This window comes from Chanodichthys erythropterus, chromosome 14, assembly GCF_024489055.1.
Source record: "Chanodichthys erythropterus isolate Z2021 chromosome 14, ASM2448905v1, whole genome shotgun sequence".
In the NCBI taxonomy this organism is placed as follows: domain Eukaryota; kingdom Metazoa; phylum Chordata; class Actinopteri; order Cypriniformes; family Xenocyprididae; genus Chanodichthys; species Chanodichthys erythropterus.
Window position 1 is genome coordinate 16,392,071 of NC_090234.1, and position 126,627 is coordinate 16,518,697.

General features: G+C 37.9%; 1 protein-coding gene and 1 long non-coding RNA gene across 2 annotated transcripts; both read left to right on the plus strand.

Moving 5' to 3' along the window:
- The first annotated feature begins 66,669 nt into the window (after nt 1-66,669).
- On the plus strand, nt 66,670-118,674 carry xirp2b (xin actin binding repeat containing 2b). Its single transcript, XM_067409362.1, has 9 exons — nt 66,670-66,799; nt 76,867-76,997; nt 85,635-85,763; nt 96,854-96,940; nt 104,073-104,142; nt 104,271-104,365; nt 106,319-115,514; nt 116,972-117,102; nt 118,540-118,674. Exons 2-8 carry the CDS (start codon nt 76,941-76,943, stop codon nt 117,061-117,063), a joined length of 9,726 nt encoding a protein of 3,241 aa, XP_067265463.1. The 5' UTR covers nt 66,670-66,799; nt 76,867-76,940; the 3' UTR covers nt 117,064-117,102; nt 118,540-118,674.
- On the plus strand, nt 77,928-80,663 carry LOC137036417 (uncharacterized). The gene is made up of 4 exons (XR_010897186.1): nt 77,928-78,051; nt 78,990-79,142; nt 79,273-79,365; nt 79,980-80,663. It is a non-coding gene; the product is annotated as an uncharacterized lncRNA (long non-coding RNA).
- Nucleotides 118,675-126,627: the final 7,953 nt, after the last annotated feature.

Sequence of the window (126,627 nt, forward strand, 5' to 3'; positions counted from 1 at the left end):
TTGTTAAATTACATGTTATATTTTGTTTAGTTTTATATTCAGAATCATGGAAGAATCATGATCTCTATTTGAAACCAAAAAAATCGTGATTCTCGTTTTATCCAGAATTGTGCAGCTCTAAAATTTGAATATAGGCTACTTATATGTCCAACTTTATATATAGAGCAGAATATACAGTGGCATAAAAAAGTATGTGAACCCCTTTTCAAGCATTTTTGCATATTTGAACCCTTTCCAGCAGTGACTGTAGGATTTTGAGATTCATCTTTTCACACTGAGGACAATTGAGGGACTCAAACACAACTATTAAAAAAGGTTCAAACATTCACTGATGCTCCAGAAGGAAACATGATGCATTAAGAGCCGAGGGGTGAAAACTTTTGAACAGGATGATAGATGTTACGATTTTTCTCATTTTGTTTAAATATCATTGTTTTTCATTTAGTACTGCCCTTCGGAAGCAACAGAAGAGACTTGCATGTTTCCCGGAAGAAAAAATAAGTACAATTTACCTTGATATTTGAATTCAAAAGTTTTCACCCCCCGACTCTTAATGCACCGTGTTTCCTTCTGGAGCATCAGTGAATGTTTGAACCTTTTTTAATAGTTGAGTTTGAGTCCCTCAGTTGTCCTCAGTGTGAAAACACAGATCTTAAAATCACACAGTCACTGCTGGAAAGGGTTCAAATATGCAAAAATGCTTGAAAACTGATGAATCTGCAGGAGCTGGAGGATTTTTCTGAAGAACAGAGCTCAGTTTAACTGCTCAGGACAAACAAGAGACTCATGAACAACCATCACAAAACACAAAAACAGTCGTGGATCATCAGGTAACACAGTATTGAGAATCAATGGTTCACATACTTATGAATGAGGTTATTTTAATAAACTCAGCTATTGTTTTGTCTTGTGAACTAAATGCAAACATATTTTATGTAAAATATCTTACTCAGGACAGTACTAAACAAAAAATAACATGCATTTTTTATTATCCCTCTTATTTTATTAAAATAATTCTCATTTTCACAGATTCTGCAAGGGGTTCACATACTTTTCATGCTATTGTTGATTATAAATATTTATTTGTAATAGCCTATTAAGCTCCAGAAACTACCAAAACCCATAAAAGTCATCCATATGATGGGTGCATAAATAATGACAATTTAATTTTTGGCTGAAATGCCCCTTTAATTTGCAAGTTAATTTTAAACGTTAAAGATTTTCTTCTTATAAGCGAATTAGTGTTTTTATTGGGTGTCAGAGGAAGTCACTGGCTCTCTTATGAAGTGTACATTCATTTATTTCAATAAGAACATGAGTGCGGTCTTATTCGCTTCAATTATACAGCTCTATGACCCAAAACCTGCTCAGTTGGTTCATTCATAAATCTTAATGAGCAGCAATCTGTTTTGTCTTTTTGCTTCTTTTTCCCATGCGTCTAGCTTTATCTTCCTCCGTCTGATCCTGACGGTTGATTACCATGATTTGTTCTGCATCAAGGTCATCGCAGGAGAATGAAAATCTAGACACAACCTGATGGTAATTGCAACATGGCAACAAGTAAACATATGCCGTTACATTAGCCATGAATTCTCTGTCGATGCGAAATGGAGCTTGATGATAACTGTAATTTCTCCTGCTGTGCATTGATTGCGTGCCAACATGACTTTTCAACTGCGGTAATTCCAGCACAATGTGTTACAAAGAAAATGAATCCGTCTTTCTTGTCCACATTCTTGTCTGGCTGGCGCATTATACGGGACTAATTCTAATTTGTGAGACATGGCAGAGAGACTGAGCGTGACTCAGATTGACAGGTTCAGAGGGAAATAGATCTTTAAGCATGTTCTAATGAAGACAAATTACCAGTTCGGGTTGATGGGGGTCGGTGAAGGATCATGGCGCGTTAGGAAGTAAATGATGGCCTGGCAATCTCTAATACCGACACCATTTTCATCAGAGGTTCACCTCGAGCGCAAGACCTTAACTCATTTCTGATTAGAAAGTAATGCCACAGTCATGTGAAGGTTAATCAGTCGCAGCAGAGGATGGATGAGCTGTTTTATAGTCCCGAAGTTTCTTTGATTCAAAGAGTGAAAGCTTTTCACGAATATAGGCATACAAACCCTTTATGTCCACATGTTGGAGACTTCATTTAAAGCTTTAGTGTGCCATTTCTGTCTCTAGTGTTGCCAATAAGGACCATTTTCAAACAGGTTTCATGAACACTCTACCATCTGTCTGGCTGCCATTGGTTGGTTGAGTCAAATGTAGCTTTGTAGCTGGTCAGTGAGCAATATTTGATAAGTAATAAATGTTTACACTTCTTGGGGGAATTTCTTATTTATAGTTGTCTCTGCATCAGTGTTATTTTATCCTAAAAAAAAATGCTGGGTTAAAAACAACCCAAGTTGGATTGAAAATGGATAAACTCATCGATTGGGTTAAATGTTTGCCAAGTGTAATATTTAACCCAGTATTTTTTAAAATTACTATATGGCTGGCTAAAAATGAACCCAAAATAGGTTGTGAATTAAAAATTAGGCACGTAATTACTAGAGGCAACAATAATAATCAAAAGGTGAACATTTATTAATAAGAAATTTAATAAATGTTCATTGTTTATTATTCATTAAACTTATAAATGTTAATTTATTAAATATATTAATAAATGTTAATTTCCAACATACTCTGGGTACATTTTAAGCAAGCAATACAGTAATTTTTAAACAATAGTTGAGTTAAATAAAACTACCCAGCAGGTTGGGCAAACATTTAACCCATTTTCAACCCAACTTGGGTTGTTTTTAACCCAGCATTTTTTAAGAGCATATACAGTTATATTATTTCAAACCAGCTTTTATGTTCATATTTTTCAGCTGCTTTTTTTGTAATTTTGCTATATTCTTTTATCATTTTTATTTTATATATATATATATATATATATATATATAATATACATTTTAAGTATTTTAGTTTCAGTTAACAGTAATACCACTGCTCTGCATGTTTTTTCTGCAATAATTCTAGGTCTTACTAATCAAATGTAATTAAATGAGTATAACTGATCATGTGACTCTTTAAAACGTGCTGAAGAAAACGTCAGCTCCAGTACTGTATAATTATTTTAAAATGTTTAATTTTTTCAACTCAGTTTTCACTCTAATAGTTTTTATGGTAATATAGTCTTAATTAAAAATTGATTTAATTGAAAAATTAAAAATTTGACCACTTTATATTAGAGTATGGCTGGGAGTTGAAAATGCAGAAATAATTGCATGCATATCCAGCTCCAACCACATGGGGTCAGTCTGATGTTTGTGAGTGTCGTTGTCACACAGTTCCTTTATTTTGACTTATTTTTGGGTTTCAAGAACATCCCCTGGTGGGAAATGCGTCCATTAGGGAGAACCATGTGTCAGAATCCTGTACTGAGTGATTTTAAATGTATGATCTAGTTAAAGTTTGTTGTGACTTTGCCTTCAGGCTCTTCATACAGCCTCTTGATATCTTTAAGTCAACATTAAATCAAAACTGATCCTATTTACTTTGTCAGTAAATGCTTGTGGTCTTATGGTGCACGATTCATGTTATTGCAAAGATTTATATTTGTAATCTTTAATCAAAATGTAATAACTTGCTGTGCCTCTGAAACAACTGACAAACTCAACTCCTTTTCTTCAACAATGCAATCAGTCCACAATAGATAAAGGTCCTGCCATACATTTCTTCCCCCTCTGAATAACCTGTTTCACTTGGAAAACCATTAGATTATGGAAGAAAAATGGGTAGTGACTTTCACTTTTTGACTTCATGAATCACATCATAACAGATCTTGGTGTATTAGAAGAATCCTCAATGCATTTTCAGACATCCAACAGTGTTGCAAGGAAGTAGCTTTATGCATATTTTTTTTTTGTAAATGATCAAATCAGACTGATTAGCCTCTAAATACTGCCTTTAAGTGATTTGGTGTTGATTGAAGTGAACGAAGCAAATGATCAAGCGATGTAAACAAATGACTTTTTGCAAGAGCCGCTTATTACGTTCAAGCCCACATTCCCTGACGTCAGAAAACGATATTTCATGTCTTGTTTCTGTCCGTGTCTGTCATCTCAAAGCTTTGATAAGAACCCTCTCATGCTCTCTGTCAGAATATCTCTCGGATCTGTGTTGTCGGCTTCTTTTAGACTTTCCGATGCAGTGCAAAATATTCTCTGTCATTTCAATAATCAGAAAAGAAAAGAAGGTGAGGGTCTGTCCCACATTGTGTCGGTTGTGGCCTCATGTGAAGAACGTATGTAGGTCATGTCTTGGTCCTTGTCGTGACTCTTTCATCACTTGACTGTTATATTTAGCTTCTCTTTTGAAGATTTTTAGGGCTGAGATTGGGTGTCAGGATTGATGGTCGGATATGACCCACCGAGGCTAAATATACATTCTGTTTCCATGAATGTTGGTTTATTTTTTCGCATCAGACATTCTGGGATCTCTGAGCAGTAATCGACACTTGTGATGTACAGAATTGGCAAAGATTTGAGGTGGGCGATAAATGCAAAATTTATCAGGATGTTCTCTTAAAAAATTGGTCAGTATGGATATTCACAACCTTTCAAAAGTTTGGGGTCAGTAAGAAATTATTAATTTTTTATTCAGCAAAGATAACTGTATTGTCGAAAGTGACAGTAAAGACATTAACGATGTTTCAAAAAAATTATATTTCAAATACATGCTATTCTTTGTACTTTCTATTTAAAAAAAAAAAAAAAAATGATTCCACAAAAATGTTAAGCAGCGCAACTGTTTTCAACATTAATAATAATAAGAAATGTTTGTTGAGCAGCAGATCAGCATATTAGAATGATTTCTGAAGGATCATGTGACACTTAAGTTTGGAGTAATGATGCTGAAAATTCAGCTTTGCATAATCAGGAATAAATTACATTTTAAAATATATTCAAATAGAAAACAGTTATATTAAATTGTAATAATATTTAAAGAAAAAAATGCTGTATGTATAGCTGATAAATGCAGTCTTGGTGAGAATAAGAGACTTTTTTTTCAAAAACATAAAAGCATACAGGGTAAATTCGGGTTGATTGGGACACTTTGTGCCATTGGGATGACTGGGAAAAAGTGTCCCAATCAACCTGAATTCAACTCCTGACCCCAAACTTCTGAAAGGTAGTGTGTATATGTATATTTATGCTGTATTTCAATGAAAAAGTGATCTAAAACTATGAATGGGCCTTTAAATTTGTAATGTTTGGCATCAGTATATACACCAATCAGGCATAAAATTATAACTACCTTCCTAATATTGTGTTGGTCCCCCTTTTGCTGCCAAAACAGCCCTGACCCGTCGAGGCATGGACTCCTCTAGACCCCTGAAGGTGTGCTGTGGTATCTGACACCAAGAAGTTAGCAGCAGATCCTTTAAGTTCTGTAAGATGCAAGGTGGAGTCTCCATGGATCGGACTTGTTCTAGTTCAACATGCACATGCTTAGTAGTATGCGTACTTGTATACATATGTAGATAGAAGCACTTTGAATGTATTTAAACTTTTTTTTTTAAATTTCATTCTGAATCTTATATGATTAGATTATATGATTAAAAAAAAAAAAAAACATTTTTAAAATAAATGTAACAATTTTTGCCATTTTTATGTTTCAGCTCAGTATCGCTCACTCTGCCACAGACTGATCTGTTTAAAGCTGCTATATTCCATTTGTTTCTTCCATAGTTTTGTGACACAAAGATCTTGTTTTCTCGTAATTCACTGGTTTCAAATCGATGTCTCTTGCCATTATGTGTGACGGCCTCCAAAACAGCAGGGTTTTCCAGAGAATGTTTCAGAAGATGGCAGATTGTTATCTTATTTGAGCTGTGAGTGCATGAGACACCTGTGTGTGTGTGTTTGTGTGTATGTGGGCAGCCAAACTCATGACATCCAGCCGTCAGGATAATCCAGCTGTAATGAAGCACCTGACGCAAGTCCTCCAAACATGGAGGTGTGTGAAGGTAATTTGTCCAGCACTCTATTGGGCCTCCTGTCCTGTGGAATTAGTGTATTTCAAATCAGTATCATTTGTGTTTACAGCACAGAACTCAGTGGAGTCTGTTATTTTATACAGTCTGTGTCTGTTTCACACTATAAGCGTAAGCAGCGCGACATAACTGTGACAGCATGTGTGCAGTGAGCTTGACGGCTTCTGCTGCGTAACACAACTGCACCTCTGTTTTGGAAATAGTGATTTCTGGGTTATGAAGCAGATTCACTTAAACTGACTTACTTTTGGATCTAAACCACCTTATGTTTGTATAAGAAATGTGAGTCATTTGTGATACAATTATACTGCAATTTAGATCCAAAAATCCCCGACCATGAGTATAAGCGGCAGCTGGTTACTGCTATAACTAAACAACTTGAGAAGAGAGACTAATTTTACTGTTATTTGTTTGGTAAACATAATGATAAACATCATACAGTGACAATAATTAACTATATTAGTTTGTAGAAGAATGTATTAATACATTAATTAATATTAAAAAGTTAACTATTAACTTATATAACTATTTTGTAACTATTTTCTCTTGTTTTCTAGTAAAATATCTACAATCTATGGAGGCCCACACATGACATGCAGGAACAAAATAGTAAATTGAGGGAGTGAAAAAGTAAATCGAAGGAACTAAATGGTAAATTGAGGGAGTGAAAAAGTAAATTGAGGGGGCGAAATGGTAAATCCAGGGAACGAAATAGCAAATCGAGGGAATGAAATAGTAAATTGAGGGAACAAAATAGCAAATCGAGGGATCGGAATAGCAAATCGAGGGAATGAAATAGCAAATCGAGGGAATGAAATAGCAAATTGAGGGAATGAAATAGTAAATCGAGGGAACGAAATAGCAAATCGGGGGAACTAAATAGTAAATCAAGGAAACGGAATAGCAAATCGAGGGAATGAAATAGCAAATCGAGGGAATGAAATAGCAAATCGAGGGAATGAAATAGTAAATCGAGGGAACGAAATAGCAAATCGGGGGAACTAAATAGTAAATCAAGGAAATGGAATAGCAAATCGAGGGAATGATTTAGCAAATTGAGGGAACGAAATAGCAAATTGAGGGAACAGAATACCAAATCGAGGGAATGAAATAGTAAATCGAGGGAACGAAAAAGTAAATGTGCGTGATTTAGCAAATCGAGGGAACTAAATATAAAATGAGAGAACGAAAGTAAATCAAGGGAACAAAATAGTAAACCGTACGCACGATTTAGCAAATCAAGGGAGCGAAATAGTAAATTGAGGGAGCGAAATAGTAAATTGAGGGAGCGAAATAGTAAATTGAGGGAACGAAATAGTAAATCAAGAGAACGGAATAGTAAATCATACGCACGATTTAGCAAATCAAAGGAGCGAAATAGTAAATCGAGAGAACGAAATAGTAAATCATACGCACGATTTAGCAAATCAAGGGAGCGAAATAGTAAATTGAGGGAACGAAAGAGTAAATCGAGAGAACGAAATAGTAAATTGAAGGAACGAAATAGTAAATTGAGGGAACGAAATAGTAAATCATATGCACAATTTAGCAAATCAAGGGAGCGAAATAGTAAATTGAGGGAATGAAATAGTAAATCATATGCACAATTTAGCAAATCAAGGGAGCGAAATAGTAAATTGAGGGAATGAAATAGTAAATCGAGAGAACTGAATAGTAAATCATACGCACGATTTAGCAAATCAAGGGAGCGAAATAGTAAATTGAGGGAATGAAATTGTAAATCGAGAGAACTGAATAGTAAATCATACGCACGATTTAGCAAATCAAGGGAGCGAAATAGTAAATTGAGGGAATGAAATAGTAAATCGAGAGATCTGGGCTGCGTTTCCCAAAAGCATTGTAAGCCTAAGTTGATCGTAAAAACGATCGTACGAGTGATCTTAATATTAAGGTCTGTTTCCCAAAAGCATCGTAACTTAAGTTGCACTTGAAAATGATCGTAGATCTACGAGTGCTCAGGAGTAATCGTTAAGCCCTAAGTGCATCGTAAGAAGACAAAGTTATGAGGTCACCTACAGGACAACCGGCAGAATACACCTTTATTCAAGTGCAATGTGTATAACATAGCTAAGGTTTTGACTGTATTCCTCTTAAATCCTCTTTGTTGTTTAATATGAAAAGAAAACGGAAGAAAATAAAAAAATAAAAATACACATGATGTCATAAATAGTGCTGATAAAACATGTCTGCAATAAAAAAATTGTCTGTACACCTGTAGAAATTGGCTAGATGAAGTACATAATTTGTACTACTGTCACCCTATATACCCTTTATATAGGCTTTATATAGGCCTACCACCCATGGCCTAAAGCTCTATGAAATACTATAGGAGTTCTTCCAAATGTTTCTGAAGTGACTGACTTTTTTCAACTATAAACTAAATTTTAAAACATAAACAAGTTTAGATATTAACTTCAAAAACACTGAATCACAGTTTGATTGATTTCACACACACACACACACACACACACACACACACACACACACACACACATACACATATATATATATAAATATATATATATATATATATATATATATATATATATATATATATATATATAAACTATAATTAATTTAAGTTAAATATAGACACTATAGTTAATTTATGTAAGTGAGAATGACAAAATAAAGTAAACTGTGACATATTATGCCCAAAAATTCTTCATACAGTGGACTACCAGTAAAATTGATACAAATTTGGAACCAAAAATTATTCAGACACTTTGACCTGACCATGTTTTGCTAAAGTGTTATTTGAGATCTTGTCATATTTTACTACCATTAAAAAAAAAAAAAAAAAAAAAAAAAAAACTATTGTGAATAATCTGTAATAATGAATGAAATGTTCAAGGTGTCTGAATAAATTGTGGTTTGACTGTGTGTGTATATATATGAAGACTTCAGATGCAAAAGCCTCTAAGTGCCATCTGAAATTTTCTTATAAAATGAACAGTTTTATCAAGCTTGTAGGCCTATGTTTATGTTCAGTTATTTCACATTAATGGAAAAGAAAATGACCTATTAATTGCCATTAAAGTGAAATTACTGAACCTAAACATACAAGCTTGATAAAAATGATAATTTTAGAAGAACATTTCAGACGGCACTTATAGGCTTTTGCATCTGAAGTCTTCACATATATATATATATATATATATATATATATATATATATATATATATATATATATATATATATAGCTTAAAGAAATCGTCTGAAAATTACATCTTTGTTTAGCTCTACCTCCTCCAGAAGAACATTAATTTAATCTTTTTGAAAGGTATCTTTATTTATTTATTTATTTTAAACCACATCAGGTGACGATTATTATTAGGTTAAACGTTAAAGGATACGATTTTATAAGGTAATATTCAGCACTTGAGAAACGGACAGCGACTCTTAAGTAGCACGTAGAGCGCGTTCTCGCGCGTTCATGTTAAGGGCATTTTTGGGAAACGCACGTGGAATTGCAGCGAGCGTTCGTAACCTCGCACTTAGAAAGCGCTCTTAAGAGCTAAGATACATCGTTATTGGGAAACCCAGCCCTGAATAGTAAATCATACGCACGATTTAGCAAATCAAGGGAGCGAAATAGTAAATTAAGGGAACGAAAGAGTAAATCATATGCACAATTTAGCAAATCAAGGGAGCGAAATAGTAAATTGAGGGAACGAAATAGTAAATCATACGCACGATTTAGCAAATCAAGGGAGCGAAATAGTAAATTGAGGGAACGAAATAGTAAATCATATGCACAATTTAGCAAATCAAGGGAGCGAAATAGTAAATTGAGGGAACGAAATAGTAAATCGAGAGAACGAAATAGTAAATTGAGGGAACAAAATAGTAAATCATATGCACAATTTAGCAAATCAAAGGAGCGAAATAGTAAATTGAGGGAATGAAATAGTAAATCAAGAGAACGGAATAGTAAATCATACGCACGATTTAGCAAATCAAGGGAGCGAAATAGTAAACTGAGGGAACGAAATAGTAAATTGAGGGAACAAAATAGTAAATCATACGCACGATTTAGCAAATCAAGGGAGCGAAATAGTAAACTGAGGGAACGAAATAGTAAATCATACGCACGATTTAGCAAATCAAGGGAGCGAAATAGTAAATTGAGGGAACGAAATAGTAAATCATACGCACGATTTAGCAAATCAAGGGAGCGAAATGGTAAACTCAGGGAACGAAATAGTATATCATACGCACGATTTAGCAAATCAAGGAAGCGAAATAGTAAATTGAGGGAATAAAATAATAAATCAAGAGAACGAAATAGTAAATCAAGAGAACGAAATAGTAAATTGAGGGAACAAAATAGTAAATCATATGCACAATTTAGCAAATCAAGGGAGCGAAATAGTAAATTGAGGGAATGAAATAGTAAATCGAGAGAACGGAATAGTAAATCATACGCACGATTTAGCAAATCAAGGGAGCGAAATAGTAAACTCAGGGAACGAAATAGTATATCATACGCATGATTTAGCAAATCAAGGGAGCGAAATAGTAAATTGAGGGAACGAAATAGTAAATCGAGAGAACAGAATAGTAAATCATACGCACGATTTAGCAAATCAAGGGAGCGAAATAGTAAATTGAGGGAACGAAATAGTAAATCATACGCACGATTTAGCAAATCAAGGGAGCGAAATAGTAAACTGAGGGAATGAAATAGTAAATCATACGCACGATTTAGCAAATCAAGGGAGCGAAATAGTAAATTGAGGGAACGAAATAGTAAATCATACGCACGATTTAGCAAATCAAGGGAGCGAAATAGTAAATTGAGGGAATGAAATAGTAAATCGAGAGAACGGAATAGTAAATCATACGCACAATTTAGCAAATCAAGGGAGCGAAATAGTAAATTGAGGGAACGAAATAGTAAATCATACGCACGATTTAGCAAATCAAGGGAGCGAAATAGTAAATTGAGGGAACGAAATAGTAAATCATACGCACGATTTAGCAAATCAAGGGAGCGAAATAGTAAATTGAGGGAACGAAATAGTAAATCATATGCACGATTTAGCAAATCAAGGAAGCGAAATAGTAAATTGAGGGAACGAAATAGTAAATCGAGAGAACGAAATAGTAAATTGAGGGAACAAAATAGTAAATCATATGCACAATTTAGCAAATCAAGGGAGCGAAATAGTAAATTGAGGGAATGAAATAGTAAATCGAGAGAACGGAATAGTAAATCATACGCACGATTTAGCAAATCAAGGGAGCGAAATAGTAAACTGAGGGAACGAAATAGTATATCATACGCATGATTTAGCAAATCAAGGGAGCGAAATAGTAAACTGAGGGAACGAAATAGTATATCATACGCATGATTTAGCAAATCAAGGGAGCGAAATAGTAAATTGAGGGAACGAAATTGTAAATCATACGCACGATTTAGCAAATCAAGGGAGCGAAATAGTAAATTGAGGGAACGAAATAGTAAATCATATGCACGATTTAGCAAATCAAGGAAGCGAAATAGTAAATTGAGGGAACGAAATAGTAAATCATATGCACGATTTAGCAAATCAAGGAAGCGAAATAGTAAATCGAGAGAACGAAATAGTAAATCGAGAGAACGAAATAGTAAATTGAGGGAACAAAATAGTAAATCATATGCACAATTTAGCAAATCAAGGGAGCGAAATAGTAAATTGAGGGAATGAAATAGTAAATCGAGAGAACGGAATAGTAAATCATACGCACGATTTAGCAAATCAAGGGAGCGAAATAGTAAATTGAGGGAACGAAATAGTAAATCATACGCACGATTTAGCAAATCAAGGGAGCGAAATAGTAAATTGAGGGAACGAAATAGTAAATCATATGCACGATTTAGCAAATCAAGGAAGCGAAATAGTAAATTGAGGGAACGAAATAGTAAATCATATGCACGATTTAGCAAATCAAGGAAGCGAAATAGTAAATCGAGAGAACGAAATAGTAAATCGAGAGAACGAAATAGTAAATTGAGGGAACAAAATAGTAAATCATATGCACAATTTAGCAAATCAAGGGAGCGAAATAGTAAATTGAGGGAATGAAATAGTAAATCTAGAGAACTAAATATTAAATCATACGCACGATTTAGCAATTCAATTCGAAATAGTAAATTGAAACGAAATAGTAAATCATACGCACGATACATATCAAATCAAGGCAGCAAAATAGAAAATTGAGGGAATGAACATAGTACAATCGAGAGAACGGAATTAGTAAATAATACGCACAATTTAGCAAATTACAATGCACTGTTAGCGAGTTTAACTGAAGGTAGAAATAGTAAACTGAGGGAACGAAACAGTAAATCATACGCACAATAAATTAGCAAATCAAGAGATTGTGAAATGTAAATGTTGAACGAAATAGTAAATCATTTGCACGATTTAGCAAATCAAGGGAGCGAAATAGTAAACTGAGGGAACGAAATAGTAAATCATACGCACGATTTAGCAAATCAAGGGAGCGAAATAGTAAACTGAGGGAACGAAATAGTAAATCATACGCACGATTTAGCAAATCAAGGGGAGCGAAATAGTAAATTGAGGGAACGAAATAGTAAATCATACGCACGATTTAGCAAATCAAGGGAGCGAAATAGTAAATTGAGGGAACGAAATAGTAAATCATATGCACGATTTAGCAAATCAAGGGAGCGAAATAGTAAATCGAGAGAACGAAATAGTAAATCATACGCACGATTTAGCAAATCAAGGGAGCGAAATAGTAAATCGAGAGAGCGAAATAGTAAATCTTGCACACAATTTAGCAAATCAAGGGAGCGAAATAGTAAATTGGGAGAGCGAAATAGTAAATCGAAAGAACGAAATAGTAAATTGTGTGCACATTTTAGCAAATCGAGAGAACAAAATAGTAAATCGAGGGAACGAAATAGTAAATCTTGCACACAATTTAGCAAATCAAGGGAGCGAAATAGTAAATTGTGTGCACATTTTAGCAAATTGAGGGAATGAAATGGCAAACCGAGGGAGCAAAATAGTAAATCGAGGGAACGAAATAGTAAATCGTGTGCACATTTTAGCAAATCGAGGGAACGAAATGGCAAATCGAGGGAGCAAAATAGTAAATCGAGGGAACGAAATAGTAAATCATGTGCACATTTTAGTAAATCGAGGGAACGAAATAGTAAATCAAGGGAACAAAATAGTAAATCGAGGGAACGAAATAGTAAATCTTGGGCACAATTTAGAAAATCAAGGGAATGAAATGGCAAATCGTGCATACAATTTAGCAAATCAAGAGAGTGAATTAGTAAATTGAGTGAACGAAATAGTAAATTGAGGAAACAAAATAGTAAATTAAGGGAATGAAATAGTAAATCAAGGTATTTTTTTTTGCATGTCATGTATGGGGCTTTGTAAGAATCTTTAAAAACAAAAGCAAAATTGGCCATTGGTACATAGTGTTTTTCTTGTTGTATGCATAAATCTGAGGTTTATTCTTTTTATTTAAGAAAACAGCAAAACAATTTGCTCAATGGGGAAAGAAAAATAAACAGATAACAGTCTTAATATCTAACATAGTTTTCTATCTCAAGTACATTTTCTTGTTTTAAGGACCACGAGACAAAAAAAGCTTATTTAGAAAATGATTGTTTTGCAGTGTAAGCAACTAATAGATGTCTGTTACTGTGATTTTACCACATTTAGGGAGGATTGCACACTTTATTTCATGTTGTGCCTTTTACCCCCTTACGCATGGTAAAATAAGGGGGATGTACGGTCTCTTGTAGCTTGCTTTATTATACATGATTGATAACAGTCAGTTTCATATCGATTGCGAACTGTATCAAAGTTCACATGAAGCACAACCAAGTTTGGAAAACCACTTTCACACAATCAAACTCAAAGTCCTCGCCAGAAAGCTCTAGTGTGAAAGCAGCCTTACAGACTACAGATGGTCTCTGAGTCCTATTGAATGTGTCATTTTAATCGCTCTGAGTGGGTGTGGCGAACAGCTTCCCCTTTATTTTAAATTTTAATGTTGTAAAATCCATTTCTGAATTGGCAAAAGATGTAATTAAGGAGCATCTGTGCTATAGGATCCTCTCTGAAAAGGGCTAGAAATGAGAAGTAAGAGAAAGCAGGATAGCTCGCCTGTCACCTTCAGCATGTTCTGTCCTCTTTTGCCTTCATCTCAAAATCTGTGTGTGTGTATTGGAGGAGGAGAGAGAGAGCTTATGTATGATTCCCACTTCTACCAATCAGAATGTCTCTTGCAGTCATCACTGGTCATTCATCAACCTGACATGACCTCATCTGCTTCTCTCCAGTCTGAGACAAATGTTCACAGCCGACACAAAGCCTTCTGCAAATTAAAATTTTTAATCTGACTCTTCAGTGGGAAGCCAAGTGTGTGTGTGTGTTTTGAAACTGCAGCCAAGCTACAAGATGCTCTTCATTTTAAGTAGTTAATCTACATTCAAGCTAGTGTTTCACCAAAAAGTGGCAAACTACACTGAAGCTATTATTTCTTCTGAATATATAACTAACTATCAGATATTATTTAAAGGTGCCCTAGAACTTTTTTTAAAAAGATGTAATATCAGTCTAAGAATGTGTCTGCGAAGTTTCAGCTCAAAATACCCAATAGATTTTTTAAAATAAAGTTTTTAAACGCCTATTTTGGGGCATGAATAGAAATGAGCCGATTCAGGGTGTGTGGCCCTTTAAATCTCGTGCTCCACGCCCCAAGAGCTCGTGCTTGCCTTAAACAACATAAAAAAACTTCAAACAGCTAATATAACCCTCAAAATGGATCTTTACAAAGTGTTCGTCATGCAGCATGTCTAATCGCGTAAGAACAGTGTTTATTTTGATGTTTACATTGATTCTGAATGAATTTGAGGCTGTGCTCCCTGGCTAACGGCTAATGCTACACTGTTGGAGAGATTTATAAAGAATGAAGCTGTGTTTATGAATTATACAGACTGCAAGTGTTTAAAAAATGAAAATAACGACAGTCTTGTCTCCGTGAATACAGTAAGAAACAACTTTAACCACATTTAACAGTACATTAGCAACATGCTAACAAAACATTTAGAAAGACAAGTCACAAATATCACTAAAAATATCATGATATCATGGATCATGTCAGTTATTATCGCTCCATCTGCCATTTTTCGCTGTTGTTCTTGCTTGCTTACCTAGTCTGATGATTCAGCTGTGCACAGATCCAGACGTTAATACTGGCTGCCCTTGTGTAATGCCTTGAACATGGGCTGGCATATGCAAATATTGGGGGCGTACATATTAATGATCCCGACTGTTACGTAACAGAAGGTGTTATGTTGAGATTCACCTGTTCTTCTGAGGTCTTTTAAACAAATGAGATTTACACAAGAAGGAGGAAACAATGGAGTTTGAGACTCACTTTATGTCATTTACATGTACTGAACTCTTGTTATTCAACTATGCCAATATAAATTCAATTTTTGAATCTAGGGCACCTTTAATTTTGTAATCAAGAGCCTGAAACTAGCATAAATTATCTTTTTCTACAGCTAGCTTTGTCTTTCATATCAACTACTGTTTTGGCAAAGTGCAATGCAATACAATAGAACTAAATCAACATATTTGGGTCATTGACAAGTACGGTTTTTAAAAGTGTAAAAAAACAAACAAAAAAAATAACATAATGGAGATATAATTAATTTCGAAGTGTTAATTTTATAATCAGTTAACATCTTTTTTTACAAGATGTACAAAATTTGTCCCCAAAAAGTCATTTGGTTTAACCAAAATTTGAACGACACTTTCGGTTATACCAAATGACAATATATTCAAGCAATGCTAACAGGCTGATGATGTCACATCCTGTCACATGATATTGACTGCATGACTTGATCCAAAATGGTCCCTTTATAATGGATATGACATCATTTTTCAGTGACATCATTTTTCCAGACATTCTTTCTCAAAAAAAAAAATCAACGACTTCTACACATAATTTTAGTACTGTTTTGCACTATGTTGATATATGATGTTATGAAATCATGCCAGAATAAAAAAAAAAAAAAAAAAAAAAAATATATATATATATATATATATATTTTAAGATATTAAAATTAACTGGCTGTAGTGACCTTTGGATGGTTGACCAAAGGATCTCTTGACACTTCAAAATCTTTAAAATACCTTTATATGTAGCAAAATATAATTAAAACCTTTTGGAATCAATAGAAACATACTTTGGATGTCATATCTTTGGTTTTTTTTTATTATTATTAAGGTCTTTGAACAACAATAACAAAAAAAAAAAAAAAAAAAAACCTGTCACGTCATTGACACATTTATAGCTAGTTACCTGAATAATGGGACAGAAGATTTATGGTATCTCCATCACCCCCTTCAGGTTTGTTACTGCCAGAGCAATGCAAAATGCATGTTAGCATGTCGGCCAAGCGTTTGCATTATGTTTGTTTATGGCCTCTGAAAGTCACTATGTTCTGGCACAGTATTATTATCGTTCCTCATCTTTGCATCTAATTACAGCTTCAACCAAAGCAGCATAGCACATCGTTCAAGGTTTTGGCCGCAGAATGAACTCGGATCAATCAGAAAACACGTCACAAGGTGAATTATGAATTCAAATGAGTTATTTAGAGTCAAGGGTGTTCAGTCATACTCCCCAAAAATTCAGTCACAACATGATTCAGCCTTGTTTACGAGCTTTTTAGTTGGATCAATCTTTGTCATAATATGAAGCTTCTGTTTTGAATCCTTGTGTAAAGGTGTGAAAAGCAACCATACTGAACAAAGCAGGGTGAAAGCAAGGACTTTTCATAAATTGAGCCCAGTTGCCATGGCAAACTGGATTTAGAGGCAAAAAAGCCGTGAAGGAGAGATTGAGACAAGCAGAGAGAAAGAAAGCATAAATGCTTCAATGTAAAATGAATTGTGAAGGTCATATCATCTTTGTGCCTTAGTAAAATATTAACAGTGTAACAAGAGAGCAGCATAATTAGACTTCAATTCTGTCTCTCTCTGAATACCTGCACGGGAAATGGCATTGCCCCTGTGAACCCGCTTTGCCACTTAGCACCTCTTCACCAGTGGAAGAACTGAGTCATTTTTGACCCTTGTACTGAACCGGTGGGTGTTTGAAATAATGCTTATGTCCTCACTGGAGTAAAGAATACACACACACACACACACACACACACACACACACACACACACACACACACACACACACACACACACACACACACACACACACACACACACACACACACACACACACACACACTCAGAGGCTCTCATTCACAGCTAGTGAGCTGCCTACATAGGCAGCATTTTAAGAAGTCATGGGCAGATGTTCCAAAATCTACGCCGTATGAACATGCTGTCTTGTAAGACAGTGGTTGTTAACCCAGGTGTTAGATTAGAACCCGAGTGCTGACCCAACAAGACACACAAATCATCTATTGTAGAAAAGTTAATAAAAATGTAAAGTTATTCAAATTACCATGAAATGTATTCATATTTAGACTACCAGTCAAAAAGTTTGGAATAAGGATTTTCTAATATTTCACCAAGGCTGCAGTTTTTGATCAAAACATACAGTAAAAACAGTAAAAATTCAAAAGAACTGTTTTCTAGTATATGCATTTTTTGTAAAAAAAAAAAAAAAAATGGTAAAAACTGTATATTTTAAAAGAACTGTTTTCTATTTGAATATATTTAAAAATGTAATTTATTCCTGTAATGAAAAGCTGAATTTTCAGCATCATTACTCCAGTCTTCAGTGTCACATGATTCTTTAGAAATCATTCAAGTATCATGCTTTATATAAAAATTCACATATTAATAATAAAATATTAATTATATTAAAATATTAAACAGTAAAAAACATTTTCCCAATAATAATTTATAATAACTGTGTAGCAGCAAATCAGCATATTAGAATGATTCCTGAAGAATCATGAATTCAGCTTTACATCATAGGAATAAATTATAAAATATATTCAAATAGAAAAGTTATTTTTAATTGTAATATTATTTCGCAATATTACTGTTTTTTTTCTGTATTTTTGATCAAATAAATGCAGCTTTGGTGAGCATAAGAGACTTCTTTCAAAAACATTAATAATTATCTGAACTGTGTATAGTAGTCAGTCTTGTAATTTCATTTAAATTAGGTAACTTTTTTCATGGTTTGTTCAAAGCGAAACCAAATTTTGTTGAAATCGATTGTGACTCAAGTATGTATATGATGTACAGAGCTATTGGCTATGTTGAGCATAAAAAATGAGACTCTTATGAGGTTTTATGTCTGTTAAGGCCAAAGTATATTTCGGTTTTTACGTGTACATAAGGGTCCGCGTATAGTGCGTGTGATGCAGATATTTTGTCACTTGCTCTCTTATTTTTGTCATTAACTTTTGTCATGAAAATAGTGTTTTGATCATGTTTTAAATCAGCAAAGTTCAAAAAACATGCATTAAGTTCATGCTGCATCATCAAATAATTTCTAATGTACATGGATTGGATCTATTTAACATTCAGCAGGCCAACATAAATACATAAATACAACAGAGCAAAGATATATATGAAATAAACAGTGCTTTTAGGTAGGTTTAACAGTTTTCAGGTACAGAAATAAAGTAAATAACTGTAAAATAACACTGCATAGTTTTCACTGTATAAATTAAATCCATATATTATTATTACATTGAGACATAGTTAAATTCTACTGTACTTCTGTCACAATCACTTCAAGTTAAACTGAACTTTTATTTTGATGGGTTGCCGTGAAGACCTTTGAGTTTCTGTGTGTTTATGATTTGACGATAGATTTTCACAAATGAAATGGTAAAATGCTCATGCAGTGACTCTGGAGATGAAGTTCATGCATTCATGTCCTCATATAGTGAGGTGTGTGTGTGTGTGTGTGTGTGTGTGTGTGTGAGTGTGTATGTGTGAGAGGTAAATGAAACCGCATATCTGCACCATTCATTCACAGAGATACGCAGAACATGCAGGATTCATCTTTAGATAGTCTTTTTGTGGCTTATGCACAGACACGTCTATATCGCGATTTGATTTAAGTGTACTGACCTACTTTTTATTCATTAAAATTTTGACAAATTCCGTGACATTTCACGTTATACAATAAATTACATTTTTATGACTAGATTCCATCTGCATTTTCCACATTGTGGAAATCATAGGGCCGTATACATATTAATCCTTATCAAAGTTACAAAAGTTATTTAATCAAGAGTCGAGAGCAATTTTTTCTTTCTTTTGTTGTTTGATTAACATTAAAACTCAGACAGCAGCACAGCAGGAATATTAGATTATGGATTAATCTTGGATTATGCAACAGACATTATACATCTCAGTGCCTTCAGTTAAAGAATTAGTTCACTTTCAATTTAAAATTTCCTGATAATTTACTCACCCCCATGTCATCCAAGATGTCTTTCTTTCTTTAGTCGAAAAGAAATTAAGGGTTTTGAGGAAAACATTCCAGGATTTTTCTCCTTATAGTGGACTTCAATGGCCTCCAAACGGTTGAAGGTCAAAATTACAGTTTCAGTGCAGCTTCAAAGGGCTTTAAACGATACCAGACGAGGAATAAGGGTCTTATCTAGAGAAACCATCGCTCATTTTCTAAAAAAAAATAAATTTATTTTTATACGTTTTAACCATAAATGCTCATCTTGAACTAGCTCTCTTCTTCTTCTCTATTAGAATTCCAGCAGTGTAGACACTGCTAAGTGTATTACTGCCCTCCAAAGGTCAAAGTTTGAACTAAATTGTCATATACAATATGCTAGTGCAAGCATATAACAATTAGTTCAAACTTTGACCTGTGGAGGGCAGTAATACACTTAGCAGTGTCTAGACTGCTGTAATTCTAATAGAGAAGAAGAAGAGAGCTAGTTCAAGATGAGCATTTATGGTTAAAACGTATATAATTTTAATATTTTGTTTTAGAAAATGAGCGATGGTTTCTCTAGATAAGACCCTTATTCCTCGTCTGGGATCATGTAGAATGCAATGAAACTGTAAATTTGACCTTCAACTGTTAAAATGTTTAGAATGTTAGAATGTTTTCCTCAAAAATCTTAATTTCTTTTTGACTGAAGAGAGAAGGACATGGACATCTTGGATGACATGGGGGTGAGTAAATTATCAGGAAATTTTAATTTGAAAGTGAACTAATCCTTTAATTAATAAACCGTATGTTTGTTATATCAGCTTTTTTCATGCTATAGCTGAGATGCTGATAGTTGTTAATTGATCAAAAATTGGCCGATACATTGGTGCATCTCTAGTACTACAGTGAAAACACCCGGGCCGTTGTTTCACAGAAACTAAAGAGACTGAAAAACAACAACAAACACATGCATTGACAAGCGCTTGTGTGAGGGGGTTATGAGATAGTACAAAGACATTTTTATCAGTCATAACTTCTGGATAAAAATAGACACTGGGCAAAGATGAAACTTTCTAGAGCGCATGTGTCGACTGCCTGTGTTCACACACGCTATCAAATGGAGTATACTTTGAAAGGCTACACGTTCGACTGTATGCATACACTAGCATATGCATAAAAAAACAAAAACAAAAAAACAAAACAAACTGCATACTCTTGGCTCTAGGATGCTTCTAAAGTAGGCAGCATACACTGAGGCAGCTCACTAAGTTTTGGAACAGAGCCATACTCTGCATATGGGGAGGGAGGAGGAGAGGGAAAAGTGTTGGCTTTTTCAGGAGGTATAAGCTGTGTCTGGCATCTGATGAAGGTAGTGGAGGGAATATTTGCATTCATTAGGCTTGAGCCAATATGAAGGTGAGGAACAAATGAGGGCGAGAATTTAGAGGCTTCTTATGTGGATACTGGCCTTGATGAATCTTCAACAGTGGCTAAACTAATGTGTGTGTGTCACTTATAATTATACTCATAATTAATTTTCCTTGTTCATTACTGTGATTTGTATGTTCCTCTTTTGTAAAGTATGTGGCTGTTTTGCCATGACTTCCTACCATGTACGAAACAGCATTTTAGTGTGAAGGAGCATTTCGTTGACAGGCTTACACTGAACAAATATCAATGAATCTGAACGACTCCTTTGATTCCATTCACCAGTCCCTGGCATGAAACAAAACACAGAACACATTTAATCTCACATCAAGCACCACTTTGAGCCGGACCTGTGTATCCAGCTAATTACCATACCAAAAGTGGCCTCGGGCAGAAAGGAGAAGGAGAAAGTGCCAGAAACTCTTGCCTGTGGCCCACTGCCTCTTCTCCTGCAGATCAGAGTCAGAATCGTTCCAGAGATCAGGGAGCTGCGCACAACCTGTGTTCAATAGACCGCTAACAGCAATGAAGCATCCGCGTGGGCCGCACTCGATTGGCTCCGGAGAGTTCTGACCTGTGTGCATCAAAGGTTCCTGTGGAAGGTTGTCTGTGTGGGCCTGACACACATTATGGCTTCTTGTAATGAAGAAAGATTGTGTCAGACGAACACACTACTCTCATCTCATGACAAATAAGAGAGCTACAGGATGAGTGTAGACAACACTGCAGAGGTGCGAGCGAGAGGAGGTGAAATCGATGGGGTGGATGACACAGGTGAAGGAGAATATCGATTTTGTGAAGATTTCAGAGATTCGCTGGTTTTTGGAAGACGTTTTTTTGGGTCTAGCAAACAACTTTTTAATGCCAAGGAAAACTTCTTAAAAGATCCTTCTAAAATATAAAGACTGCTTTATATTTTCTTGTATAAAAACAATCTATACTGCGTGAGGAAAATAGTAAGTGTTAAAAGGATTAGTTCTCTTTAAAATGAAAATGACCAAGTGATTTACTCACCCTCAAGCCATCCTATAGGTGTATATGACTTTCTTCTTTCAGACGAACACAATCAGTTATATAATCACCCTGATGCTCCAAAGCTATAATGGCAGTGCACAGAAACCACCTGTTTGAAGCTCAAAAAAAATTATAAAACTACTCCACATGGCTCCGGTGGGTCAATAAAGACCTTCTGAAGTGAAGCGATGCGTTTGTGTAAGAAAAATATCCATATTTAACACAATATAAAGTAAAATAACTAGCTTCCGCCAGGCCGCCATCCATATTTTTAACTTACAAAAAAAGCTTTATGCCGGAAAAATTCAACGCGCTTATGTTACGTCCTACGCCTTCCGTATTCAACTATTCGACTTTTCATAGGTTGAACATAGAAGGTGGTCTGGTGGAAGCTGTGTGGAGTATGTTTATGATGGATGGATGCCTTTTTCGAGCTTCAAACAGGTGGTTTCAGTGCACTGCCATTATAATGCTTTGGAGCATCAGGGTGATTATTAATATAACTCAGACTGTGTTCATCAGAAAGAAGAGTCAATTTGGAGTAAAAATAATGCCGCATATATACACAAAAAAATAAAGTTTTGCATACGAAAATTAAAGTATTGAGGAAAATAAATGTGCTTTTTGCATGCAAAAATAAAGAATTGCAAAAGAACATAAAGTATTGGGAGAAAAAAATGAAGTTTTGCAAACAAAAATAAAGAATTTAAAATCTCTTAACCTGTGGGAGGATGCCAGCGCAGGGAAGCGTTCTTTGTTTACTTTAGTTCAGAGTTTAGTTCTTTTGCAATTCTTTATTTTTGTTTGCAAAAAGCACATTTATTTTCCTCAATACTTTAATTTTTGTTTGCAAAACTTTATTTTCTTTTGCAAAACTTAATTTTTTTTTGAGTATATATGCTGCATTATTTTGACTCCATAAAAGTTACATACTCCTAGGATGGCTTGAGGGTGATGCCATAAATCATGGTGTAATTTTCATTTTACTAATCCTTTAAATTATTAAGACAACATGTTGTTTCCAGAAGTAAATAATCTTTTATATTGTCTTTGTACCAAAGCCTCAACATATTGTTAAAGTATTATAAGGAAAACATACTTTTTATTTTCATAGGTTTAAAGGGCACCTATTATGCAAAATCCACTTTGACATGGTGTTTGGATATAAATGTGTGCTGGCAGTATACAGCTACCCTACAATGATAAAAATCCACCCACTCTTTCTAATCCTCAATTAAACCAAAGCAGTCTCATTAGACATGCTGTTTGGATTCTCTGAGCGGTGTGATGTCACACTGCTAAGGCCCCGCCAAAGTCCCTTTAAGACAAATAATTTCACTCGGCGGCCATCTTTGAAACGCCTCTCGGGTATCCAAGAGCAGCTCCTATCTCTTTGAATGGGGAACATCAAATTCTATAAAGCTGTTTGCCAAACTTTCGATTAAATTTCATATTTGAAATCACCAATGAAATCTGACAACAACATGTCTCATAAATTTTGTTTCTAAACTCTCGAATCATGACAAAAAACTGTATTTTTCAGGCTGGATCAAGCATACGCAGTCTAAATGCGCGTCTCTTGTGCCTCGTTTCTGAGGCGTGAGTCTGACTGTTTCTATAGAAACCGGAGCTTCTAACGGTCGCTGCAGCGACGCGATGACTTTACCAATCGGCGATTGGCTCTTATTTAGAAGGCGGGACTTATTCCGCCATATTGCATGTTTCACTTTCTCCCATTCAAAACAATACGAGCGAGACGTCTTGTGTTAGTCTATAGTCTTTGGCCCCGTCCATGGCCGCTGACTGACAGTCCTGCATTACCATAGTTTTCGCCCTTGGCGAGTTGTACACTTTCCACCATTTTCTCCTCGCTAGAGAAGCTGTAGTGACAACAATGTCTCGTAAGCAATCTCTGTGTTCTGTTTTGGATGTAAGTGTGAACATTAGAGTCTTCATTTTCTTCCAACATCTGAGCCACTGAGGACGCAGTTTATTAGTTTTATTTTTGAAGGTAATGGGCCCCAAAATATACCTAAATTCATTTATGTCTGCGCGAATCATTTCACTCCAGACTGCTTTGTGAACGAGCGGCAATACAAGGCAGGCATTGCTAAAAAGTTGTTACTCAAGGATGGATCTGTACCAACTGTTTGAGATCCAGCTTCACCTCCAGAAGAAGGTTGATGTGCTGTGCTGTGTCAGTTCCACAACCAATGCAATGCGGCTAAAGCTGTTGTTATCTTAGAGACCAAATGTCTGTTTTAAACCTTGTTTATATATTGTATAGCCACATATTTGTAAAGAACAGTGTAAAAGGGGATTGTCTTGAAAAACTGTGTATGTTTTCTGTAAAGACAAGACATTAAAAATGTTATGTTTATTTGCAAAGGCAAGCACATTTATCCTCTAACCATTCAGAAACGTCCAGTTTCATTCTAAAAGTTGTAACTTCTTCCTGAGTCTCTCCATCAGTGTCGACTCCGGTTTGAACAATGTAAGGCTGAACACCATTACTGACAATCCTCATTTTGTCTGCGTGAGATTCTCCAGCTTTGTTGTTGTTGAGCTGTTAAAGCTCCGCCCTCTTCTGGAAAGGGGCCGGGAGCAGCAGCTCATTTGCATTTAAAGGGACACACACAAAAACGGCGTGTTTTTGCTCACATCCAAATAGGGGCAAATTTGACAAGCTATAATAAATGATCTGTGGGGGATTTTGAGCTGAAACTTCACAGACACATTCTGGGGACACCAGAGACTTAGATCACATCTTGTGAAAAGCGGCATTATTGGTGCCCTTTAAAATGTCATTTATTTCTGTCATGTGAAGCTGAGTTTTCAGCATCATTATCTTCAGTGTCACATGATCCTTCAGAAATCATTCTAATATGCTGATTTGGTGCTCAAGAAACTCTTATTATTATCAATATTGAAAACTGTTGTGCTGCTTTAGGCTATATTTTTGTGGAAACCATAATACATTTTTGATAAATGGAAACAAAATAATATTTTATTGTGTTAGAAAGTTATGTTATTCAATGTTAACTTGATGATATAATACTTTTTGTCTCTTAAATTTACTTAATATTTTAATAGATTCATATTTAGCGGTTAAATATGAAATTAGCTGTTGAAAAAGAATCTGTTGTCCGTCCATTCATATCTGATACATCAATTCATATGTCCATCTGTCCATCCAGTCATCAGATGTGTTTTACTCTGAAACTGTTGTCTCCTGAGTGCCCATCCAGAAGCTCTGGGCAGTTCATTGAAAGCCAGTCTTACGTTTTCTATAAGTAAGAGTGACAAGACTAAAGCTGAATCCCACCGTCCGTCCCTGTGGGACTGTGATATGTTAAATGATGAGCCTCAGGACAAAAACGCCTGCCATTTAAATCCAACACTTCCTCCAAATGAAGATTTACACACAGGCGACTCTTCCCCGTCAGCTCTCGGCATCTCTCTCTCTCTCTCTTTCTCCACCCACAGGCCACCCTGGAAAAGCTGTGAGCGAGAGATAGAGCTTCTTGCCTAAATCCCCTTGATTTTTTCACCCCCCTTAATGCGCTCGCTGGTCGCCTCCATCTCCATCTCACATCTGCTTTATCTGAGCCATCAAATCTGTGGCTACAACATAATCACCAGCGCACAGCGGTCTGACCGCTGCCCACGGCCAAATCAGCCACCCCGCCTGTCACTCTTAAGACTGCCATGCGGCTGTTCTTCACACCGACCTTTGTGTAAGAGGACTTTTTGTGTCATTGTACTTGGATTTCACAGCTCTCCACACAGTTTTCATGTGCATGTATGTTTTTGGATTGTGTATATATGTGTATTAAAGCAATAATCCCCAAGAAGCAGTGGTTTACAGTGAATCTAGAACAGCTAAGGATTTTTTTTAGTCCCCCTTAAATTCACAGAAAAGCAAATGGTAAATAATTAGTGTAGCTGCTGTTCATAACATTTCAAGCATTATATAGTCATGCTTTTGATGTGATATAACTGTCAAAAGTTATTTGAAAAATAAATGGACTGTTTTAATGTGACAGAATAAGTTGAAATCTGTTAGTTACAATAAATCTCTGGGACATTAATTAAAATATGGAGTTTGAGCTTGAATCATGAGTATATATGGAATCTGTAGTGTCAGTTTGTATGAGTATATACTACCGTAGGTGTGTTGCGATAAAGAAAGAGGTCTTGTGGGTTTGTTGGAGGTTTATGTTGCTTAACGGCAGCCTGATCCTTTTTACAGCTGATGGAAAGCCCCTTTCTGTAGGAGCCGGTGACCAACCACTAAATTTATCCTGCTCACATACAGAGATTGAATCCAAAACCCAGCCGGATAACCCGGTGGATCAGCCCGTGCCTGAAATATGGTACACAAACTGAGAGTGAAAGAGAGTGAGGGAATTTATAGTGTGTCTCCTAATAGCAGCCGCTGTGCAGCTGTAAGTCAAGCGTTTCAGATGCTTGCAGGACAGAACTAGAAGAGCTTGACAAAATTTTATCTGAATTCTGAAGGTTGTTTAGGGCTTATGTAGTTTAGAAAGTTTCAGGTTGCTAGAGCGTTCTGAGCTGTTGCCATAATGTTCTAAAGTCATTCTGATTTGTTGCTAGTAGAGCTGCATGATTAATCGTAAAAAGGATTGCTTGATTCTTAATTCAAACACTCAATGACAATGGCACCTATGTCCATTAAAATCTAACAGCAGCTGCAGTGACACAATTACATTATCAATCAGCGTTTGGCTCTTTTACTTAGAAGGAGGGACGTATTCTGCTATATTGCGCGTTGCAGTTTCTCCCATTCATAACTAATAGGAGTGAACTTTCTTTCTATATCTATAGTCTTTGGTGTACCACATAAGTCCTGAAAAGTAAAGCCAAAGCATCTCAATCGCCTCCAAGTGGCTGAATGCAGTATAAGTCATAAACCCCGCCAAACTAAACAGTCAAATTATACTTAAAGGTGCCCTAGAATCAAAAATTGAATTTACCTCGGCATAGTTGAATAACAAATGTTCAGTACATGGAAATGACATACAGTGAGTCTCAAACTCCATTTTTTCCTCCTTCTTGTGTAGATCTCATTTGTTTAAAAACCTCAGAAGAACAGGCGAATCTCAACATAACACCGACTGTTACGTAACAGTCGGGATCATTAATATGTACGGCCCCAATATTTGCATATGCCAGCTCATGTTCAAGGCATTACACAAGGGCAGCCAGTATTAACGTCTGGATCTGTGCACAGCTGAATCATCAGACTAGGTAAGCAAGCAAAGACAATAGCGAAAAATGGCAGATGGAGCAATAATAACTGACATGATCCATGATAACATGATATTTTTAGTGATATTTGTAAATTGTCTTTCTAAATGTTTGGTTAGCATGTTGCTAATGTACTGTTAAATATGGTTAAAGTTACCATTGTTTCTTACTGTATTCACGGAGACAAGACTGTCGTTATTTTCATTTTTAAACACTTGCAGTCTGTATAATGCATAAACACAACTTCATTCTGTATAAATCTCTCCAGTAATGTGTAATGTTAGTTTTAGCCACGGAGCACCATCAAACTCATTCAGAATCAAATGTAAACATCCAAATAAATACTGTACTCACTCATGATCCGACGCATGCATGCAGTATGCATGATGAACATCTTGTAAAGATCCATTTGAGGGTTATATTAGCTGTGTGAACTTTGTAAATGCACTGTATTATGGTCGAGAGCTCGGGGGACAGGGAGCGCATGATTTAAAGGGGCCGCAGCCTGAATCGGTGCATAGTTAATGACGCCCCAAAATAGGCAGTTAAAAAAAATGTATTAAAAAAAAAAATCTATGGGGTATTTTGAGCTGAAACTTCACAGACACATTCAGGGGACACCTTAGACTTATATTACATCTTGTAAAAACTGGTTCTAGGGCACCTTTAAAATATATTTTTTCCCCAAAGATGGTTTTTGTCTTTTAGGCAGTTTTTATCACACTGATGTAAGTTCAAGTGTTCGTTTTTTTTAAATAAGTTTGGTTTTAGTTAGTTATTTGATGCTATAAAACACGTGTGTAATGTCATGATTGACAGCTGTAATTGACAGCTTTTGGGAGATAAGTCATCATGAAGGCACCGACGGGCCTTTCTCGGGATATGACTATGTGGTTAGTAGTTTAACAAGCCTTCAGTTGTACTACAATCAGCAGACATCAAAATTGGAGCAGTCAGGGTGCAAGTCATTAGTGCAAGATGACAGCGCCAAGATGACAGCGCCATCGCGGAATCAGGCAATTTTAACCCCAATAATGTGATATTTAGCCCTTGGAATGCGAATTTTACCAGGGGAACCCCACCAAATAACGCATATTTTACCCCCTGGAACTCGATTTTTACCGGGGACTCCCTGAAACATGATTGGGCTAGTTTTGAGTAACAATTGGGCTGGTTTTGTTATGAAAACTTGGCAACCCTGAATGGAAGAGAGTGAATGTCCGTCGTCCCATCTTTTTTACAGTCTATGAATGAAAACACATCTCAGTATGATTGTTTCTGTTACAAGTATTAAAATTATCACAGAAGAACTAGGATAAAAGTTTATAGTTCCGATATAAACACTGATGTCTACAGTAGCGATCAAAATAGAGCAGATCCCCTTCAAGTAACCATTGTATCTATTACATCGTTACACCACTAGGTGGTGACAAGTAACTAAAAAATTTATTTGTCATTGAATCATTCATTCAAGAGATTTGTTCAAAAATGCTGATGATTTATTCAGAAATGAAACAAGTGAAGTATTTGAGTCATTGAATCATTCATTACAAACTGATTTTTTTAATGAATCCAGATTAATTAAACATTTTAAATAGACTGCAGCAATTAACATTTTGTCAGAAGCTCTAGTAAATTACATGTTATTTAGTTTGTCTGTTCAGAATCATGTTGAATCATGTTCAGAATCAGTTGTCTGTTCAGAATCATGGGAGAATCGTGATCTCTATTTAGACAAAAAAATCGTGATTGTCATCCAGAATCGTGCAGCTCTACAGTCTATTAGCTTTGGACGTAATAGAGACCAATCTGTGAAAGTCTGTTTGGCAGAGAATGATCTGTGAGCAGAGTACATGTGCATGCATTAAAAAGCACATGCATTATACTGTACACACACACACAGGAAAAGAGACATACAAAGTCTGGAAAAGATGATAATTTGATCCGGGGAGAGATTATTACTGAAAAGAGCTGATTTGAATTTTGCTGTGTTCCTCCTTTACGTCAAAGCAGGGCTTCTTATGCGCGATAATTCGGCAAACAAAGCTCAGCAGAGTGAGAGTGTTACTGTGAGTTCACTGTACTGGTGATTAGAAGAGCTTCAATTCCTCTGAGGATCTTGTGGAGAGGCATCAACAGGATCACATTTGATTTGCAAATAGTTTTGATAAGACAAAAGTGTGATGTTTTGTCTTGTTTTTTTTTAAGAAGGCCCTGAAAAGCAGCAGCGGCTCAGTGAAATGGCTCCTCGGCTTTTTAGCTTTTTCCCAAAGATGAAAAGCAAAGGCAGACAATTTCCATTAGCGATGTGGCTTCCTGTGGTTGCCACAGCAACATTGCAGCATCCGTTGTGATGTTTCCAGATACAACTCTCAAAATTTAGTGCTATTATTGTGCATTAAAGCTGGTGCTATTACGGTGATTCACACAAGCCCATTTTGTCCTGATAACCTCTCATTGCTGTCTTATATACGGTATTTTCCATCACAGAATCCATGTATGAAACATCATAGACGAGAAGAAGCCGTGGTTTATTCTTTTGTGCAATAGGAGGTGAGAGGAGGTGATTAAATGATCTATTGTGCCATGAAATGAAGTTCTGAAGTACTTTAACTGATTGCTGAACATGAGTCAGGCCTTTCTTACACAAGCTCGCTTTTTTCTCCCAGGACTCCCAGGAAGTGAGACGTTCCTCTGTGTGTGTGGATCTGCTGCTGTAGACATTCTCCTTGATCAGACAAGAAAACCAGCACCTGTGAGAAGAAAAAACTCAGTATGGAGGGTGAGAAACATTCATGTGCAACATTGACTGTCTTATTATGATATGCATCTTTGCATATTTCGATTACGTCATTGGTACGCAGTGTAATTTATTTTTTTTATAATATTAATATTTACACAACTTCACAAATGGTTGGAAGCACAATATGATTTAATCATGTGAAGTACAAACATATTACATAACATATAGGCTAGTATTAAAGGCAAAATATGTTCATTTTCACCACTAGAGGTCGCTTATTCAAAACAAAGCCGTAGCTTGATGATGCCTTGATTTCGCGGAATCATGGGAGGTGTTGTCTTCACATCTACAGCCGGTGGAAAAGAATCCGATGGGACTCAGGCAGAAATCATGTTCATGAATGACATTACTGTAGTGTGAAGCAGAGCAGAGCCGAGAGCTGTGCGAGCAGAAATGAGGCCGCTGGAGTGAATGCTAATGAGAGACGAGCGCGGCACATGCCTCGAGAGCAGCAGAACTTATTATGCCGCAGTAACCGCTTCCACTTCTTCCGGTCAAGCGTATGTGCAATGCTGTTTATCATATTAGATATTTGTGTGTTGAAAGTTGTAAAAGTGCTACTCTGCGTTCGCTCGGCGGCTGCTATGAGACACTTGTTGCACACTGCATAATCTAGATTGATATTAGTCATGGTAAAACATGGTACTCGCGGTAAATCAAGAAAACGAGATTTAAACAATAAGACTAACTGCATGTGTTGAGCGATATAACATGGTTAGATTTCTGTCAATTAATGTATTTATCCAAATGTAAGTACATTTATAATAATAGTACATATTAATAGTTATAATAAGTACACAAATGTACAACAAAATATATAACTTTGTTCTAGTGGTTTTTAGATATTTTAATCCAAAAATCTTAAATATTGTTCCTTTAATATGCATACACTAGCATTCAAAAGGTTGGGTGTCTGTTTTTTATGTTGCTTTTGAAAGAAGTCTTGTATGTTCACAAAAGTTGCATTTATTTGATGAAAAAAAAAAAAAAAACAGTAAAATTATGAAATAGTATCACAATTTAACTGTTTAAATGTTTTCTGTTTGAATATATTTTAATATGTAATTTATTCCTGTGATCAAAGCTGAATTAGCATCATTACTTTACACAGTCTTCAGTGTCACATGATCATTCAGAAATCTTTCTTTAATGAAAAGAAAGTTGAAAATAACAGCATTTATTTGCAATAGAATTTTTTGTAGCAATGCAAAAGTCTTTGTCACTTTTTATAAATTGAATGCATCTTTGCTGAATAAATAATTTTTCAAATAATTACTATGTAGTGACTACAATTACAATATAATTGCTGTGCTCGTATCGGTTCTTCATTAGTCGGCTTTCGTAAAGAGCAGTCACACTTTAGAATGCCAAAAATCAGTTGCTCAGATTGATTGCAAAGGCAAACAATCTCCCATCCCTGAACTTGCTCTCCAATGATAAAATTGAAGCAAAAAAAAAAAAAAAAAAAAATCATAGTAATATTTCACACAAAAGTGAGTCGTATTTTACTCAACCTAATTTTGTTCTCCCCTGTGTAATTCACTGATTATATCTCCCTCAGTTTTTTTTTATCTATCATTTTTTTTATGTAACTCATAAATGAGATTTCAGAGCAGAAGTGGAGAATAGTGAAAAACGGCTTAAATGTTTGGTTCTCACAAAAGCCGTTATGTGACTTAAGACTCTAGTTCTCGAGTTATATTGATTATATTGAGGGTACTTTTTATGGCTTATATCACCATCAACTCTCATTGTATGGAAAATAAATAATTTTTAGTGAATTATTCCCTAAAGGTAGAATAAGAGCACAAAACTGCAGCAGTGCATTACTAAATGACTAAAACACCATTTGCTTCATTCAGCAAATCATCATTCTTTCATTAGATGCAGATTTATATAGTGATCTGTAAGGAAATGTGTTATAAAATGCAATGAAAGAAAAGCCAATATGTTTTTGCTTTTCTGCTCGTGACATTGGATGTGAATTTTTGTTTGTTCTTTTGTTGTGCTTGTTTACACTCGTTTTATAGCTAATCAGGGGAAATCAGCGTCTGCCTCTCAGACTTTGACTTCCACAGAAATGTGTCAGGAAAGCTCAAAGTAATTCTTGCCACGAAAGTCTTTGATGAAATATGAATGGCAACAGATTCTTGAATTGATGTTTCCTAGTGAATATGCATGAGTGCATACTCCCATTGTACAGATGTAAGTATAAGCTTTTTATTTTTGTCAGAAACGGGACTGAAAATTTCATTCAGAAGAGGTTTATAATCAAATCCTTTCCTTTTCCTTTCAGCTTTTTTGTTTGTTTTATTGGAATAGCAAGAATGTCTGCATTGACATAAATGTTTAAATATGCCACACCGTACATGCACAAGCACATTTAATCACTCAAACACACCACACACACACACACACACACACACACACACACTAATATACTGTATGTATCTACACTCCGATGCAAACAGTGATGCAACTCTCTCATGGGCGAGAGATGAACTAAAAACAAACAGCTCTTTCTCACTCATCTCTCAAGTGTCTCTTTCACATGATCCCTCTGTGTTTTTGTTTTAAATACATAAAGATTATAAGAAAATTAAGTGTTTCACCATTTCTATAAAATTATAGTTATGAAAATTATTGAAAATAATTTCTGTACTGCTTTATTTCTATACTATACTATAAAAATGCTTGACCAAAATAAATCTTGAAAGGCTCTGAGACTTTTACATGAAGTGCAAATACAAGACGCCGCCTATATGTACTGTAAGATATTTAGATAGCACATTTTTTTAAACAAGGTTTACAAAGGTTTACATAAATGACACAGAATAATATAATCAGCTAAAAATAAAAAGAAGAAAATTAAAAACATGTCACATAAATTAACCTGAATTTGGAGTTAATGGCGAAGTATCATCATGTATTGTTAGTTTGTCATAGGGCTGACAGATGAAGGAGTATTACTCTGCGTCTCAGACAGAAACAGCATTATGATGGAGATTTTATGAGGAACAAGATGGAGGGGTTTGGCTCAACGCCTAGATGGAAAGCACAAGACCTGACTGAGACGTCTCTTAGAAAGCCTTCACTGTCATCTAACCAAATGTGGGTTAAGTCATCAAGGGTTTCCCTGCCACTCATCTGCTGTTTAGCATACAAGATGCTTTTTTATTTAGTAAATACTGTGGCAGCCATGTTCATTCCTGCTGAAGCTTTTTGCTTACTCACTCATGACTGATAAAAAATCTATTTGGTCGTAGTCCTCATCACCCTGTCTCCGGTTTATGCTGCAATAATGACTGCTATGCGGGCTCTTACCAAATTAAAAAAAAAACATGAACTATTAATTTCTGTTTAAATTAATTCACTGTGACAAGAAAAAGATTTTCTATTCATTCTGAGTTATGTTTTGCATTCAACTCTCGGAGTGTTTGGTACGGTAATGGATATGACAATGTTAATGGGTCGTTGACGAATACGTTTTTTTAAAAGTGTAAAGAAACATAATGGAGATATAATTCATTTTGAAGATTTATTCCGTGTTAAGAAAGAGATTATGTAGTTTTTATAACCAATTAATACTGCTTTTGTCATTTCTTACAAAACTTGTCACCAAAAAAGTCATTAGGTTTAACCAAAATTTTGGTTTTTACTGAATAACACTTTCGGTTATACAGAATGACAATATTTTCAAACAATGCTAACAGGCTGATATCTAGCAAAAGGACAATCAAACATTTTATATTTAGCACAGTAAAGTTTAGTAAAGTTTTTAAAATATTACAACATTTTCCATGTTTTATAGCAGTTGTACTGAATGACAAATGTGAATTTTTCAAATAGTTAAGAGAGATGCTGCGTTCCAATTCGCCTACTTATACTACGCCCTAAAAGTATGTACTCTTTCTGTGAACAAAAAGTACTTACTTTTGAGTGTGTAGCAAAAGAGTAGACAAGCTTTGGGACATACTAACACGTCATACAATCGCGTCAATTCTCTCTGTCGCATCCAGTCACCGTAAATTGCCCTGTCAATCATCTTACATCCTCCACATTTCATTTAGTTAATTTCCTACCGTATCGTAGAGAAATACAGCACGTTGATCTGCAGTCGCGGGTCTTTCATGAGGAGAACTCTCCTCATATTAATGCATAATGATGCATTTAAAAGTTAATGGCCATTCGGATCTTTATAAAAGTCCACATTGGTATTTGCAGATGAAAAATAACACGGGTAACATTAAATATATATTTTCTATCAGGTTAAACTGATTATTAGTCACTCAAATCTCTCAGCGTCGATCGCGCGTATCCGCCATGTTTTGTAGTTTTTTAACACTTTTTACTCGTGTTTGTAGTTCTGAACTGAATCCTCGTCCAATGCGCAATGGGTTGTGGGCAATATTAGCCTTTATAGTGTGCACGGATCCACACTTCAAAAATCTACCGGAAATAGTAGACCATCCGGGGACTTTTGGCATACTCTTTTCAACATACTATGCTTTGGGACACACTTATTTTAATCTCACATACTATTTAGGATGGATAGTATGGACATTGGAACGCAGGGAGAGTTAGTTATTTTGCTTCATCACCATGTGGTCCTTTGCAGGTGTCTGAATGATGTCACATCCTGTCACGTGATACTGACAGCATGACTTGGTCCCTTTATATTGGTTACTCCGAATGACGTCAATGAAATTAATTTTTCCAGACATTCTTTCTTATAACAAAGCAACGAATTCTACACATAATTTTAATATCATTTTGCACTATGTTGATATATGATGTTATAAAATCATGCCAGAATAAAATATATATACATTTATTACATTTTAAGATATTTTAATCACAAATTAAATTTCTGTATTGGCCTTTGGACGGTTAAACCATATGACTTTTTGACACTTCAAAATCTTTAAAATACCTTTATATGTAGCAAATATAATTAAAACCTTTTGGATTCAATAAAAGAGATAGTTGTACTACCTTACATTGAACATTTTATTTAACTTGCAACTTTGGCATTCAGTAGTGTACCATAAAGTATACATTTGATAATCATATTCAGGTAAGAGCTGCAGCCAGTTGTAGTGAGCAGTCCTTCTTTTGCAGGAATTCAGTCACACAACTTGGCAAACTTTTTTCATATTGTATGAATAGTATTTATTACTGTAACAGACACGTCAGGTTCCACCTCACTTCCATACCCACGTACCCAATCACCGGAGTACTAATCACCGCCACCTGCCACTCATCAGCACTGCAATCAACACCACTACAAAGACTCTTCACACACACACACTCACTGTCTGGTCTCGTTTGCACTACTACACATGTGTGCTAACCTTAAGGACTCCAAATGCCATACTTACCTGCTCCAGTCGTCTCCTCCATCTCCTTCGTCTCCCGTTCTCCTTGTGTGCTTACCTGCCTGTGTGTGTGAGTGTCTCCGCCAGCTTCAACCATCCCATCTCTTCATCTGCATCTGCAAGACAATATCAGGACAGTATTATATTCCTTTCATCTCTCCAGAACTCTTGATCTGCTTACCATAACCCAGTGCTCTGCTTAATTGCTAATAAACTCACCTGGATTGTTTATACCTCTGCCTCCGTGTCTCTGTTGTAACAGAAGACCGGACCATAACAACTTCACAGCATGAGCACCAACGACCCGTTTCAAGAGCTCGTGGACGCACTGCGCCGAGCACTCACACCACAGCCATCCTCACCATCACCATCCACCGCTACAGCTTCCGCACCTTCTGTCACCGCTCCTTCTCCAGCATTCACCGCCAGTCCCATGGCCAAACCGGCGCCCTACTCAGGATCGGCGGAGGAATGCAGCGGATTCCTTCTTCAATGTGAACTGGTCCTGGAGATGCAGCCGCACCTCTACACTTCCGACACGGCAAAAATAGCGTTCATCATTTCGCAAGTGCAAGGTAAGGCCCTGCAATGGGCAGATTCCCTGTGGACTCAGAAAGGCCCTGTTGTCCAATCATATTCGGCGTTCGTCTCTCACTTCCGTGAGGTCTTCGGGAAACCTCTGAAGGATTCTTCCACTGGTGAGAAACCCTACAATCTAAAGCAAAGAAATCTCTCTGTGAATGATTATGCCTTGCAGTTCCGAATGCTAGCCGCCACCAGCGGATGGAATGAACAAGCCCTCATCACCTCTTTCCGTCAAGGATTGGAACCCAACGTGCGGCTGCATCTCGCTGCATACGAGGACTCAATGGGACTTGAACGCTTCATCCAACTCGCCATCCATGTCTCCTCGAGCACCAGGGCCAGTCACCTGCCACCAACGTCCTCCGCCGGTCTGAACCTGTCAGCCCCCCAGAACCAGCCACCGAACCAATGCAAATCGACCATTCACGTCTAACTTCCAATGAAAGACAAAGAAGGCTGACCCTGAACTTATGCTTATATTGTGGATCTCCGGGGCATGTTCTCTCCACATGCCCAACCCGTCCTCCTCGGCCAGTGGTGAGTGCTATTTTCCCCTCCATTCAAAAAATGAAACCACTCACGACTATTGTAATCCTTACTGCTGCAAATACCTCTGTTCCAGTGGTGGCGCTCCTCGACTCAGGGTCAGCAGGAAATTTCATCTCAGGCGCCCTCTGTCGACAACTCAAGCTCAAGATCTCCCCGTCTCCGGTTAACTATCAAATCCACTCCATCACGGGCAAACCCCTGAGCCGTAAGAACATCCGTCATTGTGTGGGACCACTTCAACTCTGCGTGGGAGTTCTGCATTCAGAAAAAATACATCTGCTGGTTCTGGAGGAATCCACCGCTGACGTGGTTCTAGGGCGTCCGTGGCTAGAACAACACAATCCCACCATCTCTTGGCGCACGGGTGAAGTCGTGAAGTGGGGCGACCACTGCTTTCCTGATTGCTTCCCAGCGCTTCCTGTTCCAAAGTCTCCACTCTCCAAGTCTCTCTCCATGAACGCAACCTCTATCGAAAGCCCTGTCGAGAAACGCTCCGTGGATGTTCCCCCGGACTACGCCCCCTTCAGTGACGTTTTCTGCCCGCAACGCGCCTCCAAGCTTCCTCCACACCGGCCATGGGACTGTGCCATCGATCTGCTACCGGGTGAACCAGTGCCCAGGGGACGCATTTACCCCCTGTCAATACCGGAGGAGAAGGCCATGGAGGAATACATCAAAGAGGCCCTCAACCAAGGTTACATCCGCCCGTCTACTTCCCCTGCTGCTTCAAGCTTCTTTTTTGTGGCGAAGAAGGACGGAGGCTTGAGGCCCTGCATTGATTACCATGCCCTCAACAAGATCACAGTTAAATTCCGCTACCCGCTTCCCCTCGTCCCAGCGGCCCTGGAACATCTCCGTGGTGCCACTGTGTTCACTAAGCTGGACCTCCGCAGCGCGTACAACCTCATCCGGATACGCGAGGGGGACGAGTGGAAGACCGCCTTTGTCACGCCCACCGGACACTACGAATATCTCGTCATGCCGTATGGCCTGGTCAACCGTATTCCAGGATTTCATACACGAGGTGCTCCGGGAGTTTCTCCACAAGTTCGTTCTGGTGTATATTGACGACATCCTCATCTACTCCCGGAGCTTGGCCGAACATCGCCACCACGTTGCGGAGGTCCTCCAACGCTTACGGCAATTCCACCTCTTCCTCAAAGCTGAAAAGTGCTCCTTTCACCAGCCCTCTGTCCAATTCCTGGGGTACGTAATAGATCACAGTGGCATCCGGATGGACAAGGGGAAGGTCTCCGCCATTCAGTCCTGGCCCACTCCATCTTCAATCAAAGAACTCCAACGCTTCCTAGGTTTCTCCAACTTCTACCGCCGGTTTATCAAGAACTACAGCACCATCGTCAGTCCATTAACCAACCTACTCCGTAACCAGCCCAAGTCTCTGTCCTGGTCCCAACAAGCCACCAACGCCTTCGAGACCCTTAAAAGAGCCTTCACCACCGCTCCCCTCCTCGTCCACCCTAATCCAGAGCTCCCATTCGTCGTGGAAGTGGACGCCTCCACCACCGGAGTGGGAGCGGTACTATCACAGCAGCAGGGGACACCAAGTAGACTCCATCCATGCGCCTTCTCCCGCAAGCTCAACCCGGCGGAGGTCAATTACGACATCGGTGACCGCGAACTCCTGGCCGTCAAGCTTGCCCTCTAGGAGTGGAGGCATTGGTTGGAGGGGGCTACTCATCCATTCCAAGTTCTCACTGATCATAAAAACCTTGAATATCTGAAGGCTGCCATAAGACTCAACCCTCGCCAAGCTCGCTGGGCCATGTTTTTCTCAAGGTTCAATTTCTCTATCTCCTACCGCCCTGGTTCAAAAAATACCAAAGCTGACGCTCTGTCTCGCCTCCATTCCCCTGAGGAAAAGCCTGAAGATCCTGAAACAATCCTGCCGGAGTCCATCTTCGTGAATCCCATCCAGTGGTCCGAAGAAACCATACCCTCCTCCAATGCCTCCACACGCACTCCGCCGGGTTGCCCCCAAGGCTTGCAATACGTCACACGGGCACGTCGCACTCCACTTCTGCACAATACCCACTCTTCACTTGGCACTGGTCACCCTGGGGTCAATGAGACCCTCTCGTTGCTCAAACAACGCTTCTGGTGGCCCAACATGGCCAACGATGTCAGAAGGTACGTGCAGGGCTGCAGGGAGTGCGCCATCTCGAAGAGCCCACGCCATCTTCCCACCGGCAAGCTCCTACCTCTGCCCGTTCCTGAGAGACCCTGGTCACACCTGGGAGTGGACTTCGTCACAGATCTCCCTGAGTCTGACGGTAACACCTGCATCCTGGTAGTGGTAGACCGCTTCTCAAAGTCCTGCCGCCTGATACCCCTGGAGGGTCTACCTACCGCCATGGCGACTGCTGAGTTGATGTTTAATCATGTTTTTCGTCATTATGGAATACCTGAAGATATAGTCTCCGACAGAGGACCCCAGTTCGTCTCCCACGTCTGGAAAGCCGCCTTCTCCCTCCTGGGTGTGACCGTCAGCCTGTCATCTGGATACCATCCTCAGTCGAACGGGCAGACGGAACGCAAGATCCAGGAGATGGGCCGCTTCCTGCGTACCTTCTGTCACGGCCACCAGAACTCCTGGAACCAGTACCTGGGTTGGGCCGAGTACGCACAGAACTCCCTCCGCCAAGCCACAACTGGACTGACACCCTTCCAGTGCGTACTCGGCTACCAACCCCCACTGTTCCCCTGGGATGGGGAACCTTCCAACGTCCCCGCAGTCGACTACTGGTTCCGGGAGAGCGAGAGGGTTTGGGACTCAGCTCATCACCAACTGCAGAGAGCCCTGTGCAGACGCAAGACGACAACCGACCTTCGGCGCTCCGAAGCTCCTGTCTACCAACCGGGGCAGAAGGTCTGGCTGTCCACCAGGGACATCAGGATGCGTCTGCCCTGCAAGAAGCTGAGTCCCCGCTTCATTGGCCCATTCACCATCATCCGGCAGATCAACCTCGTCACCTACCGTCTTCAACTCCCAGCACAGTACAGTAGAATCCATCCCACATTCCACGTATCACTGCTTAAGCCTCACCACCCTTCTGTTGTTCCCTCCACAGAACCTGACGTGGCAGCCGCCGAGCCCCCCCTTCCACTCATCCTGGAGGACGGCACAGCTTACGTGGTTCACAAAATCCTGGATTCCCGGCGCCGTGGTGGTCAGCTGGAATACCTCGTCGACTGGGAAGGCTATGGTCCCGAGGAACGCTCATGGGTCCCCAAGAATGATATCCTTGATCCTATCCTATTACAGAACTTCCATGCCAATCACCCTGACAGACCTGCCCCACGCCCGAGAGGAAGACCACCACGACGTCGGGGTCCGCGGCCCTCAGGAGCGGGCCGTGGGAGGGGGGGTACTGTAACAGACACGTCAGGTTCCACCTCACTTCCATACCCACGTACCCAATCACCGGAGTACTAATCACCGCCACCTGCCACTCATCAGCACTGCAATCAACACCACTACAAAGACTCTTCACACACACACACTCACTGTCCGGTCTCGTTTGCACTACTACACATGTATGCTAACCTTAAGGACTCCAAACGCCATACTTACCTGCTCCAGTCGTCTCCTCCATCTCCTTCGTCTCCCGTTCTCCTTGTGTGCTTACCTGCCTGTGTGTGTGAGTGTCTCCGCCAGCTTCAACCATCCCATCTCTTCATCTGCATCTGCAAGACAATATCAGGACAGTATTATATTCCTTTCATCTCTCCAGAACTCTTGATCTGCTTACCATAACCCAGTGCTCTGCTTAATTGCTAATAAACTCACCTGGATTGTTTATACCTCTGCCTCCGTGTCTCTGTTGTAACAATTACCTGTGTACATATTATATATACATTTGTATTTTTAAATGTCATTCATTATGTCAATTATGCCGTTATTTTATTATACCGCCACGCAATGAAATGTCCTTAAAATGGGCAGAAGTAATTAATTAATTACATCAAGCCTGCACATTAACAAACGCAGGCACAGATCAATCTAACCGTTACAGTGGTTCTCAATTCCAGTCCCAATTTCTCTTACTTCAAATAGTATTGGAGCCGTTTACATGTTGCGTCTAAAAACGAGTGGAAAGGGTGGCCGCGCCGCTTTTTCCTTTCCAAAGTGCTTGAGCTCCCATGGCACCATCTTTGCTACACTCAAAAAAAAAATATATATTTTTTGATGCTATTCAGTTTATTTAAACAATTTATTTTGATTCAACACCATTGTATCAGGTTTCTGGTTTAAATGTGATTGATTCTTGTTAAACTGACTTGAAACGATTACTCTTTGACTTAACTTGATGTTTTTATATTGGAATAACATGTTTCAATCAAGCAAACCCAACCAGGACTCAATTAAACAGGATTTTCACTTCTCATCATGCTTTGCAAAGGGGCTGAACTAGGAGTGTAAATGTTGAAATAAAGTGTTATTTTAAGCAGTTTTTAGGAAGATGAGAAAATAGAAAGACTTTTTAATGTTTACTGTTCTATTATGTTGGTATTTAAAAGTTTCTGTTAATTGATAGTTTTAGGGATACCATTGTGGTGAATTGTTGCTGCTTGGGTTGAGGACCTGCAAACAAACTTTCAAATTACTTTAAAGGTGCCCAAGAACGTTCTTTCACAAGATGTAATATAAGTCTAAGGTGTCCCCTGAATGTGTCTGTTAGTGATGGGATTTATGGCTCTTTGAGGGGATCCGGATCGCCGTGATACGTTCCTTTCAAAGAGCCGTTCAAAAGAACGGCTCTTTTGGCTCTTTTTAAATATTTAGTCAGTTTTAAGAAGCCAGCTTGGGGGCATCTCAGTTTATCCTGGAAATAATCACTGGGAGGAATGATGAGGTGAGATTTGTAGTCAAATAATTAAAACTCGGATATCACACACCAATATCTGAGTTTGACATTCTGAAATATTGATTATTACCTCATTTGTCATGTGTGGACTATATTCCATAGGGTTGCACAAATCCCTCTGCTTAGACAGTGACATCACTATTTTGGATTTACCTTTAGTACAAAGTGTGTGTGTGTGTGTGTGTGTGTGTAAAGCTATGTTGACTTATGTTATTCATACAATACCTACTCACAAATAAACATCAAAAACAAAGCCGGCTGCAATGAATTTCTGTGCAAAACAGCTTTTACTACAAACACTTCCACACAAGAACATTGTTATCAAACAAGAACATTTTGATAAAAAACAAAAAATATTTAAAGTAGATAAAATTTGAATAAATAAAATGGAAATGTCTACATACTACATACTGTAAACTTTGCAAATAGGACATCAGCCCCTTCAAGTCAATGAACAATAACAAAGTGGGCTGCAATGAATGTCTGTGCAAAACAGCTTTTAGTGAAAAATTTCAATACAAGAACAGTATCACAAAAGAACATTTTTAATGTTTTTAAAAGAACAAGTTTTAAGTGAACACAAAATGCAATGTAAATAAATACAAAGCAGTTCCTTACTTTATGGCTTTTTCTGCCTCTCTTTTTTGTCCTTGGGCAAATTTGCATTAAGGAAGGGTTTTTTTTCCACTGGAGTACTCACGTGAAGGATGCGTGCACAACTAACTAATATCATCACGCTATAAAGGGTTGGCCTGCGCTGGGTGCGCCCCTCCCCCTATAACTGTTCTGTCTCGCGGAGGAGCTCATTTGTGTGCATCTGTGTGAAACACGCATAGGAAAAAAGAACGACAGAAAGAACGGCTCCCCTCCAGCCGCGACTCGGCTCCCATCGTTCATGTTTATGAGCCGTTCAAAAGAACCGGTTCGTTCGCGAACGTCACAACTCTAGTGTCTGTGAAGTTTCAGCTCCAAATACCCCATAGATTTTTTTAAATACATTTTTTTAACTACCTATTTTGGGGCACCATTAACAATGCACTGATTTACACTCGGCGCCGCCCCTTTAATTCGCTTGCTCCCTGCCACACGAGCTGTCGACTATATTACAGCGCATTTACAAAGTTCACACAGCTAATATAACCCTCAAATGGATCTTTACAAGATGTTTGTCATGCATACTGCATGCATGCTTCGAATTATGTGAGTAAAGTATTTATTTGGATGTTAAAAGTTTTATTGAGGCTGTGCTCTGTGGCTAACAGCTAATGCTACACTGTTGGAGAGATTTACAAAGAATGAAGTTGTGTTTATGAATTATACAGACTGCAAGTGTTTAAAAATGAAAATAGCGACGGCTCTTGTCTCCGTGAATACAGTAAGAAACGATGTAACAGTACATTAGCAACATGCTAACGAAACTTTTAGAAAGACAATTTACAAATATCAGTAAACATATCATGCTATCATGGATTATGTCAGTTATTATTGCTCCATCTGCCATTTTTCGCTGTTGTTCTTGCTTACCTAGTCTGATAATTCGGCTGTGTGCAGCTCCAGACATTAACTGGCTGCCCTTGTCTAATGCCTTTTATAATGTTGGGAACATCATGGGTTGGCATTATGCAAATATTGGGGCGTACATCCCGACATACGTAACAGTCGGTGTTATGTTGAGATTCTCCTGTTCTTCGGAGGTCGTTTAAACAAATGAGATTTATATAAGATGGAGGAAACAATGGAGTTTGAGACTCACTGTATGTCATTTCCATGTACTGAACTCTTGTTATTCAACTATGCCGAGGTAAATTCAATTTTTAATTCTAGGGCACCTTTAATAAGAAAGTAATCACTGTGGTAGTGCTCTGGGTTGCATTTCCCAAAAGCATTGTAAGCCTATGTTGATTGTAAAACCATTGCCACCAGTGGACTTAGGATCAATTTAGGCAATTTAGGATGAATCCAGTATCACATCTAGATTTCTAACACAGAACATCACAAAAGTTATATAAATCACAAAATTAAACAAGAAGAATTAATTGTAAAAATCAATGTATAAGAAAACGTCTTGGGTTACGAGTGTAACCCTTGTTCCCTGAGTAAGGGAACGAGACGCTACGTCAGTGACGTGATGGGAATCCTCTGCATTTTTGTGTTCGTGAAGCACTATTGTATCTAACCAATGAGAGAACGCGACGTCAGAGGCGGGTGACGTCACGAACCGGAACCTATAAAGCATGCCCGGAAACAAAGAACGCTAGCTTCTGTGACATGTCTGAAGTAAGCGCTCCAGGCATGCTGGAGGTACGTCAACGTGACGTAGCGTCTCGTTCCCTTACTCAGGGAACAAGGGTTACACTCGTAACCCAAGACGTTCCCTTTCGTGGGAACTATCGACGCTACGTCAGTGACGTGATGGGAACGCTGTCCCAACTACGCCGTGCCTCTGAGTGCCTGGCTACTATCTTGTAAAACCAAAGCACCCGGAGTTCTACTCACATTCGAAGTTGTAAATGGAGGAAGATGGAAGGCCTAAAGTACGATGGAACCTGGGACTTTGGTGGGGACCTTAGACATATAGCCTGGTCTAGTGTGCAGGAACGCTTTGACCATTCCAGTTGCAAATTCCAAACACAAAGAAGCAGCTGAAAGTGCTTGAAGATCTCCTATTCTTTTAAGAGATGAAATAGCCAGTAGAAATATGGTCTTTAAATGTGAGGAATTTCTCTGAAACTTCCTCTAGTGGTTCGAAGGGAGCCTCGGCTAACCCTTCTAATACCACGGCAGAGTCCCAGGCCAACGTCCTTGTAGGTACTGAAGGCCCCAGCCTCAGAGTACCACGGAGGAAGCGTATAAAAAAGGGGGTCTCGACCTACCGAGGAATCCCCCAGAGGACTATGGCCAAAAATGGCCGCATACACTTCCTCGTGGAGGGAGCTCTGGAGTGGAGTATGGTCTCCACAACCTCAGTTGGGAGAGCAGCATGTATGAGCCTGGCCCCCTCAGAGGCCAGGCCCACAGTCTCCATAGCTCTGGGCATGGATGAATTATCATGCTGCCCGCTTGAGACAGGAGGTCCTGCCTGAGAGGAAGCTCCATCAGGGAGCCATCTAGAAGTGGCACTAGGTCTGAGAACCATATTTTGGTTGGCCAGTACAGGGCTATCAATATTAGACTGACCCCTTCCTGGCGTATTTACTCCAGAACTCCCGGGAGCAGAGCGAACGGGGAAATACATACAGACGCAGCCTCGGCCACGTCTGTACCATGGCATCCAGACCCAGTGGTGCTGAATGAGATAGGGAGAACCACAGTGGACACTGGGTCGATTCCCCTGAAGCAAATAGGTCGATTTCAGCTCGACCAAAGTTTTCCAAAGTGAGCTCCACACCTCAGTATGGAGACTCCATTCCCCGGGCCTCGGCCCCTGCCTCGACAGGGCGTCTGCTCCCACATTTTAATGCCCTCAGGTCTGGGAAGAAGTATTTTACTGCAAGAAATACCGCCATCATTTCCAGCCGATTTAAGTGCCAGGAACTGATGGTCCTCCCAGAGACCCTGAGCTGAGCGACCACTCATGATCGCCCCCCAGCCCATGAGAGAAACATCCGTCGTAAGCATTACGCGACGACGAGAAGTCCCACACATGGGTTCTGGGACAGGAACCAAGGCTTTTTCCACATGACCAGAGCACGAAGGCATCGCCGCGTGACTTTTGATCTTGCGAAAAAGGATTTCCCCTCGGAGAAAACTCCTTGGTCCTGAGCCACCACTGTAAGAGTCTCATGTGCAGAAGGCCAAAAGTTATCACGTTGGACGCAGCCGCCATAAGACCCAACAGTCTCTGAAACTTTTACAGTGAATGACTGGTCAAGAGAGACCACCGTCGTGTTGTCCGTACGGACCAACACGTGGTAGCCCCTCAGGTCTGGGAGGAAGTGTTTCAGTTCTAGAGACACCGCCATCATCTCCAGCCGATTTATGTGCCAGGAGAGCTGATGGTCCTCCCTTAGACCCTGAGCCGAGCGACCACTCATGATCGCCCCCCCAGACCGTGAGGGAAGCATCTGTCGTAAGCATTACGCGACGACGAGGAGTTCCCAGCATGGGTCCCTGGGACAGGAACCAAGGCTTTTTCCACATGACCAGAGCACGAAGGCATCGCCGCGTGACTTTGATCATGTGAAAAGGATCTCCCCTCAGGGAAAAACCCCTTGGTCCTGAGCCACCACTGTAAGGGTATCATGTGCAGAAGGCCAATAGTAATAACGTTGGACGCAGCTGCCATCAGACCCAACAGTCTCTGAAACTGTTTTACAGTGAGTGACTGGCCTAACTTCACCCCATTCACGGCTCCGAGAATGGAATTCACACGAGCAGGAGACAGCTGCGCCTGCATCGTGGTAGAATCCCAGATTACTCCTAGATAGTTTGCAATCTGACTCGGAACCAGCACACTCTTTTTGGCATTGAGCCTCAGCCCAAGCTTTTTCATGTGCGACAGAACAACATCTCGATGTTGAACTGCCAACTGTTCTGTTTGAGCTAATATCAACCAATCGTCGATATAGTTCAGCACGCAGATGCCCTGGAGTCTCAATGGAGCCAGCGCTGCATCCACGCACTTCATGAACGTGCGGGGTGATAATGATAGGCTGAAAGGAAGAACCCTGTATTGGTAAGCTTTGTCCCCGAAAGCAAACCTGAGGAACTTCCTATGAGAAGGATGGATGGATACATGAAAGTTAGCATCTTTCAGGTCTATCACAACAAACCAGCTCCTCGGACCTGATCTGTCCCTTCTTTGGAACAATGAAGTATAGGTTGTGAAACCCTGACAGCTTGCTGGGAGGAGAACCCCTTCTATAGCTCCTTTTTGCAAGAGCGTCATAACCTCCTGTTCCATTACCAGAGACTGCTCGGGGCCACCACTGTGGGAAGGACCCCATTAAACTGGGGCGGGCGAGACCCGAATTTGTAACCCTTTTCTATTGTGAGCAGCACCCATTTTGAAATATTTGGGAGAAGTTTTCATTCTGCCTTATTTACAAAGGGAACCAGTCTCTCGAGACTGGCCTCTGGTGTTTTTTTTTTTTTTTTTTAACACTTGACTCGGCACCCTGAAGCGGCGAACCGGCAAGGAACAGCCGAATCAAATGATGACCGGCCCTCCTAGGAGGATCGGTGGAGACCGCTGCGCCCTGAAACACACTGGGTGGCAGGGTTAGCAGAACGGCCCCCTGAGGGCGCCAAAGAGGGATGAGTACCAAGTATTTTAATACCCAACCCTCTCTGGAGGGGACTGCCCTCCAATGTCCCGCGCCACTGGCATCAGGACTTCTTCGAAGCCTTCTTGGAAGTAATTACAGTCCGCAGATCTGTGTTACCCCACAAAGACTTCGGCTGTGTCGCCTGTCCCTGTCCCCAAGCTTTCTGCGGGGGACCAAGGGTGGCGACGCTTTCTTTTAAATTCCTCAGAATTTAATGTATTCAATATTTCATTTAATCCTCAAATTAAATGCAGCCAGTTCTTATATAAATATATATATTTTTGAACAGACTGAATATATTTAGAATACAAAAAAGAATTATAGCTCGTAATAATTCGCAAGGCATTTAGGGAAAGAGAGAAAGGGAAACTCCCGTCTGCTCAGATCCCTTAATATATAAATATATATACACATATACATACACACACATGCATAATTACGGACACGTGATACATGCGCAGCCTCGGCAAACGCAAGACCCGAGCCGTATATTCATTCTTGCAGACTTAATCTACGCGCTGCCTCGGCAACGCGAGATCCGAGCTTAGACTTTTATTCCCTCGAGAATAAAGCCCTTCATGGGCTGGAGATGAGGATGACGGTCCCTCATCACCACCCTCGACACCTTCAACATCAACCTCCTCGGAGGAAGATATATTCAGTGTCGGTGCCTCCCTTTGCGGGGAAGAAACCGCAGCGCGTGCTTCCACCACCAAAGGAGAGACACTAGATCTAGCAGGTAAGGGAAGCGATAAGGCAGAGCCCGTCTCTCCCCCCTCTGCTAGATCCATTTGTGAACCCCACGAGTGCAGTCTTCGCTGTGCCTCGGCAGCAGCGGGACCAGACCCGCGGGGAACACTCGCCGCGGCGCCCTCCTCAAAGAGCGCCCGGCGTGAGCGCAGCGCCCTGAGAGTGAGCCGCTCACAGTGCACACAGACAGCCCCCTCAAGAGCTGCCTGTGCGTGCTCAACTCCCAGGCATTTCACACACATCTCGTGTGTATCTCCCTCCACGATGAATCGCGGACAAGGAGGTGCACACTTAGTGAAACGCTGGCTTTTCTCCGTCATTTTATATATATATATATATATATATATATGTCTATTATGTGTCTTATTTCACTTGTTTAGAAACTCTTGTCCTCAGACAAAGAGATCACTTTCTGGCGAGATGGTAGACAGACAACAGTAAATAAGACAGACAAGATACAAATAGCGCTTACTGAAGACAACAGAAGCTAGCGTTCTTTGTTTCCGGGCATGCTTTATAGGTTCCGGTTCGTGACGTCACCCGCCTCTGACGTCGCGTTCTCTCATTGGTTAGATACAATAGTGCTTCACGAACACAAAAATGCAGAGGATTCCCATCACGTCACTGACGTAGCGTCGATAGTTCCTACGAAAGGGAACAATTTATTATTTATTTATTTATTTATTGCTTTTTAGTTTAGTTAGTTGGGCTGACACTATTAAATTAAGCTGTGCCCAACCATAGTAAATAAGCTGAATCAACCTTAATAAATTAAGTTGACCCAACGTAAGTATATTAAATTGGAATAACAGAATTGCATAATGCTGAAATAAAGCAACTTAATCATGTGGAAATCCTTTCCATGATTTTTTTTATGTTCGTTCAAATAGTTATTTTTTTGAGTGTATGCAACCATGATCTGCTCTCTCTTTGATAAAGTATCAGCAAAGGATTAATTGATTTCTAGCCCTTGCATTAGCTTTACTACTAGATATATTTATGGAGATGAGAAATAAAAACCAGCCCTGTACAGCTATGATCAGCTGTTTGACTGAGCTTTCGATGTTGTTCTGCCTACAAAGGCTGAGTTAATTTAATGGACAAAAACACTTACGGTGGCTGTGGCTTTGCCTTTACCAGCGGCCCATCATCTAGAATAGCCCCTATATGTTTCCCTTTCAGATGTTCATGCATTGAGCTTGTGCTGCTGTGGCATGTCAAGGAAACCAGAGTGTATAAACCACCTTTTTATTATTAGCTAATCTGAAGTACTTCAGACCCCTCGGTCTGCTAACAAACTCGTTTGAAATCACACTCGACTCCGCTTCACCCGCCATCCTTGGAAACTTTAACGTGATGCGTGTAATGTTGGCTCACACTAGTGGTGTGGATGAAATGGTTGTTATTTTAGTCAAAGCTTGAAAATTAAATTTAAAAGGTAAAATAATATAAAATGATCAGTCGATTAAATATATTGAAGTCGACTAATTATCAGTGTCGACACAGTCGATTATACCGACCAATCGCGGCAGGCCTACATAAATTACATGTAGCAAATCTATAAAGGTAGCCTGGGTGCCAGCCCGAACCCCGCCCACAACATTTTTTGGACGGGAAGTTCGGTCTGGACTCGATCCATTGTGGAGTAATTATGCTCGGCTCCCAGAAGGCCGAGCCAATCAAATTGCCAGGGCGGGCTTTAATCGATGATGGACAGGCTATCTGCGGTTACGTAACCACCCACGTCATCAAAGAGCGCTTGGGGGGTTTGATTGACAAGCGATCTAACCAATCAGAACGCTGCATCCGCCATTTTGTCCAACAAAGCAGTCAGGAGTTAGAAGATTAACATCGGTGGAGTTAAACTTGAAAAATTGTGCATATTGACGTCTTTCCGCGTTTGAAACAACATTCATTCTCATGTTCATTCATGTTTATTTGATGCTATAAATGGACTCGTAGGAAGAGATGATCGGTTCACGAGCCTCTTGAGCTGAGGCATTACAGCAATCTGTCACGACCATGGTCACGACACATTAAAGAGCCACAAAACGGTTTTTATTATTTGAATTTTTTTAATAACTACACAGTTTGAAAGCTGGGACTTTGTTTAATATCATTAGTAACCTGCTCTGTCTTGTCTGTCAATGTGTTGTCAGTTTCTTCTTTGCTCCGCGATGTATTTTCCACTCTGTGTGGCGTGACAGCGCCACGGCTTGTCGGACAAAGCAACAGTAACTAAGGGGGACGAGTCTTTGCGAAAGGTCAATTCGTTTACAACAATGATGGCTGTTGAAGAACTGAGATGTGTAGATTCCGCCATCGCGTCCGTTATAGAAGATATCGACAGCGCATTAATTTTAAAAGAGGAACAGAGGACCGCGATCAAGGCATTTTTCGATGGGAAAGATGTCTTTGCGGTCCTTCCTACAGGATTCGGCAAAAGTTTGATTAATCAGCTGGCCCCGATGGTCGCTAAGAAGAGTTCTGTTGACAACTATGCGTCGCTCAACATAAGTCACTTACTCTGTAGCTCTGATTGGTTGTAGGTCTATCCAATTGAGGTCTTTCCTGGATCGGTTGAAATGCGCCCCCATAATCAAAGCCCAATGGAGCAGTATCAGACTCATATTCTGACTAGAATTGAGTATGACCACGTCAGGCTACTATACAGGTGGTGCTGGGGAAGTGGAAGTGTTCACTGATTCAGTGAGTGAGTGAATCATTAGACCAGCAACCTTTGAGTTCAGGAATGATTCATTAAAAATAACCAGTCACTAGTTGTGAATCAAAGATGTATGCAACCAGACAGGACAGCAAAAGTAGAAAGATGCTTTTCTATTTATTGTCTTTTGTATTATTTTTTAGCACCCAATCGTTCTCTATCATCACTTTCCATTCACACTGCAAACTCAACACTCAGCTAAAACATTTCTTTATCCCGTCGCTTTGTAGATTTAGAGGCGGCTCGGATCGGCTCTGCTGCTGTGGTTTCTGCTGGTAAATAAAACAAGTTTTTTAGGGGCAAATCTAAAACGCTTAGTGTGAAAAACACTTCAAGGAAACCAGATTTCTTACTTGCAATACACATTATATATTACCAAAAAAAAAAAAAAAAAAAATCATCCAAGGACAAAGACAATGTTTTTTAAGTTTTCTACCCCTAAAAAGCCCATTATGAGGAAATAGCCTAACATTGCTTAATGTACCGAAGCAACAACCCAGAAACACAAAATCTTTTAAAACTTACAGGCTGTAAAAACTGTCTACAGGCGATAGGATAAAGGCATATTTAAATAGACTTTTCTTTATACCCTATTGGGTTTCTGTGGGAAACAAGTTTGATGTAAAACCTTGAACTTTACGTTCAGATTATATGTTGGTTTGTTCATCCGTTTGACTTTAGACAATGTTTATGATTAAAAAAAATGGCCTTGCATGCCAAAATATTTGTAAATGTTAAGCTGTGTCTATATAATGGATTTGAATGGGTAAGAGGCATAAAGTAAATCTTCGTGTTTTGATTATGGCATCGTTCTTGCATGGAGATGGTGTTTATGTTCATTAAGGTTTGAGAGAAATTCTGCGGTCATTGCTTTGGTACATAAATCAAAATTAGTTTGTTTTATAATGCACTATTCAGAGGAAGAGAACACTCTGCAACATTGTTGTCTTGTTTGTTGGAGTGTGGTGTGGTTGATTTGGCAGTAGATGGTGTTTATGACCAGAAGTGTGAGAAATTTGGATGTTTTTGTACTACATTAATAGTGCAGTGTTCAACTGTGGAAAATTGCAGATTTTTAAGAGAACCCATTAACAAAATGAAATCTTATGAAAATCATTTGGTTCTAGTGTTTCTTATAAAATAGAACCGGTTCTGACTGAGAATCAGTTCTCAATTCCCACAGTCCCTGTGGTGATAAAGTACGATCTCTTAATAGCCAATTGCATCTGGGAGAATGGCCAAGCCTGGACACTGAAGTGCTGTAAAGAGTGATGTGAAAGGCCTAGCTGGAGGCATCAGAGGAATTAAAGCATATGCTCAAAGCACCTCGTTTGTTAAGTGTCACGTATATAGCAATCTTTAAGCTTGTGGAAAGGTTGACTGATTTCGAGGTCAGGTTAAGATCTGAACTCTCATCTCATTCCTGACCTTTACCCTCCAAAATGACAAAGGATTATTTCATGCTCTTTAAAATTGTTTTCTGATGTCATATTCCTGAAGGCAGCAGCTAAAGGATTAAAATGACTCAAATGGTCTTTTATGCTTTTAGTAACAAAAAAGGATTCAAAGGAGCAGACGTTGCTTTTCCTTTCTTGAGGCTTTTGTGATATGATGCAAAAGAAGATTAAAAGGTGAGGAAAATCTTATTGCTCAAGAGATGTAATAACTTATGTAACGATAAGGTTATTAAGTGGTTGATATGGTGTTGGAAATGGTTGCTAGAATGTTGCTGTTACTTGTTAATATTGAGAATAATCGCTGACTTTTTTAATTTGGCAGATCTGAGCACAGTTTGAGTCACTGTCGAGATCTTTTCTGAAACTCTACAGACGACACATGTGAGACTGCTCAACAAGAAGCACGATCTCACTTGATATGACCACTGCTGTTTAGGAGCAACAGTTGAGAGAGGATGGAAAACTAGACTTTAAAAAAATGCTGGGTTAAAAACAACCCAAGTTGGGTTGAAAATGGACAAACCCAGCGGTTGGGTTAAATGTTTGCCCAACCTGCTGGGCAGTTTTATTTGCGAGGACTTCAGAAGACACAATCATCTTGAATCAACATGCACATTCCCAAATTTCTATATATCCTAATTATTGTTAATATGTAATTCATTTTTCCAGGAGCTCATTGCTTCTACCTTCAGTTAATCTGCTAACAGTGATTGTAAATTAATTGCCTAAATTATTACATTATTTGCTAACTGCATTCTTTAAATTGTAATGTTGACATGCATTCTCTGTAAAGCTGCTTTGAAATGATATATATCGTGAAAAGCGCTATACAAATAAATGTGAATTGAATTGAATTATTTAACTCCGCTATTGTTTAAAAATTACTATATGGCTGGCTTAAAATGAACCCCAAATAATAAGTTGGAAATGAAAAATCAGAATTACCAGAGGCAACAATAATAATCAAGGTTGGGCAATTAAAACAACCAACTGCTGTGTTTGTCCGTTTTCAACCCAAATTTTTAGAGTGTAGTAAAATATTAGCTAAGGATTTGGTACATAAATGATCAAATTTCAATTTCACTCAAAATGTATTTGTTCAGATCAATTGAAAAAGGCCTTGGCTTGTTATCTAACTGCAGAGGAACCATGACACAACGTCATTAGCGGTGAAATATGTGCTTGCAGTGTCTCTCAGTTTCAAGTTATGAATTAACAATAGATGCAACCTGTTTGATTGTACAATGATAAACAACAGTACAATCATTACCATAATATTGAGGAAAAAACATTTAGGGTAATTTGGATTGCAGAAGAACATTAACTTTGAATACAAAGCAGCAAACATTTATTCATGTATATTAAACAGACAAATGCGATTTTATTAGCTCAGATCCAATTATGAAGCGAGCAGTCATTAAAGCCGTTACAAACACAGAGAAATGCTGCCACATGCACTTTCCCTGGGAAAAGGCTTCTTGTCTTCTATTTGTTCTCTTAACGCACATTTTGAAATGTTTGTGTGGATTTTAAATGGCTTTTGTGGCATGGGTTATAGACACATTCAGAAAAAGACATGGATTTTATGACACACCATTGAGAGCCGCCGCCCGCTGTGAATTTGACATCCGTTGTGAATTGTGTTTGATATTGCAGAGACAGTTTGTTGGTATGAACACCTGGTAATGATGTTTCGCCATGTGTGCAAATGGCTGTATATCTCTTCTCGACAGCGACACTATACCTCATTACAGGTGCTATATCGTGACACTGGTATTGTCATTGCGACCATCGCAATGCCTAGAACCGAAATATTATGGACTCTTGTGAAGATGTTTTCAATTCATTTTCACAAAAGTGTCATGACTATTCAAATAGATTTTGAATGAAAAAAAATTGTGATGCTCGGTATGTGGTGTATAAAATAAGTACTTCACATGGAACTAATTCAGCATGTGTGTGTATATATATATATATATATATATATATATATATATATATATATATATATATATATATATATATATATATATATATATATATATATAGTGCTGTCAATCGATTAAAAAAATAATCACACACATTTAATCTCCTAATTAATGTAGGAAAAACAAAGAGAGTATATTTTAAATATTTCAAAAAAGTTATCAAACACTTCACAGTCTTCACTGCATAAATTATAAATTAAATAAAGATTAATCTTCAGTCAAGAACAGTGAGTGATTTTCTCTTTGTATTTGGTTCTTTGATTATCATTAATAACTCTTTACGTCATTTAAGACTTTAAGACTGCTTATGAGGATACTTGACAAAGCAGGCGTTTTTGTATACTTTTGTGTGTTTTTGTCAGTTTAAAGGGTTAATTCACCCAAAAATGAAATTTCTGTCATTAATTACTCAATGTTCGTAAAACTTCGTCTTCAGATCACAAATTAAGATATTTTTGATGAAATCAGAGAGGTTTCTGATCCCCAAGAGAAAGCAATGTAATTACCACATTCAAAGCCTAGAAAGGTATTAAAGACATCGTTGAAATAGTCCATGTGACTACAGTGGTTCAAACTTAAAGGTGCTAAAGAGGATCTTTTCGTCGATTGAGAAACCAAAGACTGTTAGTGAGTTTTTGAAATGAACGCATGCGTAAGAACAGCCCCCCTCCTTCACATGATGTTTTATAAACGTAGTTCAGGAGGAACAAGTCAAATAAGATACCCAATCATTACATCATCTTAATCATTACGTCATCTCAACCAGCTGTCAAAAATCTGTAATCAACGTATCTACCCAATTGGCATGAGTTCAGGCCTGTATATAATCACAGTCAAACTCACCCAAGGATCCTCGACAGTTTCCAGAATCCCTCCACCACCCCGTCTCCTCACACTCTCTGGATTACTTCATATAATCTAAAAGGAGGGGGGGGGGGGTACTCTGTGTTCGGGCCAATTACCGAGCTCGGAGCCCTCTCCCCGGACAGCACGCCAAATACGTTTGCCAATTAATTTACCTGACTTATTTGTAAGTGTGAACTCGTGAAAGCTCATTTTGAGGGAACGCCTCCCAAAACTCATGCACGAGTATTGGAACACGAGTGTTTACCACCGGCATTCACTTTGTCGTGTTAGTGGATTCATTATGTCGGACTCACCGCAGGTAACTCTTAGGGCGCTATTTTAATGATCTAAACGCAAAGTGTAAAGCGCACGGCACAGGTGCACTTTTGCTATTTTAACGATGGAAAAACGGTCCGTGCGCCGGGGCACATTTTTGAAATGAGTTGTCCCTATTCTCTTAATGAGTAATGGGCATAACGTTCAATAAACCAATCAGAGTGTCATCTCTCATTCCCTGTAAGAGCGAGATGCAGTCGCGCCATGGCGGATTGCTATTTACATGGCGGAATTTGTTGGCGGAAAAAGCTGAACGCTTTTCAAGCGAAGAAACCGATCTGCTCGTGCGCGAAGTTAAAGCAGACTTGCAAATGCAGGCTTTCAAAATAGCTCCGCGCGATGAGTCAGTTAATATATATATGTGTGTATTGGCACGATTGTTCAATTAATTAGCCGTTTCGTTCATCATTATAAGTAGTAATAGGCTGAATTGAAAATAGGTATCCTAATTCTAATACACACAATGACTATTCATCATTACATTTTTATATTTATGTAGCCTACACAATAATATTCTTTTACACTGTAATCCTTTTGTTTTTAATATTTGGCATGTTTGTGTGATGCGTATCCCTGTGTGTAATAAGCAAAGTCAACGCGCACTGTGGACGCGCCCAGAGGCGCAGTTTCTACCAACGCGCTCTAACAAAAAAAATTGATTTTAGACTTTAGACCAGGTTTGAGTTGGTTTATGGCGCAGTCTATTTTCAGCTCCTTAAAATAGCAATGCACCTGAACACACCTCTTTTTTAGACCAGCACGCCCATGGGCGCACTAACTGGCGCAAATGCATTTACTAATTTAAGGACGTGGCGCTGAACGGGAAAACGCGAACGGCATAGTAAACACACTTGCGCTGCGCCTTGCATCGCATTGCGCCAGGTGTATTATAGGGCCCATAATCTGCAGTTGTTACTCCTGTCTCCTGACAAAAACATTACATGCGGTGCCTGTGGAGTGTGGAAAGTTACTGGAGCACACAGCCGCGCAAGTCTCGCACAAGGAACGTCACGGCAGTGATTGACAAGCCAGAGGGCCAATCGTTTATGCGATGATCACGCAAACGATTGGCTGATGTTTTTAAGGCCCTACCTCGTGCACAGATGATGTATATTAATAATATTCCTTTCAATGCACCTAATAAATAGTATTTTATCAGTTAGTAAAAACAGTTTCAAGTAATATTGCAAAAATGTATAAAACAAAACATCCTCTTTAGCACCTTTAATGTTATGAAGTTACGAGAATACATTCATTGCTTCCAGGTTCTACGTCAGAATGCTGACTCATTATTGATGTATATAAAATTATAAGAAATATTATTTTATTTCTTATTTAGTTATGTCTGGTTACCATTTGGAAAGCAGACTTAAGACTAGAACCTAGAGCATAAAAATGTTTTAAAATAGCTTTAAAATAACACAAAACCCTTTTTTTAAATAATGCCTCAAATAAGATACAGTACATCTAAATTTTCTGTGTCCCCATGGTTAGAAACCACTGACTATCACATATACACAGTGAACTACCATGTAATTTTTTGTTTTGTTTTTGTTGTTGGGTTTTTTATGTCTTATCTCACCTAGGGCACAAAGTTGGCCATGACTGCGACTAGTATCTCCTCAAAAAATAGATGCATGATGCCCCTGCAGACTCGTGCTTGTCATGTCCTTCTTCTTGGTCCGAGGTGCCACTTCATTCTTTCAGCAAGTATTTAGAATGACAGTTACAGATCACACGGTGCTAAAAATAAGACAAGATATTATGTTGGTGACACCTTGCCGGGTCCATCAATCACTCTGCCTCGCACCCAGTACGTTTGCATATCTGTATCAAAATGCTGTGAGGGTGAATTACGTGCTAGACACAACAGAAGTGATTGCTAAGGTTCAGCCCTCACTGTCCCGAGTTCATTCGCTGCGATGGCTTCAACTACAGCACTTTGACTCCTTGTAGAGGACACACTCAGAATGTAGTGCACGTGTATACCGTTATCTTTTTTGTGTCATTTTAAAGAACAGTAAAAGTATTATGTGCTTTTTGCTTGCACATCTCTCTTTCTGTCATTTTATTTATTTTAACAGCATGATGTTCAGCATTTTTAGATTTTCAGTACGCTTATAAAGAGGTTAAATCGATTTCATATTATTTTAATGTTGGCTACAGTGATTTGTGATATTGCAAAGCATCTCTATCCATCATTTTTCTTTGAAGAAATAGTTAAATTGCACAGTAACGAAACTGTAAATCAGAATCAAATTAAGTGCTTCTGTCGCAGAAAAGAGACACCTCATTTGAAAGCAATTACAGTGACTCACATTAATGTAAGTGAACAGAATTGATCCTAACGTTTCTACAACACATCAGCTATAATACTGTGAACACGCTTCCACTATGAGCTCAAACAATACAAGTAAATTCAGCCTTTTTACAGACTATTAACTGTACATCTAGCAAAGTTTTTTTAATATTTTCATTAAAAAAAAAAAACATTATGTATATTTATAACATTGTACTTTGTGTTACTATGTATTACCCTAGTATTATTTTACAAAAAAACTAGTTAATGCTACTGTGTGAGTGTTTCTAATACAGCAGCTGAGGAGTGATGGCAAATTTGATATCTTTCTCTCCTGACCAACATATGTATTGGCCGATAAAAGCTATTATTATCAGTCATTTTTATCTTTGGCCGATGACCGATAGTTCAAAAACAGCTGATAATCAGGGCCGATTATATACTGTCAGTCAAAAGGGTGTGGAAAAACGTGTTCAGACTGCAACTCCTACTGTGTGTGAAGAAAATCTTTCTTGTGTTGAATTTAGTTAACGCGACAATAATGCATTATTAGTTATTAATAGTTTAAAAAACATGATGTTAAAGCAGGCTCTTTTTGACCCTATTTAAAGTCTGGGTTGCCAGGTCTGCATTTTTTTGGTTTTATGCTACATCAATCATTATTTGTAGCTCGCATCCCATCCAATAATCGCAAAAAGCTTTGTTGCTTACGATAAGGAACAAAATCTCATGTTTCAAATTCTGTACATTTTGTCATGAAATTCAAACAAAAAATGGAGTTTTGATGCTCTTAAATGTGACGTGACAACGCTGTAGTGGCAATTCAAGAGGCAGTGCGGAGCGCGAGTCTTTTCTTCCACGTTAATACAAGTTATCTCTCAAAAAACATGGATGAACATCAAAAGGTATGTTGAAAGATACAGTACAACTTACTGGAATGTCTCATGTACGTAATCACTTTATTTGTGTTTCAACAACAGAAAGACGTCAAAACAGTTTGTGAACAATGTCACATGACGTTACATTTACCTCAGGAAAGAAACACTATGAGCTTATTTACTTTTAATTATATGTTTGTGTATATTTGCCATGAAGACAAGTGCTTATGAAAAGTAGGCCTACCTAATGTGCACGAGTTGCATACAAACAGTTTTTATTTGAGTGTAATTATAATTATATTATATCTGAAAATAAATAGCAGCTGAAAATAATACCTCTGTTGGTAATTGTAACCTCTGATATTATAGTGTACCAAATGTTTGCAGCATTATTTGGGAGAGATTTATTTTCCTTAAGAAAAATCAAACTATCGGCATCGGCCGATGTCATTCTGTATGAAATTTAGTATCGGTGCATCTCCACTCTTGATATTTTTTTTTATCTTGTAAAGTCATAGGAAGACTATCATGGATTTTTTTCTTTTGCTGTTAGAGCTAATGGGAATGCCAAAATGATATTTGTTTTAGTTTCTGTTCACCACTATAAAAGTTTACCCAACTTCGACTTGAAGTTACTTGTGCTAAGTTTCCGGCAATTCCAGTTTAGTCATCAGAGGATTAGTAAATATTTTTTTTTTTTTTTTTACATTTTCTATGTCATTACATTAATACAGATGTCAATACGTTGATGTTCACTTTTCCATAGCTGTAATTACTGAGCCTCTTTCTCACCATTTCAACTTTTTGTTTCTCTTCTGTTTTGTCATGTGTGCAGTGAGATGTATCAGATTGAAAAGACTGTTTCGAAAGTCACTGCTTATCAGCTGTCAGTGTAGATGGAAACTGAGAAGGAAAGAGTGAGTGAGGGAGAGCAGTGTTGCATTGCAGAGGAATGGAGAATGGGAAAGGAAATGTTTAACCAATTAAAATAATTGAAAAGACAGTAAAATATTCTCCTGGAGGGGTAGATATGATTACTGATCAGTCTGCCTTGACCACAGCAGATTTCAGAAGACTTAAAACTGATATAACATGCTATGTGTCAACAGAGCCAATGACGCTTGACCAATCACATTCGCAGATGGATTATTAGAGGGATGTATGGATTGATGGATATACTCTACTGTTCAAAAGTTTGGGGTCAGTAAGATTTTTAATTAAAAAAAAGATTAACATTAAGTGGACCAAATGTGACAGTAAAGACATTTATATCAGTTTCCACAGAAAAAAATCAGTATTTTTACTGATTTTATCAGTAACTGATATAAATCAGACATTTATATCAGTTTTCAATAAATAATGATTAATGTTTCTTAAGCAGCAAATCAGCATATTAGAATGATTTCTGAAGGATCACGTCACACTGAAGACTGGAGTAATGATGCTAAAAATTCAGCTTTGATCACAGGAATAAATTACATTTTATAATATATTCAAATAGAAAATTGTTATTTTAAATTGCAATAATATTTCAAAACATTACTGTTTTTACTGTACTATTTGATAGAATAAATACTGCCTTTGTGAGCATAAAAGATCATAAAAATAATTTTAAAAAAATCGTACTGACCCCAATCTTTTGAACGGTAGTGTATAGATAGATAGATAGATAGATAGATAGATAGCACAATAACTGAACTTGTTTACATGAATATGTTTAGTGTTCACAACCAGCCAAGTTGGCAATTCATTATCACCCAGAAATAGCATTTGTTTCCATATGGTCAAGCCTATATATACCCGCCATGTTTGACATGGTTGAATCTTCCTGACAATCTCCCTGAATGACGTTATTGTTGTTGTGACACTCGATCGTTGGCGTTCCGTTGGGACCTTATTTAAAGCTATTGAGTTCTGCACTGCTGTAACTAGTGTGCTGTGTTGTGGTTTTCCACTGTCTCTCGTGGTCTGTCTGCTGTCAACCTTCATGCCTCTCCATCCTGCTGTGACTGCGCGGGGCATGACGGAGTAGCGTATGCTGGTATTCTGAGGCTCTGGGATCGTCTTTCTCTGTGAAGCTCCTGGTATGGCTGTAGATGTGGAGAGGGGATATCGCAGACACATTCCCGCAGACAGGTGACAGGAGTCTGAGATGTCATTTCACCTGATGTTGTACCGGACAACCCAATGACACTGCTGACAGATTTGTGTAGATTTATGAGCACTTCAGTGTTGGGGAAGAAACTGTAGTTGCCCAAATTACAAGCTAATGATAATTTAAATGTATCAAGGAATAAAAAAATCAAAATAATATATATATATATATAGTCAGTTCTAAAATTGCTACAGTATATAAAAAATAAATGTCTAAAGTGAAAAATGAAAATTATCCTATTATTTATCCTATTTATATAAATATATCTACTTTCAGACAAACACAATCAGAGTTATATTTAAAAATAATATCCTGGCTCTTTCAAGCTTTATAAAGGTAGTGAATGGGGGCGTGAATTTGATGCCCAAAAAAGTGCATCCATCCATCATAAAAGTAATCTATACGACTCCAGGGGGTTAATAAAGACCTTCTGAAGTGAAACAATGGGTTTTTGTTGGAAAAATATCCAGATTATAAAACTTTGAAAACTATAATAACTAGCTTCGGGCAAACATCTGTATGCAAGTTGACTTACGGCGGAAGCGTAACCTCTGATGCAATGATGTAGGATGTAGGAGTATCGTAAGCTTAGAGACCTCTCGTGGTTCAAACAAATAGGGCTTGGCAACAAACTCTAGCTCCTCTTCTCTTATCTAAATCCTCCAACATATCTACATTTCTCGTTTTAGATGTCTAATTTGTGACCGGTGTTTTGTTTAGCTCTATCCTCTGCGCTTCTGCTTTCATCAATACGTCATGCATTGTCGCGTCAGAGGTTACGCTTCTGCTGTAAGTCGACTTGCGTATGGATGTTTGCCGGAAGCTGGTTATTATAGTTTATAAAGTTGTAAATATGGATATTTTTCTTACAAAAACCCCCTGGAGCCATGTGGATTACTTTTATGATGAATGGATGCACTTTTTTGGGCTTCAAAATTGTAAGCGCTATTCGCTACCATTATAAATCTTGGAAGAGCCAGTTTTTTTTTTTTTTTATATAACTGCGATCATGTTAATCTGAGAGAAGATACCTAAGATGGCTTGAGGGTGAGTAAATCATGGGATAATTTAAATTTTTGGATGAACTATCCCTTTAAGGGGGCAATATATATTTAAATATATTCATCAGATTCTCTGGAACACTTGATTCTGAGTGATTGGAAGTGGCTATAGGAACATGCCGATGCTACTTTCATGTCTCTCATATCACTTTGAATGTTCTATATTTTTATACCAAGACGAATTAGAATTGCTATAGAGGTGCCATCTTGCAACTTAAAGCTATTACATGTACCTGTAGTAAAATGGCCTTGGAGGACTTCAGTATTTATTTTATATTGAACATAAACCTTTTGCTCACAGAAGAACAGAAGCTCAGGAGTATGGAGGATTATGAATGCCTCCCACAAAAAAAAAAGAAAAAAAAAAATCAATTATCAATGATTTAGTTAAAAAAGAAAGGAAAAAAAAAGAAAAATTTGCACATTCCATGTCAGAAAAAACAATGTTTCAAAGGTTTTTGACCAAAATGTTTTAGCTATTGACCTCTGGTTGAGATGACACCGAATGACCCAAATGCGGTCTTTATCTTTTTGCCAAATGCCTTTCTTTATATATTTGCCAGTCGAGCTGAAAAAAAGAGAGACATTTGACAGTGCTTTTTTATAGTTAAATTTAACAAATTTTAATGTAACTTGTGAGGAACAAGTAGCTTGTTACTGGAAAAGTTGTACTGTCACACTTCTGAAAATTGTACTGAAGTTAGTTGCATCGCTGATTTTAATTGGTTGCTCCTCAGTGCTGGATCACTCTCGTTTCTTCTGGCTAAGGAGGGTGGTTCAGGTGACCTGGCGCCCTGCTGGGAGTGGAGAGACAGGGTCTCTCATATATCTGCCCCCCACATCTGTCCCTCCACGTCTCTGTGTGTCTCCAGTGTCTGCTGTGCCGTTTGAGTTCTTGGCGCCTCACTATTACATCACTGACCTGGTTTGCAGAACTTTCACTCCTCATCTTCAGCCCCTTCAGAACTCTGACCAGCAGAGCCCCGTTTCATGCTGGACACTTCAGTGTGTGCATGCTTTTTTGGGCTGCATTTAGCAGGTCTGTGTTTGATGTTATTGACTTGTAGGAGAGCATCTCAACCTTTTTTTAGCCAGGTTTTAGTGCATCTCTCAGCTCAGTCGGTAGAGCATCATTTAATCTGAGGGTTCAGATGAAGGCCTGACAGTTCATTGAGTTTCTGTAGCTCAGATGGTAGAGCGCGGTACTAGCAATGCCAAGGTCATGGGTTTGATTTCCAGTCTCTCCAGGATAAAATTGTCTGCCAAATGCAAAAAGTTTGGCTCTACCAAATCTCAACAACATCAAGCATGTCTGATTCAGTCATTCCATGTCAAACCAACCAAAGTTTCAGTGGTTTTTTTACCACTGAAAATTTGCACATGGAAATGAATTAGGGCTTTTCACACTTGAAATGGTTAACCCCGGGACATACTAAACAGTGGGTAAATGGAATCCTGGGTTATCTTGCTTCACGTTTCAAACAGCTCATAATTTCCGTGGGGTTAACAATTACTCCTGGGTATTCATAAGCTGATGTTTCACATCGTACATTCCTAAACCTTGGGTTAACTTTATTTGCATATTTGCGGTGTCAGTGTCATTGACTGGATAAACGCAGCACGTGACCTGTTTATATAGCTCTAGCATTGCACATTCTGTATTGCCGACTATCAAGTTTATACTCAATAGACATTTCAGACTATAAAGGTAAGAATGAAATGGTCTCGTTTGATGCTTTTCCTCTCAAACTCTGAATTTACTGTTTATATACAATGCACAGTGTTTCAGTGACTGTCTAAAGCATGTTAATATGAGGCACGATATTGGTTATCCATTGCTAAGCATAGTCGTAACATTCTAAAGGTGATGATACACGTGGCAACTTTTTGAGCAATGTTGCTGGGCAATGTTGCCATCAACGGGCAACCTGATGAGACACGGGGCAACTAATTAGGGCAATGGACAGTTGGCAGCAACTAATGAGAGAGGAGCAAATCTATTGCCAACCCAATGAATACTTTCTTATAAACACTTGTTAGGCACTTTATTTCAACTTTTCAAATATTTTCCTAATTTTTATTAAAAATAAATGCCTTTCCGATCTGATTTGTGATAGGAAAAGGGAGAAGAGCGAGTTCAGCAAAAGCGAACCTGCGTCGATCGCGTCATAAGCCCTACAGCCTACGTTACTACAGACGTTAAACAGACGCCATCTTTTTAGTATTGAAAACTGAAAACATTCAATGGCTTAATTACAGCTTACACACATTGCATTAGACAGTTGTTGGTATTTTAAGCATTATATGAGGTAAAAAAGTTTTGGGTTGACGCATGACAACTTACTAGCGTAAAAAGATATAAGTTTACGCTCTTTTTCTCCGCTCCACTGCCGCTGAGAGCCCGCCATCTTGTTTGAATTTTTTCTGAAATCTCCGAATCGGTCACGTGATAGGCTGCTAACATTCTGATTGGAGGATCTCAAAAAATGGCCCACGACCGATCTAACATATATAGATATAAATGTGTTGCTCATTCTCAGTGGGAGAGTGCCCAAGCAACATTGCTCAAAAAGTTGCCCTGTGTATCATCACCTTGACACCGCATCATTTCACACTACACGTTTGGCACGGGTGTGTCTCATACGCCCTGAAAAGTGAAGCCGCGGGCTCTTTGATCGCCCCCTGGTGGCTGGTTGCAGTACAAGTCATAAACCCGCCCTCTCAATGCAAACTAAAGGCACTTGTCAAAATAACAAAAAATTAATTACACATACAATAAAAATGTCCGAAAGATGGTTTTGGTCATTTAAGGTAGTTGTTATCATGCTGATATATATTCAATAGTTCATTTTTGTGATCAGTTTGATTTTTGCAAGCAATTTGGTGCTATAGAAACGGGGCGTGTCGTCACGATTTACAGTTGATTGACAGCTTCTCTGAGGACTGTCGGAGCTTTGAGGGGAGATTGAAGATGAATAAATAACTATTATTTTTTGATTTCTGTCTTATTTCTCACTGACAAAAGTTGTTGTTCAGCAGTAAACTGTCCTAACCGACCTACAGATTTGACGGATCACTGAGTTTTTTTCAGCCACGTTAAATGTGGGCTTTATAAGCTAAATGTTATTAGCCAAGATAACACGGCTAATGTTAGCCATGACAGAAAAAGCAGGTGATCATAATCTGGCAGATACTAATTATCTTTATGGGTATAAAATAATAATTATCAGGACAAAACTAATCCTACTCTGGTTAATTAAAGAGCACTGTCTAACGTTACAGCAATCGATCTGCTGTAGAGTTAGTTCAACTTTACCGAGGTTTCAAAAATATTATTACTCTAGAAACAGAATATTTTTTTACAAGTATAATTTTAATTTTTGTATAATTTATTTTTTTAAAATACATCAATTACGATATGTTGTTTTGACCTAGTTATGAGTAATTTAGTTTAAAACTGAACAATGTGCATTAATAAACATTCAAATAAATGTAAATTCCTTATTGCCGGATGTAATTAGCATCGTTTAAGCCAAATGAAAAAGGGAGGAGGAAAAGAAAAATATAATAAACAATAGATAATAAAACAAATAGGTGATCTGATCTTGGTGACGCAGACGTCTGGGCGGAAGTTTGATACCGCGACTCCGCCTCCGCCTCCTGGTTTCACTGACGAGTCTTTCTGCGCATGCCCAGGTTCCAACATGTCAACGCCCATCATCGTCCGTTTTACCTTCAGTTCATTACAATGGAAGGAAGCGGCGTTGCGTCGTCCATCTTTTTTTACAGTCTATGGTTTGGCACCGCAATGCGGGGTTAACAGTGCAAAAGTGGTGTTAACCCTACTCCAGAGCAGGGTTTAATTAGCCCGGTGCTAACCCCACTTCTAAAAGTGTGAAAAGTTCCTTTATCCAGGGTTAAAAGCAGTGTTTAGAACAACGATAACCCTGGGTTAAGCGTATTGTGAAAAGCCCTATTGAGATCCCCATTTCTCTGGGATTAAACCATTAGATTAGGGCCTTAGAAATGAAGATACCAAAAGAACCAGAATAAGGATATTAACAGAATATTAAGATATCTTTAATACTTGAGTTACAAGCATGGCAACTTTGGAAAAAGTGATTTTTCCCATTTTTGAAACAGAGCATCAGACTTTTAATCTGAGGGTTCAGATGAAGGCGTGGCAGTTCATTGAGTTCCTGTAGCTCAGATGGTAGAGTATGACGCTAGCAACGCCAATGTCATGGGTTTGATTTCCAGTTGCTTAGGATAAAATTGTCTTGTCATATGTGAAATGTTTGGCCTTACCAAATCTCAACAACGTCAAGCATGTCTGACTGGGTCATTCCATGACAAAATCAACCAAAGTTTCTGTGGTTTTTGACCACTGAAAATTTGCACATGGAACTACATTGAGATCCCCATTTCTTTGGGATTAAGCATAGGACCTTAGAAATGGAGATACCAAAAGAACCAGAATTTAAAAGGATATTAAGATATCTTTAATTCTTAAGTCGCAGGCTTTTTGATTTCCAGTCGCTTAGGATAAAATTGTCTACTTCTCCTACCAAATCTAGACACCATCAAGCACATTCAGTGTTATTGGTGCGGTAGACTCTCCTTGCTTTGGCAGTGACAATTGAGATTATTCTCTGAAGAACTGGCAAGCTGCTGTCCTGCTCGATCCAAACCAATTTTCCTCAGCGAGCACAAAGCAACGTATCACAGACACTAATTATTATGCATAAGCATTTTTCCTCCTGCACTTAAGTGACTAATGAAACAAGAAAGTGGAGGCAGAACTGTTTGCAATTATTGAATGTATTATTGAAGTGAATCCATTATAATACAATTGTTCACCCACCAGCACTCCTGAGATTTCAATGAACTTCCCATTGATTTCCTGCCAAAATGGATTCCATGATCCTGTAAATATCAGGGATTTCAAAATTCGAGCCTGGAAAAGTCATGGGAATTTTTAAAAACCTTATGAATTCTTCGAACATCTTGGTCTTGGAAATTTGCTCAGTTCTGAACTATGTTTTACTCTTTGTGAGTGTCAGCGGCAGTTGTTTAGTCTGTCACCTCTGTTCCATATTTAATCGGTGAGTGTGACAGACAGAAAAGGGTGAGATTTCATAGAAATTGTTTTGTTTGAGTCACACCAGCTTTAGATGAGCCAATAAATCCAATGGATAAAGCAGCATTAGATCACATGCAGATGTAATAATCCCATAATGCAGCGTGTTGATTGTAATGACAGAACACAAAACGATTATTTAACCTATAGGTCGAACAAGAAACACTGACTGTTGCTTCCCAGCATGACACGAAAGGCATGAAGGCCTCCAAAAAAAGCCCTGCTGGCAGTGCGCGGGGTTGAACCGAGGGGAGGGGAGAGAAGAAGGTGGTCTGAAATAAAAGCAGCTGTTCCCGAAGACTCGCTGGATACGCGTTACATTTATGGGTGCCGCTGGAGCTGGTCTCCACCAGCCTCAGGAGAACTAAACAAGCCAGACTGCTGGCGAGTCTGACGACCTGCAGGACAGGCAGGAAGCTACAGGCACAATCTGTGGATCTCTAACCCTCCTCTTCCTCCAGACTGACACACAGTTGGTGAGTGTGACGCTGCTTGGATGGATTGATGTGCTTGGTTTGTGTGAATTGGATAATAAGGGAATGTTCAGCTTGTTAGAGCTGCAGTACAGCCGAAATGAACTCTGCGTCATTGAATGATTTACCTTTTATCGCTGTAAAGCTGCTTTGAAACAATCTGTATTGTATAAAGTGCTATATAACGGTGACTTGACTTAACCTCTAATCCTTTTTAAAAGGAAATGTGGTGGAAAAGATGTAGTCATTGTTAGTGATTGGAAGAGACACATTACTCTGGTAAATGGTGCTTGCCTTGTGATTAGAAGAAGACGATTTGCAGGTGTTTTCTGTACAGATAAGAGTAGAGTGATTCTGAAGAAGAGTCTCCTCAGAATAATTGGTCCTTATTATATACTTTTTGGTAGTGTGTTTTTTTTTTTTTTTTAATGTATGTATTATTATCAATTTATACTGTATGTAATTTAATAATAATAATTATTATTTTTATCATTATTGCTATTATTGTTATTATTACTATTATTTATTTATTATTTATTTGATTTATTTTTTTAAAATGTATTTATTTAATATAAATTATATTATTACTTATTTTTGTATATTATTCATTATCATCATCTTTATTATTTCTGCTATTGTCATTTATGTATTTAATATTTTAATATTATTTTTATTATGTACTTTTATATATTAAATGTTATATATTATTATTATTATTATTATTATTATTATTATTAAATAGTATATGTTAAATATATTTATATATTTTTTATGTTTCTATTATTATTATTATTATTATTATTATTATTATTATTATACCAGTTTTCAGACATTCAAGAACTATTCAAATAAATTCTTGGTTGATAAAGTGAGCTTTCGAAGTGGGAAAACTTATTTTCTGCTTTTGTTATAATGTAAAAACAGTTTTTTTTTTTTTTTTTGTGCTTTTTTGTGCCATAACTACAGACCATAAACTGCTATAGTCTTACAAGTTAGTCATCAGATATGTTCATAACATTAAGCCAGTTACATATATAAAACATAGATTGGTCTAATTTGATACTGAAAAGTAATAATGATTGCCCCTTGACTAACTGCTACTTGATCATATAGTTCTTAAAGGACACAGTCTTAACACAATTGCTATGTTTATGACACTGACCTCAGAATATAAGAGAGTCTTGAGAGTAAACATCACTTAGCAACACCCTGGCAACCACTCAGTACAATCTAGCATTGTGGCAGTGAGTTTTGCTAGGGCAGATCTAGTTTCTACATTGTTTGGTAATAAAAGCTTTTTCATTTTGCTGTGAAATCCCATATTGAGCTGTTTATTGAATCAGTCATAAACCTGCTTTGCTTGAACCACCAGCAATCTTCCTCCAGACTGATGTCAGACTCTAGGCTCCATCTAGATGACGGAAAACACAAGGATCTCATTAAGACATTGTTTGTTTCTTTTTCACCTGATCAATCCTGTCACTGTCCTGAAATTGCCTGTAAATTAGTTTTTTTCTCTCTTTTAACTTCACTCTTTCTGCAACAAATAACAAAATTGACTTATTGCTAATTTAATTTCACTCGCTCTCAAAAAGTTTTGTGTTCACTGAGGTGTCACGAGCTCTTTCTTTATACTTCATAACATTTATGTTACTGTACACATATAGCATTTTAATTTAATTGCTAAACTGCTAAAGCGAAACAATGACAATATATAATAATTACACCTTGCGGAAATATTAGTATGACTAGCTAATTAAGAAGTCAAATGCTGTTCATTATCCATTTTACTTTTATAATGTGATGTGTTTTTATATTCAACAACAACTTGATTTTATGTGTCAGGAATCGACTGAATGATAAAGAAAAATAGCGTTATTATAGTATAGTGTTTTATTTAAATTTACAATAAATATAAATTTAAAAGTGCTATAATTAATCAATAAGACCAGGAATATGTGGTTTATTTGGTTAATTCTTATTTAATTATTTAAATTCTGACTTTTGTAGTAACAGGCTACTTTTTTTTTGTAAAAGTGCAGCATTAAACTGAATAGCTGTTATTTGTCACGATGTGTTGCATGTGCAGTTTTATAACCGAGCACGCTGAGATAATAATAAAATGTGCTCTCTTAAAATGTCCCTCTCTCTCATAAGACGCTTTGAGATGTATGATTTATTTTTGTGAATTGGTTTATTTAGAGAGCTCATCTACTGTATATGAAACATTTAAGAAAGCAACAATAGAAGAACAACAGAAGATTCACTCATTTATTTGTTGAAACAGAATATTAGAGCTTTTTTGTAGCTTTAGTAGTTAAATACTGCTTCTTATCAGTGTTTTTTTATTCAGTTACAATGTTTTTTGAATTTATTAGTTGCATTTAGTCTAAGGGTCATTTACACGACACAGTTTTCAACTAAGAACAGAACATTTCTCATGCATTTTGCCTGTTTGTTTACATGGCAATGGCATTTTGGGGGCCTGAAAATGCAAACTTTTGAAAATGGGTGTCAAAGTGCAAGTTTTTGAAAACAGTACTGTTATTGTCTCTGTGTAAACTACGAAACATGAATTAGTGAAAGCGCTTTTTTTAGTTTTTTTTTTTTTTTTTTACAAAGTGACATCGCCAACTACTGGCCTGGCATGAATAATACAGCATTTTTAGTAATTTTTGCAGTTGTCGTATAAACGTGCCCCAAACCTATATTTAAATACTATTTAATGTTGTCACCCTAACTGAGATCCATGTTGGTTTTGTGCCAGATAAATGCTCTGATTGCTTGTACACTTATTGTGTAGTGAACTATGTTTTCCAAATGAATAGCTTAATTGCAGTTTAACTACTTAAAAGTATAAGCAAGTAAGGTAGAATCGCCAGCTCTAAAATATTTAGTTCATTTAGTTCATTAGTATGTAAACACTTAATTGTTGTATTTTCTCCATCTTTCATAAAACCTTCCATTTGAGTTTAATCAGACGTTCAGCACATCACGCTGTGGATCTTCTAACACTCTTCAGCTCTCCCTCAGAAACCTGACCCCACCAGCCACCCTGGTTTAAAATAAGTTAGATTTATTTTTGCGGCTACTTGGCGCCTAGATTACTTCACTTTCCTGTCATGTGAGCTCTGGACTTTACATAACTCATTACAAGATAGCCCTGGATTGTAGACACGTTTAAAGCGTAAGGATTCGTACGATCTCAGGGTGAAAGCTTTCAACCGGCACAAGCTCGGTAGTAAGCTAAGCCTGCCATATAGAGCACTGTCTTAAATATGAAGAACAAGGATGTTCCATCATCTTCTCTAACACAGAGCCGCATTTTAAATGCTTCGGAAGCACAAGAGTAGCTGTTACCAGGCTTATTTTGGGTGGTGGATGTCTGTGGTTGCTCATCCTTCTTGACAGGTTGATGGGTTTACACCAACGTACCCCCTACGCCAGCACGGCTAAAATAGAGTACTCTTTACCCGGTGATGTTATGTTTCACCTCCCATGATCATGCATCATATGACTGCTGTGCATTTGAGAAATGTCTTCTGGCTTCAGGACTGGATGATTACAGCTATTTTCATACTTTAGTACTTTTGACCATTTTGGGGCTAATTTATATATAGGACTGGATGATATAGCTAAAAAAATCTTATATATATATCCCCCAAGATACTGAATGAAGTACTGAAAATATGAATAAATAAAACAACATTTATGTATTCATATTTTCAGTACTTGAATTAGTATCTTGAAAAAAAAAAAAAAAAATTATACATATATATATATATATATATATATATATATATATATATATATATATATATATATATATATATATATATATATATATATATATATTCATATTTTCAGTACTTGAATTAGTATCTTGGGGGGAAAATATATATTAAAAATGTAATTATAAATTAAATAAAATTGTTATATATATTGTGTAGTGTCTGCAAAAATCTACAATTTTTTTCCCACTAAATCAGTTCAAGTAACATTTAGTAACATCAATATTTACATATATTTTAATAAACATATAATTACATATTTACAGTCAAACCAAAAGTTATTCAGACATTTTTGATATATTTTTACTAGTGTGTGCAGGACACTATAGTTCATTTATGTAAGTGAGGATAGCAAAATAAAGTAAACTGTGACATATTATACCCAAAAATTCTTCATACAGTGGACTTCCTGTAAAATTGATAAAAAAAAAAAAAAAATTGAACCCAAAATTATTCAGACACTTTTACCATGTTTTGCTTAAGTGTTATCTGACATAATTATTATTATTATTATTATTATTTTTTTTTTTAACAGTTTAACTCTGAGATCTTGTCATATTTTATTACCAGTTTTTTAAACTATAGTGAATGAACTGTAATAATGAATGAAATGTTCAAGGTGTCTGAATAAATTTTGGTTTGACTGTACATTTGGATATATAGTAATAATAAATAATAATTATTATAGTTTTTTCAAAATGTTGGTTAGTTGTTTTATCAGCAGCCTTACCTATCATTTGAAGATACGAAGAGTCTTATTTTTATTTGATTGGTTTTATGCTTTGTGAAGTAAACATTAAATTATAATTGACTATTTTAATGCATGTGTCTGATCTTTGTTGTCCCATAAAACATGATTGTCTTCGTAATAATCAAATGAGCAGTAACGGGATGTTGTGAGTGTTGCGGGAGTGCAGATATTGGAGATCTCTGGTGATTAAATCATTGTCAGTGTGAACGCAGCTTCTCCTCTGACCACGTGACTCCATTCTGCTCTGCAATGCCCACTTTTCATTATACCATAAATTCCTGAAAGATAAGATCAAGTACTACCTTCCATTTTGACTTGTTGAAAATCCTGTTTCACAGAAATATGCCACAATACTGAAGTAAAAAGAGATGGTGTAGCATAATACTAAAGGATCAGGCTGGAAACTGCTAGATTGTAGACTCAAAACCCACAAGAGATGATGCATGAAACTCCATAGTGCCCTTGAGCAAAGCTCTTAACCCCAGGTTGCTCTTGGGGGATAATAAGTGTGCTTTAAGCTTTAGATAAAAGCTTCTGCTGCATGACAAATAATTAAGTAAGTAAATGAAATTACTAAATGTGACACTGGAATAATTTATAGGAACACATAGTAATGCCTGACCAAACAGCACAGCCATTAAAGCGTATATTTCATTTACAGACCCTTTAAAACTCTGGGCTCCAGCACATTTATACAGAAGTGAACCCAAAACACGCCACCTGACACAAGCGTTTTATTCATCTTTATGTACCTATTTAATAAATGCTTCAGTGCCATAAATAAGTCTTTAAATGGAACGAAATCATTAAAAGTTAATGAAGAGTCCGTTTTGCTGATTGTGCTGCAATACAGCATTTTATGTAATGACAGGCCCCGCTGCTTTTACTGCAAACGCAGACATCGCCAGCCATTAGTGCACTCTATAATGGATGTTGTGAGATTATAACTGGGTGAATCTCACAAAATCTGTCAAGAAAATGGCTTGTTTTTTCTTCAGTCCAAAATTAAAAGAAATAAAAAACTTATACTTTGCATAAAGAAATTGAAGCCTATTTTTAAATAGAAGATATTAAGATCTGCTGTGAGCATGTAAGACATACTGCTTCAGCACAAATAGTGCTATATATAAATTTACCTGTATAGCAGATCTATACAGATAGAGCTGTCGAATCTGTGGAAGAGAGAGAGAGAGAGAGAGATCACCTGAGCGAGCATTACCTGTGTCTGATATAACATTCATGGTTACACTTTATTTTACAGTGCTGTGGTTACTGTACTGAGTACGTAAGTACTGAATACTATTAATTAGTTACATCTACTTACTATAGAGTTACAGTTAGAGTTAGGGTTAGTTACTTGTAATTATGCATAATATACAGTTATTACTATAGTAATTACATGTAGTAATGTGTAACTACAGCCCTAAAATAAAGTGTTACCACATTCATTCTTCAGGTCATTGTCCATAATATTATATCCATTATAAAAATCTGTTTGAATGGCCGCCGAGGAAAGTGATCTTTGTATTTGTCCTTTTTTACAGTTTAGGGAATTTTCCATAACATACAGCGCTAAAACAACGTTCTTTGTTTACAAAAGTCCCTTTCAATTTAAAAGTCTTTTGCGACTGAATCATTCACTCGTAAAGTTTTGCCCCATCTAATGCTGTATTAGTGTAACTTTCACTCAATCCAAATTATGCACTAATTGACCCTTTCTCAATACCAAATACAACATATTATTTATCTAAACTAATATTTACTGAACAACAATATTTAAATTAACAACAATAGCCATTATAAATGACAATGGTAAATAAACACAAGCGTACGATTCATTCAAACATACAAAAGCAGTGCTCTACAGGATATGTTAAATATAGCCTTAATATTAAATTATTAAATTTAACAGTTCCCAATTCAATTTGCTCAAGAAGAACTAATAGATTAATAAGACCAAAGATTGCCTGTTTTATACCCAAAATGAATTATATCTCATGTTTAACCACCAAAGCAAATCCCCAAAGCACTGGCCGAGATGAAGCTGTTCTCGGCGGTAAACAAGCACTGTCCGAAAGCGCATCTCTGGAAACGTCTAAACAAATTGTAAAACAGGCGCTATGATTAAATATGAGTCACATATTTCATGCCTAAACAACTACATTCTCACCTAAAAAACTCTTAAAACTTCAGTTTATGGTACAATGTTTAGTATTTGTAAAAAATACAGTGGATTAAAAGACAAGTAGTGAAAAGGTAGGAGTGCTGTTAACACTAGAATATTGCACGGCTCTCGGCCAAGCATGAACCAGAAAGAACTGTTGTGTGTGTGTGTATATGTATATATATAATATAATATAATATAATGTAATTGCTAACGTACAATTGAGTTACGGATTGTTACATGTTTATTAATCTGAATGTAGGATTCCTAGTGAACTCAAATAATTCAATATTGCTTATGTTGTTTCAGGGTTTTTATTTCAACAACTGTTTTGTTGGTGCATTTACGTGTTTTTTTTTTTTTTTTTTTTCATGTTTGTTTGATATGAATAGTTCACCAGCATTAGCAAGCAACAGATTCTTGCACTCATCCTGATCATGTTTCATTTACTGGCATGTGATCAGATTCCCGGCTTAGACTGTCACTTTAATGAAGACACCAAAGCATTTCCCACAATGCTGCTGTCAGTGCTGTGAATGGTTTTCTTAATAATGAAACACAAATAAAACCCACACCACATCTCATATTCATGCCTTTGCTAACACAACAACAGTGCAATCATTTATTTTAATTGCTATCTTCAGAAAAATATATTTCTCCTTCTTCTTTTTATTTTTCTTCTTTTTGTTGTTGTTGTTGTTGTTGTTGAAAGTGCTTGTTATAGTAGATGATTCTTCTATTTGAGAATGTGCCGGATTTATTTAAAAATCAATGCTACTCTTTAAACAAATATAAGCTCTGTTCCAAAACTGCCACACAAAATGCACACACAAACATTGGATATTTTAATTTAACAAATGGATACTAATCTGGACCCTTTTCACGGACTGTGATGATGTGTATCCATGATACATGGCTGAATTTGGCTCACTAGTTTTTTGTTAGAGAACTTATTGTAGAGGAGCATAGAAATGTTTTAACAAGCACTACAGAACTGCATTAGCTGAGCTGTTTGTCAGAAACGTGTTCAATCACATGTGACAGGCTATTATACACCTTTTAGTCAGTTCAAATTTGAGTCCTTCAGAGGAATTGGGCAGTTGTACACCAACATTAATGCATTTTTCTTTGCCTATGCATCAATATAAACACGCTAACAAAGAGGGTGGCATTAGATGTTCGGTTCTGATGCGTAAACCATTCGAGATGCCAACAGCTCATTAACTTAACGAGGTTTCACAACTGCCAGAAAGAAGTGTTTTCATATTCGACACTGTTTAGTTGTGTTAGTGATGGCTGATGGTGTAATTGATCTTGGTGATGCTCCTGGAATAAAGCGAGGTAGCCTTTGGTTATGAAAGTTTCTCCACCACCTCACAACATCTCCCATTAAGGTCTCACCTCCGTCTATGTTTAGGCTTGTTAGAAATACAGCGTGACTTCATCCTAGAACGACTTGGAGGTGTCTGGCCTTTGAGACAGCGTTGACAGATACTCTGTTGTCTTAGCTAGAATTGCAACCTGTGTAGATATGCAAACTCTTGCAGTTAATGTAGGACCATCCATTTGACCTTTGCAAACATGACCTCTGGTCTCATGTAATATTAAGCACGTATCTGCTCTGCATCCAAGAATATGAATTCCTTGTAAGATGCTTGGCTGAATACTGAATAGGATTCCTGATTATTCAATTTAGCCCGGCTGTCGAGTGCAGAATGTTGTCATTGTATTGTCGAGTCATTAGTGAACTGTCATTTGTTGTGGATAAAGCAATTCATCTCCTTTTTTTAATGAGCAACACAATTAAAGTCTTAATGAAGCCACTGTATGACTCCCAGATTGCTGTAATCAGTCTTTATTGAAGTTTTAGAATCACGTTCCACCTAAAAAACCTGGTGCATTAATCTAAGGGTTGTTTCTGCAAAGTGAGGACGTATAAATCGTGTGTAAAACATCTGACGGTTTTAATAGTAATATAGCTCTGGAGATTTATATGTTCATCAAGGATTACATCGTAGAAAAATCTGACTCTGTTTCAATCTGCCCTGCAGTTAATCTTGCTTTTATGAACCACTTAGCAACCACCCAAAATAGCCTAGCAACCAGTTAACAATAACACAGAAGACCCTAAAAACCACTCAAAATACCTTAGAAACCAGTTGGCAACCACCCTGAAGACCATAGAAACCACCTACAATATTCTCACAGCCAGTTAACGGCAAACCAAGGCACCTTAGCAATGCCTTAGCCACCACTCAAATTACTTAGCAACCACCAAGAAGACCATAGCAACCACCCAAACACTCTATCAACCAGTTTGGAACCACCCAGAACATCCTAGCAACCCCTTAACAACCACTCAAATTACTTAGCAAACACCCAGAAGACCTTAGAAACCACCTAAAACCAAAACCACCTAAAAAATACCCAGAACACTCTAGCTACCACTTAGAACACGTAGCAACCACCCAGAAGACCCTAGAAGCCACCCAGAACACCATAACAACCACTTAGCAACCACCCAAAATAGCCTAGCAATCAGGTAATTACCACCCAGAAGACCCTAGAAACCACATAACACCCAAGCAAACAGTTTGCTACTGCCCAGAACAGCCTAGCTACCAATTAGATCATTTAGCAACCACCTAGAACTGCTTAGCAACTCCTAGAAGCCACCCAGAACACCTTAACAACCACTTAGCAACCACCCAAAATAGCCTAGAAACCAGTTAGTAAACACCCTGAAGACCCTAGAAACTACCCAGAACATTCTAGCAACCAGGTAACAACAAGCCAAAGCACCTTAGCAACCCCTAAGCAACCATTCAGATTACTTAGCAACCACCCTAAAGGCCCTAGAAACCACCCAGAACATTTTAGCAACCAGTTAACAACAAACCAAAGCACCTTAGCAGATTACTGCTCAGATTACTTTGCAACCACTTAAACACCATAGCAACCAGTTTGTATCCACCCATAACACCCTAGCAATCCCTTAATAACCACTCAGATCACTTAGCAACAACCCAGAAGACCTTAGAATCCACTTAAAACCAAAACCACCTAAAAACTACCCAGAACTTCTACTTAGATCACTTAGCAACCACCTAGACTTGCTTAGCAACTCCTAAGCAACCACCTAGAAGACCCTAGAAACCACCCGGAACACCTTAACAACCACTTAGCAACCACTCAAAATAGCCTTGCAACCACTCAGATCACCCTAGTCAAGCCCTTAGCAACCACTAGCATTATGATGGTGATTAAAAAAATACTGCACAGGCAAGCATCACTCTTTTTTTTCTTAAGAAAATATACAAATATAATTAGTTTATTTTGTCTGTTGATGTATTTACCCCTGCAGGCAGCGTTGCAGCATCTAAGGCAGGTGCGCTTGACGAGAGCGCTCACTCCGAACCCGTCCCACTGAAGAACCGCATGGCTGTGTACCAGGCAGCTGTTTCCAAACAGGACAAAAGCAGCTTCTCCAGCACGGTACGCTACACACAAACACACATGAGTGAAATCCGATACGATCTTAAGAGACTCATTTGAGATGTAAATACCAGGTGTAAACAGTGATCGGTCTCAGGTGACCACTTGTGAACTAATCGCTCAAGACAGATCTTAATACCAGGTGCAAATGGGGCTTAAGTCATCCTGCTCCATCTCTTTCAGCCATCAGTCATATTTAGACAAGCCTTAAGATCTTCTGCTGGAAAGACTAATGCTATTTACTCAGCAGTTCCCATCCAGCTGTCTGAGTGCCATCAGATTGATCAGCCAATATAATTTCAATGAGGCAAATGAGGCACTTGTGCGGCACGCGAACTTGTTATGTCAACGTCTCATTAGAGCAAATGATCAAAGCTGATAAATTCTGACTGTTCTGCGTTTAAACACTGTGTGAGGACCAAACGCACTCAGTGTCAAATTCATGTATAATTCCAAACTCATTGATTTATACAGTAATTGCTGCCTTGATACATCAAATCACAATGGAAACCAGCGTGTGTTTGATTTGCGTTGCGTGTCGCAGTAATAGAGATGGAAGGATTGACAGACGAACACAGCGATGAGGACAGAGAGCGAGACCAAACGAATTAGAAAAGCAATGGACGTTCGAAGACTCCAGTAGGCAGTGCATTATGCAGAAACCTCAGGTCTCCAAGGATTTGACAGTTCTGATGAAATCTCTTAAAAAAGGGTTCTTAGAAACAGAATTTAGTGACTTCAGTAGTGGCCTTCACTGTAAAAAGTAATTGCTGAATCTACTTAAGAAAAACTTGTAAAATTAACTAAATTTGGAAAATTTGTTGATTTAACTTGATTAGGCTGTGTAATGTGAACTTTTCGGTGGATGCAATAGTTAAACTAAGTAAATTTAGTACATAGTACTTAAGAATGTTGAGTGTGCTGTACAGGCAACGCAGCCGCGCCCACGCATGCGCATGCACAATGTTGCGGAACACTGGATTTTGAAGACGACGACGTCGACGAAGAAGAAACTTCAGCTTGCCTCGTGATCTGGATGTGGCGGCACAACTAGGTATGCTTATGATTATGGCCTATTTATAAACCAACGTTAAAAAAAATTAAATCGATTTTAATTTGCTCATTGTGTGCAAAGAGTAAAAGACAAAAAGGCACACTGATGCAGGATAGTTTTGTGTCGAATGAGACCGTTTGAGATCAGTGGCTTATTAGCTAGGTGTATATGACATTCTTCTTTCATACGAATACAATCTGAGTTATATTAAAGTTATATTAAAGAAGTACAGGCTAATTCAATCACTATAAATGGCAGTAATAGTTGCTCTGTTTTTGAAGTCTATAAAAATGCATCTGTCCGTCAAATAACGTGCTCCTCGCGGCTCTGGTGTGTTAATAAAGGCCTTCTGAAGCGAATCGATGCGTTTGTGTAAGAAAAATATACATATTTAAAACTTTATCAAGTAAAGCTTTGGCCAACCGCTCTCCGTATTCAATTAAGGGAAAAGTGTTGAAAGTGCCTCTGCCTATCGAAAGACAAACGCGACCAGGTGCGCGCTCGTCATAACGTACGCATCTTGAATTTCGAAAAGGAACTTTCAACTCTTTTCCACAGAAGGCGATCGGCTGGAACTTTATACAATTTTAAATATGGATATTTTTCTTACACAAACGCATTGATTCGCTTCAGAAGGCCTTTATTAACACCCCAGAGCCGCGTTGAGCACGTTATTTGACGGACAGATGCATTTTTTTTATGGACTTCAAAACCAGAGCAGCTATTAATAATGCTTGACTTTTGATATAACTCTAATTGAACTCGTTTGAAAGAAGATTGTCATATACACCTAGGATGACTTGAGGGTGAGTAAATCATGGGCTAATTTTCATTTTTGGGTGAACTATCCCTTTAATTCATTCTTGCACTGTTGCACATTTCAGTGAGAAGTGATGGCTTAATATCAGTTTGTCCTATTTATTTTTATTTTTTTTTAGATTCTGGCAGAATTTAATCGTATATCTGGCAAAAACCTGCAAACCGAATTCTTACAGAACTGGACCGATTCACTCAACGTTTCATCGATCTTCAGGGCTAAAGGAGGAGACATTGGCTCCAAACTTGAGCTTCTGCACCAGATTGACAATGATGCAAGTTCCTCAGACACATCACTATTCATTTTCTATAGTAAAAACAATTGTTGCTTTTGCTGTTGTTGTCTGATCTGTGTTTTGTTTGTGTCATGAGTGCTAATAAATATTAATGTTCATAACTTTGCAGAAATCCAACGTCAATGCGAGACGAACAGTCGTTCTTCATGGCCTACCACTCCTCCTCGGAGAAGACCCCACCGATTTTTACAAGACATGCTTTGTAAGTAATTTTTTTCTGTGATGTGATGAGATCTGGCAAGAGTTATGAAGGGGGAAAACAGTCAGGACACTGAAACAAAGAAAGGGATAGAGAAAAGAAAGAAAGATAAATTAAGAACTCATAAGAAAAAAAGACAGAGATGAAAGAGAAACAATTGTAAGAGACAATAGATGGGAGATTGGAAATTTAGATGGGTAGGAAGAATAAAGGAAAGACACAACAGATGAAGTCAGTAAGGAGGCAAGAAAAAATATGTAAATGACAGAAAGGAAGTTAGATAGAAATAAAAATCTGATATTTAATTGATTTTAAAAATTCAATCATTGATGTTTTTTGATACCTTTTCAAATAACAAATTATCAGATTTAGAATAGGTTTTTCTATATGTTTTTATTGCTGGCCTTCAGTTTGATTTAATTTCTTTTCTTGCAGTGGTTTGAATGTCATTCCTCCATGCATCCACTGATGTGTCCTGTTTTAAAAGGCCTTTACATTTAGACATAATACAGTGTTGTTAATTTAGTTTTACATTTAAATGCAAGTATGTGCTTTTAAAAGACGTTTTGTGGCTTACATTGACCTAATTTTTTGATATATGCTATTCCTGTTTTTAGGACTGTGATGGCAATGAAGACATGTTCGACACTGCAATCGGTATCATGACAGTGACCTACTCCTTGCATCTTGATGCCACAACAACGGCAATCTTTTTGGAAGGTACAGTGGTTGTGGATAACATTGAAAATGTTCCACAAGCAATGTGTCTGCTCTTTGGGCTAATTTATACTCTAAACTTAGAGCATCCAGCAGCACTGAAGAGCACATTTGATATTCTACAGAGAGTGATTTTGTCCCTTTGCCACAAGTCACTGAAACCTAAAATCCAATCACTAAAAAATCGCCTAATGCAGTAATGTTTTTTCATGGTTAACTATTACTGAGTTGAGTTTGAATAGATATGCCTTTTAAGAACTCAAATTGTTCAGTGCTAGTGTTTTACAGATACTTGTTTTTCCAAAAAACTGTTTTAGAATAGTTTTATTAGAAGATAACTTTTAAAGAGAACTGTATTAGAAAATTTGTTCTGTACTAAACTCTGTACCTGTACTTAACAGAATGTTAAGTGTTTGCAAGATTTGCTTTTGACCACTTTGTAAACATGTAAAAGACAAAGAAACATTGCACTTTATTTATTGTAAGTGCAGTATGTACTTTTTTTTCTACATTGTTGTCAGTGGGCCATGTTGACGAGCATACCTTCAGTAATGTCTTTCATATTGTTTTATAGAGCAAATAAACATTCAAGTGTTGTGCATAATCTGTTGTCTTTCTTTGTATTCTCAACTTAGAATTTTAAGTACAGCTTGCTTGAGAAATGTAAGGCAATCAGTTTCCACACATTCTTCTAGTAAAATGAACAAGCAGTCATGTTAAAATAACTGTTTTGTTTGAGTTCTGCTTACAAACCCCAACTTAAATCTGTAAGTTGACTGAACTTTTGAAATTGAGTTACTTTTACTCAAGTTTTATAGTAACCTCTACAAATATACAAGTTAACTCTACAAAGTAGTAGTAAGTAGTATTAAGTCAAAAAGTATGAACTAATTTGCTTGAAAATTTTGAGGCAATCAGTTTCCACAGCTTTTCTAAGTAAAGTCAACTTATTACTTTTTACAGTGTTGGCTCACAAGGTGCCCTAGATGAGGATAACACAATCATCTGTTTTACACTGTAAAAAATAATCTTCTTCATCAGTATATGTGTCTTGGTTTCCAGTAAAACAACTAAACTTTTATTCAGCTAGGACATATAAAATTTATCAAAAGTGACAGTAAAGGCATTTATAATGTTACAGATGATTTCTGTTTCATATAAATGCTGCTCTTTTGAACTTTCTATTATTCAAAGAATCCTGAAAAAATACATCATTGTCAAAAATATTAAGGAGCACAACTGTTTTCAACATTGATAGTAATAATATTTCTTAAAGGTGCCCTAGAATCAAAAATTGAATTTATCTTGGCATAGTTGAATAACAAGAGTTCAGTACATGGAAATGACAGTGAGTCTCAAACTCCATTGTTTCCTCCTTCTTATATAAATCTCATTTGTTTAAAAGACCTCAGAAGAACAGGCAAATCTCAACATAACACCGACTGTTACGTAACAGTCGGGATCATTAATATGTACGCCCCCAATATTTGCATATGCCAGCCCATGTTCAAGTCATTAGACAAGGGCAGCCAGTATTAACGTCTGGATCTGTGCACAGCTGAATCATCAGACTAGGTAAGCAAGCAAGAACAATAGCGGAAAATGGCAGATGGAACAATAATAACTGACATGATCCATGATAACATGATATTTTTAGTGATATTTGTAAATTGTCTTTCTAAATGTTTCGTTAGCATGTTGCTAATGTACTGTTAAATGTGGTTAAAGTTACCATCGTTTATTACTGTATTCACGGAGACAAGACTGTCGTTATTTTCATTTTTTAAACACTTGCAGTCTGTATAATTCATAAACACAACTTCATTCTTTATAAATCTCTCCAACAGTGTGTAATGTTAGCTTTAGCCACGGAGCACCATCAAACTCATTCAGAAACAGATGTAAACATCCGATTCAAGTACTATACTCACAGGAATCGATGCATGCATGACAAACATCTTGTAAAGATCCATTTGAAGGTTATATTAGCTGTGTGAACTTTGTTTATGCACTGTATAACTGCACTTATAGTCGAGAGCTTAAGGTGCGAGAGATTTAAAGGGGCCTTGCAGCCTGAATCGGCGCATATTTAATGATGCCCCAAAATAGGCAGTTAAAAAATTAATTAAAAAAAAAAATCTATGGGGTATTTTGAGCTGAAACTTCACAGACACATTCAGGGGACACCTTAGACCAGTGGTCTCAAACTGCCAGCCCGCGGGCCATTTACGGCCCGCTCTCCCCCTCTCCCCGGCCCGCAAATGATCTCAAAAATAAAACATAATCCGGCCCGCTAAATTATTATTATTATTATTCACTAGTTGCTACCTGTCTGATATGCAAAGAAAAAGTCGCCGTTCTATGGGGGCATTCACATATCGCGTCACATAAGCAGCCGCGCTGCAATCTTCTCCTTTCCAAAGTGCTTTTGTTCCTAAATTAGGCCCTACTAATTTTTTTATTCCATGCACCTTGTTGGATGTGAGAAGTTGCACCAGACTATTTCAATTAATAGTATTATATTAGTATATTAGTAGTATTATAGTAGTAATAGTATTAGCCTATATAATTATATTAGCCTACACTGAGAGATACACTGCTGTTTACATTTAGTATGGTAAATAAAATATTTATAGTATAGGTATAAAAATATTTTAGTAGGCCTAATGAAATTTGAAGTAAATGAGAAATAATGCAAAGGAAAGTAAATTTTGTGAAATGTTGCACTTGAATGTTAATGTGGCCCTCCTATGAGCTGTCAATCACAGAAACGGCCCCCCGCCAATTTGAGTTTGAGACCCCTGCCTTTAGACTTTTATTACATCTTTTGAAAAGACGTTCTACGGCACCTTTAAGCAGCAAATCAGCATATTAGAAGGATCATGTGACACTGAAGACTGGAGTAATGATGCTGAAAATTCAGCTTTGATTACAGGAATAAATTACATTTCAAAATATATTCACACAGAAAACAAACAATTATTTCAAACTGTTTTTATCATGTCATTCTTGAATTTAAAAGGTGACAAAAATAACATCTTAATCATCATTTTTATTAATTAACTTGAATCTGTCCTTGTGAAAATCAGGTCTTCTGAAAACAGCATTTTAATGAGTATAATGAAGTAATAGCTAATGTACACAGTGTGAATTCTTCTTTTAGAAGAATTAAAGGGATAGTTCACCCAAAAATGAACATTCTGTCATCATTTACTCATCCTTACGTTGTTCCTAACCTGTATGAATTTCTTTCTTGTGACAACACAAAAAAAGATATTTTGAAGAATGTTGGTTCTTCAAAATATCTTCTTTTGTGTTCAACACAAGAAAGACATTTATACAGGTTTGAAACAAGGGTGAGTAAATGATTACAGAATGTTCATTTTTTGGGTGAACTAACCCTTTAATTTCACATGTTTTTAATGTTTGGGATATAATGCTATATTTAATTAATTTTCAAGGCAGCAAAGTATTCACAATGCAACCTTTTTCATCTTTATCATTGGTAAAAAATAAAAAAAAAAAAAGTCAGCAAGATTAACTCTAAATTTGCAAAATTGAGCAGTTTTTCTTCTTCGGCTGACAGAAAGCAACTTCATGTCCTTGACACTCGAAAGCCAGAGTTACTGTAGGTGATGGGCCTAATGCCTCTGCAGACCTCACAATAGAGAGGTCATCTGGTGTACAGTGACATCATTGTTGTCTGTGGCTTTGTGACAGTGTGAGAGTGAAATGTGATGATGGGTGACCAGCGGGAGTTCAGGACCTCTCCAGGAACCCAATTCCCTCTGTCTTTCTCTCTCTTTGGCTGGCTGCTAAAAACAGCACTGCACGTCCACTCTGTGCCCAGTCGAGGTCAGATCCCTACTGGGGGGTAAAAAGTACAGCAAAGTTATTGTTTCAGCTTTAGTACAAGTTAAAATACTCCAGTAGATTTTTTTTTAGAATAATGTGGACTCATTCCTTAGTGTTTTAAGTGAACAAAAATTGTGGTACATTAAGGCACTTCAGATGAAGTCAGATCTCTTCACAAGGACCATGTATATACTACAAATGTTTGGGGGTGGTAAGATTTTTTTAATGTTATGCTCACCAAGGCTTTATTTATTTTTATTAAAAATACAATAAAAACAGTAAAATTGTGAAATATTATTACAATTTAAAATAACTATTTTCTATTTGAATATATTTTGAAATATAATTTATTCCTGTGATCAAAGCTGAATTTTCAGCATCATTACTCCAGTCTTCAATGTCACATGATCCTTCAGAAATCATTTTGATATGCTGATTTGCAACATTTCTGATTATTATCAATGTTGAAAACAGTTGTGCTGCTTAATACTGTTGTGGAAACCATAATAATTTTTTTTTTTTTTCAGGAAAAGCATTATTTACCTGCAGCAATTAATGTTAACTAACTATTACTGTCAGGCAGTAAACTCTAATTATATTGAAGAGAAATATTTATTTATGTATTTTATTGGTCATGGCAGGAGTTCTACATGAAATGATGGAGAAGAGCGCTATAACCGGGCATATATCCAGATTTAATGTCATTTTTAAGAGCACTTTCATCTTTTTAAGGAACTGATTCAGGTGTCCGGATTGCAGTGGTGCGCTCACACCATGGAAAATTCACTATTAACATGCGGAAAGTTTGCAAGCAGAAAAACTGAATGCTTCTGCAGAGCGGAATCCTTTTATTTTTAATATTTGACATGTTTGTGTGCTGCTGCGCACCCCTGTGTGCATAACAAGCATAGTGTATGCGCATTGAGCACCCACCTATAGGCGCATATTACTAACGTGCCCTTTAAATAATAAAAAATACTGCGCAGTTGCTTTCAGTTCCCTCAAAATAGCAATACGCCAACAATGCGCCTGAACACACCTCGTTTTCAGACCAGCACACCCATGGTCGAACAGATGACCGCGAGTGCATTTGCTATTTAGACAACATGGAGCTGGACATAAAAATGCAGTGGCATTGTGCCGGGTATATGTTAGGGCCCTTAGAAATGGTTTTCGATATGAATTGAGTTGAATAAATAAACTGATTTTCAATTGCAAATTGAATTCAATATTCAATAATTTTCTGGCTGCATTTTTGCCATTAATTGATTTTCATTATTAATTAAGTGAAGCTGGCACTAAAACAAAGCAGTATGGGACATGCACATAGACAACACTATCAGCAATTCAGTGTTGACAGCGCCGAAGGGTTAACAGGGCTGCTGACTAAATGAAACCTCACAATATCAGGGCCACAGACGGGATGCCATGCAAATAAGACTGTCATGCAAAATCTTAAAATGTGATTTTGTAAAGCCACAGAGATAATGAGATAAAGGCTGGAATCTGTGCTTCTGTGTGTGCGTAAGCCGCATTGTCTCATGAATATATGAATATTTTTGTTCAATGGTGGATGAAGACGAGAGACAAGTGATCACAGTTTCCCTCCTATAATCTTGCAGCTCTTGTAAAAGCATAAATCTGCTTAGCATGATTGTCATCGCAGGCGGTCGCTCTGTCTTTGTCTCTGTCTTCTTCAGGTCATGGAGGACGCCGAGGTTTGTTCTCTGCCTGGAGGGCTGGCCAGCGTCCGTAGACAGTTTGAGAGCGAGGTCATGTCTTCAGCTCACACGGTCACCCAGATTCATCACACACACAGATCTGTGCAGGTCAGTGTTGGAGGATATTTGGAAAATGTAGCTTTCCAAACTAGTAACTAGTTAAAATGTTTGGGGTCAGTACGTTTATTTATTTATTTGGAAAGAAATGAATACTTTTATTTAGCATGGACACATTGAATTAATCAAACGTGACAGTAAAGACATTTATAATTTTACAAAATATTTCCATTTCAAATAAATGCTGTTCTTTTGAGCTTTCTATGAATCAAAGAATCCTGATTAAAAAAAAAAAAAAAAAAAAAAAGAATTTAAACATCAATAATAAGAAGAAATGTAATAAGAATAGCACATGATCAAAGCATGTCTTTTGAAAATATTTCAAAATGTACACTACATTGCCAAAAGTATTGGGACACCCCACACCTCCAAATCATTGAATTCAGGTGTTCCAATCACTTCCAGGGCCACAAGAGTATAAAATCAAGCACCTAGGCATACAGACTGCTTCTACAAACATTTGTGAAAGAATGGGTCACTCTCAGGAGCTCAGTGAATTCAAGCATGGTACCGTGATTGGTTGACATGTGCAATAAGTCCATTCGTGAAATTTCCTCACTACTAAATATTCCACAGTCAACTGTTAGTGGTATCAGAACAAAGTGGAAGCAATTGGGAACAACAGCAACTCAGTCACAAAGTGGTAGGCCACGAAAAATCACAGAGCGGGGTCAGCGCATGCTGAGGCGCACAGTAGTCGCCAACTTTCTGCAGAGTCAATAGCTACAGATCTCCAAACTTCATGTGGCCTTCAGATTAGCTCAAGAACAGTGCGTAGAGAGCTTCATGAAATGAGTTTCCATGGCCGAGCAGCTGCATCCAAACCTTACACCACCAAATGCAATGCAAAGCGTCAGATGCAGTGGTGTAAAGCACACCACCACTGGACTCTAGAGCAGTGGAGACATGTTCTCTGGAGTGACGAATCACACTTCTCTGTCTGGCAATCTGACGGACCAGTCTGGGTTTGGTGGTTGCCAGGAGAACGGTACTTGCCTGACTGCATTGTGCCAAGTGTAAAGTTTGGTGGAGGGGGATTATGGTGTGGGGTTGTTTTTCAGGGGTTGGGCTTGAACCCTTAGTTCCAGTGAAAGGAACTCTTAATGCTTCAGCAGACAAAGACATTTTGGACAATTTCATGCTCCCAAGTTTGTTTGAACAGTTTGGGGATGGCCCTTCCTGTTCCAACAAGACTGTGCACCAGTGCATAAAGCAAGGTCCATAAAGACATGGATGAGAGAGTTTGGTGTGGAGGAACTTGACTGGCCTGCACAGAGTCCTGGCCTCAACCCGATAGAACACCTTTAGGATGAATTAGAGCGGAGACTGTGAGCCAGGCCTTCTCACCCCACATCAGTGCCTGACCTCACAAATGCACTTCTAGAAGAATGGTCAAAAATTCCCATAAACACACTCCTAAACCTTGTGGAAAGCCTTCCCAGAAGAGTTGAAGCTGTTGTAGCTGCAAAGGGTGGGCCAACTCCATATTAAACCGTACGGATTAAGAATGGGATGTTATTAAAGTTCATGTGCACGTAAAGGCAGGCGTCCCGAAACTTTTGGCAATATTGTGTATATACTGTATGTATTTTTTTATGTATAATTATCTTTATTATTTTTCTTCATACCACATTTGAATGCTACACAGTAGCAGAATTATGTGCTAAAATGCATTTGAGATGCAGTCATTTTGATTTTGACTCACTGCCATACGGCAAAAATAAATGAATTTTAATGTCATACTAAAGTGTCACACATCATTACACACATATCAGTTCAGTTTCTACCCAGGCGATTTATAGCACTACAGAATTGTGACTGATCATAAAGAAGAACACACTTCTCTTTTGTTCAGCTTTTTAATGCTTTTGTACATTTTAAAGCCCCAAAACTAATCCTGAAGGTGTTTCACATCTATCTTTTGTATTCCATTCTAATCTGTAATTGTAACATTGAGTCTTGGATGCAAAACCAGTCTCAGCTGTTTGGGTGTGAGATGCCTATAGATGGGGAAAAACTGTGTCCCATAATAATTTAATATGGACTGCAGTTCTATTCCCTTCAATTCAGGACACCTGTGTATTAATTTGGATGGTTGGCATCCCTAGTTGCGCTAGTTTTAGTTCTGGTGCTATTAAGATGCTACGAAAATACATGCAATTTCCATGCGAGCAAAAGTCTTCTGGTGGGTGTGCATGGACTTTTGCAACAAGATTAATCCTCTTACAGCTGACCTTACACAAAAACCCAAAATCTGACACAATAACAAGTCAAATCTGTAGCAATCTGTACCCTTTCATATCTGCATAGATTCTCCTAAGCTTCTGAGACCCATTAGCATTGGCACATGCTAATATTATGCATGCCCCGCTTGCCTCTGAAAAAAAATCAAATACTGCTTGCAGTGAGAGAAGTAGAATGGAGATAAATTTTGGTCACAGTCTGTGTAATCCAACTCTGCCGATCCAAATTGAATCCAGTCCACCCATCCATACCAGTGAGTCTGAGCGTGCTCTGCTCCCCTGCAGGGACGGGGTGGCTTCGGCTCACTGATAGAGGGGAAAAAAATCAGACTGAATACAGAATGACAGGAGAAAATGGAATATGTGCTCTCATCTCATCTTCTGACACAACAGCAGTGAAGAGCTCTAAAGGCAGCAGCTCTTAAACTTAAACTGTGTCATGTGACATGAATCTGCAAATTTAAAATATTATGACGTATAAATATATAAATTGGTGTTTTTATTTTTCACTGTCTTATTGCTACAGTTTTAAAGATACAGTATGTAAGTTTCGCCAATAGAGGTCACTTTTTCAAAACAATAACAAAGGCGTGGCCATGAATGTGCGTGGAATCATGGGAGTTGTTGTCTTCACCTCCATAGCCAGTCAATGGAAAGCAATCTGATTAGAACCCAGGCAGAAACGACTTAAATTCAGATTATTTTAATGAATTTTAATGACATAGCTGCAAGTGCCTGAATTACTAGTCATACAGGTCACTTTATTTCACAAATTAAAATTGTGGGGTTACGCAGCGCTGTTTTACTTCGTCAAAACAATCATACTAAAAATACATTTTAGTGTGTTGAAAGTTATGTTATAATGTTACATAATAGTTTTCTGTCAATGAAGGTATCCAAACAGTTGCTCACCTGTCTAATAAAGCACATAATATGTTAAAGCGTCTGAAGGGTTAGAAATTGAGGGTAGTGCGGATATGATGTCATTGACAGGCGACACAATGACACGGGCCATTACACTGGTTAAAAATGCAGATTTCTCTGGATTTAAACATTGTTGGAAACATTTGGGGATAATATAAGTGCACAAATCAACAAAATATGTAACATTCTTCTAGTGGTTTTTGGATATTTTAATCCATAAATCTTATATATTGTGCCTTTTAATGAGTTTTGTCACATTATAAACATTAAACGTATGCATTGCCTGCTTTCATTTTTCTTCAGTGTGGGATGCTAATCAATAAATTTCCAAATTTAGCAATTGGCATCTATTCAATTAAGTTCATTTGGCCACAAATCACAGGATGTTGATTTGTAATTTGAATTGGAATAACAGGAAGAGGAATTCAAGAAAGAAATTCAACAAAATAAAAGTGAAAAAATTGAGGTATTTGACAAATAAGGTGAAAATAAGAATTACTTTGGGAAACTTTATAGTAAGAATGTTTTGTATGAGGAAAGATTTAATCAACCGATGACCTATGAAATATGAAATGATCTAAATAAAATTGTAACAAGTAAAGAGTAAAATTTTCCCTACATAAGCACATTCTTTCTATGCAAATTAGGCTTATTATTGATTGTGCTTTTATTCACTACTTATTTATTCACATAAAGCATTATTTACCTTCAGCAATTAATATAAGTTATTGATGTCAGACATTAAACTCTATACTTAAGACAAATGTTTGTTTACATGTTTTATTGGTCATGGCATCTCTTTAGTAATTGCCTTCCTTTTAATTCACTTGAGTTCAATTTAACCACAAACCACAGGATATTGATTTGTAATTTGACTTGGAAGGACAGGAGGAATTTGAACGGTAGTGTAAGAGCATTTTATAAGAGGGAAGTTTTAAGCTACAATGATTTTTGAAATATGTACTTTGAAAATAAAACTTTGTACTAAATAAAAATGTGGAACATTCGTGACTGGTAACCCGAAGGTTACGGGTTCGATCCTCAAAATATAGGTGGGGGAGTAAATGAACAGCAATCTCTTCCACCCTCAATACCCACAACTGAGGTGCACACCTAAGCTAGCACATAACTCCCAATCACTCCCTGGGTGCCACAGCAAAATGGCTGCCCATTGCTCAGGTTGTGAGTGTTCACTACTCACAACTCCTGTGTGTGCACTAACTGGATGTGTTAAATGCAGAGGACAAATTCCGAGTATGGGTTACCATACTTGGCTGTCATGTCACGTCACGTCACTTAAAAAGTATAATTTTTGCCTTGACAATAAAACACAAACACATATTAGGCTATGTACAGTGGGTACGGAAAGTATTCAGACCCCCTTAAATTTTGCACTCTTTGTTATATTGCAGCCATTTGCTAAAATTATTTAAGTTCATTTTTTTCTCATTAATGTACACACAGCACCCCATATTGGCAGAAAAACACAGAATTGTTGACATTTTTGCAGATTTATTAAAAAAGAAAAACTGAAATATCACATGGTCCTAAGTATTCAGACCATTTGCTGTGACACTCATATATTTAACTCAGGTGCTGTCCATTTCTTCTGATCATCCTTGAGATGGTTCTACACCTTCATTTGAGTCCAGCTGTGTTTGATTATACTGATTGGACTTGATTAGGAAAGCCGCACACCTGTCTATATAAGACCTTACAGCTCACAGTGCATGTCAGAGCAAATGAGAATAGCAAATGGCTGCGAAAAATTTGAAAAAATGAAAAATTTAAGGGGGTCTGAATACTTTCCGTACCAACTGATATATATATATATATATATATATATATATATATATATATATATATATATATATATATATATATATATATATATATATATATATATATATATATATATATATATATATATATATATATATATAATGTGTGTGTGTGCATTTATTCACAAGTCTTGAGTATACACAGAGCATTATCTACCTTTCTTCAACAAAGGAATTCTACAAAAAAACAATGCAACATTTGACTGACAAATAAAGTTTGACTTCAACATAAAGCATCTGCTAGATTTCATGAGGGTTACATTGAAAACATGTCATATGTTTTTGACTCTGAAAAACTGGTTTCAGGTCTTCAGGTCTCAGTCTGAGAATTGAAAAGACTAGAGAGAAAAAAAGGCTTGATGAGCACAGTTTTCATTCTTGTTTTGATGCATTTCCTTTTAAAACAGGAAGTTAGGGATTTATACAAATCCCTTTTCAATAACCAGTAGCATTTAGGTTACATCACTAATTTCCTACCTGCTATTCAGAGGCAAGTGATATTGTAGGAAAAGACAATGGCTGTGTTCAAAATCATCCCCTATTACCTCATTCACTATTCCCTACATTATTCCACTAAAGAAGTGAATTCAGACACTGAGTGAGCCGAAAGGGCTGCTGCTTTTGCCTAGTTTATGCTTGCTGTTTAAAAATCACTTAAAACTGGCAGCTCCATTAGTAATTGAAAGATTTATCTTGAACTCTGTCATAGAAACTACCTTAATTAAACAATTTAATTATCAGTTAAAAAGGAATTTATACCTGTATGATATTACGCTGTACCCACTTTGGACCAGCGCTTTGGAAAATGGATGGATGAATGAATGATTCAGCTGCAGACGCCATCTTCTGGTCAGATGCGGGAATTCATTTGGTGTGCGTCTCTCACAGTGCATTATGGGTATTCTCTATCCGTTGAGCGTACATCGGTTGTAGACTCATTATAGTGGTGCATTGTGGGATTGTAAATTGCTTATAAAGTATATTTTATGAACTTTTCAACTTAAGGATAACCTCAAAGCTGTTAGTAAATATATTATAAAACTTTGAGAACCACTACTTTAGATGTTTTTGTAGCCTTTTGAAAGCAAGATGCAAACATCTTTACGTATAATTTAAAATGTGTAGTTTACTGAACATTAGAAGGATTTACCACATAAAGTTGATAAAGTTTGGCATTAATCCACAGCTCACAATGAGATGCATGGCATAAATGTAGACAGATGAGAGCATAAGCTGACTTTATCATGCCGCAGTTATTTGAGAGAAGGATCAAAGGATTCTGCTGCAGCAGGTCATCTCATTATCTGTGTTTTCTGTTGCTTGTGGTGACACTAATTTATTAAACTTGTTTGCGTGTGCATGTTTGGGAGGAGGATGTGTGTGTATATTAAAACTATAACTTGCATTACATTATGTGTGTGTTTGGTATGCAGGATGTGTTTTTGAGGTTGTTTTTTTATCCTTTCTTGGATAATGAGGTCTATGTTTATCTATGTCGAATTTAGACCATTGTGCATTTTAAAAAGTTTTCATGTAGGTTATTTTCTACTTGGATTATCTAATACAAAACATGTTTAAAGCGTGTTTTTAAGGCCTTTTTTTGTGGTCTGTCAATATACAATCCCAAACTGATTTTCTCTGCTAAATTAAAGCTGAAATATATGGAGAACTACAACCCGATTCCAAAAAAGTTGCTGGGCCAAGGCTCATTTAAAATGGACTGTGGCAAAGTGGAAAACTGTTCTGTGGTCAGACGAATCAAAATTTGAAGTTCTTTTTGGAAAACTGGGACGCCATGTCATCTGGACTAAAGAGGACAAGGACAACCCAAGTTGTTATCAGCGCTCAGTTCAGAAGCCTGCATCTCTGATGGTATGGGGTTGCATGAGTGCGTGTGGCATGGGCAGCTTACACATCTGGAAAGGCACCATCAATGCTGAAAGGTATATCCAAGTTTTAGACCAACATATGCTCCCATCCAGACGTCGTCTCTTTCAGGGAAGACCTTGCATTTTCCAACATGACAATGCCAGACCACATACTGCATCAATTACAACATCATGGCTGCGTAGAAGAAGGATCCGGGTACTGAAATGGCCAGCCTGCAGTCCTGATCTTTCACCCATAGAAAACATTTGGCGCATCATAAAGAGGAAGATGCGACAAAGAAGACCTAAGACAGCTGAGCAACTAGAAGCCTGTATTAGACAAGAATGGGACAACATTCTTATTCCTAAACTTGAGCAACTTGTCTCCTCAGTCCCCAGACGTTTGCAGACTGTTATGAAAAGAAGAGGGGATGCCACACAGTGGTAAACATGGCCTTGTCCCAACTTTTTTGAGATGTGTTGATGCCATGAAATTTAAAATCAACTTATTTTTCCCTTAAAATGATACATTTTCTCAGTTTAAACATTTGATATGTCATCTATGTTGTATTCTGAATAAAATATTGAAATTTGAAACTTCCACATCATTGCATTCTGTTTTTATTCACAATTTGAACAGTGTCCCAACTTTTTGGGAATCAGGAAGTGCCTCTTAAAAATAAATAAAAAAAAAACAAAACAACAACAACTCAATAACCAATGTATTCATTAAATAATATATAAAAAATGACAAATAAATAGATATATTTATTTAAATCATATTTATAGTGTAGTTAAATATTACAGATAATACATTTAAATGCCACACTAAAATCACATTTCAAATTGCTGTTCTCTATCCGTTTGTCAATCAAGTTAAAAAATATACCATTTAAATATTTTTTTTATAACATTTAAAAATATAAAATATACATATAAAAATATTTTAATATAACTTTCTCTTTTATACATTTTTCAAATGGTTTTTTTTTTTGCTTTGAATCAAAGTTTGTAGTGTTGTGATTCATCTCAGAGCCGGTTGGTTTAGTTAATGACTTGGAACTCTTTATTAAAGTGTTTTTTTGAAGTCACTCTGGAGAAAATACTTAATCAGAAGAAAGACACTAAGCAGTAGGCGGTCACTGTTGCCCTGTTGCTTTGAAGAGTGTTTGGGTCTGATGCTTAGTCACCTTTGGTTTTAATGATGCAATCTACATCAATGTATGTCAGCCATATCTCTTTTAATGATGTGAGTGTGTTTTCTTATGCCTTTTCGGGCTGTTTTTATGGATTGGTATTGATTGAGTAGCTGCTGATGAAATCACACTTGCTTATGTACAGCTGCATGTGTTTGTGTGTGGGAGTGTGTGTTGGAACGGATTATAACATTACAGAATCTGCTCATCCAAGGGCTAAAGCCATTAAACCTGCCATTTAATGGTAATTGACGCTGACGAATCTTAATCCTGAAATGGAAAACTAAAATGTACAGATTAATTCTAAAATTCAATTTGTGCTTAAGGAATGCAGATTTCATGTAAATATGCATAATGAATCTTTGACTTCATTATAACATTATTTCACTTAAATAATACTGACAAATGTGTGCTTACAGAATATGTAGATGGGTTAGATAGAGTATGTCATTTAAAACATTTCTATGTTAAGTACTATGTTAAAGGCACAATATGTAAGAGTCTCATTGGATTCTTTTCCACTGGCTGTAGACGTGAAAGACAACACCTCCCATGATTCTGCGAAATTAAGGCGTCATCATTGTACGCCTTTGTTTTGAATAAGTGACCTCTAGAGGTGAAAACTATGTAGTGTGCCTTTAAGTACAGAACAAGCTGTTTACGTTCACAGACCGACTGTGTTTATGTGAACTTTGTGTTAAACCTTGTGTGTATTTGACAGTTTAAGTGCAATAACACGTGAAAGAGAACTTAGTTTAATACTCTCACAGGAAGCACCGTCAGACATTCAGCTCTTTGTTCGTGTGCTTCGGGTGTGTGCGCTCAGGAAACCATATATCAGAAGTTTAGAATGATATGGCTGTAAAACGCTTGCAGATAATAAACTTTCGTGATGAAGAAGAACTGTAGTGTCACATTAGCATGGCCAGCTGCAATAGAGATGATAACTAAAACCAAATAGATGTTTTAGTTCTTGGCAGAGTATTTGACACATAAGTTATAGGCTCCGCCCTCTTCTGGAGGGGGGGGGGGGGGCGGTGAGCATCAGCAAATTTGCATTTAAAGACACATGCACGAAAGCAGAATGTTTTTGCTTCCACTAAAAAATGGGCATTTACAACATGATATCATAAATGATCTGTGGGGTATTTAGAGCCGAAACTTCACAGACACATTCTGGGGACAAAAGAGACTTATACAAACCCGATTCCAAAAATGTTGGGACACTGTACAAATTGTGAATAAAAACAGAATGCAATGATGTGGAAGTTTTAAATTTCAATATTTTATTCAGAATACAACATAATGACATATCAAATGTTTAAACTGAGAAAATGTATCATTTTAAGGGAAAAATAAGTTGATCTTAAATTTCATGGCATCAACACATCAAGCCTTGGCCCAGAGAAAACGCCTGCGCTTCTGGATCATGTTTAGATATGGCTTCTTTTTTGACCTATAGAGTTTTAGCCGGCTATGGCGAATGGCACGGTGGATTGTGTTCACCGACAATGTTTTCTGGAAGTATTCCTGAGCCCATGTTGTGATTTCCATTACAGTAGCATTCCTGTATGTGATGCAGTGCCGTCTAAGGGCCCGAAGATCACGGGCATCCAGTATGGTTTTCCGGCCTTGACCCTTACGCACAGAGATTGTTCCAGATTCTCTGAATCTTTGGATGATATTATGCACTGTAGATGATGATAACTTCAAACTCTTTGTAATTTTTCTCTGAGAAACTCCTTTCTGATATTGCTCAACTATTTTTCGCCATAGCATTGGGGGAATTGGTGATCCTCTGCCCATCTTGACTTCTGAGAGACACTGCCACTCTGAGAGGCTCTTTTTATACCCAATCATGTTGCCAATTGACCTAATAAGCTGCAAATTGGTCCTCCAGCTGTTCCTTATATGTACATTTAACTTTTCCGGCCTCTTATTGCTACCTGTCCCAACTTTTTTGGAATGTGTAGTTCTCATGAAATCCAAAATGAGCCAATATTTGGCATGACATTTCAAAATGTCTCACTTTCAACATTTGATATGTTATCTATATTTTATTGTGAATAAAATATAAGAGATTTGTAAATTATTGCATTCCTTTTCACAATTTGTACAGTGTCCCAACTTTTTTGGAATCGGGTTTGTATTACATCTTGTGAAAAGAGGCACAGTATGTCCCTTTTAAAATTTGTTTTTGAAAGTAGTCTCTTCTTCTCACAAAGACTGCTTTTTTATCAGTAAAACAGTAATATTGTGAAATATAATTCAAATTTAAAATAACCGTTTTCTGTTTTAAGATATTTTAAAATGTAATTATTCCTGTGATGGCAAAACTTTTTTTTTCAGAAAGTTCAAAAGAACAGCATTTATTTGAGACATTAAAACAATCTTAATTATTCCAAACTTTTGACCGATAGTGTACATTTTAAGTGTTATTTAATTGTCTAAATACTTTTGGTTCAATACGAGATATAAAATTATATTCTGTCTTCAAGTTACAGTGAGCTGCAGTTTTGTGCATCTGTCATTAAACCTACTGTCAGTCTGTCCACATTTCACATCTACCTATACCTGTCACCTGCTAGTCCAACAGAGATGAGAGTATGGCTGGTGCAATCAGGTGATGTGCAGTCAGGGTGTCAGAATAACTGGGTGCACTCTGGCTGACTTATCTAAAGATAGAAGTGAGGGAAAAGAGAAAAAAAAAATGCACTAAGTAAAATTCCCTTCTATAGTAATAGAAATGAGGAAAGCGGGAAAAAAAACCCTTCTATAATAATACTTCATTCAAGTTTGAGTGTTTGTGTCTTGTTGCTTTTTGTGTATATTTCTGTTCACCACAAAGAAAGTAACACGCTACTTTACAAATATATGTTGTTTGTGACTGAGAAAAGGCTGTGCAGATAAGATATACTGACAGTAAGGAGCTTGTGCCAGTGCTGTCTTGTCTTTTTGTGTTCTTTTCTATGTCTCATCCTCTAACAACCCTTGTCTCCTGTCACACAGGAGGTGTCAAATTCATCAGCGATGAGTGTGGCGAGCAGCAGCGGGGGTCGACAAGTCTCGCAGCAGGTCTTCCTCCAGGATGAAAGGGTACGGACATTTCCGACAGCCCTGCTACTAATAACTCTCCATTTCACAAGTCTACCAAAACATCGGACACTATACAGTAGCATCTCTTCCCAACAGGAGAATCACACAGCTCTTAATTTACAGCTATGAATCTCTGTAAGCAGTGCCTTAGTTTTTGTTTACTATCTAGTGTGAACTGTAACTATGATCAATTTTCAGTAATGTGAAAAATGTAAATTTGAAGCTGGAGGTTTAGCACTGTAACCTCCACGTGAAAACACTAACATTTGCGTTTATGTATTTGGTGGGCACTTTTATCCACAGCCAAATTTTAATTCAGATTTGATCAGTTTATGCACTCCCTGGGAAACAAACCCATGACTTTGAAATAACCTCACAGTAAAGATGCTAAAAGTAATATAAATGAGGACAAATTGAATTAAATAAAGTTTTGAAGTGTCCTCTCGAAAATACAAAGAAAAGAGGTGTGAGATTACAAGTGTAGTCCAGTAGAATAATTCATGGGATATTGATCGTCAGATCAGGTGAGCAGATCAGTGTCTGCTGAGTAGAATAAAAAGAAAATACCAAACCCTGAAACACAGACCTTGATAAAACTAAAAGTGATCTTGCCACAGAAGTTCTTGCGATGTCAAAGTCACATTGAAAATGGCAAATCATTTACTGTATTTATGCATTTGGCAGACGCTTTTATCAGTAAATGTGTGCCCTGGGAATTGAACCCATGATGTTAACATTGTTAGCACCATACTCAACTGGTTAGGCTACAGGAATAATAAAAATATATTAAAAATAAATATATTAAAAAATGAAAAATGTTATATTGTTAAAATATTTATATTTTAAAATTATAAAAATTTTTTTTAAATTATTTGCTTTTAGTTTTTGAACTTAATTTTCGAACGTAGTTAATGCAAGTCATGTGAATGGGCCTTAATTGTTTAAACTGTTTAAACCGTTTAAACCATGCTTTCATGATGAGAGTTTTGATTTTATATATATATAAATTATTATTATTTTTTTTTAAATGAGACATATCATGAAAATCTGACTTTTTCCGTGTTTAAGTGCTATAATCGGGTCCCCGGTGCATCTACCAATCTAGAAAACATGAAAAAGGACAACCCAGTAACTTTGTTTTGGCAAGCCTTTCTCTAAGCATGTGAAAAAATGAACCGCTCAGATTTCGCTCCCCAAGTGATGTAGGAAGGGGATCTTATTATAATATTAACGCCCCTTAATCTGCACATTTCCACCCACGGTGCTGTCATTTTGTTTTTGCAAATGAAAACAGTGTACCAGTTCTAACGCCATGGCAAATGTTTGAGCAAAGCATGCTAATTGTTCTGTCTTTGGCTGCACAGACGAGAACAGAACACTATTTAGAGTCTCATTAGCTTGGATAGCCTGCAAGTTCAAGCTCTGACAAGCTCGATTGCTTAAAAAAAGGAGTATTTCTGTCCGAGCCATATTTTGAAAAAATATTAGTTCTACCAGAAAGACTCGGGAGGCAAGATAACGGAACACTGATATTTATTACCAAACAGCAAGCAGAATATATAAGGTTAATGATCTTTGGCGTAGGCCCCGTCCGTAGCTCACGTCCTGAGGGTTGGAGACTTTGCATTTCCTGCCTGAAGCTGAAGGCAGGGGCGTAGCCAACCCCCAAAAATGGTGGTGAGACGTGACCGCCAGGACGGAGCCCACTCTCCCCCCAAAAACTGTGAGAGGGAATGTATACCCACCAGAGGAGAATCTTGCAGTTCCTGAAACAGAGAAAAACAAATTAAAACATAATAAGAGAAGGAGAAAGGACAAGAAAACAAGCAACACAGAGACACGGCCGCGATCGGCCACACAGAGACACGGCCGCGATCGGCCACACAGAGACACGGCCGCGATCGGCCACACAGAGACACGGCCGCGATCGGCCACACAGAGACACGGCCGCGATCGGCCACACAGAGACACGGCCGCGATCGGCCACACAGAGACACGGCCGCGATCGGCCACACAGAGACACGGCCGCGATCGGCCACACAGAGACACGGCCGCGATCGGCCACACAGAGACAAGGCCGCGATCGGCCACACAGAGACAAGGCCGCGATCGGCCACACAGAGACAAGGCCGCGATCGGCCACACAGAGACACGGCCGCGATCGGCCACACAGAGACAAGGCCGCGATCGGCCACACAGAGACAAGGCCGCGATCGGCCACACAGAGACACGGCCGCGATCGGCCACACAGAGACAAGGCCGCGATCGGCCACACGACCACGATGGGCCACACAGACAAGGCCGCGACCGGCCACACGACCACGATGGGCCACACAGAGACAAGGCCGCGACCGGCCACACGACCACGATGGGTCACACAGAGACAAGGCCGCGACCGGCCACACGACCACGATGGGTCACACAGAGACAAGGCCGCGACCGGCCACACGACCACGATGGGTCACACAGAGACAAGGCCGCGACCGGCCACACGACCACGATGGGCCACTCAGAGACAAGGCCGCGATCGGCCACACGACCACGATAGGTCACACAGAGACAAGGCCGCGATCGGCCACACGACCCCGATAGGTCACACAGAGACAAAGCCGCGACCGGCCACACGACCCCGATAGGTCTAAAAGAGACAAGGCCGCGATCGGCCACACGACCACGATAGGCCACATGAAGACAAGGCCACGATAGGCCACATAGAGACAAAGCCACGATAGGCCGCATGAAGACAAGGCCACGATAAGCCTCAGAAAATTCATAAGGTTATAGAAGCTGAAAATAGTATGAAGAAATACAGCAAACATACACCACCACAAGTATTTGCGTGAAATTACTAAGAGAAGGAGAAAGAACAAGAAAAGGAGATAACATGGAGACAAGGCTGTGATGAGCCTCAGAAAATCATAAGGCTATAGAAGCTGAAAATGGCATGATGAAAATACGAAAACATACCACCACCAGTATTTGCATGAAATTACTTAACACGTGAATGGAGAAGGATAAAAAAACAAGAAAGGGAGATAAAAGCGACATAGAGACAAGGCCACAATAGGCCACACGGAGACAAGGCCACGATAGGCCACAAAGACAAGGCCGCATTAGAAATACGTTAAAGCTATAAAAGCTAAAAATACGGAAGCAATGATGAAAACGAGAAACATAAAACCCCCACCAGTATTTGCAGAAAATTGCTGATTGTAATGAGCATTTGAGTTGAGCATTGAGCACACAGCAGTCCTCTTCATCTGCTGTTAGGAAAATTTCTAAACCATGTTAGTGGCTTGACGGAACTTAGCCAACAGGACTCCATCTAGCAGTCAGAACCTGCCGAGAGAACCCCCAAAAGAAAGTTAACTAGATAGCATAACAGATAGGTATGAGAATACTAAATTGCATAGATACAGATGAAGACTGAGAAAACCTTGTCATAATGCTATTGAAGAAAGGAAAACGCATACTTGGTAATGCTATATTAGCTAACCTTAGCTAGCTATTGAACTCTGCAAAAGCTAGCAAACCTTGGCAAAAGGATAATGCGATAATTGTTGTTCAGTACCTCGGTGAAGAGAAAAACTGTGAAGAGCCCTGCACAGGAGATGGGGCGCGATAAGCACAAGCAAAATGCTTATAACCAGGCAGGGGCAGAGTACTGAACGCAATAAATCCAGATGTTTGAAATGCGGTAGGCAGCACGATCGTGATGAACATCCACAATAGTCACGCCACAGAAATTGCAGTGATTAGACCAAGTTGCATGCGTTCAGGTCCTGAAGAGGAGCACACTATTTTCTGTGAACACCAAAATATGTGTACCATCTATTTGTGTTTGGATGGGCATGCGCGGGTTATGTCAAAAGTCCTTGTGCATACAGCGCTTATTGCTTAGGTAACGAACACAGAAAACCGATGTGCTAATTGTAGGGGATCAGCGAAATGCGAGATCGAATTGATGAAATGTTAGAATATCGTCAGGATATTATAATTTGATCTAGCTTACAGTCGACAGACTAATACACAGAACTGCATAAACTATAAACATGCTCAAATGCAGATTAGTATGATAGTATGACGCTAAGACCAAGTAAAACATCTGCTTTATCTCACGATTTTAATTTGACAAATAAACTGACAAGTATGAGTAATATTTCAGCACTGGAAGTATTTGGTAGAATGAATCGTCTTATCCTTTATAGCTATACCCTGGGATTCGCTTGGCACACCCACAATTTCACACTGAAATAGATTTTAGTTTTATGCGGTGAAGACAATGCAGTATTATTTACATTTAATTTATTCATTGAATAAACGGAACACTGAACTTGTTCCGAACTTAAATACTTACCTGAAAATATAAACACTGTTATTACATTTAAAGGTGCAATAAGTAATATTTTTTGCTGTAAATATCAGAAAACCACTAGTCCAGTGTTATATTTTTTGCTTACTTGAGTACTTACAATATCCCAATGTTTCAAACTATATTTAAGTTGCAAAAAATTACGATTTTAACCAAGGCTCGGGACGTGTGAGTCGCCGCCTGTCAAGGTCGTCATACCTGCATTAACCTGGTTATGACCTGGTTATGACCTGCATTAACGTGGTTTCCGGTTTTAATTTGTAGTAACCATGGAAACACCAAGACGCTTTAAAATATTACACATATTAATAGACAAGGGAACAACTGTTTTGATATATCTATAGACAAAAAACAATTGATGACAAATAGCTCAACATGATTAGTCATTGTTTAAATCTAATATCCTTGATTTTGGTGAGTACTATGCATCAGAGAAAAACATTTTTGTCAAGTAGCTAACATAGCATAATCAGATGCAGCTTTATTTTTATTAACAGTAATACAGCATTTTCTCCATCATACAATACATTTTAAAATGAATTTATCATGCATAAATTTATCATTTATCAACACGAAACATCCAGCAATGATATTCCATTAAATCGATCTATCTTACTGCAGTGTGTAAGTGTCTCATAGCAGCCGCCGAGTGAACGCACACAGTAATGTTATAACATCATTTTCAACACACTACAATTATAATAAACGGAGCTATGTTACCTCATACTCGTGACCGGAAAAGCGGAAGCAGCGCCGGCGACTCTGTCATAATAAAAGTCCCGCTGCTCGTGAGGCTTGTGTTGCGCAATCGCTCCAGCGGCCTCGTTCAGTTCCCACAACATTCGGTCCTGCTCTGCTTCATACTACAATAACGTTAATATTCACATCCATGAACATAATTCTTACTGAGTCCTATCCCTATTCTTTTGCACCGACCGTTAAGGTGGAGACCACATGTCCCAAGATTCTTACATGCGATACATCAGCCCAGTCGTTCTAGAATTGCTATTAAATTCCAAAGAATTATTTGAGTAAACTGATGATTTTATGACGAATTGCAATATTCGATAATACAATGTCTCAATATGTAATACAATGTCTCGTTAGAAAGATCTAGACTACATTACAATGTAATGATGTGGGTGTATTGCTTTAAGGTTTAAACCGCAACGGGGTTTTCCAAGCCTTGCAACAATATCCGTATATGGTATGCCATTCTTTGTTTTGTCCTAAACGAATGGTACTTAAAATATGTGGATGATCATAACAACGTGCTAAAGGCTATACAATACGAACAAGCACTACAAGCAGCGTTTAACGAGCGCTCTGACTAACAAATGCGTGCGCTTGCATAATACTGATTATGAATGTGAAAAGAGCAGAAGACGATTCTTCGCCCAATAGACACCAAGGTGCATAACACGACGAAAATACTTATCACTGAGATGAAATGGCTAATCCGTAGTGAAGAGGCGAGGATGGTGAAGATTGCAGCCGTGACTAACCCTTGATGATATTGCTGAGACGAAATTCGAAAACAAAAGAAATCCGTGAAGGGAGATGCTTCTGAAATTAAACGGGAATCTTTCTCCTCTGGCCGTAACAGCTCAAACATTCGAAATGATAGGCTGACATGAACTCAAATGACGCTGTAGCTTAACATTTTTACATGGAGTAGTAAATCAATATACGCAGACATTTTGTAATCTGTTTGATTATTTAGATAATCACTATAATAGTCTGTGCATGCATCGAGAGAGGAATATTGTTTTACAGTGGTTCACTGAAGCTTGGGTTTTAGATTGAAATATCAGTGATTTAATGGATAACGACGAGACAGGCTGAATATATCCCGCACCGACGTGAAAGTTTGCGTCAGCATCTGCAAACTCAGACAAGTGTAAGTACCAATCTTTTATACTCCAAGTGTTAGATAATGATTGGTTAGATCTGAATTAATAAGTGACGTAACATTTGAGTCTTCCCGGCAGAACTTGCGCTAGAGCTTCATACCATTCACAGCATTTGATAGCAATCATAAACGTTAGGCTCATGGCTCATATAGTGGGTGTCCATGCGGGTTTTGCACAAAAGATGAACATGACGGCACATGCTAGTGGATGAGTTGAATCAACTCCACAGCAACTACATCAATTTATCTACTAACCATTCAGAAACGTCCAGTTTCATTCTAAAAGTTGTAACTTCTTCCTGAGTCTCTCCATCAGTGTCGACTCCGGTCTGAACAATGTAAGGCTGAACACTGTTACTGACAATCCTCGTTTTGGCTGCGTGAGATTCTCCAGCTTTGTTGTTGTTGAGCAGCCGAAGTGCTTCTGTTAAGAGGGCCGTGAGCAGCAGCTCATTTGAATTTAATGGGACATACACAAAAACGCCCAAACAGGGGCAAATTTGACAAGCTATAATAAATGATCTGTGGGGTATTTTGAGTTGAAACTTCACAGACATATTCTGGGGACACCAGAGACTTATATTACATCTTGTGAAAAGGGGCATAATAAGTCCCCTTTAAACTTAAATATAAGCTCAACTGGTAAAGCATGGTGCTATCAACACAATGGTCACATGTTTGATTCCCAAGGAATGCACATACTGATAAACACACTGTGGGTCGCTTATGAAAACATTTGCCAAATGCATATGTAAATCCATGTCAGAAATTATAATGTAGGTCCTGTTGGTTGCACTCTACTTGATTTTTGCTCTAAATTAAATTCTATTTATTTTGCTTTATTACAGACTGCACATGATCAAATCACTCATAACCGAGAAGTGATTTCCAGTTATGAAAATAATCACAATGAAACAGGTAAGTTCAATAGCAATAATTTATAGATAAAATGTTCTATATCACACAGCAGCTCATTATTTGTTTTGTAGTGCATTTCACAGAGACTCACAAGATGTTTAATTTGAATTTTTGCCTTTTGCTTCCAGAGGAGGAAGAGTACTATCCAAGGCTCTCAGCTAAAGAACTGGCACAGCATTTTGAAAAGACCATTGAAGAGGCAGCCCCCAGCAAGAAAATTAAGGTAAGTCCTTTTTAGCCTACATCTCTACTCTGACACATAAAATGTATTATGCTTTAATAGTATTCAGTGCATAAAAAGACTCTACTTACCATCTTTTTTACGTTTCCACGAGTCCCTCCACTTTCAACAGCATAGTTTTATTGAGGTTCATAAGACTTGAAGAGCCCGTGTTCAGCTCTCAGTGTTCTGACGTTGTTATTGTAAATCCACTTTACATCAGATATGGAGTTATCTTGTGTCTTTATGTGTCTTTATTGTCCAAAAAAAAAAAAAAAAAAAATCAAACTAGTGATGGTTAAGACTCAAAGTCTTGCTCTCATCACTTTTTTTTGAAAATATTTTGCTTGAGAGATCAGTTTACTTGCATATCAAATCTGCATAAGCTATTCAGTCTTGTTTTTAGGGCCCGAGCACTTATGGTGTGAGGACCCTATTGTAATTGCTCAGTCAATTCTTCGTCTTCTCTGAAATTAATTGCATTGTTGAGGGCCTAAACATACTTAAAAACTCATGAAACTTTGCACACATGTCAGAAGTGGTGAAAATTTACATCTGATGTGGGTTTCAGAATTAGGTGTGGCAAAATGGCTTGATAGTGCCACCTAAACAATTTCAATTAAGCGCCCTTTGCGCTACATTTCACGTTCAGGTATGAAATTCGGTAGACAGATCTAACAGCCCAATACCTACAAAAGAGTCCCTGGCTGCAAAATCTGTAAACCCAACAGGAAGTGAGATACTTATAATCTTAAAGCCTTAGCGATGATAAATATCAAAGATCTTGAGTTTTCGCTGAAGGTTGTGTCCGTAGCGGCCTGACAAAGTCTGATGTTTTGCCATGAAAGAGGAAGCTGTTGTAACTCAGGCATACAGTGTCCGATCTGCCCCAAACTACACAAGTGTGAAGTTCACATTGGCACAAACTTCACATTGGCACATCTATATGCCAATATTCGTGGCCATTATATTAGTCATAGCGCCACCTGCTGGCAACAAGAAATGACATGCTTCACACTGTAATAAACTCCTAGAAACACATTTGTATATGCCATGAAGTACCAAACATGCTAGAAACATGTTAAATCATGGAACCCTTGGCTAACTGCTAATTTATGTGATTAACACCACGAAACAGGAAGTTGTTGTAACTCAGGCATACAATGTCCGATCTGCTCCAAACTTCACGTTTGATTATAGTCCTGGCCTGAAGACATCTACATGACAATATTTAGTTATAGTCAAAGCGCCACCTGCTGGCAGCAGGAACTGTGGTGCATCAAAATGACTGTCATATTTCTCCTCTAATTATCTGCTTAAATGACTATGTCCCACTGTTCAAGTTCTCATAAGGCCAGCGGGTGGCGGTAAGCCCAGGTGCGAGGACCCTCTCATCGCTGCTTGCAGCTTTAATTGTTAACTGAATCTTTAATACAAGTGTATTTTATCTTTTACTAGTTTAAATATTAGAAACGAGTGAAAACATTTGCCTTTTTTAAAATATATATATATATATATATATATAGATTTCAATTGAGAAATGTCAAAAATACCAATTCAAACTTGTTAAAAAGACATTTTTTAGTGTGCTGTAATTTTCATATTTAGTACAGTAATATTGATGGTTTAATATATTCATGAAGTTGGTTTTAAATATAACAAATATTTATTTAGAAATAAAAAAAAACATTTTTGACAGCAACATTGTTTCTCAAGCAAAACATTTTAGACACAAAAGAAAAAAAAAGATTTTGAGCCTCAACAACTTTTATTTTTAATTTAAATGCACAATAAGGACACAAAAATACTGGAAAGGCCTTTGAAATAAATTGCTATGCTTTTGCATTCAATTTAAAAAAAAATCAAAGCACTTTTCTAAGCCATCTGGTCCGGCTGAAGTATAATTTATTTCAGAACTGGACTGAATTATATGCATTATTCTCTCCCTAAAAAAAGATTGAACGTGACAAAAGCCGTTCACAGATGCCATCAGATGTGAGTGCGTCCCATCAAACTGTGAAGAGTGAGATATCAAGGTCTCTGAACAGTGTTTCCACAGACAAAGCAGAAGAAGATAAACCAAGTTCTGTGTTTGCTTTTGATGAGGACGATGATGACGACGATGATGATGATGATGATGATTTGGAATATCTGCCACCGCCCCCACCGGACTTACTGGAGGAACCTTCAGATGATGTGGAGAATTTCCCTGAACCTCCAGCTCACCCAGTGAAACACACAGTAAACCGAGAGCAATATTGCAGACAGAGAGAGCTATTAGAGTTGAAACGTCTCTGCAAACACATCCACCCTGATGTCAGGAAAGAGCTGGAAAAAGACTTCTACAATGATGAGGACACTGAAGCAGTAGGAGACGTTCAGGAGGTAGCATACCAGTTTGAACACGCTGGCAGCAATTCAAACGGAAGCCCGGATCGCGAATATTTGGAGTGGGACGAGATTCTGAGAGGTGAAGTGCAGTCCATGCGCTGGATGTTTGAGAACAAACCTTTGGACTCCATTAAGAATGACTCCGATAATGAAGAGGATGGCAAAAAGATCATTCAGCAGGAAATCATTGCTGGAGGTGATGTTAGGAACACAGCTTTGATGTTCGAGATGCAGCCCATGGATACAGTGGGACTGCAACACGATTCAACTAAACGGAACTATCTAGTAAATGAAGTGGGGAAAAGAGATGTTCGTGCGGCCGCTTGGTTGTTCGAGACAAAGCCGATGGATACGCTAAATAAAATTCACACTGACGATGAGCAAACCAAAGAAGTCATCTTCACACAAGAAACCACTGAAGGGGATGGGAAGTCTGTGAGGTATATGTTTGAAAACCAAGAAATGGATTCTTTGGGAGACACGGAAACCATGGATGAGAAGCAACTGCTGAGCCTGAAGTCTGTGCTAGAGGAGATCAAGTCAGAAGTGAAGAAAGTCATATGGATGTTTGAGACGCAATGCATGTGTGTTATGAGGGAACAAACCGGTGAAATGGTTCTGATTACTTCTGTCCGTCGAGAGGAGACAGAGAAAGGGGATGTCAAAACATCAAGATGGCTCTTTGAAACGCAGCCTTTGGATGACATTGACATGGAACTTTCTCAGGTCAGGCTCATCTCCAGTATATCCATGGAAGACAACCAGCTGGATGGTGTGAAAAGGGGAAGGTGGCTGTTTGAGACCAAGAGGCTTGACTCTATAAATGCCCAGTGGGAGAGACTGCAACAGCTGCAGAAAGATGAAATTATTGGGGCGGATGTACGAAAACACTGCATGGTGTTCGAGACGCAGCCTATGGACACGCTTAAAGATGATGCCAACTCCAGACCTGTCACCACAGAACAGATTATTGGAGGCAATGTTCGCTCCGTGAGACACTTATTTGAAAATGCTCAACCGGATGAACTCAAAGAGCTTCCTGAGGTGGGAAAACTAAATAAAAAGGCAGTGTTTGAAGAAGGAAAAGGTGATGTGAGACACCAGAAATGGGTGTTTGAGAATAAACCGCTGGAGAAAATCAAAGATGAGGATGATGAGGTAAACCAACTTAAGAAAACCATAGCATCTGATGAAGAAAGAGGTGATGTGAGACATCAAAAATGGCTGTTTGAGAACCAGCATTTGGAAGACATTCAAGAGGAAAAGAGACAGTTCATGAAAACAATTGATTCTGAACAAATAGATCAAAGTTACAAGGGTGATGTCCTCAGAAATTGTTGGGTGTTTGAGACGCAACCGATGGATACATTGAAGGACGATTCCAATGCCAGGCCAGTAAGTGCAGAGGAAATTATTGGAGGCGACGTTCAATCTGCCAGACATTTTTTTGAGACTGCTCCAAAAGATGAGATTAAAGAGCTTGCAGAGGTGGGGAAACTCAAAAGAACAATGACATCTGAGGAGAAGGGAGATGTTAGACACCAGAAGTGGCTGTTTGAGAGCCAGCCGCTGGAGCTGATCAGAGAGGAGAAAAAGGAAATAACAAGAACTGTGAATCTGGAGGATATCGAAAATGTGGATGTAAGCAATTACAAGCAAATCTTTGAAACATATGATTTAAGCCAATATGACGAAAGTCAGAAGATTCAAGTTGAGGGTGTAACCACTGGCTATGTGAGATCAAATAAAGATTTATTTGAGTCCATGCCATTGTACGCTTTGCAAGACAGCTCCGGGCATTACCATGAAGTCAGAACTGTACGGCGGGAAGAAATTGTCAAAGGAGATGTCAGAAGCTGCCAGTGGATGTTTGAAACTCGCCCAATTGACCAATTCGACGAGAGCATCACTAAATTCCAAATCATAAAGGGCATAACCCAACAAGAGGTTGAATCTGGAGATGTCAAGACAGCAAAATGGCTTTTTGAAACCCAGCCACTCGATGCCATTAAGTATTTTAGCAATATTGAAGACGAGGAGTGTGTTACTAGGGAGACAGCAGAAATAGTGAAAGGTGATGTTAAAACCTGTAAATGGCTTTTTGAGACCAAACCTATAGACATGCTTTATGAAAGGGAAGAGTTTAAGAGTACAAAAGATTCTGGTGAAATTCAAAAAGGGGATGTAAAAACATGCACTTGGCTTTTTGAAACTCAAACCCTTGATGCCATACAGGATAACTCTGAGACAGTGTTGCAAACTCACACTGTGAAACAAGAGGACATTCATGGAAAAGATGTCCGCATGGTACGTTTCCTGTTTGAGACAGAAAACCTGGAGAACATTGCTGGAGAAGAGCAGGACGCTTTTAAGAGCGTGACTGAGATAGACATACAATCTGGAGATGTGTCTCGGATGAAATACATATTCGAGACCCAGTCTTCTGACGTGATGAGCTCAACCTCTGAGGATGTCATGAGACAGCTGAGGAGTGCTCAGGCTGAGGATATTCAGAAAGGAAATGTTGGAAACTGCAAATGGCTATTTGAAAACCAGCCCATAGATGCAATCTCAGAGACCCCCAGTGAGCTGAAAGGGGCTCGCACAGTACAAGATGTTCAGGGAGGCGACGTTGATAAAGGCAGATTCATTTTTGAGACCTACTCGTTAGATGAGATTCAAGACACGTCCTCTGAGGCCGAAATGAGAAGGCTGCAGAAAGTCATCAGAGAGGATGAGGAGAAAGGAGATGTAAAAACTTATGCCATGATGTTTGAAACTCAGCCTCTCTATGCCATCCAAGACAAAGAAGGCCATTATCATGAAGTGACCACACTTACAAAAGAAGAAATACAAAGAGGTGATGTAGTAGGAGCCCGCTGGCTGTTTGAAACAAAGCCTCTGGACTCAATTAAAGAGACAGATGAAGTCTACCTCTTAAAAGCTGTTACAGAGGAAGATATCCACAAAGGTGATGTCAACTCAGCGAGATGGAGGTTTGAAACCCAGCCCCTTGATAAGATTGCAGAAGATGCCAAAATATCAATCAAAACTGTTGAAGACATTCAGGGAGGAGATGTTAAGACAAACAAGCAGCGTTTTGAATCTGATGCAATGTCTCAAAAGATGGTACGTACTGTCAGCATGAGTGAGATTCACAAAGGGGATGTTAGGACAGCGAAATGGATGTTTGAAACGCACACAATAGACCAGATACATGCTGAAAAGTCAGAAGATGAGATGAACACTGTTGTTATGGAAGAACAGCTGAAGGGGGATGTTAAACAGTCTGTGTGGCTATTTGAAAAGAATCCTCTTGATCATATTAATGACAGTGATGAAAGTAAACAGGTAACTTGTGAAGACATCCCCAAAGCAGATGTAAAAACCACAACATGGCTTTTTGAAACAACGCCATTCACTGAATTTAATGAGAGCAGCTTAGAGAAGCCAGAAGTCATTGGTAAAAGTGTCAAAGCCACCCTCGATGAACTGTACACCCAGAGAATGGTAGACTCCAAAGGCATCATCATAGAGGCCGATGAAATTGGAGACATTCGGATGGCTAAGTACAACCTCATGAATAAAGAAGCTCCCCAAATCCAAAGAGAAGACATCATCAAAGGAGATCTGCAAAGCATCATGATTAACCTCCTCAACAGACAGGAGAACACGGAGAAGAAAATAATTATAAATGCAGAGGAGAGGGGAGACATAAGTGGCACCGTGCAACAGCTGCTCCAAGAGCGCAGTGGCACCTCTGTAGAGAAAGAGGAGATAATAAGAGGTGACATTCAGGAAGCCATAAACAACCTGCTAAAAGAGGAGAGCAACGGCAAACGGGGCATTCTCATTCAAGAAGACGAAAAGGGGGATATTCGTATGACCATCTACTCTTTATTCAATTCTCATGAGGAATCAAACATTCAGAAAGAAAATATAGTCAGAGGTAATGTGAAAGGCTGCCTAGAGAGACTTTGCAATCCAGACACAGAGGAGATTGCGAGAATTAAAGTGGATGTAGCAGAAAGGGGAAAGGTGAGCTTTTATTCTACGTGTATTGAGTCTGGTGCACTCGATTACCTCAAAAAGCTGCAGGTAGAGCCAGATGAGGCAGACCCAGGTAAAATTGAAAAAGAGGAAATCATTGGTGGTGATATTAAAGAAATGAAACTCAGCCTGACACGTAATCAAGCTCAAATCGGTCGTCTGGTGGACAGGGAAGATATAGTCCCAGGAGATGTGCATAACACAGTTAAGGTTTTCATGACCGAGCCTCCAGTCTCATTTGAACACTTACAGAGAGAAGAGATTGTGAAAGGAGACCTGCAAGCAGCGATGAATTCACTGACACAGTCTGTAAACCAGGCAGTTGTTTTGGAGAAAGAAGTTGTCGTTCGAGCTGATTTACCTACAACACTGAGGTCTCTAGAGGAGGCCCAGAATCAGCCCAGAGAGGTGGAAAAGCCCGAAATCATTCCTGGTAACATCAAAGGAGCACTGAAATCACTCAAAGACTCAGCTTCCACCAAGGCAGAAATTGTCATAGAAGATTTAGTGCCAGGTAACATCAAAGGTACATTGAAATCGCTGGAGGAGGCCAAATATGCAGTGAAAGAAGTGGAGAAGGAGATGATTGTAAAGGGTGACATTCACACGGCAATACAGAGTCTACAAGAAGCGTCAAATGAGAGAAAGGTTTACCAGCAGGAGATTGGTGTCCAGGGAGATGTGAAAGGCAAGATTCAACTCTTACTCGAGCCTCCTCCATCTCCCAGAATGCAACGCAGGGCAAGCACAGAGGGAGATGTGAAGCTTTCCATAAAATCACTCTATGACACCCAAGAGCAAGTGCAATCAGAGAAAGAAGAGGTGATAAAAGGAGATGTTAAGGGCACAATAAAATCTTTAATGGAAACAGCACGGAGAGCGAGCCCAACGATTCCCCGAAGGGAGCCGATAAGAAAGGCCAAAGTTCCCGTCAAGACCTCGTCTCCATCAGTGAAAGACATCCCGGCAGAGAGTCCTACCCCTGTGGTCAAAAACCTTGATGTGAGCAGTGAATCACAGAGGAGCACTCACAAGCAATCAACGCAAAACAGATATGCAGCTCAAGAGAGTACTACAATCACCGGCCACACCACAACATGCAACCAGGAGACAAAAACCACAGTGCTGGAGCACAAAACAATTGTACAAACACACGGTGTCAAAACATTAAAGACTGACTTCCGTAACCTCAAAAAAAGTGGCTGTAAGGGTTTAATCAGGCTGGATAAAAGAAAACAGAAGGAAATGCATATGCCACCTCCTCCTTCTGACCCTGAACCCCCACTGCCTCCCCCTCCATCACCCCCTCCGGATTATGATAGCATCTTATTTCCCACTCCACCTCCTAGCATCAGGGGTGATCATGATCTTCCTCCTCCACCTACTCCTCCTCCTCCTTGTGATCCAGCCAAGACAGAACTTGACCATTTACCTCCTCCACCAACCCCACCACCTCCTCCTCTTGTTCCAGCCACGGCTGAGCTAGACCTCCTCCCTCCCCCTCCCACAGAGCAGGAGCTAGACGTCCTTCCACTGCCCAGCATAACACCATCCAAACCTACTAAAATGACTGTCAAACCCATAAAAGTGCCAAAGTTGTGCAAAGTACCCAAACTTGAGCCAGCAATTTCATTCGAGAAAATGGATGGGCAGGCTGCTCAAGAGATCAGGTGTAGAAAAAATGTCACCACATCATCGGCCAGTTGCACCGTGTTATCCTCTGAAATTCAGTCTGCTTTTACAAAACAGCCACCGGAGTCTCCACGGCCTCCCAAGAAAGTTTTCGCTCCCTTGACACTCACCCCACCCGCCTCTCCTCCTCCACCATGCAAATCCCCAGTAAGCAAATTCAAAACCCCATTAATACAAGCAGAACAGAAGTACAGACAGCAGAGGGAGGAAAGCTGCACGCCACCACCGCCGTGCACCCAGGCCTTTGAAATCCGTATGCACGAGTCAGTCAGCGCAGCCCTTGAAATGCTTTCTTCAGAGAGCACGGGCACGGTGCAATCAGAGGCAAGCATATCATTTGATTTCACTCAAGAGAGAGCTCAAAAGAGTGTGACCAAATCCGAATCAGCCGCAGACTCATATGATTCATCCAAGCACACAGCTCTCTCAAACGCTCCCCCAAGCAAGGCTTTGATCGCTGCAGCAAATGAGAAATCTCTTCCAGAATCTCCTGTTATTTCCTCAGTTAAACAGAGCATTATCTCTAATCAGTCATCTCAGGGCTCTTCAGGTCAGCAGCAGACCACCTCCACTTCAACTAAAAAGAAAAAGAAGAGATCCATGACAACTAATATACAGCAGGTGACGAGGACAGTTATTAAAAACACATCACAAGAAGAAATAAAGGCCTCTGTCAAAACAGACGAACCTCAAAGTGTCTCTAAAAGTGTATCCGAGACTGTTGAAAAAGATGTGAGCAGCATATCTTTATCTGAGGACAAAACAAAAGAGGAAAGCTCTCCAAAGAAAAATCAAGAAAAAAACTCCCCTGATCGATCAAAACCAAACAAAGAGAGTCAAATTAAAGATGCTGAGCAGAAGCCACAAAAGGTCGACAGTCAAAAAGCAAAGAAAGTTAGCAAGAGCACTAAACTGGAGAGCAAAGAGAAAACCACAGCGGAGCCTGAAAATGTTCAAGTGAAAGAAAGCACTGAAAGAAGCCCCACGGAAACAGAGGGTGAAGTGAAGAAAGAGGCCAAAGTGAAACCTGTAGAGGAGCCCCCTGCCACTCCAAAAAAGAAAAGGAGGAGCAAGAATAAGAAAGACAAAGAGACAGCTCAAGGCAACAATGCCACATCCCTCTCGCCCACAGAAGCCACACCTGCTGAGCCTAAGTGGCCAGTCCTGACGGCTGATAAAAAACAAGAGGAAATCACTGTTGAGCAAACACAGCACTCCATTCAAACGGGACACACAGAGGTTTACAAGGAGGTCATCAAAACTGAAAGTACAGTCCAACACCAGAGTTTCCAGGAGGACGGCATGGCTGTGAAATTTCAAAAGCAGGCCGGTGGAAGCCAGCAGATTCCTGAGGAATCAAAAGATGAAAGCAGAAATGTTCCAATAAAAATGACAGGGAAATCTGCACAAAAGGAGCCTGCTGAGTCCTCGGCTGAGAGTGGCAGCACATATCTAAGTCAAACTGAAGCGCTAAAGATGTTGTCTCATATCTCAGAGTTACAGGGGGTTGAAGGAAAAATAGACTCTAAGTCTGTGAAGACGTTGCTCAATGAGATGCCTGCCTGGCTTCTGGGGCCAGAGGAGAAGAGTGATTTGGAAGGGGCAGCGGCCGAACACAATGAACAGAAGCTCAAGGAAATTCTCGCTCATGTTAAAAACCTAGTTCAAGCTAAGCTAATGCACTTTGACGGCACTATTGAAAAGCATGAATGTGAGGCCACCTCTGAAATATTAGTCTCTAGTGGAGCCACGCAAAGGATTTCAAAGATTTCAATTGGTTCTACAAAGTGTAAAACGCAGAAAGTGGTCAAGGAGGAGACGAAGACAACGCGCAAGAGCCGAAAGCAACAACTGAGCAGCGTTACAACTCTCGACCCCAGAGCTCCGTCCCCATTGTTACGGATGCGCTCTCCCTCACCCACGTTCATCACTATCGAGTCTACGAGGAGAACTGATTCGCCACAGAGAGCAACACCCTCGCCATCCCCACCGACACCTCCGCCACGCAGGTCTGAGACGCCGAGCTCTCGCTTAAGCAGGGCCACTCCCTCACCCTCATTGAGTAGGGCAGATAGTCTAACGCGGCTCAGAAATGCCACAGCTACGCTCTCCCGTGGAGCTTCGCCCGATCCGGTGCCTCATGTGATTGCGGTCACCGGAAAGAAGTCTGAAATCGTGGAATCTCCTGCCACATTCCATCGGCAGATCAAAATCGATTCTACTGAAGAGAAAAGGGTCAAAAAGACTTTTGAAGTGATTAATGCTAATGTAAGTGGAGATGCTGTTAATATTCTTGAGCGTTTAGGCCCCAACACAGAGGACACAAAGTCTGAAAGTGCAGTGAAAGAGAAGGAAAATTTCTTTAAGATGGACCTATTTGGAATAGCCAAAACAATAGAGTCATCAGAGGAGAAAGTTGGTATTAGAAAAGACCCAGTTGACAAAACAGAGAAACCCGGCAGGGAAACTGAGGACCTGGAGCTTGATACGGAAAAGAAAGCAAGACAACAAGAGGATATTCCTGCTTTCAACATCAAGGATATTAAAAATGTTTTTGAAATGAGTGAGCAAAGTTCCCCCATCAAAGCGCTACAAAACAAACAGGAGGAACAGGAGTCAAGAGTGAGTGAAATTGCATCTGAAGGTTCAAAGCCTGAGCTTCCTCCAGAGAGGGAACAATGCTCCCAGCTGAGCTCCCCTCCGCCCGTGTGCAAAGACGTGAAAGTAGACGAGTCTGTCAATCCAACAGGCTTTTCGGAGACAAAAGCAGTCACTGAACATTATTCTTCTGTTGACGAGTTTGGCACTAAAATTATCGGATCAAGAAGCACCACGACGGTTTCCAAGCACACTCAAAGCGTTACAACGCAACGGGTGCCTTTTTCCTATGCTGATGCTGTGAAGAAAAAGACGACAGAGGTAATGGTGTCACCTGAGGCCTCTGCAGAGGAACTGATGAAGAACTTCCAGAAAACATGGGCAGAAAGTGAGAGTGTGTTCAAAAGCTTAGGTGTCACAGGTGAGAGAGCCATGCCACCGGCTAGTGCATCAAACTGAGACTGCTGTGTCGGTTAAATATGCCTGCAGTGCATGATGGGAATGAAATCACTACAAAACATCTGAGGTACATTGCCGTGTTAGTCTGAATGTTTTTAACTTCCGCGTTTTCCCAGTTGATAAATTCACATTTAGATGAGTAGACGTGTGTGTGAATGCGACAGTCATAACATAATGAGACTCACTGCAGTTATTTGCATGTTAATAATTTAAAATTTAACTTGTTTAATTTGTATATTTTATTTTTGCATGTTTACTTTTTTGAACATAACACAAAAATGTGTTTGTACTACCTGACACACATCGATAAAATATATTTACTTTATTTTTTCATTTTTTAATGTTTTTTTTTTTTTTAAATACAACATAAATTTGTTTATGCTTACCTGGCATATAACTAAAATAGGTGTCCTTTATTTATTATTATTTATCTTTTTTATTTTTATTTTATTATTTTGGAATACCACACATAAATTTGTTTATACTATCTGACACATATATCTAAAATATGCATGTTTAATTTTTTTGTTGTTGTTTTTTTACACCACACATACATTTGCCCATACTACCTGATACATGTCACTGAAATAGGTTTCCTGAGAAATCACAGAGTCTGGGGAGCAGCACTTTTTCTGATTAGCCAATCAGAAATGCTCTCTGCCTACTCTTGCTTAGAGCACCTTCAAAAAAATCAAAACAGACAATTTATCAGCTTAGAATTTCAAAAATCTCAATAACACTGAGTGCTTTCTCCATAATTGCCATTCATCTCTGTCTCATTAGCATTTGAGAGTGCTGCAAAAATCAAATGTGCTTTAAAAGCAAAATGTTTTAGGGATTGATACAGAACACCAAATGAAGGGGAAAAAAAGTCAGATTTGTGTTTCTTTGTGTGCGTTTGTTTCCTCCTTTTTATAGACTGTCTGTGAGTTTGCATAATTATTACATTCCCCAAAATAACTCCAACAAATTATAACCCATTTCTTATTCAGACTTCCATACACTTGACCAGGTAAAAGATAAAATGGTTGGGTTAAAAACAGCCTAAATGGCAACCCACGGTTGCATACTGAACTATCAAGCAAGGTTACCTAAAAACATTGTGAAAATTAAATTTAATAAAATGACTCATAAATTTGAAAAAAAAAAACGCATTTTTGTACTTGACATAACCGTGTTAAAGTTCTCAAGTGTCACTTTATTTCCAGATTTTAGAGGTATTAATGCAGTAATGTACTGTTGTGTGTCTGAACACATCTTTCACTAATGCTCTTGTTGACAAAGTTGCAGATAACCTTACATTACAGTAGTGGATGTTGTCTGTGTTCCCCAGATGGACTGAGTGTTTGGTGCTGCATGGGAATTTTGGTTGTACACAACATTGAACTGAGTAAAACTTATCTCTTGCCATCTTGCCAGATTCGAGTACCAAAGTCCGAGATGTGTGCAGTGTGCAAGAAGAGGGTTTACCCCATGGAAGGCCTGATAGCAGACAAAAAGAAGTTCCATAAATCCTGTTTTTTCTGTGAGCACTGCAAAAACAAGTTGAGGTATGTCATAAAATATACATTTTATTCGGTACCAGTACCAGTATCGATACCTGAAATTTAGTGCCGGTAGCCAACGGTATCTTTTTTCTGTACTTTACTATCTGTATAATACAAAAACATTTATTTTAGTGTAAAAAAATAAGTCCAAACCTCTCAATTTTATTTTATTATTATTTTTTTTTTTAATTTTACACACTAGACAAAATGAACAGTTATCTGTGTGCTGTAGTATGCATGAGATCACATTACAACGGTAAATTCAAATGCCTTTAAAGATTGTTTATTTCGTCATTAAATATCATTTAAAGAAATCCTATAGATCTATAGCAAAACCCTGGAAACCAAGCACAGCACCCTTTCTAGTGTTTACAAGGTAGTATAAACAGACAATTTAATATATTTAACATCAGTGTTGGGGAAAGTTACTTTTAAAAGTAATACATTACAATATTGCATTACTCCCTAAAAAAGTAACTAATTGCGTTACTTAGTTACTTTTAATGAAAAGTAATGCTTTACATTACTTTTGCGTTACCTTTTCTCAACTGGACTGGGCTTGCTTGTTTGTTTTTTTTAATAATAACAAAAAAAGTTCTATTTTTTGGCAAATGTTAAGGCCCTTTCATACCAAAAGTGAAATGAATAAGCCTAGAGTGGAAGGAAATTCAAATTCACACCTGTACAGTAGAGGGCGCAGCTCAAACAAACCTTTCACCTGTGCTGCTGTTTTGGATTGAAGATGAATGGGATACAAGAAAAGGAAGTTCAACACTTTTATTTCTAAATCTAATATAAAGTAATTTTTGCTTATTAGTATGGTCGAATTAGATCACTGAAGGTCAGCAGCAAGACTAATAAAGTGAGATTAAATACATAAAGTATATCTGTGTAATTTAATATAGTTAATTATAACAGGTTTGTGTAAAATTCTGAGATTGCATTTCACTGTTTTTATTCATTTTGAGGAATACTGAATGTTTTCGTGCAAGTGAGATGAGTAAATGCATGTTCACATTTGGGCCCTATTTTTACAAATCAATAAATGTGAAAAAGTAACTTGCGTTACTTATTTGAAAAAGTAGCTTAGATATTTTGTTGTAAATTAAAAAAAAAAGTAATGTGTTACTTTACTAGTTACTTGAAAAAGTAATCTGATTATGTAACTCAAATTACTTGTAATGAGATACCCCCAACATTGCTTAACATTAAGATAAATATTCTAGTACGTCTAACAATGTAAATATCCCAGCATAATTAATTCTAAAATGATATTTTTGCATAAATTGCTATTATTTGTAACTATAAGATAAAGTATCCTGCATAAAACCTCTCAGATGGAAAGCTTACAGAGCAGTTCTCATTTACATACTGTGCAAATGCAGATATCTCAATATATTTTCTGTGATTTATGAATTATGAAACTCTGTTTTCTGACAGCCTTGGAAACTTTGTTTCTCTCCATGGACATTTATACTGCCAGACACATTATAAACAACTCTTCAAGTCTAAAGGGAATTTCGAGGATGGATTTGGTCAAGGATTGCAAAGGGAATTACTGGGCGGTCGGGATGCAGGGAATACAAACCATGAAGGATCGGATTGGAGATATTCACTCTCACAAAGTAGCATGTGCTCACTGTCAGACGCGTTTGAAAAAGACGCAAATAAACCCGATCAAAGCCCTAACAAAATTTCTGTAGTGTGGCCTCCACAAGCAGCCTCTCTGAAAAAAACTTTCTCTTTGGATCAGGATGTCAAATTAGTGAAACCCGTTTGGCCCCCAAAGAGCGAGACTTCAAAGTCTCCTAAGCACCAACGTCGGAAAGCATCCCAGAGGACTACACTTTAGGAGGAGCGCTACAAGGCCTTGGTGAAAGAGCAACAGGGAGAGCGAGAGAGACATCTCATCTATCAGCAACACACAAAGCATGTCACAACAGCAGTGAAGTATTGTGGGAACTTTAGAAACACAAGGGCACATCACGATGATGAAGAGCTTCGAATGCAGGGTGAAAATCTTGCCGTTGGACGGGCGAGGAAAGGTGGAGAGAGAGACGGTGGAGGTGAAAAGGTAACAGGAAGTTGATAAGGATTGTGGGAAATGACAAATATGCTGTGTATATACTGTATAAAGTAGACGCAGGTTCAGAAGGTTTGTGCGTAAAGTTGAAGGAAAGAACTGTAAGAAAGTGAAATATGAAGATAACGTGGAAACCAATCTAAAATATAAATCAAAAATGTGTCCAGGTCACGTTATTATGGAAGCTTATTTCTGCCACTAAATAAAAATAAAAAAAGGTCATTTTTATCTCACAATTCTGACTTTTTTTCCCTTGCAATTCTGACTTTATAACTTACAATTCTCACTTTATAACACAATTCTCACTTTATATCACACAATTCTCACTTTATAACACAATTCTGACTTTATATCACACAATTCTCACTTTATAACACAATTCTGACTTTATATCACACAATTCTCACTTTATAACACAATTCTGACTTTATATCACACAATTCTCACTTTATAACACAATTCTGACTTTATAATACACATTTCTAACTTTATGACAGACAATTCTGACTTTATAACTCGGAATTCTGACTTTATATCACAATTCTGACTTTATATCACACAATTCTCACTTTATAACACAATTCTGACTTTATATCACACAATTCTCACTTTATAACACAATTCTGACTTTATATCACACATTTCTAACTTTATGACAGACAATTCTGACTTTATAACTTGGAATTCTGAATTTATATCACAATTCTGACTTTATATCACACAATTCTGACTTTATAACTCACAATTCTGACTTTATAACAGACAATTCTGACTTTATATCACAATTCTGACTTTATATCACACAATTCTAACTTTATAACAGACAATTCTGACTTTATAACTCACAATTCTGACGTTATATCACAATTCTGACTTTATATCACACAATTCTAACTTTATAACAGACAATTCTGACTTTATAACTCACAATTCTGACTTTATAACTCAGAATTCTGACTTTATAATACACAATTCTGACTTTATAATACACAATTCTGACTTTATAACTCACAATTCTGACTTTATAACTCACAATTCTGACTTTATAACTCACAATTCTGACTTTATAACTCACAATTCTGACTTTATATCACACAATTCTAACTTTATAACAGACAATTCTGACTTTATAACTCACAATTCTGACTTTATATCACAATTCTGACTTTATATCACACAATTCTAACTTTATAACAGACAATTCTGACTTTATAACTCACAATTCTGACTTTATAACTCAGAATTCTGACTTTATAATACACAATTCTGACTTTATAATACACAATTCTGACTTTATAACTCACAATTCTGACTTTATAACTCACAATTCTGACTTTATAACTCACAATTCTGACTTTATAACTCACAATTCTGACTTTATATCACACAATTCTAACTTTATAACAGACAATTCTGACTTTATAACTCACAATTCTGACTTTATAACTCAGAATTCTGACTTTATAATACACAATTCTGACTTTATAATACACAATTCTGACTTTATAACTCACAATTCTGACTTTATAACTCACAATTCTGACTTTATAACTCACAATTCTGACTTTATAACTCACAATTCTGACTTTATATCACACAATTCTAACTTTATAACAGACAATTCTGACTTTATAACTCACAATTCTGACTTTATATCACAATTCTGACTTTATATCACACAATTCTAACTTTATAACAGACAATTCTGACTTTATAACTCACAATTCTGACTTTATAACTCAGAATTCTGACTTTATAATACACAATTCTGACTTTATAATACACAATTCTGACTTTATAACTCACAATTCTGACTTTATAACTCACAATTCTGACTTTATAACTCACAATTCTGACTTTATAACTCACAATTCTGTAACTCTATAACTCGTAATGGTGAGATTATATCTTGTAATTCTGAGAAAAAAGTCAGAATTGTGAGATAGAAACTCAGAATTACCTTTTTTATTTTTTATTTCATGGCGAAAACAAGTTTCCATAAATTATACCCCATAATCAAAAGGAAAAAATGGAAAAAATAAAAAATAAAGCCTGTTTTTAAGTTAAACAATTATCTCCCTATTTTCAATAAATAAATGAATAAAAAAAGCCCATTTTCAATGCTGTAATGTGAAAAAAAATTAAATATAATAAAATAATAAGATATAGTTTTTATATATTATCGTATTTGTTGTTATCTTTATTCTGATTTAAATCAAAAATATAATTGTATTATATATTGTAATATATATTTTATTTAATTGGATTGTTTAATAATCATTAAAATCTCATTATGCAAATGATCTTATTGCTTCTAAAAATAGGCTTTATTTTTTGTATGCAGAATATTATTTTTTTTTATTAATTTATTTTGGTTGAGATGTGACCTGGGCATTATTTCATGATTCACACTTGTGCAGTTGTGGGGATTTGTTGGGAAATCAGTTAAAATCCGAGATTTGTAATGCAGCAATTTGACAATTTCAGTTATTTCAGTGTTCAAAGTTTAGTTGTAATATGATATTCAATTATTAGGTGCCAAATATGAGGGTCAGCTCTAAATCTTCTGTATGTCTGTCCATTTTATCAATTCAAAAATGGTGCAAAACCTTTCAGTACTATTTAGGAATTATAAAATGATATAAAATTGGTCTCTGCTTTTCTTTAGTAGAAATAGATTTTCTACAATACATTTATTCATGTCCATGGAGAGAAGACAATTTATCAGTAGATTGAACTCTTTAGATTTGCATCCCTATATTTTTGTATGCTTTATAAGATTATACTGTATCCTGATGATTCTTTCCACATTTCAACATTTTTTTTCTTTTTTTTTCTTTTTTACTTCTTCCTGTGCAGCACCTGGAGTGCTGTGTGGGAGGAAGATGAACAAAACACACATTTGTAAATCTCTTGTCTTGTTTATAATAGAAGTGTATGTCCTTCTCTCTCTAAACAGAAAATATTTTGTGAGGAAAATTATCTTTTTAGAGTTGTCTTCTATGATTTGTACTGGACAATCCCTGATTGTTAAATTGAGTCGGGCTGGTTCACAAAGAGGTCTTGCTAATTTAATAATGGAATTACAATAAAGACATCTTGATGTTTATGCATTCAGGTTCATTTTTTTATTTTGTTTTTTTATTTGAAATGTAAACAACTTTCATGTTGTTTAAAGGGGTGGTTGATTATGATTTCACTTTTTTAACTTTAGTTAGTGTGTAATGTTGCTGTTTGAGCATAAACAACATCTTCAAAGTTAGTGACATCACTAACCGTAAAATTTACATAAACCCCACCCCCACGAACACACAACAAAAGGGGTGAGGCCATGTTGGGCTGCTTTAGAGAAGAGGAAGAGTTGTTGTAGTAGAGTGTTGTTGACATGCCGTCATTTTACGCCGGACTGCTTCACAAACGAGGGTCAATTCAACACAAAAGATGAACATGACGGCACACGCTAGTGGATGAGTTGAATCAACTCCACAGCATCTACATAAATTTATCCACTAACCATTCAGAAACGTCCAGTTTCATTCTAAAAGTTGTAACTTCTTCCTGAGTCTCTCCATCAGTGTCGACTCCGGTTTGAACAATGTAAGGCTGAACACCATTACTGACAATCCTCATTTTGGCTGCGTGAGATTCTCCAGCTTTGTTATTGTTGAGCTGTTAAAGCTCCCCCCTCTTTTGGAAAGGGGTCTGGCTAATTTGCATTTAAAGGGACACACACAAAAACGGCGTGTTTTTGCTCACACCCAAATAGGGGCAAATTTTACAAGCTATAATAAATGATCTGTGGCGTATTTTGAGCTGAAACTTCACACACACATTCTGGAGACACCAGAGACTTATATTACATCTTTTAAAAGGGGTATTATAGGTCCCCTTTAAATAACTATTGTGCATCAAGGCTATTTTCGTTTTTCTAATTTAGCACAACTCTACAGAGTGAAGCATTTTACTTGAAAACCTTTTTCATGGAGCAGAAGCTTACTCTTTTGAGCATCAACGAGAGAGACTTTTGAAATAAACCGTGCTGACACATGATCACATGAACTACTGGTCATTTCAACTGCACTTCAGCTGTTATTGTGCTTTAACTGAAATCCCTCTGCATCACTCACAGTGAGAATTTCAAGGTGTAGTGGTTTAAACAAACCCGTAAGACTGTTGTAAATCAATAGCTCATGCTGTACAGTTGCCTTAGGGAGAAGTACTAGATTGATGGAAGTTGGAACAATCAGCGCTCTTTTACAGCAGCAGCAGCAGCAGCTTCAAGATCTGAAAATACACTCATCCCTCGCCAACAGGACAAGGGAGAAGGGTCATGATCAAATGTATGTGAACTCTTTTGATTCATCTGGAACATATCTGATCTCATTTGTATTGTGAATAAACAAGTAAATAAGAACATACATTACAGTTCAGTAATGTTTTTTGAAATAAATCAATACGTTTATCCAACATGGATGCATTAAACGGATCAGAAGTGACAGTATAAAGACATTTATAATGTTATAATGTGGCAAAAGATTTGTATGTCAAATAAATGGTTCATTTGAGTTCTTTCAATTAATCAAGGAATCCTGGAAAATATTGTATAACAGTTTACACAAAAATATTAAGCAGCACAATCGTTTCTAACATTGATAATAGTAAGAAAGAAAGCAAATCAGCATATTAGATTGATTTCTGAAGGATCATGTGACACTGAAGACTGGAGTAATGATGCTGAAAATTCAGCTTTGATCACAGGAATAAATTACATTTTATAATATATTCACACAGAAAGAGCTATTTTAAATTGTAATAATATTTTGCAATATAAATGTTTCTACTTTATGTATGATCAAATAAATGCAGCTTTGGTGAGCATAAAAGACTTCTTTGAAAAATATACTTTTTCCATAATTTCTGACACAACGCTTCCCTGCCATTGACGGAAATGTACTGCAATCCATGTTTTTCACTGTTATATGGTAGGGGGCGCTATTATATTGCTTTATGCACATGTAAAATAACGCGAGCATCAAACAAATTATATTATATATCGCATGTTCAGACATTCATACAACAAAATATTTTGGGGGCCATGAATGTTTTTTGAAAATGATCAAAAATTCCGGTAGTGGCTGACAACTTTTTATTAACACGCTGGCGGCGAAAGAGTTAAAATATAATCGTTTTCTTGAACATTTAATGTAGCATTGTTTATGTTATCAGTTTTACATTGCATGCCACATTAGCACATACTTTAACTAGGAAACCTATATATAGATATAGAACTGTCCTGAGTGAAATACATTCCCTTTAAAAATGAATGAATTCTGGAAGAGCTGAATATGTCTCACAAGCTCTTGGTCTGAATTATCTATGGTTTCTTACTGATGTGGATGTATCATGTGTTCGCCTCAAATGTGATGCTTGTATTAGTTCTCCATACTTCTCTGGACTCACTATAGAACATCTGAAATGTGTTTATATAACCCAGCAATCCAGCTACTATAGATGTCAAAAACCATCCCTGGATCGTTTATCTCAATTACTAAGCACTCTCATGTTTAGGCTACTGTACCAAGTCATTTAATACTGTGAAATCCTTTGGCCTTTCGTCTCTGCAGGATATGAGGTAATCGGAGCCATTCAGCTGACAGGAGTGTAAAACGGCAATGAGACGAGAAAGAAAGATGGAAAGCAGCACTTTTCAGCTTCCCTTTGCATTTAAAGTTAGTTACCCGCATCTCACACACACACACTTGGATGTGTCTGGCTGGATAAATATGATGCGTCTTATCTGTCTTTGTGCTTTCATAAAACCTCCAAGAGCACATGAATCATTGAGCAAAGCCCATCTTCCACAGAGATGCTGTCAGACAGTACAGAGAAGAATGGAGCTCACCTTCCTTACCCAAGAATCTCATACTAAGTTTTATTAAAATAACTTTAAAGGAATAGTTCACACAAAAGATGAAACAGTTGTCTTTTTAACTCATCCACACTGATAAAAGTGATTCTGTGGTAAAGTAAATGCTACAGAAAAAAACAAGTGTAATTTCTACGTGAAAAAGTTCAGGCAAGAATTGAAAAAACTAAAGTAAAATCTATATTAGTATGATGAAATTAAAGCGTAAATATCAACCATATAAAATTAAGTAAAACCTACTCAACTTTTCTGATACTGGTGTTCCCATCATGCACTGACGCATGAATAATTAATACGTTTTTTTTTGTTTGTTTGTTTGTTTTTTCTTTATTTACAGTTTTATCATTGCTTTTGTTGTTAGGTTTAGTAACTTGTGATTTTGTGACATCTGGAGATAATTTTCTACTCAAAATGATATGTTCACATCCAAAATTGATCTATTGAATGTTACTGTCATAGTGTATTGAAAACTCTGTGTGTTTAGGTGAGTGCTGCAATACTTCTATTATGTAAATATGTTGTCTACACAATGTCTATTGTATTATTTACTTACATGTTTCTAAGTAAATCATACACTTTAAAAGCATGGTTTAATACAATGTTATATTATTTGAGTAAAAAGTTAATTTTGTTAAGTTTACTTAACTTAGTTAAGTAGATTTTTACTTATTTCTGTATGTGAAATTACAAAAATGTAATTATGTAATATTTTTACTTGATAACTTGGTAATATACTTGGTAACAGAGCAGTAGCAGAAAAAATTACTTAAAATGTGTTAGTGCAACTTGTTATGAGGATTTTATCAAGTAAAATAGACAATTTTCATGCATTTACAGGAGCTTTCAGTCTTCAAAAAGGATTTTAATGTATTATAAAATTTGGCCACACAAAATTGGCATCAATATAGTCGTCTGAAATCATATGTCAGTCGCAGGGCCTAAAACTAACTTTTTGCTGCACCTGCCAATGGCTGGTGACTTAAGAAAATGTACCGGCCATAAATATTTTTTAACCAACCATGAAACTGTTTTTGCAAATTCAGGCAGTAATGACCAGCGAAAATGTACAATTCTCTATTCCATTTTCAATACCACAGCTAAAACTACTAGCCTAACTAATATAAATTTAAAATGTTCAGTAATAAAATAAAAACAAATAATCAAATTACAAGCAAAAGCACAAATAAATACAATAAAACAAAGATACAAATGAAATAAACAGTGCTTTTCAGGTTTTCCAGGTCAGTCTGACAGAAGTTTTCAGGTACCGAAATGTAATAAAGTAAGCAAATAAACTGCATAGTCCTCGCTGTATAAATTACACATATAAGCAGGGAGCGCGTTATTTAAAGGGGCCGCAGCCTGAATTTGTGCATAGTTAATGATGCCCCAAAATAGGCAGTTAAAAAAAATAATTTAAAAAAATCTATGGGGTATTTTGAGTTGAAAATTCACAGACACATTCAGGGGACACCTTAGACTTATATTACATGTAAAAACTGGTTCCAGGGCACTTTAA

What these genes read in the sequence shown, in the direction of transcription:
- xirp2b (XM_067409362.1), top strand. Translation starts at nt 76,941, where the DNA reads ATGGCTGTGTACCAGGCAGCTGTTTCCAAACAGGACAAAAGCAGCTTC. An exon ending in TCTTCCTCCAGGATGAAAGG is followed by an intron (nt 96,941 to 104,072) that starts GTACGGACATTT and finishes GCTTTATTACAG; the next exon opens with ACTGCACATGATCAAATCAC. An exon ending in CAAAAGCTTAGGTGTCACAG is followed by an intron (nt 115,515 to 116,971) that starts GTGAGAGAGCCA and finishes CCATCTTGCCAG; the next exon opens with ATTCGAGTACCAAAGTCCGA.